The sequence below is a fragment of the Dermacentor silvarum genome, chromosome 4, assembly GCF_013339745.2.
Source record: "Dermacentor silvarum isolate Dsil-2018 chromosome 4, BIME_Dsil_1.4, whole genome shotgun sequence".
In the NCBI taxonomy this organism is placed as follows: Eukaryota; Metazoa; Arthropoda; class Arachnida; order Ixodida; family Ixodidae; genus Dermacentor; species Dermacentor silvarum.
The window spans coordinates 110,422,263-110,566,441 of record NC_051157.2 but is presented as its reverse complement, the minus strand read 5'-3'; the positions used below and the strand labels follow the sequence as shown (position 1 = coordinate 110,566,441).

The 144,179-nt window shown below is 45.7% G+C and overlaps 3 protein-coding genes, 1 long non-coding RNA gene and 1 other non-coding gene across 9 annotated transcripts in view; 2 read left to right on the top strand and 3 right to left on the bottom strand.

Annotated features, from left to right (window-relative positions):
• The window catches only part of LOC125945000 (isatin hydrolase-like), a 73,131-nt gene extending 40,601 nt beyond the window's left edge, over window positions 1–32,530 (bottom strand). The window contains exons 1-3 of the mRNA XM_049666516.1: window positions 32,480–32,530; window positions 31,802–31,852; window positions 24,329–24,570 (exon numbers count right to left, since the gene is read on the bottom strand). Coding sequence (XP_049522473.1) covers window positions 24,329–24,570; window positions 31,802–31,852; window positions 32,480–32,530 — 344 coding nt within the window. The remainder of the gene's footprint in view (window positions 1–24,328; window positions 24,571–31,801; window positions 31,853–32,479) is intronic.
• Window positions 32,531–40,840: 8,310 nt separating this feature from the next.
• Trnah-aug (transfer RNA histidin (anticodon AUG)) lies at window positions 40,841–40,911 on the top strand. The gene has a single exon. It is a non-coding gene; the product is annotated as a tRNA-His (tRNA).
• An 18,438-nt stretch (window positions 40,912–59,349) lies between these two features.
• On the bottom strand, window positions 59,350–76,566 carry LOC119448242 (isatin hydrolase). Its single transcript, XM_037711655.2, has 4 exons — window positions 76,398–76,566; window positions 70,567–70,778; window positions 64,947–65,211; window positions 59,350–60,894 (listed from the first exon to the last, which is right to left on the bottom strand). Exons 2-4 carry the CDS (start codon window positions 70,776–70,778, stop codon window positions 60,580–60,582), a joined length of 792 nt encoding a protein of 263 aa, XP_037567583.1. The 5' UTR covers window positions 76,398–76,566; the 3' UTR covers window positions 59,350–60,579.
• A 12,302-nt stretch (window positions 76,567–88,868) lies between these two features.
• LOC119450493 (glycerol-3-phosphate dehydrogenase, mitochondrial-like) lies at window positions 88,869–93,307 on the top strand. Its single transcript, XM_037713969.2, is given in 2 exon segments — window positions 88,869–89,936; window positions 89,939–93,307. Coding segments are annotated over 2 exon segments (2,169 nt in total). The 5' UTR covers window positions 88,869–88,954; the 3' UTR covers window positions 91,126–93,307.
• Window positions 93,308–98,355: 5,048 nt separating this feature from the next.
• LOC119450494 (uncharacterized) lies at window positions 98,356–138,652 on the bottom strand. 5 transcript variants are annotated; one of them, XR_007466454.1, is made up of 8 exons: window positions 138,246–138,652; window positions 137,847–137,985; window positions 137,296–137,556; window positions 132,346–132,491; window positions 125,819–125,935; window positions 118,723–118,815; window positions 102,038–102,161; window positions 98,356–98,462 (listed from the first exon to the last, which is right to left on the bottom strand). It is a non-coding gene; the product is annotated as an uncharacterized LOC119450494 (long non-coding RNA). The 5 variants fall into 5 exon arrangements; XR_007466455.1 differs by lacking the exon at window positions 138,246–138,652 and adding an exon at window positions 138,072–138,137; XR_007466456.1 differs by lacking the exon at window positions 137,847–137,985.
• Between the last annotated feature and the right edge of the window lie 5,527 nt (window positions 138,653–144,179).

Here is a 144,179-nt window from a genome sequence, read left to right as displayed (position 1 = left end):
AAAATGGCAACAGGAATAGAACTCGTGCATAAATAACAAGTTAGATGTGACTAAACCCCTGCTTGGCGACTGGAAATTATGCACTCACCAAGATCGGTTCTATTAGGTAATCTTATGTCGACTTCGAATTGGGCACACACATCTAACACACAATTTTCTACTTCGAAAAGAAAACCCACCAACTTGCGAGAAGTGCCATGAACCACTTACAGTAATGCACATTATTTTGACATCTCCACATAGCGAAACACAGAGACGGAAACTTTTACAAAATCTAGATAACTTGCACCTTTACATCCCACCTTACTATTAGGAGACGACCCGCTAGTGCCATTCAGGGAGCTGTTCAACTTTTTAGATGAAACTGGTTATTTACATCAACTATAAAGTAACACAGCTTTTACTGCCCTAACATTGTTTTTGTATTGTCTTGTGACTGGCGCAGCATGACCTTAGTCGCTTTTGCGCCATTAAACCAGAATTAACTAACTAACTACACTCCTGCAAAATCTAGTACAGTGACTAAGCAGCCAAAGGACACTACGGAAAAATCGGTCCGGTATCGATGCCTTGGCTAGATCATCTTCAATTTTTTTATGTTGAGTATTTTATGGCCAGGCACTCAAATTAAACACAGACTCCTCAAGTAACCAGGTACCGCCGAATGAAACGTCATCATTCCGTGAGGAGAGAGAGATAGAAAATGATTTAATGAAAGGCAGGGAGGTTAACCAGGACTGAACCCGGTTGGCTACCCTAGACTGGGAGAAGGGAAAAGGGAGAGATATATTAAGAGAATAATTGGAAGTCCGCTGTGGATATTGCCAACGTAGCAACAGATCTTTCGTCACTGGCACGAGGAACATGACCGAGAACATACTGTCAAACAAAACAGTACAAGTCATGCCAGTAGTACCGAAGCCTAATACGAGAATACGTCTTCAGGAAACCTGCGTGGTCACATTGTGGGTCGTCATGGAAAGTGGAGCAGATTTAGGAGCGCAGGTGGCGGGGAATGACGAGGAGCCACTTTCAGCCGCCGGGGTGTAATTATGGCGGTACAGCACGACTTCCCGAGGGGTAAAGTGCTCAGCTTGCCGATGCAACGTGCGAGAAATTGGGGCAGGATTCTGACCAGCCAGAAAGTCTAGACTGGAAACAACCCACGGGTCCTTGCGCTGCTCAGATGGCATGTCAGAGATGGCGAGAGCGGTGGTATCGCAGGTAGTATTTGTGAAGCAGACAGGGTTGGGAGGCAGGGGCAAACGGGAGAGGGCGTCTGCATCCGAATGTTCCCGACCAGCGCGATACACGACATGGATGTCGTGTATCGTAACACCCATCAAGCGATGCGACCACATGGATCTTTCAGTGAAGACAACCAGCACAGGGCATGGTGGTCGGTCACTACGTCAAATGGGTGCCTCTCTATTTCCCAAATAATAATGAATTTCTCTGCAAGACATTCTTTTTCTGTGACAGAATTGCCTTCGGCTTTGTTAAGAGTTCGGCTTGCATAGGTAACGACTTACTCTTCAAACCCATCTTTCCGTTGAGCAAGAATAGCGCCTAACCCGACACTGCTGGCGTCACTGTGTGGATCTCAGTGGGTGCAGAGGGGTCAAAGTGTCGTAGCATAGGAGGTTACGTAAGGACACGGCGCAATTCGTTGAAAGCGTCGTCGCAAGCAGGAGACCAGGCCAGTAGGTTATAACTGCCATCGAAGAACTTGCTCGAAGGGCAACTTGATGACAGCGAAATTGCGGATAAAGCAGCGGAAATAAGAAAATAGACCGATAAAGCTGCGGAGCTCTTTCATGGTACTTGGTTTGGGAAACGCTTAAACGGCTGTAGGTTTGGCAGGGACAGGGAGAATACCGTCCTTCGAAACAACGTGCCCTAGAATCGTAAGCTTTCGAGCGGCGAAGTGGCATTTCTTCAAGTTCAGTTGCAGTCCTGCGGCTGAGAAGCAAGCAAGCACTTGTTCGAGGTGGTTTAGATGGAAGCAATATCAGTGGGAAATACCACAGATGTCTAAATATCAAAGGCAAATATTCCACTTGAGGCCTCAAAGGATCGTGTCCATCATGTGCTCGAAGTATAACAGGCGTGTTGCAGAGGCCGAAGAGCATGACTGTGAAATCAAACAGATCGTCGGGCGTCACTAAAGCCGTTTTTTTCGCGATCAGCCTCCGCCATGGGTACCTACCAGGACCCCGAGCGCAAATCTGAGGAAAAGAAGAATTCGGATCCTTGTAGGTAGCCCAGGGCATCGTCGATGCGTGGTAGACGATATACATCCTTGTGCGTCATTCGATTAAGACATCGGTAATCCACGCAGAACCTGAAGCATCCATCCTCTTGCTTCACAAGCACGACTGGCGAGGTTCAGAAACTGCAGGAGGGCTGGATTATTCCTTGTTTGAGCATATCGTCTACCTGCTGATCGATGACACACGGTATGGGCGCTCGCGCAATGGAGCTTGTTGACCGGTATCGATGCGAATGAACTGCTGACGTTCGACCTGAGGAAGACTGAACAAGAACTCACTCGTTCATAATCTACGATATAATCATCTACGTCCTGGTCGTCGGTACCACTATATAACGCGCACCTGTCACAATGCGCCTGTCATTCGCCTTCAGTACAATAGTTTTTCGAAAATGCCGACCATTGAGTTACTCTGGTACACTCTTAATCTGGGATACGAGTTCAAGAACGAACCTTGAATGTTAATAGCAGTACAAAAGGCAGCTGTTCGCTGCATAGAAAATCTGGAACCAACTGAGCATACGGCGCTATATTAACAAGCCTAATTAAATTACTTACTTTTAACCAACTTTACAACCTTATAATCGCCTAGTATATTCGCAAGGAAATTGGAAATGACGCGAGGAGTTATATGACTCAGTGCTACCCTACTAATGTTGCCTATGATATCCGACACGAACGATTTAGATTACCGTTATTCATAACTATTTACAAAAATCAAACATTGCTCTAGCTAATACCAAACCTTATTCGCAACAATAGTTATATCCACGAACTGTAGTTCGATACATAGTTTTAAAAAATGTTCCAATATATGTACTTATTCTCTGGTACTATGTCCTAAATAACCTATTGAGTTATAAAAAATCTTTTTTATTGTTCTATAACCTTTCTACTCTGTTACACATTGCTAGAAATGGTTATGTTAGATTTTGGATAACGCTTGCATGATCTTGTACTTTTTATATGTTGCCGGTTATATACGCGTTTGTCTTTGTTATGGGTTATTGCTGTTGCATCATTGCGTGATTATGTTACACAATTTAGGATGCCTGCTCGCGATGTTACTTCTGCTTTTGAAGAAGTGTTTTTGTCATGTTCTAATGTACAAAGCCATTGTTTTTTTTTTTTGCATTCTCACTGCTTCTGAGCAAATGTATGGGTGGAGAGACCGTAGTCAGGAAGAGTTCATCTTTCTATAGTCCTTTCAACCCAGGCAATGTATGTCTGAATAAACTTAAACTGAAACTGAAATATAGGTGGGTCGCGTTGTCGGGGCACGCCCGCACAGAGGATTGTCGTTGGTACCGGACCACGGAGGTTTCTTGCTCCGTGGTAACGGAGCTGCTTGCGATTGGCCAGGATCAGTCATGGTGAAAGCTGATGGCAGCGTCCGGCTGCGAAGGTCCACTATCAACATAACCCCGCACCTCCGCCACTTAAAACGTTGGTTTTCAAGCAGGCCTGGGCAGTCGCATTGCAGAAGGCTTTTCGAAAGGCAGGTCTGGCTACCGGCGAGCTCGAGCTAGAGCTTCAACATCAACCACCCATCATCGTCGTCTTCTTTTCCCGGACATAGAAGCGCCTGGCATTCGCCTTCAGTACAATAGTTTTTCGAAAATGCTGCCCATTGAGTTGCGCTGGTACACTGTTGACAAGTTCAGATACAGTCGAAGGGGCAATGTCCAAAATTTCTTAGCACGATAGTGCACCTCGCTACTGGTTTCCATTCAATTTATGCATTATTCGTTCAAGATGCATATACTTCCCTAGTTCATTGCATAATTAGTCCAACTAATTCCAGTTAGATTTTTCAAATGTACATGGTTCTTAGATAAATATTTTGAGCCAACGCGGATTATTCAAAGCTTTGTAACGTTGGTGGAAGGGATTTACAAAAAATTAACAACGCATAAAAAATTCATCTTGCAGTGCAGCTTTACTTTGTTTGATATTTTCACAACAGAAGTGATTCAAACCTCGTGTTCCTGGCTTGTACTTATTTTTTTAATACAACGTGAGTTTCCTGGTAATTAACGGGAACATATAAGCAACCATATCCCAACTTGATTGGGGAGAAGGACTACGTTGTCCAGGCTGAACACTCTGCTTCACAGCCTACACAATGAAACAAAAGCAGAAAGACTAAAAATTGTCTCTTAATACGAAACACGGATGCCTAAATGGTGACTGAGAAATTGACGCCATTAAATTGAACCTGAAAAAGCAATTCACGTTTTGTGAAACAGCACGATTACACTAAGTGCTTGTATGTCAGCAATTTCAATCTAATGGAGCGAAAATAGTTTATAACGGCAATGTATTCTGGAATCCTGAAAGCTAATAAACTAGCGTATATAAATTTATATTCCTGCATGATTGTTGGCTCGAACTCTAATTTTGTACAATGCAATGGTTATTTCATATTCGCGAGTGAGATGAAAAGGCTAGCGGTGTGCACGGGAGTGTTCACCTATGCGTTGGCTATATTGCCGCACAGCTATTTGAAAAGTGCAACGTGGGCGTTCATATCACATTTTAACGCATGGGGAACAATGCATATTTTTTGTCTGTGTCTTTTTACCTGGCTTTATTTTTCAGCAGCAATCCTAGTAGAAATTCCTGGTTGCAGTGAAATCTGCCATCGCGAATAATGTGTGTGAAGATTATCCCAAAATAACCAAAATCTCGACCATGCTCCATTTTTGCACAAGGAATAATTGGTAGAACCAAACTAGGCCAAGCCGGGCGGGGCCCGAACTTTTTGGGCCCGGATCCGGGAAGGGGCACGTTTGATAACACCTGGCCGAGCTTGAGCGGGCAAGCACATGGCACTTTTGGGCTCGGGCCGGGCCCGGGCCAGCAAAAGCGGCCCATTCAGTGCTCTAGTTTGTGTTTTAACATTCAAAGGTACTTTCCTGGAAATACCAAAAATTAGTTTGAACTTCGCATTCAAGAGAAAGGAGTAGTGGCACTTAAGAAAAAAACTGCGTTTTTGTGTTTTCCAGGACAAGTCGCTCGTCCTCTGGGACAAATCGTTTATGCACAGAGACACGCGAGTCCTTAGACAGTTCTTTTGAAAAGTGTTGCCCGTTTCAACATTGCGCATCCCAGCATTCCGCAGCACTCATCACGACATTGTGCTGCTCTAAACTAAAACCCGACAAGTAAAACGGGTCGGATTACTAACGACTATGGGAGATATATTGCGTTTTGTGTATCACATGACCACCTCATCTTGGCATGGTAGTCGAAAACACATCCATTGTCAATACAAAATAAACACACTGCCACATATAAAACAATGGAGCACTTCGTTACTTACGAAATGTTATGTTGCCACTTCCTACCAAAAGAGTTCAGCCATCTGCTAAGAAGCAGCCGCGGGGAAGAACGATGGTGGCAGTGAACAATATGTCACCAAACCAGACGAAATTATGTTACTGTACTTTTTGACAAGATGTGCCTGCGACTGTCAAATGACCACAAGCTGCTAAATCAACTCGTTGACGTTGGTTCAATATTTAGCGTTGTAAATGAAGCAGCTGTGGATGAGCACAGCTTCACAGTGTAAATTCTCAAAATAGGCAGGTAAGAAAATTTTAATTCAGGTACAAGGTAATATGGTAAAATGCTAGACATTGCTTGATGTCCAATATCTGATATAAATCTCCTCGATTCAAACAACGCAGTGGTTTTTAAAGGCGAAGTATCGATTGCGATAGCCATTTATTGGACAGCTATACGAAGTAACTGTAGTAGTTGTGTCTGCCGTAAAATTTTGTAAACATAAGCATACTAACTACAATAACAAGCATGGTGTCACGCGCGCACAAGCTAACACGAACATATGTTATTCGGAAACTGCGGAAACTCGCTGCAACACGCTGGAGTGAGCAAGTGCGGCAGCAGCAGCAACCGAAGTAACCTTCGTGCTGTCTGTGGCTTCAATGCAAACTGAGCGGCGAAAACAGCGCACGGCGCACTCGGCCCCGTTCGCAAATGGCTGTCAAGATACCGTGGCCTGGGCGGGTGCGCGCGCTCACCCTAGCCGCCCTGAGTAAAACGCCCCCCCCCCCCACCTCCCTCCCTACCCTTCCCCCGGAGCCTTGCCGAATCATGCGGCCCGGGCGGACGCGCACGCCCGTAACGGTCGCCCGATGTAGAATCCCCCTCCCCCATCCCTACGCTGCCGCCGAGCCTTGCGTGCGACGCAAGGCGGCGCGCTTGTTCCCCGCTTTCCGATCTTGCGTGCGCGAGATTGAGTCGCAAACGCCAGATCAACCACGTACGCTTTTACTCGAACATGCAGTATACGGCGCGCGGCGATGATTTTATCGCCCTTGAACTTTATACGGAACCTCACGGCAACACCGATGACGACAGCGACGCTGACGGCAGAAATGCGCCTTGAGTGCCCATATAATTGATATCACAATTAAATTACGGCAGAACTTATCTCTCGATGCCTTTCAACGGTTACGCGATAGCATTCGAGCACTGTCGCGACTTGCCGCATTTCTGAAACCACGTTTCGTTGCACATTTAGTGGTGATTGTGACAGTTCCGTTACCTCGGCTGAATGCGATATCCTCCGCCATCGTCCCACTGTGCTAATGCACCCGCTTGTCAAGGATGCCCGTTGTGCGGGGCGGTACGGTGAAAACTGTAAGACGCCACCGCAACGACGACGACGGAATCAGGAAGAAACAAAGCCAAAGGCGGTATGACGACCAAACCATGACGACATTGAGACAAAGATTCCTAAACGATGAGATGGTATAATAACGGCAGCGTGATGACGACGGCATGATGACAATGAAATGACGAGGTGCACGCTGACACTCTCATGGCGATGATAGTAACGATGATGGGAAGACGACGATGGCGTCCAGAACATGTCGTGACAACGAATGCATGACAACTGCATGATGACGATGGCGTGACCACGACGGCATGACAAGAGTCGGATGACTAAGCTGGAATGACAACGATGCAGTGACCACGTCTACGTCATAACCATGATCAGATTATTAGTGGCCCACGATATTCGGGAACTTCGACCACTGGCCGAAGGCGGAGCGGCTTCAAGTGATTCAGTGCCACGCTGTAGAGTGCACAGCACGGACTCCTGGCAAGAGAGAGATTGCAAGGAAAGGAAATGCAGGGAGGTCAATCAGATGAGCGTTTCGTTTGCTACCCGGCACTAGGGGTAGATATCATGCTTGAAAAGCTTGCGGCCCTTTATACGTAATGCCTCACGACTTCAAGTGTACCAGAGAGCTGGAAGAACGCCAACGTTACACTCATTCATAAGAAGCTAGGGAGATGTTAAAGAATTGAAGAATTATAGACCCATTAGCTTTCTTTCAGTATTTGATAAAATATTCACCAAGATAATTTCCAATAGAATCAGGGCAACACTTGACTTCAGCGAACCAAGAGAACAGGCTGGCTTCAGGAAGGGATATTCTACGATGGATCATATCCATGTCACAAATCAGGTAATAGGGAAATCTGCGGAGTACAACCAACCTCTCTATATGGGTTTCATAGATTATGAAAAAGCATTTGATTCAGTAGAGATACCAGCCGTCATAGACGCAATGCGTAATCAAGGAGTACAGGAGGCATACGGAAATATATTGGCAAATATCTACAAAGGTTCCACAGCTACCTTGGTTCTCCACAAGAAAAGTAGAAAGTTACCTATCACGAAAGGGGTCAGGCAAGGAGACACAATCTCTCCAATGCTATTCACTGCATGCTTAGAAGAAGTATTCAAGCTCTTAGACTGGGAAGGCTTAGGAGTGAGGATCAACGGCGAATATCTCAGCAACCTTCGGTTTGCAGATGACATTGTCCTATTCAGCAACAATGGGGACGAATTACAGCAAATGACTGAGGACCTTAACCGAGAAAGTGTGACAGTGCGGTTGAAGATTAATATGCAGAAGACAAGCAATGTTCAATAGCCTGGCAAGGGAACAAGAATACGGGATCGCCAGTCAGCCTCTAGAGTATGTAAAGGAGTACGTTTATCTGTGTCAGTTACTCACAGGGGACCCTGATCATGAGAAAGAAATTTAAAGACGAATGAAATTGGGTGGGAATGCATATGGCAGGCATTGCCATATCCTGACTGGGAGCTTACCACTGTTTTTGAAAAGAAAAGTGTACAATCATTGCATTCTACCGGTGCTAACATATGGGGCAGAAACTAGGAGGTTAAAAAAGAAGCTCGAGAACAAGTTAAAGGGATACAAACAAAAAAGTTGGCGGGTGGTTTCTTGTGTCGGAACAAAAGTTAAACTGTTAAAGATAACGACTAAACAAGCTGCTTTGAAAAAAAGAACGAGAAACATCTTTTTTTTTTGCGATTTTCTGTTGTACGTTGGCTCCAAGCGGCCGCCGGCAAAAGCTGACATTTGTAATCATAACAACCACCCGCGCGCGCCCGCGGCCAAGGTCGGCCACAGCCTTCGCATTGTTTCCAGGGGTTTCGGTCCCTTGCAGCGTTTGTTTAACCCCTTTCGGCGATCTTCGCACGTGGTCCGTCTCAAACATTATCCCCTACGGCGCTCCATGCAGGTGGTGCCTCTTACATGATCCTTCCCGCTATCGTTGCTTGGTATTGACGCGTTCGTCGCGGCGGAAGGAAATGTCCAGACATTGGTGCCATAACAGCATCGTCGGTCGTGACACGCCGTCGCACACGTTTCCCAGAGACGAGAAGGTGTGTAAACTTTGGATACCTGCCTGTCAGCCATCACGCCCAGCCTGGAGACCTCTAAAAAATGACTTCATTTGCGCGGACCACTTCGTCGACGATGATTATGTCACCAGCCCGGCTGTGCTGAAAAGCCTCGGCATGCCACTCAGAAGGGAACGCCTAAAGCCTGACGCTGTGCCATCGGTCTTCTCACGAGAACGTAAGGCAGAAATTATCAGCGGCTCGTTTGAAAGGAGGAGGCGAAAACATGTCAGTACTGTTCTTGCAGCCTTCTAGAGCAGTGTGAGGGCAAGGCTGGAGCGAGATGCCCGAGGATGGGCACGAAGGCAGTAATGTCTTTTAAAATGTTGGCAAAGCATAGTAAAAGAATACAAGGCTAGCGAGCGCGACTCACGAGATCAGTCCTACATTGCAGCGGGGCAGACACACACGCAGCTCTGCTTCTCCACAGGATAAAAGCAGGAAAAACTAGGGAGAACGCCAGACAGGTGCTGCCATCTGCCGGGCGGCTGGCGAAGTGGACGTGAGAGTCTCGGAGGTACTAATACCTCGCAGCAGTTGCTCACGCCGACGGCATAAACTACTATTCAGTCATTCACGCAGTGCTGAAGTACCTCGCAGCTGCCTCGCCTGCGTGCGCTTTTGAAAAAGCAAGTTTACAGAGGAAATGACAAATAATTCTTGCACAAGTAAGTGTCTGGTGCAGAGCGAAATGTTCGCGCTATGGTTCGCGAAAACCTGACTGGCACTTCCACGGCCGCCTGCTCTTCTTCATCGCTTGACGCGGAAGGTTCGTAACCATAAGCGGTAACATTTCTTGCCAAGTTGGAATGGTCCTCGTCTTCAGACGCGTACTCATCGCTGGTAGAAGCACCAGAACTGGAATCCATGCTCACGATGGCGGCATCGGCGCGCTTCGAATGATCACGGCTATCTGACGAGGCTGGCTGGCTATCCGACGAGGGTGTCGTGACGTCATGCCTTCCAACTCCCGTGGGTCAGGCGGCGAGGCGCGCGCTCACAAAAACGCCAAAAATGAAGCCATCGGCTCAAAAATAAGCAAGGTGACTACTCTTTTTTCGGTGTTATCACACACTGAGGATTCCTTTTCAGCATTTTCGTAAAATTTTCAGATTTTGTGCCCGTATCCTTTTAAGGACCGCACAAAGAGCGATGGAACGAAAAATGTTAGGCCTAACGTTATGAGACAGGAAGAGAGCGGTGTGGATCAGAGAGCTAACGGGGATAGCCGATATTCTAGTTGACATTAAGCGGAAAAAATGGAGCTGGGCAGGCCACGTAATGCGTAGGATGGATAACCAGTGGACCATTAGAGTTACAGAATGGATACCAAGAGAAGCGAAGCGCAGTCGAGGACGGCAGAAAACTAGGTGGGGCGATGAAGTTAAGAAATTTGCAGGCGCAAGTTGGAATCGGCTAGCGCAAGACAGGTATAATTGGAGATCGCAGGCAGAGGCCTTCGTACTGCAGTGGACATAAATATAGGCTGATGATGACTAGGGGTAAGAGAAAGGGGGATATAAATAGAAAAACAGAGAGAGAGAGAGAGTGAGTACTGAGTACACATGGGACGATGTACAATGACACTACAAACAGTCTCTTAAACCGGTGCACTTCAAGTAGTGTACTAGTGTCCGAATCGCCTTTTGTGCCAATGACGGGTGTAGCCACGGTATGGATATCTTTGACTCAGAGAACGGTCTCGAGTCAAGGCGGTTTAAAGTTGTGCTGAGAGAGAGGCGTTGTACGTTGTGGAGAGGACATGTACACAATACGTGCTAAATGGTTTAATCGCACCTATAGGAGTCGCACATCGGTCTCTGGGTCATTCCCATATACGATATGAGTAAGCGTTCGTGAACGCCACTCCCAGCTGGAAGCGGCACAGCAAGGTTGTTCCGCCGCGGGAAAGGCTAGATCGCAGTTGTAGCCGTAGCAAGGGGTCCAGCTTACACGTACAATCGGCAATTGATGTCACTTGAACTCCAGAAAGCTTGTGACTTTATGTGTGCAAGCAGACGAAGTTCCCTGGCAGTGTCCGTCCTCGCCAAAGGTATTGGACGCGTCTGGGTGTCTTCGTGGGCTGACCGGGCAGCGCTGTCAGCAAAGTCGATGCCAACGATGCCACAGTGAGTCGGAATCCACTGAAATATTATGTTTTGGCCTGTTTCCAGAGCATGCTGCTGTACTTCCCTGATGTCGGATATCACCGGCTCGTAAGTTCTGTGATGTAAGGTAGACTTGATACTAAGTAGAGCTACCTTAGAGTCACAAAATATGACCCATTTCTGTGCCGGCTCTTCGGTGACGTAGGTCACAGCTGCATGGGGGCTGCGAGTTCTGCTGACGTAGATGTAGTCATATGTAGCAATTTGAATTTAAATCTGACCTGCTTGGCTGGAACGACGAATGCGGCAGTTGAGCTGCATACTTCGTCAGCGCGAAGTTCAGTGCGAGTGCTGGATGCTCTCAATTCAGGGCCTACAAGTCCCCAGTAAGCAGCATAGCTCACGCGCAGCATTCTATTCGCACTGAAGTAAAAAAGATCGTGGTATATTTTAACGGTATACTGCCACGTACTACGACGTACTGTTAATGACCACTGGTCCCTTGAAAAGAACATATATGCTGTATCATAAGAGCACATACGATGACAAGGCAGCGTTTATATTCTCCGAGCTATGTTCTTAGCCTGGCCTTGCAGCCACAAGTTGCTGACGGCGCATTGCCGCCAGGGTGTCAGCAACCTCCCCTTGAATATCATTGGGCAGAGTGGGTGCCAAAGGAATAGTAGGCTCCTGGGCGAACGGCATTCGGGGCAGTTGGGCAATTTCGCGAACAATTGGGCCACGTCTCCCTGTTCAAATGTATCCCTGCAAACGAACAATTTCGTTGAGAGGAAGACAACGTACATGTAAGGGCGCCACTTCAAAGCCAACTACTTGTGTAACTTGTCCTCGCTCTGGCACAATGTAATAAGGTCGGCAAAGTAACACAGCCCAAATTAATTCGAAAAGTGTCGTCAATAGCTTTTGTAATGTGCTTAATTTCTTCCCCTATCTGCATGCTATTATTCACGCCTTTTCACAGATCGACGAGGTCTTCTGTATAATTGGTAAATGTTTCACCCGTGAGCTGGACGCATTCACGCAAACGAAGCTAGACTCACATTTTGCGGACAGCAGGGCGATTTAAGCGTTCCGTGAATGATAGCATGAACGTCGATCACGTTCGGAAATACGCACCATGATTTTTTACCGATACTTTGCGGACACATTCGCCAGGTATACTATAACGTTGTTAAGATCTATAAAGTTCTGCCGGTGGTTTTAAGCGCTCAGCCGCTCGTAGGACTGCAGCCAATTTTCAACGTAGTTCTCATTCGTTCCACTGAAGATGGCAGTTTCCTGCTAGCGAAGAGCGCCAGCGCTGACGACAGATGGCGACGGGAACATCTGCTGGTTGGCGTCTTGCATCGTTACAGGTAGCCTCGAGAGGAGTTCCAGGCTGGTAGAGTTGAAGAAACTCCCGCATATTGTCACGTAGTAGTGACGCTGAAGTAAACAGTCGTAAAACTGTGTATGACGAAACGGGTTGTTTATTGGTGCCCACAAAAGCAAGCTACACTCAAAACACAACGATAGCGGCGAACACAGTCGGCGATCGTCGAAAATCTGATCAGCGGCGAAGCGCGTCGGCTTTTATACCTGAGTCATCGAAGGTTCGAGATTAATCCCTGATGCCCGCGTGTCTTCCAGAAAGTTTGACAATTCGCGTCGGTCATACAATCAGATAACATAAGCGTCGGTGAAAACAGGCAACGGAAAGAAGCATCGATAACGTTCTAGAAACTTCCGATACAGGCGCGTCCTGCGCCGAGCGATAACGTTTAACATTTTTAGCCGGTGGAAAGCGGCCACCGGTGAAAGATAAACATGTATACGTGTCAATATAAACCAAATCTCAAATAGGGGCTATATTCTGAGGCTCAAATACAGTCCTGTAATCACTCTTATCAGCTTTGCGCCGCGACACACATGAACAATTGGTGGTAGAGATACGACTATACTTACATCAAGCAGTGGACAGAGGCCACAACATAGTATTTCAGTGGCTGTCTGGGCACTGTAACATTACTGGCAATGAAAGTGTTGCCGTTAAAGCTGCCCGTGAGGCATAAATGGAGGACGTAAAAGCACCTCGATACCAATGTCTAGAACGGATGCAGAGCAACACCTCAGCGGTCTTGCCCATCCATATTACTCTAAGAAAATGGAATGCACCAACCTTCGCCAACCGGTGCCTATATTCCATGGATCCACATATGAGGTTACAACTTTTACGTGGTTTTATTCGACCGGAAGAAACGTTACTGTGCCGCCTGCGACCAGTCGTTTCTTTCACAAACCTCTACTCATTCCCAATTGTAATAGAGTGCCAATTGCAGCCCATGTTAACACATGTGCTGCAATTAAAGAGACGATCAAACACCTACTGTGTGACTGCCCAGCCTACGAAGATGACAGCATTGCCCTTCGGGCAGCTTTAGGACACTTTGGTGACAGGTCTTTCGCAGAAGGGAACATTGTAAGGCCCTGGTCGCGTACGTCTGCTACGCACAAATCCAGAAACATGAGGCTGCGTTTCCTCAAATGTACCGGCCTGTATGACCACTTGTGACTGACTCAGCGATGAACGCTCGATCATGCGTGTACCAGTGCAAAGTGCGAACTTATCTCTTCCTTCCCTTTCAATGCCCTTCTCCCCTTCCCATGTGCAGGATAGCCTACCGCACTCAGCCTGGTTAACCTCCCTGGCTTTGCTTATGACTTCGCTCTCTCTCTTTCTCTCTTGCTTTGAACACTGAACAAGGGATGCGCAAAGCAATCCACCAATCGCAGTCTCTAAGCTCGAGCATTAGCACACAATGCCTCTGCTTGTGCACAGTTGCTGGTCATCTTCTTTACTATATGCTGTACATTAATTAAGCGTTCTCATGGTACCGCTTGCCACTCCCTTTACTATGCCAACTCATCAGCAGATCGCACCTCACAAGACACCGTGGGCGCGAAAGTAGACTTATGATGCTGCAGTACCATTCATAGGTTCTGATGAATGCACGTGGAACTCTTTTCTACCATAATGGTGAGGGTAGAAGTACTCATGAACAAGGAATATTGTTGGTTCTCAGATCTTGGATCCGCCCCTCTATGTAGGCTATGATCATGGTTTAAATAAATTACTTCCACCACGTGACTACCGTTGTTTCATCCCGACAGCCAGCCTTACCTTTATTTTTGAATGGCGAATGCAATATTTCATACATTAAATGTAGCTGTGACCCCCCCCCCCCCCCAGCTCTACAGCAGTTTTCGACTTTGGCCAACGAATTCCTTGATTTCTGCATATTTGTTTTTCCATCTTACAGCTTATCAAAGAGCCTACGAGAACGATTTCATCCGCCGCCAACGCTCTGGACCTCATTTGAAGAATTAGCCCAGACTTAATTTCAACAATCACCCACAAGCCTGCTTTCAGCGATGACAGTCTATTGTCATTTAATATCGAACCTCTGACGTTTAAAAGCTACAAAACAACAAAAAAAATCGTTCGCAACTAAACGCGCTAAGTTAAAAGTAATAAACAATGAGCTGTGCAAATTTCTTGAAGTGTTTTTCAAGAGATCTTGACCACAACAATTTACTGGTAAACATGAACATGTTGCTTTCTAAACCTAATGAAATAATAAATAAATACATCGCCATTTATTATCGAGCCTATCACATTTAAGAAGTACAAACAAAATAAATAAACCAATTCCTAACATAGTGCACTGATTTCAAAGCAATAAACAATGAACTGCTGCGCAAATTTCTTGAAGTGTTTTTGGAAAGAGTTGAGCCACAGCAATTTAAGTATAAACTTTAATGTGTTCGTTGTTAAACTTAATGAATTAACAAATAAATGCATTCCCGTTACCCCTGTGGCCCCTAATCTAAACACGCCGTGCTGCTGCACCGAATTCAAACGTCTCTCACGCAAAAAAAAATGCCTGTGAAAAACACGTAAAGCTAGTTGGAACCCCACTCGCTGACTAATCGAGCAAGTTGCCTCGGAAGATTACGTTAGTGCGCTCAAAAATGCAAAACGCAATTTTCTTCGTAACACTTTGCCATCGATACTAAAAAGAGACACTAAGGAATTTTGGTGCATTATAAACCCCAGCGATAAGCTCGCCAGAATGCACAAAGAGCGTTGTTCTATCTACCAAATGGGCATTGGTTTTAAATAAAGTTTTTGTGCAGAACTTTTCTGGAATGTCCAGCATTTCCTTGCTTGACTCACAGTCTTCCAACTATCCTTTAATAGCAAGTGAGTCAATTGGTGTCACCAGAGTCAAAAAAAAAAATCAACGCTTCCTCCTCGCCAGGCTGTGAGTCTATTAGCCCCAAGTTCTTGAAGGGCACCACTGTCATATCTGCTATACCACTAACCAAGATATCTGAACAGTTTTTACACACAGGTATTCTGCCAGCCCAGTGGAAAGTTGGTAAGGGGATTGCACTCTACAAATCGAGTAACAAGCATTCCCCACTTAACTACCACCCGATTTCATTTTCCAGTATCTCTTGCGAAATCTAAGAGCACATCTTATTCTCGTATCTCGCTAACTTTCTTGCATTCAACTTTTTTTAAGCAATGTCCAGCACGGCTTCAGAAATACTCATGTGAGACAAAACTAGTATCATTTAAGCAGTCTCATACTCGAGCATCCCTCCTAGCAGGTAGCTTAATATCTTTAAATTTTGCAATGGCATTTGACAAATTAACAACCTACTAATGCATAAACTGCATTAGTTAACGCTGGCACTAAGTTACGTGCATGAAATGACTGTCACAACGAAGCTGTTAGGGGTTACTCTTCGATGGTCGCGTCCGGATATAGAAAAAAATGGACGCTTAAGCTTCGCCTTTAAGAGTAGAACGCGATAGCGTTATCGGAACCCGTTCGCATCGCATTGTTCGCATGCGGCAAGTAGGCTTCATTCACTGCAACACTGAACATGGGAAAACCAGCTTACAAATACCAAGCTTACACCGATCCCCTTAAAGTCGGCTTCAATTTTAAACAGAAATGCATTGCTGAAATAACGTTTTTTCAGGGGCAATATAAGTGTTCTTACATTAAAATGTCACGGCCCTAGCGCCTTTTTTGATTATTTTAATTGTATGCTATTTCCCCGATGCGCGCTGGTCTGGTAGAAATGCAGGAAAAGGGGTTTGTGTTTGAGTTTCCTCGAAGCAGAATTAGGTTTTCTCGTACATTTAAATTACAATCCGACGCCGATTGGTAAACAATCCGACGGCGAATACGAAGCCGAATAGTAAAGTCGTACTTTACGATTTTTCTGACGGATTTTGCTGTGAGTAATTCAATTTTTGTTCACCAACACCTTGCACCACGTGGAGGGCCTGCTCCGTTGGGGTGGTTGGGGATGATTTTCTAAGCCACCGAGCCGTCATCGCAAGTAGACGCCGGTTGCCGACGCCGGATTTTCTGCTACACGGGGCCCTTAAGTGTTAAAACTCTCACTGGCCGTATGCTGTATATGCGAATGAATTAAATAGCGCGAGGGCGAGAGGCGCGTGCTTTCACTGGGAGCAAGCGCACGACCGAAAGCAAACGCGACTTCCCAAAGGAAGGGGAGCGGTGGGCGAGGAGGGCATCGAGGCACCCGAGACTGTGCGTGTGCGTGCCCGCTTTCCCACTGCGGCGCATGCGCGCAGCCCTGCCAGCCACTGCCGACGACTCTCCCGGGGTTCTCGCCCGCCTCTCCCCTAACAGTGTCGACAACGGCATTTAGCCGTTCCGCCACGTAGACATTGCGCTAGCGCTCTTATCAGTTGCCCTGACGACTCGCCATGGCCCGGGCGCGTGCCGTTCGTTCGGAAGAACAACGCAACGACTGGCGGGGAACTGGCGACTCAATCTCCCACGCGAAAGGAAGACAGCGCGGAGGCAAACTGTATCTTGAAAGCGATCTGCAACACGGTTCCTACCTTTGTATGCACTGTGCTTTCGTCGCTCAGTTTCCGTTGAAGCGATAGACCACATGAACCTTCGCCCGCTGCTGCTGGCACGCTTACTCACGCCAGCGTTTTGAAAGCGGTTGTGTGCGGTCACACAAACAACGCGCAGAATTGTTTTTGACGGCGACGGCGTTTTTCCCGCGTTCGCATCGAACGCGCGCGGCGTTGGTGACGTGTTTATGAAGAACGTGCCAACCTTTGTCATACACTCTATGGCGGTGTACCGTAGCGACCATAAGACCAGGGTTCCTGTGGTCACGAAATAAATGAAAGCCACCGGATCATATATATTTATCATTGATTAGGAGTTCAAATAACCAATTACACCATCACATCTTAATAGTCATAATTGGTAATATGTACATAATTCCCACCATAGTACAGCTTTGCTGGTCTTCCATCTCCACCCCAGTGGAAGGGCTGACAGTTTTTAATTTATTTTATTTAGTCTCTCTAACTACGTTTCGAGTAACACTTTGACTCGGAGGCAAGCCGTGCTCTCTGGTGCACCACAAGGGTCCGTACATGGCCCTCTTCTCTTTCGTGCGTAAATTAATGACCTACCGTCTAGCGTTTCCTCACATATTCATTTCCTTTCTGGTGATTGTGTAATTTTTGGTGAAGTAACACATTTAAATGATATTGCAACAAGGAAAGCGCGAGGTAAAATATGTATTTACAGGAGCCTATATATATGCGCGCACAACAGGCAATATGGCGAAGTCCACACCCGAGCCGAGGCGCGCCTTCATCGTCTTCCTTTCGCTGTGTTCTCGTGCGCGCGCTTGGCTAACGGTCCCATGACACAACCCCCCAACGGAACCGACTCGGTGTTGTTCAGGGACACGATAAGCAAGTAACAAGGGGACGACGGCTAATGTTCGCGGACATAGTACGGTTTGAGCCGAACGACGTGCACAATTTCGCATTGTGGGCGGCGAGTCGACGATTTCGGGGTTTGATGGGTGCAATTTCATAAGGTGAGGTCGGTGACTTGTCGAAGAACACGGTAAGGGCCTGTGTAAAGTGACAGACGCTTTTCTGAGAGCCCGACTAGGCGCGTTGGAGTCCAAAGGAGAACGACGGAACCTGGCGGAAAATGGTTGGTCCGGCAATGCCTGTCGTGCAAAGCTGTCTGTCTTGCTTTCGATGTGGCTAATCGGTGGCGAGCAAGTTGACGGCTGTGATCAGCTCGAGCAATGGCATCGAGGGCATACTCAGTGGTGGTAGACGTATCAGAAGGCAGCAGGGTATCCATGTACAAAGCTGGATCACGGCCGAAGAGCAAATTAAATGGAGAGAAACCGGTGACATCGTGGCGTGATGAATTGTAGGCGAACGTCACGAATGGAAGGCTAACGTCCCAATAGTGGTGATCCGAGGACACGTACATCGACAACATGTCCGTGAGCGTGCGATTTAAGCGTTCTGTGAGTCCATTAGTCTGGGGATGATAAGCGGTGGTGAGCTTGTGCCGGATTGCGCACGATGTTAAGAATGTCGGCGATTACTTGTGACAGGAACTGCGGACCTCTGTCCGTAAGATGTTGTTTAGGGGCACCGTGGTAGACTATAACATCGCGCAACAAAATATCGGCGACGTCAGCTGCACAGCTTGTAAGGAGGGCGCGCGTGATCGCGCACTGTGTGGCGTAATCTGTCGCGACGGCGATCCTTTGTTCCTCAAGTAAGACACTGGGAAAGGGCCAAGCAAGCCGACACCGACGCGTAAGAAAGGCGCGTTCGGGATGTCCAGGGGTGGAAGGGGACATGGTGAGCTTCTTTCGGCGTTGGCAGAGCCCGCACGAAGAGACGTACTGGCGCACTGACCGATACATGCCGGGCTAGTAAAATCGGCGGCGCGAGCGGTCATATGTACGAGCAACGCCGAGGTGACCTGCCATGGGTACGTCATGAAGTGGAGCAATGGCGGTCGGCCGCAGCTGTTCCCGAATAGCAAGCAGCAGCTCGGGGCCATCAGAGAACATACTGCGACAGTACAGTACTCCGCCCCTGAGTAAAAAGATGCGGAAGTCGGCCTCTGAAGGCGAAGACTCCAGCCGTGCAATAAGTTGTTGCAGTGCGACATCACGCATTTGTTCAGCTCCAATATGAGTGAGATTCGAGATCTGCATGACACAGGCTGTTGTAGTGTCGCCGGAATCACAGTCGGGAGGGTCTGCCGGGTGACGGGATAGACAATCCGCATCCTGATGTAATCGACCACACTTGTCGATGACGAAATAGGAGTACTCCTGCAGCCGCAAAGCCCAGCGACCGAAGCCGCCAGTTGGATCTTTCAGGGATGAAAGCCAACATGGTGCATGGTGGTCAGTGACAACAGAGAACTGTCGGCCGTAGAGGTAGGGTGGCAATATTGCGACGGCCCCGACAAGAGTGAGACATTCCGTCTCGGTGATGGAGTAGTTCTGCCCGGATCTCGAACGATAACCGCTGGCGTAAGCTGTCACTCGGTTGTGTTCATGCTGCTGTTGTGCTAAAACAGCGCCTATGCCACGACCGCTTGCATCGGTGCGAACCTCCGTATGGGCGGCTTCATCAAAGTGAGCCAGAATAGGGGGTGTCAGAATAGGGTTATTGGCATGATAAAAGCTGAAGCTTGTGAAGGACTCCCGGAGAAATGGTGATCTTTCTTAAGAAGTTCGGTAAGTGGCCAGGCGATAGTTGCAAAATCTCTCACGAAACGTCGAAAATAAGAGCAGAGGCTAGCAAAGCTGCGAACGTCATGGATGGAACGTGGTACGAGGAAATATACCACTGCACGAACCTTGTCGGGGTCTGGCCTGATACATGCAGCGTCAACAAGGTACCTAGGGATTGTAATTTCATAAGAATGGATAGTTGGGCGAGTTGGTACGGTAACATATTCTTGATATAAGCGCGAAGAAGACACGGAAGCGCTCGTCCTGTCTTCTTCCGCCTCCGTCCGTGTCTTCTTCGCGCTTATATCAAGAATATGTAATTTCATGGCGACCGAAATTGCATTTGGAGGAATTCAACTGCAGGTCAGCTCGCCCGAACACATCGAGAAACACTGACTGACGCTGCAAGTGACTTGAAAAAGTAGATGAAAACACGACAAGATCGCCGAGGTTGCATAGGCAAGTGGACCATTTTGAGTCCCGAAGAAGGAAGTCCATCATACGTTCGAATGTCGCACAGACCAAACGGCATGGCCTTGAATTCATAAAGACCGTCCGGTGTTATAAACACTGTCTTTATACGATCATTGTCGTCCACTGCGATTTCCCAATAGCTCGAACGGAGGTAGATCGAGCAAAAATACGTAGCTCCTTGGAGAAAGTCAAGCAGGTTGTCAATTCGCAGCTGTGAAGAAACATCCTTTTTAGTGACCTTGGGCGCTATAACGTAAAATGATTCCAAACTCTTTTGATTCCGATTTCTAAAATCAGCCTCCACGATTGGCCAAAACATTTTCGGGCCACTCCCAACTTCGCCTGTCTCACGCGACGTCACGAAAACCGCGATAGCTCCCCATCTGATATAACGTGTACACACTGATTATGCATGATTAAACCGCACAAAAGAAAAATAATTATTCCTGATTCGACGCCTTTTCACCATTAGCCCTCTGCTATTGGTCCAATGTTTTCTGGCTACGCCCACTTCGCCTGTCTGCCACGCGACCTCACAAAACCGCGAAAACTCACCACGTCAAAGTGACGTGACCGCGAAACAAATGCATTAATATGCCTAACAAAACCGAAAATATTTCTGAATAGCCACAGACTGCCCCGTTCAGAAGGAATAGAAGATGGCTGCCCGCCGATCGCTCAGGCCCTCGCTACTCGCACCTGCCGGTGAGCATGTATTCATTTGCGCATGATAAATCTTTTTGCGTGGCATTAAGACGTTATCGATCCCTTTCGGCATGCATACGACATCGCTCTGCCAACTCTTCCTTGCTCAGGATTCTTATCCTTCCGTTGCACGCCGCCGCGATTTTCGACCTGCCACCGCAAGCTAAGTAAGGTGAAGCGGACCAATCCGAGAAGCCCGCACCACCCTCTTCATGCGGTTATATATTTTCATTGTGCTGGCTCGGCCCCATCGATACCCTCTCCACTAGAGCGTGCTCCTCGCCTCCTGTCAGTGAATTAGGTAAGAAAAACTGCTTAGTGTAGCCAATGTTATTGGTTTTGAAAGCGAACAAAGGTGACCTACTATAAACGAGGACAGTGTTTGATTGGGTTGTTCAGACAACGCTGCGGGTCACCGCCCGATGCTTGCGTCGGTGGTTACGTAAATTTGACGTCAGAAGTTTGGAATCAAAACAGTTTGGAATCATTTTGCGTTATAGCTTTCCTGCAAGATTAACTCCGTGGCTTGTTTCGCCGATGTGTTTAGTTTGCTATGTTCCTGAGGACTTGCAGCAGTGATTTATATAACTACAGTCGATATTCGTCGCGCAGAAAATCTCTGAACGCTGCGTCACATTTGTACAACGGCTCTCAACCTCAAACTTCGAGACATTCGTGGCGCGTGCAGAAAGACTGATTGCGCATTGCGTGCGACGAAGACGCTTCTAATATTTTTGATAACTATACGGGTCTTAATGAGGCTTTATGAGCGAGATCACGGGTTCGATTCCCGGTCGCATTCCGAAGGGAGTCAGAATGTGTACACGATCGTGCACTTGGATTCAGGTGAGCGTTAAAGAACCCGATGTGATTAAAATTATTCCGAGGCCAACCCATTACGGCGTCCTTCATAGCCCACGTGTTGCCTCGGGACGTTAAGCTAGTCCATGCATCTAGTCTCCCGCGTATAATGGCATTCTAAATGATTTTTGGTGAACAATGGCAACCCCCACTTCAAGAACGCCATTAAACTGTACGTGCAAAAACATTATTTGTCAGTCTTGGATTCATAGATGACACCCGGGACGTATACACGACTACAACGTCGTTACATAGGCGAACAGAAGATTGGGCATCACGCCGCCCGTAAGAGAACTTTGCCTCAAGATGCGGTTAGGTAACGCGTAGGCTGCGGCGAAGGAGCTCGGCTTCACCCAGTTTAAACCGCAGGATAACCCCATACTTTCGCCCGTAACTTGCGGGGCGTGTTCGCGGCCGAACACCAATTGATTAGAACTCTTTGAGACGTACGTGCTTGCACGTACACCTGTGCTACCGCTATAGATGTACCAGTTAACAGTTCTGTTCTCTATGGAATTACGCAATGAAACGACAAACGCCACACAATTATCCTCACTGCAAAAAATTCATGCCGTAAAGCGCCCAATTCTTTAATGAATCGAAAAGCTTTTTTAGAAGCGTTCAACTGTTCCCTCTTTTCGTGTAGTTTCGAACGCGTAATTTGCAAGATTTTGTTGGTTATTGCTTTCATCATCATCAGCCAATTTTTTTTTATGTCCACTGCAGGCCGAAGGGCTCTCCCTGCCATCTCCAATTACCCCTTTCTCGCGCTAGTTGATTCCAACTTGCAGCTGCAAATTTTCTAACTTCAACACTCCACCTGGTTTTCTGCCGTCCTCGACTGCGCTTCCCTTCTCTTGGTATCCATTCTGTAACTCTAATGGTCCGCTGGTTATCCATTCTACGCATTACGTGGCCTGCGAAGCTCCACTTTGTCCGTTTAATGTCAACTAGAATACCGGCTATCCCGGTTTGTTCTCTGATCCACACCGCTCTCTTCCTGTTTCTTAACGTTAGGCCTAACATTTTTCGTTCCATCACTCTTTGTGCGGCCCTTAACTTGTTCTCGAGTTAACCTACAAATTTCTGCCCCATATGTTAGCACCGGAAGAATGCAATGAGTGTATGCTTTTCTTTTCAACAACAGTAGTAATCTCCCAGTCAGGATTTGGTAATGCCTGCCGTATGCACTGCAGCCCAATTTTATTCTTCTATAAATTTCTTTCTCATGATCAGGGTCCCCTGTGAGTAATTGACCTAGATAAACGTACTCCTTTACAGACTCTGGAGGCTCGCTGGCGATCCTGAATTCTTGTTCTCTTGCCAGGCTATTGAACATTATCTTTGTCTTCTGCATATTCATTGTCAACCACACACTTGCACTCTTTCGATTAAGGTCCTCAAGCATTTGTTGTGATTCGTCTCCATTGTTGCTGAATAGGACAATGTCATCTGCAAATGAAGGTTGCTGAGATATTCGCCGTTGATTCTCACTCCTACGCCTTCCCTGTCTAAAAGCTTGAATACTTCTTCTAAGCATGCAGTGAACAACATGGGACTGATTGTGTCTCCTTGCCTGACCCCTTTCTTGATAGGTGTCTTTCTACTTTTCTTGTAGAGAACCAGAGTTGCTGTGCAATCGTTGTAGATATTTGCCAAGATATTCAAGTATGCCTCATTTACTCCTTGATTACGCAATGACTATGACTTCTGGTATCTCTACTGAATCAAATGCTTTTTCATAATCTATGAAAGCCATATAGAGAGGTTGATTGTACTCCACAAATTTCTCTATAACTTGATTTATGACTGGATATGATCAATCGTAGAATATCCCTTCCTGAAGCCAGCCTGTTCTCATCTTAATAACCTCCTTCATACCCCAGTGTGTTACTTCATCTGTCAGGCCCTATCTTGATTTGGGATTTCTGTGTGCAATATTAGCAACACATAAAGGCAATTCTAAACTCTTTTATCGTAAAAGCGAGCCCTCGGCCACGAGGCACTGACTGCCATCCAAGCGACCTACTGTAAGCAGATTCTCCCTCTTGTTCGCACTGAATGCCACGTAGTATATATGAAGGCATTGCAGTATGCATGTATGATGGACATTTATCTACGCATTCTAACCACTGTACTCTAAATTAAGTCGAAGTATAGCCGGATGCGGCTTCGAGGAAGAGCTTGTCTTAATGGATCCTTCGTATGTTTAGCATCAACCACATACGTCCGACTTACCTGGAAAGAAATATTAAGGAATACGTTGCGCATATTTTCATTGAATAGTCGCCCGTACGCCAGATGTATTTTTAAACATTCGGAATGCAGAAAAATGCCCTTCTGGGTATATTTACGCGTTTGTTTAACATTCAAAAACAGCAAAGTTGCACTGGAGTCCAATATTCTCACACCTTCTCTAGATGCATAACCTGGACTTGTGATTTTCTGGTGATAATTCCTACCAATCATTATTGCTGACAATAATTATAATTAGGCGGATTGTCTTACCATGGAACACCCGGGCTCGGGTCTTTATAGATTTCTTTTTGCAGAAAAAATGTTTTGCCTTCCGTCCAATATATGGTCTCATTGGTATAATTCTGTGTCAAGTCAACGATCTTGGCATGTTTCAGTCGTTCAATCAAAGACTCAGACTTTCCTTGCGTGCAGGTGATCTTCCCACATACTTCGCCAAAAACACACGACGTCCAGACGGCCAAGAACAGAAAGTACCAGTCGAAGAAGGGCATCTGCAACACAGAGACGGGGCATACTCTGTGAACACGTTTATGTAAAACCTATCGCATGTACTTAACCTTGAAGAAGTGTTTCAAAGCGTCTCTCGCGGAAAAACTAGCGATAAGGAATAAATGGGAAACGGAATGCAAAATTCAAGAGCATTCTTCTGTAACAGCGGTTCCTTGCGACAACATACCATCATAACATGAGATAAGAAATGAGCTAAGATAGCGCAGTTTGGTTATTATCTGTGGCCCTTTCTTTATTGCGTTGATGGCCAACAAAGACGGAAGACAATGAGCACTCAAACAATCAGACATCAGCCTTCTATCAATATCCACCATAATAGTCCGGCTCCCCTCAAGCAGGGTCGATATATAACGCTATGGTCCTTGGAATACAATTAATTACAATGTAAGAACTTACGTGACTTGTCGTCTTTATCTGATTACCATGATAACGAACATGGAAAGAAAAAAGTTTCTTACATAACGATCATTTTCATCCACCGATCAGGGAAATGTCTTGGTTGTCGCAACTAACTTCAAATCAATGATTGTATGCAGATCCCTCAAAGCAGGTTGCGACTATAGCTTCGAGAACTAGAATTGGCGATAGTCTTGGAGTACATTTTTCTCAAATGGGAGGCCTCGAGACCAGGCAGCAGTAAAGTGTGAACAACTTCACAGGGCCTTAACGAGGGATTCAGTGTTACTTAGTCGGGGAAGAAAATTGTGGCATAATTGGAATAATTTTGACCACTTGGGTTTTTTTTAATATGCACCCACTGCACGGTCAACTGGCGTTCTTGCATTTCGCGCTCATCGAAATGCGGCCGCGGTGGCTGGGATTTGATCCCACGACCTCGAGCTTAATGCAGCACGGCACCAAAGCCGCAAAGCAACCACGGCAACTAATGTGACACTAGAGTTCGTGATAGGAGGCATCAGTATGTTTGCGAAGCACGGTAGAACTTTTTCTTTTTGTTTTCTTCACCAAATCCACAAAATTCACATTTCTAATGCTAAATTGAATACTCCGACCTGAAAGATTTCCTCCTATTGTCAAAGACTTTAGCGCAATTCAAAAAAGACAGGGAGGTGACGGAGCCTTGTCCTGTGTCTCTGTCACGTCCCTGTCTTTGTTGAATTGCGCTAAAGGCTTTGCCAATATGAGGAAACCGTACCAACTAGGCCCAAGAATAAGCCTTGTTGAAAGATTTAATGATTATCGGATTGGACATGAAGATTATCTACCAAACATTATAGTTGCAGAGAGGGTATCACAAGACAAGCGCCGATCTTCCACGCTGACTCTTTAACTGCAACTCAGTAGCAGTCACTGCACTCTTCACAGGCACATACGCTTCGGCGGTCCGTTCGTCGCTGGTGGCCCCGAGTCTTGAGGAACCCCTCTGAGTGCAGTCAAGCAACAAGCTCACAAGGGGGAACACAGAAGGTTTATTTCTTTATTTTTTGCCGCATGACGTAACGAAATGGTGTAGGCGAGGTACTCTTCACCTCAATCTCTCCACAGCAGTCCATGTACATAAGAACCTAACACAAGGCAGTTGTGTGTCCAGAGCGCTACTCGCAAAATTTGGCATGAGTCCAGCCTGTAACCCTTTCGACAGCTTCTAGTCCAGCCCATGCATTTGGTATAACCCACTGTGCACTCATCCGACCCGTAGGCGGTCTCTTAAATGTAGGCGAGTCGATTTGCATTTACAGGTGACCGAAAAAAAATAAAACATAAAATGTAGCAACACAAACACTAATTCCTAATTTATGTTAACCACATATATACTAGCATATCTCTATCTGGCTGCTACCAACACAGAGCTAGTTTCGTGGGTCCAATGCAGGCCTTGCCTTTCTTCGCCTTTTATCTGTTCACTTGAAAAGCAAACCTTTCTCACCGTGTTCGTCAACTAATGGCGGTGCGAATGCAGGAACTCCGCGTTGAAATGTGCGTAGTCGTCTCGGAGCTAGAATCTTATATATTTGTCACTGCGGGAAAACTGGGAAACCAGCTGGAACAAAGTGCGTCGGAGTTGTAGGCATGGAGCATTCGTCTCTGTCCTTTCCTTTTTTTATGTGTGCCATGTTCACGGCGCTATAATTTCCTTGTAGGGTAGATACAATGTAGCTCATGGGCATCTATGAGCGCACTTTTTTATTTTGTTTTTTCTCCAGTGAAACAAATGTGGAAAACGTCAGAGATGTGATAAATGGTCCTCACTCCTCCTATTACAATTATTTCACCTTTCCCTGTAAATAAGCTGTCAGTAATAAAGCATGAAATTCACTTTCCTACAACTTTACCCCAATAACTGGTAGCCGACAGCGAATTACAAAATCTGCCAATAAATTCACAAAGCTTCGTGTGCCTATAAAATTTCTCGGCATTAGTTGGTCGCGTTTACTAATATTCCGATCCACATCCCACTAGCCGGCGTCTCGATCCTTTCATGAAGCTTTTCTAGCTTATAGATAAGAATGCTTTGTTCTCTTATATTCTGCTTACAGCTCATGCAAGGATGAGAACACAGAAAGATTGCACAAGCTAATAGCGCTGACGCGCAACTCGATTATTTATTGGCCCTACAGGTGACTTCAACGCCTGTGAACTCACATTTGAAAGAAAAACAAAGAACCAAGCGAGGAATGGCAATCAAGAGTAATATAGAAGTCACTTCGGTTAAAAATGATGATGCTGGCAGATGAAATAGGGAAAGGCAGTCCAAACATCCTGAACTTAAACTTACAGCGCCAACACCTAAGACGGACCACAAAAGGAAGATACGGCACACACTGGCACTCGCATTTCGTATGTAGTGTGTCGTATCGCCTTTTGTTGTTGGTCTTAGGTGCTTGCGCTGTAAGTTTAAGTTCAGAATTATGTACCAACTAGGCCCCAATGAAGATTTACTGCAGTCCAAAAAGGCAAATAAAGATTAACCAAGGCCTGCCAGTAGAGTGCAATGACAATCAAACAAGCAGCACAACCATTTTAAGAAGGCGGGACAGCTCGGCACCAAGAAAGACCGTTATTTACGATTAGCTTTGCTATAGTGTTATTATGTTGTACTGGAGGGCTCCACGGGTGGCCCCTAGTTTGTATTGCCACCAGTAGTAGTGGGTACAGTGCTAACAGGCAGGCACGGACAACAAGAAGTGCGCGTGCTTCTCGCCCGCTCGATAGCCAGCTCCCATAGCCTTAGCAAATTCAAAAAGTAAAGTCACAAAACCACAATTATATTATTATTATTATTATTATTATTATTATTATTATTATTATTATTATTATTATTATTATTATTATTATTCAACTTAGGCTATTGAACATTATCTTTGTCTTTTGCATATTCATCTTCAGCCCAATTCTTACACTTTCTAGGTTAAGATTCTCAATCATTGGTTGTAATTCGTCCTCATTGTTGCTGAACCGGACAATGTCATCCGCAAACCGAATGTGGCTGAGATGTTCGCCGTTTATCCTCGTTCCTAAGCCTTGCCCAGTCTAAGAGCTTGAATGCTTCTTCTAAGCATGCAGTGAATAACATTGCAGAGATGGTGTCTCTTTGCCTGGCCTCTTTCTTGATAGGTAATTTTCTACTTTTCGTGGGGGGAACCAATGTAGCTATAGAATCTTTGTAGATATTTCCCAAGATATTATCGTATGCCCCCGGTACTCCTTCATTACCCAGTGCCTCTATGACTACTGTTACCTATACCGAATCAAACGCCTTCCCATAATTTATGAATTATAGGACTTATTTTCCCCTAAAACGGGATATCGTTCAAATTCACGTGGACCGGGCCTACTTCTTTTTCTTTTTCCGAGGCTATAGTAAGTACAGTAAAAACTATATGAATGTCGCATATGGTGTTTTGATGCATACAAGCACATCTGTATATATGTCCTCATTCATGCTAGTCGGCCCTGATCTCATTTTTCCATCTTTTACTTTATACACACAATATGTTTTTGATGTCAGCGCCTGTAAAAGGGGTTTTATTGCGATAGCAATTATATGGACACTTCAACCGGATTTCTGCCATCGGTGTCGTCGTCGCCGTCGTCGTCGCCGTCGCCGTGAGGTTCCGTATAGATAAAATCTTCTCCGCACGCCGTATGCCCCAGAGGCAGCGTGCGGGGACGCGCGCTATCACGGAGAGCGAACGCGCTCAATCTCCCACGCGCAAGCAAGGAAGCGGAAAGCCAGCGCCGGAGGGAGCGGGGGGGGGGGGGGGGGGGGGGGGCACTTCTCTGCCAACAACCGCGCTCGTCCGCACAGTCTCTTATCTCTCCCACGCGCAAGCAACGAAGCGGGAAGCCAGCGCCGGAAGGAGCGGGGGGGGGGGGGGGGGGGGGGCGCACTTCTGCGCTGCCAACAACCGCGCTCGTCGTTCGTTCGACCGCACCGTCTCTTATCTCCACACGGCTCTGACCTTTATGCGCCGTCCATTCGCCGCTCAGTTTCCGTTGAAGCGATAGACCGCACGTACAGCGGTGAGCACTGTTAGGGTGAACACGCGAGCGCGTGGCCGACGGCACTATCAGCGCCGCGTAACAGCCATCGTTGGAAACATTGCACATGCGCAGCATGTGCTTTGCGAAACACTCTTTCCACCGCGCGCATCACGTCATCGATACGCTTGTTCGTCGTCTGCTAGCCGCATTTTTTGTTCGCTGAGCTGATACCTTCTGCATTTCAAGGTCCATCTGGATTGAAGATTGGCGCGTGAAGGAAAAAAGTGAGTGTAAGAGGGATAATTATTAAACTTTTTATTCAAGAAAATTGCACTTTTGCAATTCAAGTTAAACAAGACCATGAGAACAAATATAAAAACATGAGCAAATCTAATAGCGAGTCATGTGACCACTTACAGCAACGACTGCAGCTATTCTGGACGGTAACGAGTCGTAAAGTGATCGAACATATTCCCGATCGGCTTTCAGCCTTTCCCACTCGTTGCTGACTTGCGCCCACAACTGGTCCGAAGTCGCGGAATAAAGGGGCTTCCTTGCCAAAGAAGCTTTCAGACGGCCCCACACGTTTTCTATCACATTCAGGTCCGCTCCTTTCGGAGGCCATTCCAGTAGCTGCATGTGCTGCTCCGCCTGGAACTCCTTGACAGCCCGCGCCGTGTGTATCGGTGACCGGTCCTGTTGGAACAGGTAATCACCGTCTGGGAATAAACTGCTCGCATATGGCAACAGCACATTGTTCAAAATGTTGCAGTATTGTTCCGACGATAAGTGTCCACGTATACGTTGCAGGGGCCCTAAACCATATCTTGAAACAGCACCCCACACGTTCACACTCGATCTCCCACTGGCAGAAACACCTTGCACGTTGTCCGGGTCGTTCCTGCGTGGCATTGTGACGTTAACTAAAACAATTGCTTTTCAAAGCAGGAAGTTTGCCTCACCGTGTGCCTGGTAGTCTCCAAACACGCAATCTTTGGTCTTGTCGCGTCGAAAACGTCGACTCATCCGAAAAGATGACGCGACCCCACTCTTCTGATGTCCATGCTTCGTGCAGCTCAGCGAACTGCCGTCGTGCGTCCTTGTTTGCCGCCGTTAGTAGTGGCTTCTGCGCTGCGACGCGACTGCGAAGGCCCGCAGTACGCAGGCGACGTCGAACAGTGGTGTCCGAAACGTCCAAATCCAAGTCCTCGCGTATTGCTGGGGCTGGCAAGAAAGGGTTACGAACAGCAGCTGCAACTATGAGGGCGTCTTCATCGTCTGTGGTAGCTTTAGGGCGGGGCGCGCGGGGTGCATCCTGAATGCGACCTTCATACTTGTAGGCTTGAATTATCCTGTTCACAGTCTTCAGGGGCCTATTAACTAAAGCGCCAATATACCGCTGGGAAAAACCTTTCAGGGAAAGATCGACAATTGAGCGCCGTTCATCATCGGGAACCCTAGCCATAATACGATCTGGCGACAGAATGAACGGCTGCGAAAGATGTTTGGTTGTTTTATATACGGCGTTGCATGCACAACAACTTTGAAGGGAACGAATAGACACGCCCCCATAGATATACAAGTTTTTTTGTCTTGTTCTGTTCAAGCACAGATGTTTAAAGAAATCTTAAAATGCAGGATGCATGGGCTTAGAAAACAAAAATGCGGCTAGCAGACGACGAACAAGTGCATTCATGACGTCATGCGCGCGGTGGAACAATTATTTCGCGGAAGGCGTGATGCGCATGCGCAATGTTTCCAGTGATGACCGTAACGGGGCGCTGACAGTGCCGTCGGCCACGCGCTCGCGTGTTCACCCTAACAGTGCTCACCGCTGTACCTTCGCCCGCTGCTGCGGCGTATATATGCGCTTGCTGCCAGCGTTTTGACAGTCGTTGTCTGCAGTCATTCAGTGTGATCTATTCATGTTTGTTTGTGCGCGCTCACACCACGCTTATTCAATCAGTTAGTAATAGTCGGGCCACATTTTCCAACGCACGCTACACATGCAATGCTGCCCGGGTCGGCAGTGCAGCGCTACAGGGGTGTCCCTTCGCACGCGCTGCCCACGGGAAGCGCTTCTCATCAACACCACCCTTTCACACGCGCCTTCTCGTGGTCATCGAGTCTCTCTTCATGTCGGTCTACTTGCGCCGCAGCACACCTGCTTACTTAATCAGCTCATGTTTACTACAATTCATATTGCTACCAAAGCCGCTCACCTTACTTCGTATGACATTGCTGTGTTGCTATCGCATTCATCGCTTCGCCCTTAGGGCGAAACTGTGACATTTTTAGAAAAGCAGTTGCGTGTGAAATATATTTTCTTTTCCTCTTGCACTAACGCATTCAAATATGGTTTCTTTTCCCTGGCATGATTGAAACACTTGCTCTTTTTAATCCTGCAAAAAGTACTTGAAGCCAGTTTGAGTGTCCATGATTTATTCTTAGGTTAAAATATTTTTACTCACAATTAAGCTTTGGCCATAGGCGTTTTGTGTGTTAGCAATGTATGGCGTGTGTTTTAGATTTTGCTGTTAGCCCTCTGCTGCAATAGCCAATAGCTCATGTGTACATCCATACGCGAAAATTAACATGTTTATTACAAGTGCGGGCATTTCGGTCTGTTTTGGAAAGCAGCAATAGAGATGGTACCATAGATCTCCCGGTGGATGCCTATATCCAGGTCGAAACGCCATAGTGACAGGAGCAAGGCTCGAGCCGTCGCCGCTGGCAGAGCCGTTCGGCCATTCGGCACACGCTTACCAGGCTAGAGTATGTCCAGAGCAGGCGTCGAGCCTTGGCGCCGTTTCCGTGCTGTCAGAGATGGAGATGCAAGTTGCAACATAGCCATCCTTAAAAGCTGTCTGCTCGGTGCCGGCGTCAGAATCTAACCAAGTGAGAGTTTGTGAGTATTCTGAAACTCGGAAAACCCCGGGAATGAGCCAGCAGACATCTTGGTGAGCGCGATCACAGCAAGCCGCTCTCAAAACGGTTCCCATCTTCATCCACACCTTTCCTTCTTCTCTGCTACGCCAAGCATCAAATTCGACAAGTGAGAGACAATAACGTAAGCAAGAACTACGCAAACAACTGCCGTCAAAGACACCCATCACCAAATCCCCGTGGTCGAAAGGGGCGCATAAAACCTTTGGGCACAAACCGAGCAACACATTCGCTCTCACGGCAAACATACGCCGAAAAAAACGAAAATTTAGCAAAAAGCGAACAAATGACAGCAATGCTGATGATGATCAGTGTAGGGGGGGGGGGGGGGGGTGAGCGCACAGAGTTGTACGCGGCCTGAACCCCCCCCCCCCCTACACTGATGAGTTATCCCACCCACGCCATCGGCCATTAGAGCACGGATTCCGTCTGCGACAGTTTTGGAGTCTGACATGCTCAGCCACGAGACTTCAACTACAGCCTCTTAATTAGCTGCACTTCGGGCAGCTCTTTAGACTGCGGGCCAGAGGGCTGAGTCTCGGGTCCCATTTTAGGGGCGAAGCTCCTTAGGGTCGGAGCCTTGTCCCTCGTCGCGCCGTCGTAGCCACGCTATAGTGCTCGCCGCTCCCGCTAGAGGCGCAGCTGTGCTCTTTCTCTCTCGTTCCCGACGCGCGATCTCTCTCTCGTCCGTAGCTAGGGGCGCTGCGGTGCACAACGGCTATATAAGCGCTGTATATACTGTGCACATGTACAGTATATATATATATATATATATATATATATATACTGTACATGTGTATATATATATATACATGTACATATATATACATATATACATATATATGTACATGTATATATACATGTACATATATATATATATATATATATATATATATATATATGTGTGTGTGTGTGTGTGTGTGTGTGTGTGTGTGTGTGTGTGTGTGTGTGTAAAGTATATGTACGCCACGCTCCGTCTTCCGGAAGCCAGAAGCCGGCTTCCAGCTTCCGAAGAACGCTACTGGCGTTTTGCCAGAATGATCCTCCGGCCGGTGCTTCGCCCCCTCATCATCATTCACTTCGTGGATATGCAGTGTTTTTTTTTTTTTCGACTCAAGAACGGCCTTTCAGACTTTCAAATGAGCGCGCACTCGGAAACAAATTTTCGTGGGCATGAGAAGCCTGTGAACCAAAGCCTCTCATATGCATCACATCGTTATGTTGAAATGGTTACCTGCCCCCTGTGGCATACAAGGCAAGGTTCAGGTTAATCGCGCTGCCACAGTGGCTTGCTTCAACAACGCTTCAACAGAATCTATCTAGATACCGCCCTCGTGAAAATATACGGCTATGGAACCCACAGTTTCTTGGCGTTCGTAGCAGTCCCTCCCCTCTGGTGTAACACCTTACATTATTGCAAACACCTCTACGAAGTCGATCCGCATTGTGGCGTACACATGGCGAGAGCCTTGAATAGGCAGGAACAAGCATGGCTTCGGCGCATCACCGGACCTGTGAGAGCTTACAAAACCAATGCGACTGCTGGCGTTATACGTCACAGAGACAAGTAACGCCACGCCAAGTGCTCGAGGTTTGAAAAGCTATGCTAGAATAATTAAATAGCCTGCACCATGAATCAGTTAAATCACCTTAGTGCGTTTATATGCATGCAGCTTCTTCCACGCTTGTGAGTGGGGCTTAACGATAAGCTTGAAGCTTATGCAGGGTTTCAAATATTGTCGGTGTTCCTATGTTAAATGCAATGTGACGCGGTTTGCCGGAATGTAAATTTTGAAGGTAGAGGTTCGAAGCCGGTTGCGGCACATCGCTTATAACAATTGTGAATATAGAGACTTTCGATCCAGCAACAAAAACATGTGCACAGGTACTGGAGTGCTTCAAGAAACAAGCAGTTTAGTGTGTATCAGGCCATTACGACTTGATAAAAGGTCTTCAAATGTAGTCAAGGCATTCTGATGGTCCGTGGTCTCACAAAAACGCAAATAACTGCCACTTTCATTGTTAAAGTGAATGTTTCTTTGCCTATTTTCCCAGGTTTGATGTGACTGCTGGGTGCTGCTTGGTCGATCGGTATCTCGGCGGATAAATTTGTAGATATTGATACGGAACAGACGCCACAGTGTGGCTGCACTGAGGAGAACGAAAGAAGAATGGGAACCGAGGGGCTCGATTTTATTAGTCATAACCACAGAATGCCAACAGACAACGAAGCCAAGGAGAGCATCGGGGAAATTAAGTGTAGTTGAAATTGGAATGTAGAAAATAATGAAGAAAAGGTAAATGAAAGTGGACGAAAAGATAACTTGTCGCCGGCGGGAGCCGAACCCGCAACCTCCGCGTTACGCGTGCGTTGCACTACCAATTGTGCTACAGCGACGGCCATCAATCAATTCGTCCACTAACTTGGGTATTTAAGTTTACTAGATCTAGCCCTAGGAGTGTTAGCCAGCGCCACTCAGAACCATGGTGTGCGGATGTGGAACATCCTTTTTAGCCCGATGGCGTCACGATACACGTGAGGCCATTTCGCACACGCACTGCTGGGCGTGGCAGTGCGTGTGCGAAATGACCGCCCCTCCCCTTCTCTTCCCTGTCTGCGCCGTTGTCTGAGCCGGTGGCTTTGATCTTTGATGCACTTAACCTTACACCCCGCTTGACCGTTATATATGCACCCGATACGCGGGCATCGGGATGAACCTGGGAGTAGTGGGTCTTTCACAGTACACTGTACTAACATGGCTATGCACAGGAAGGGAGAGCCATAACATAGGGTCGGTGCTGTCGGGCGATCGTGGCGCTGACATGAAAGAAGGGAAGCACGGGTGGATGACACGCTCCAGTGTGTTCATGGCCATGTTTTCTGGGTGAAGTATCGCGCCGGGCACAGCTTTCGACCTACTCCACGTTTCTCGCGCGAAGCTTTACTGCCATTTTCCTTCTTCTGCTAGATGATTTTTTTTCGTGCTTACACTAGAGATTCATTTCGATCAGTTGGACATAAGATCGGATCCTCCTCTGAGAGCAGAATCCAAACAAGGGGAAGTAGGTCAAATATGCGAGAACGTATAAAAAAGAAGGGGAGCAAGACCCCGAGCCAAAGGTGGGATCTGGTGATTTTACTTCTAGATGGTTTGCCCGTAACGTCACGGATGCAGATACTAATTCTGCTAATATCGAAACATGTTTGCCATGATGACATCAGTCCACCACGTCACACGAAATTCACCCACCGTGTTAGCTTAGCTTGTGAGGTGTCACACTGCTAGCTCGAGGACGCGGGTTTGATTGAGCCACGGCGGCCGCATTTCGATCAAGGCGAAATGCAGGAACACCCGTGTACTTGGATTTAGGTGTACGTTAAAGATCCCGAAGTGGCCAAAATTAATCCGGAGTCCCCACTGCGTCATGCCTCCCAATCATATCAAGGTTTTGGCACGTAAACTCCCAGCAATTATTAGAGAGTTTTAGATTAGGGGCCTCAAACGTTTTGGGGCCCCAATGAAATAGCGTCGAAGCCACTGCGCATGCGCAAGACGCAAACTGTGTTGGGGTTTAGCGGAGCCCCAAAAGCTGCCCCAAAAGCTGTCGTTAACAAACATGGCAGCGCCCATCGAAGCGACGGCTCTAACCTAGCAACAAACTGGTTAAGTTCGTAAGCGAGGACAAGTGATTGCGGTTATCGCTTTCTCTCAACATGTGTAATGAAGATTAATTCATTAGACGCCGCTGATTCCCAATTAAGTTGTCGATTTCATGGCTCATAGGCCTAACACAGATTGACTTGGCTGGGCGAAGGTACGTAAAGTTGGTTACTCAAAACTAAGTGCAACAAGTAGCTTGCTGCTAATAGAATAAGTTCTAAATTGTAAGTAAACGCGAGAACATGAAAATCTAAATTACTATTCTTAGCATAAATGGTATATTTTAATTTAATATTTATAACAGCTTATCTTTGACGCCGTAGTGACGCTGCAAGCGCAGCACGCTATCTGCAAACGCAAAACGCCTGTTTTAAAACTCTTCACTCCTGCATGCCTGAACGCTAACACCCGCAAAGCTCTTTGGGGGCCCCTATTCTAAAACGTTTTGACAGTAACCGTTTTCACAGCATAAGCACTGTTATCAATTTGTCGTTTACCTGTGCTATTTGTGCGCTGTCGCGGCTTTTAGCATTTTGAGCGAGTTACGTTCGGGACGTGCGCCGAAAACGACTGCACGCTTCATAATGGTGTGCCGTTTTGCACAATACTGTAATCTTTTAAAGCTTCGCTTACACCGATTCAGACAGTGAGTGGCATCTGTTGTCTGTCACTTTATTTTAACGCATGTTCTTGCTCTGCTAGAGACCTATATGATGGCGGCCAGGTTGATGTAAATATACAGTATATGGAGCATGTACCAGCTAACCAGGGCCAAGCTAACTGAAAAAAAAACGAGAAAACAAGATAGGACGATGAGACAAATGGCACGAGGTATCACAGCGCGAAAGACTTGTTTTAGCTCATAAAAAAAGAAGCGGTGAGCACGTCGCCCTTGCAGATCGCTGGGCAGCTGTACTTCTACGCCGTAGGCAGAGGTGACGTGAGAGATCGGTGATTTTAAACATTATTTTGCGTTCACGACAGCTAAAAACCAGAGTTCGTAGTTAATATTACTGTAAATAACTCAAAATAATAATGTAGTACTATCTGTCATAAAATAAAAGCACTAATTTCGCCCTCTGCAGCGATTGGCTGGAACAAGCATCCGGGGCCAACCAAAAAGTGTTCTATGCAAGCATAACGTCACTGTTGTTGATGTCAAGGGCCGACCGTCATGGTGGCACGGACATTTTGTTACGACGGGTTGTGCAAAAAAGGATTGCTGTAGTCGAATGTGAAAATGTCATCATCATCATCATCATCATCATCATCATCATCATCAGCCTATATTTTATGTCCACTGCAGGACGAAGGCATCACCCTGCGATCTCCAATTACCCCTGTCTTGCGCTAGCGTATTCCAACTTGCGCCTGCAAATTTCCTAACTTCATCATCCCATCTGGTTTTCTGCCGACCTCGACTGCACTTCCCTTCTCTTGGTATCCATTCTGTAACCCTAATGGTCCACCGGTTATCCATCCTACGCATTACATGGCCTGCCCAGCTCCATTTCTTCCGCTTAATGTCAACTAGAATATCGGCTATCTCCGTTTGTTCTCTGATCCCCACCGCTCTCTTCCTGTCTCTTAACGTTAGTCCTAAGATTTTTCGTTCCATCGCTCTTTGTGCGGTCCTTAACTTGTTCTCGAGCTTCTTTGTTAACCTCCAAGTTTCTGCCCCATATGTTAGCACCGGTAGAATGCAATGATTGTACACTTTTCTTTTCAACGACAGTGGTAAGCTCCCAGTCTTGATTTGGTAATGCCTGCCGTATGCGCTCCAACCCAATTTTATTCTTCTGTAAATTTCTTTCTCGTGATCAGGGTCCCCTGTGAGTAATTGACCTAGACCTTTATATACACAAATAAAACTGCAAATAAAGATGGCTATATATGGCTACGAAATTTTTTGCACTTCGTTTGTGTTTGGCTACATTTGGGCTACAACTTGTCTAACTGTTGGCTACGCAGCCTCGTTGGACCTGGCAACACTGGGAACAAGCTTGACTGCGCCATCGGCGACCAAGGGCGCCTGCTTTAGGTGCATGTGGTACTCAAACAATACGCTAGAACGCTGAAAAGCGTGCATACAAGGTCACGTATTTTTACAAGCATATACGTATACATGGCACTCATCAGGTGAACACCAAAGCGTCGGTGTGCTGTTATGAAAGGCGGAGATGTGGGTACACTACATGCTACATTTGGCCGATCTTTATGGCGCAATTGTAAAGTGCAGCAAAAACCCGAACACGAGGCGGTGTTGTCTTTTTTTTTTCTGTTTCTATGCTATCATGTACTATCGTGACCAATATGAAAGGGAACACAGGAGCGCGTGTCAGATAGCCTCGAACCCTGCTATGGCGATACGCGGCGGCCGCCGTCGGAAACAGTGTGGAAAGGGGGACGCTGTTCTAATAACTGTTGGTACTCCCACCATGGGTCTGTTTCACTGCGGCACATAGCCGGCTTTCGGCGGCCAGTGAAACGCCGTAAGCTGCCGTTTTCGACAAACGCAGGCGCGGTGGGAGTGCCAACAGTTAGCGGAAGAGCGTCCCCCTTTCCGCTCTGTTTTCGACAGCGCCATCCGCGTATCGCTCTAGCTCGGTTTCGAGGCTATTTGCCACGCGTTGGCGTGTCCCTTTCATATTGCTCACGATAGTACATACAAGCGCCAGGGTATTTTGATGGCTGTTTTCCTTGTTTGACTTTCCCTTTTGGCACACGCCAAAAGGAAAAGGGAGAATATAAAGAACGTAAAAAAAAGGAAGCTTTTCCACGTGTGAAGCGGAAACCTTGAGGAAACCTCGCAGTCATTACTCAGCGTTTGTCGCTCTAGTGCCTGCGCAGCAGCTGGGGCAGGCTGCGGTGGTCTCGACAAAAGCGACGGAAGTAAGCACTACACGTCCTGAAAGAAAAAAAAAGACTTTATTCAAACTGTAACTGACTTTGTTGGGTGTGCGATAACACAGCTAATTATGGGTGCACTTAACCCAACATATATTACTAGCTTTTTGTAAGTTCAAACACAATTCACCTTGCGCGACTGCTAAATTTCACGCTAGCGCGAAAAATAGGCACGTACGTTGCTGTACGTTCAGTCGCCTTGCAGTATTCCTGGTAATACTGGCCCTCGTTCCTCCGTTTTAGGAAAGCCATGAGTGAGTGACATAACTTTATTTGAAATCCGGCGATTGGGAGGCCTGGGCCTGGGGCCGCCTAGATGGCCACTGGGAGCTGTTGCTCCCGCACGGCATCCATGGCTCGCTGGACGGCCCAAAGTTGGTCTTGGAGTTCTGAGCTGAGCAGCGTGGCCGACCACCGCGCCCGTGGATTTTCCAGGGAGGCTACCATTTTTTCTTGATATATTTTACATCCCCACAACATATGTTGAAGGGTGGCTCTAGCGGACTTGCATAGCTTGCATATATCGCTGGCGTGTATATCTCGGGGTAGGAAGTCTTTAACTGCACGGGACTCACATAGGCTTCTGTTTGTAATCGCCTCCAAGCAACGGACTCAGTTCTGTTCAGTTTAGTGTGAGGCGGTGCTAATATTCGCATCTGATTTTGATAGAATTTTGTAATATCGCTAAACCTTGTTAATCTGTCTTTTTCTCTCCAGATCTCCTCCTCCGCGTTCCCCTGACCAATGGAAGTCACTCCTTGCTCAGCTCCAGCTTCGCGGTGTGCTACCTCATTGGGGTTGATTGCGTGAATGCCTGGAGTCGTAAGGAAAGCCATGACAACCACACATTTTCATCGTCCACAATAATAGGCAGAGTAATGTGTTCCTGAACAATCAATATCACAGGGGTAGTTATTGTGTTGTAGAGGCGCTAGAAGCAAACGCTCGCGATGGTCGCGAAGGAAGAGGACGTAGGGTGAAGTGCCAGCTACGCAGGCGGAGTTTTTTCAATGCGAAGCATTTCTCGGCGAACATTTGCCACTTAGACAGTATCTATCTATCTATCTATCTATCTATCTATCTATCTATCTATCTATCTATCTATCTATCTATCTATCTATCTATCTATCTATCCGCCTACGTCTTTGTGCTCTCACGGCCGTTTCGTTAACTTGGTATGTACCAAAACAGGTATCGCATGACAATAGTGTATGACGAACATAAATGATCGGTCATGACATGAATGTCATGACATGTGTGTCATGTAGGTCATAAAACAGCCGCATACGTCTTGGAGCTCTCATTGTCGTTTGGTTAACTTGGTATGTACCAAAGATGGCACAGTATGACAAGAGTGTGTGATGAACATAAATGATAGATCATGACATGGTTGTCATGACATGCCTGTCATGTGGGTCATGAAACAGCCGGCTACATCTTGGTGCTCTCATGGTCGTTTCGTTAACTTAGTAGATACCGAAATTAACATCGAATGACAAGAGTGTATGGCGAACATAAATCGCAGGCTGTGACATGAATGTCATGACCTGTGTGTCGTGTAGGTCATAAAACAGCCGCCTAAAATGACAATGACCCAGCGAAAGAAGATTACCACTCAAAAACCACTGAAATTGGTTTGGACGTGGGTACTAAGTGAAGGAAACACTAAAAGATGATGGCATGCAGAAGTCAGTCATGAGCATGACTCAGCAAAATCACAATGCCTCAGCGAAAAAAGATTAACACTCAAAAACCACTGAAATGGGTTCGGATGTGGGTAATAAGTGAAGCCAACACTAAAGGATGGCGGAAGCCATAGTCATGACCATGACTCAGCAAAAATCACAATGACTAAGCAAAAAAGATGAACACTGGAAAACCGATGGAATATGTTCAGATGTGGTACTAAGTGAAAGAAAAGGCTAAAGGTTGATGGTCGAAGTCATTGTCGTAAGCATGACTAAGGCTTTCGCCTTAAGGTCTCTTAGGCATAGCTATAGGGACTCGTGAGGCCTCATGACATCAATGGCATGACATGAGTGTCATGTAGGTCATGAAAAAGCCGCCTATGTCTTGGTGATCCATTGGTAATTTGGTAACTATTGGTTAACTTGGTAGGCTCGCCGCACACTACTTTGCAGAACCTCGATTCCCACAGGGCGTGGGATCTGCCGACTTTTTTTTTTTTTAGCACTTGATCTCACTCGCACTGCCCTCTGCACATGCGCCGCGTTGTATTCGAAGGCGCTGCTATCCTATTTCAGGGGTCTACGATACGGTAGAATTTGTCTCCGGCATGGTCTAGTGGTTAGGATACCTGGCTATGACCCAGGAGCCCTGGTTCACTTCCAGGTGTCGGAAAGATTTTTGTAGCAATAGCTACATTACGCCAGGTTTTCGCCTCTTCGCCGTCACCGCACTTTGAGCTGTGGCCGCACTGTGACGTCACACCACGGCCCTCGATTCGGAAGCAACTCGGCTCGTCGCGGTCGCCGCCCGCGCACCGCTCCTGCCATTGGTAAAGTCCCTATATAAAAAAAGTACCGCCATCCTTTGATCAACGCCGCGTCTCTGTCTCCTGTATCTCCGATTGGACGATGATAGCGCGCGCTTTCACTTCTTTATATTTTGTTTTTTTCCGCCTCAGAGCCATGTTTAAAGTCACTCTGCACAGCCGCAGTCGCCGGCGGCGGCGGCGGCGCGCGCCTGGCCTGAAAGCTTCAACGTAGACTTTCTAGGGACGCCACCATCGACTTGCTTTCGCAAGCAAGAAGTAAAGAAAAATCCAAGCGCTTTAGGAGAGGAGACGGTGGGGGAAAGATTAGATGGCGGTACTTTTACTATTGACCCTTTTCGCGGAGCAGTTTGTTTTAGAGAAACGAGATGGCGCTCACGGCGGCTCGCCATACCTCTCCTCAGCGACCGCGCACGAATACGAAACCATTACCGCTTTTACCATGCTTCTGTGCGATCAGCTGTCGGAAATGCAACTGAGTTTTCGCCAACACACTGTGCTCCAATCATGCTAGATTGAATCATGTTGATTGAAGGCGTGTGCAGTAGTTGGCTGCAAAAATGGTCACTGGCATATTAAGGAATAGAATTAATGAGTGTATCCGAGTTCGCCGACCGCTGCTGCAACTGTCCGAACGTGACTTCATGATGTACGGCTTTCCTAGAGGATACAGAAATTTGCTCATCCGCCCGTCTTGCATCGCTAACCTTCAAAGAAAGGGCTTCATCCCCAGAACGTCGGGGATGACGTTCATCCCCAGAACGTCTTTTTTTATTGTTGGGTTCTTTCATTCGCTGGCCACAGGTAACCAAATCATCATTCCAGCGCATCGTTTCTCCCGCCATACGCATCCCAATGCTGTGTATCTACCACGCGCCCATTCCACCACGTATCAGCGTTCTTTTTTTCTGCACACAGCCCGAGAATGAAATACCCTTCCTTCTGACATCGCCCTCATCACCGACATTTCCCGTTTCAAATCTGCTATTGAAGACAATCTTTCAAATCACGCCACCTAACCTGTCCCGCCATTTTTCTACGTGCCCACCCCTCATGTAATGTCCCGTTCTGGGACCTTTGAGGTATCGTGAATAAATGAATAATTAATTAATTATTATTTATATACGATAAGTCGTGATTACACAAAGAAATTCGGTAGTTAGACCTGTAAGTGGTCTGATTAGATTTTTTGTGGTGATAAAATATATATTTATACTGCAACGCTACGTAGACTATCTCTGGGCAGAGATTCAATAGTTCCAGCATTTGATAATCCAGCCATTTCATGCAGTAAGGCACACCCATCATTGGGCGCGGCTGATTAAAATCCGGACCTCTCCCCTCGCCCGAAGTTTAAATATATCAAGCCTATTGTTTTGTTTTGTTTTTGTTTTTTTTTCAGTATGGTTAGGCGGTAATTTCTAACTGCGGGAACTGTCCAGCGCCAGGACTTCTGCGCAATACAAGCGTGTATGGCGGATCTCGTGCGTCGCCCGCTACAGCGCGTCACGAGGAGGCACAATACTCGCTGCCCAACCCGGGGATCAGTAGTAAAAAAAGCATTATTAAAGTGGTGACTCGATTAAGAAATAAAATTTAGCTTCAGTTGTAGTTTTGTTGGACTTTCCAGTGTGTAGCCGAAAGTGCCCGCTTTCGAAAGTGTGTGTGTGTGTGGGGGGGGGGGGGGGGGGCAAATGGCATGCTTTGCCCCCCCACTTTTGACAGTGGGGGGGGGGGGGCAAGTGCCCCCCCTGCCCCCCCCCCCCCCCCCGGTAGATACGCCTATGAGTGAGTATACCACTCGTTAAACCATGACAAAGGGTGTAGCACCGCTTCCTATCATAGTAAGTTTCGCGCACGTTATCTATACACATCTGTCCCAAATGGCAGGAAAACTTACGGCCACTCTATCGCCGACGTATCAAGAATAAGGGAATGGGCGCACACTGGAATATATGCGCACTCTATACGCACAATAAATGATGGACTACACCTATGGCGCACGTCGAACCTGAATATTTCGTGACGGTCCACAAGAGTAAGCGAGTTACTAGCTGTAATATATATTTGCTACAATGTACAAAACAGCTACGTACGCTGCAAGCCTTGTGCGCAGCAAGAAGAAATCTATCGGAACTTAGCACTACCGCGAGCGATTAGGCAAAAATATTCAGATAGTGGCCCCACCGAGGAACTTCACAAAGAGCAAAACACACTAATCCTGACCTAATTCATAATTGGAAAGCTCGGATAGCTTGGAATACACATCTAGCCCCGCTTTTAGAACAAGCACTATATATGCTGCTTGCGCCGTTTGGACATAGCTTGATAAGCCCCGAAAGCGCTTTTGCATGTTCTTTGAAGCTGTGGTCAAAGCTTCGTGTCGTCCGCCTATAGTCACCGTCTACAATATCTCCGAAAACAGAGTTTTTTTCGCGGCGATCCTTTTCGCGGCGATCCTGTGGGCGCTGCCATGTTTGATCACGTGGTGACGCGTCCATTGCTTGCCTCAACTGCCTCCGTTGCCTCCTTGTTTACAATGGAAGTGTATGACGGCGGCGCGGCTTAGAAAACCTCTGTTTTCGGAGATATCATAGACGGTGACTAGGTGGACGACACGAACCTTTGATCACAGCTTCAGAAAACATGCAAAAGTGCTTTCGGAGCTGATTAAGCTATGTCCAAACGGTGCAAGCAGCGTATATGGTGCTTGTCCTAAAAGCGGGGCTAAATATGTATTCAAGCTATCCAAGCTTTCCGATTATGAATTCAGTCAGGATTAGTGTGTTTTGCTCTTTGTTCTTTATTCGGCAAATATTTTGAAGCAGTGGCTTGTCAGTTTCTGACTGAGTGAAGTTCCTCGGTGCGACCACTATCTGATTATTTTCTGCCTAATCGCCCGCGGATGTGCTCACTTCTGATAGATTTGTTCTTGCTGCGCACAAGGCTTGAAACGTAGCTGTTTTGTACATTGTAATACCTTGTAAAAATATATACTACAGCTAGTAACTCGGTTACTCTTGTGGACCGTCACGAAACATTCAGCTTCGACCATTCGTGCGCCATATGTGTAGTCCGTCATTTATTGTGCGTATATAGTGCGCATATATTCAAGTGTGCGCCCATTCACTTATTCTTGATACGTCGGCGATAGAGTGGGCGTAAGTTTTCCTTCCATTTGGGACAGATGTGTATAGATAACGTGCGCGAAACTGACTATGACAGGAAGCGTTGCTACTCCCTTTGTCATTGTTCAACGAGTGGCACTCACTATTGCCGAAGTTCTGGGAATGAAGCCTTTTTTTTTTGAAGGTTAGTGATACAGGGCTGGCGGATGAGCAAATTTCTGTATCCTCGAGGAAAGCCGTACATCACGAAGTGCCGGTAACACGTTCGGACAGTTGCAGCAAAGGTCCGCAAACTTGGCCACACAGATACATTCTATTCCTTAACATGCCAGTAACTATTTTTGCAGCCAACTACTGCACACGTCTTCAATGCACATGATTCAATCTAGCATGATTGGAGCACAGTGTGTTAGCGAAAACTCAGTTACATTCAGACAACTGATCGCACAGAAGCAAGGTAGACGCTGTAATGGTTTCGTATTCGTGCGCGGTCGCTGAGGAGAAGTATGGTGCGCCGCCGTGAGCTCCATCTCGTTTCTCTAAAACAAACTGCTCCGCGAAAATGGTCAATAGAAGAGGAGAGCTCGCATCGCTGCAGCCATAGTTGAGGCCGCAGTATGGATGGTAAAAAGTCGGCCAGCCTGAAGGACGCCAGAGAGCGCCACAACGTTTCTCCTTTCTTAGTCTAGGGGGAAACCACTAAGTTTAATAACATGTCTAACTACAAGTAACTACTAAGCGCAGCCGGGGGTCTTTAGCTATCGCTACTCGACTAGGTTTAACCAGAGCTAAACTACAGCAAGTTTATTGTGATTATTTAGTTTGCTTTCAATATTATTATTATTATTATTATTATTATTATTATTATTATTATTATTATTATTATTATTATTATTATTATTAGTATTATGTTAGTACACATCGACAGGTTAGGTTAGGTTAGGTTAGTGGGTAGTAGTAGTAGTAGTAGTCGTCGTCGTCGTAGTAGGTAGCCACGTCTACTTTTATGAAAAAAATATAGAAAAACACCGCATATCCACGGGGTGAATGATGATGAGTGGGCGAAGCTCCGAAGGGAATCATCGGTAAACCGTGAATCTTCCGTGTAATTCGCCCAGTCTCGCCGCACTAAATCGAACGATTGACTTCCACCAATGACACGCGCCATATTTGACATCATTCCTATTTTATAACAGCGCCCTTCATTATAATTGCACCATACCCCGCTTAAGGGGACGCTAGCACAAACGCGTTAGAAACGTGCAGTACTCTCTAGTAAGGGGGAGAGGCCACAGCGTCTTACGCAGCCGTTTACACATGCCGGAACGTGCACTGCGTTTGCCGACGCCATCACATGACTGCTGAGAGAGTATAACCCCCGTATTCATAAACGCTCCTCGACTTGAACTTGACTTGCCATCGCCTTCAACGCGTTTCGAACGCGCTGCCCAAGGCGGTGGCAAGTCAAGTTCAAGTCGGGGAGAGTTTATGAATATGGGGGTAAGGCGGAGAGGCCACAGTGTCTTACAATAGCTTCTTACACGGGCCGTAACGCGCTATAGCACAAACGCGTTAGAAACGCGCAGTCTTTCGTTAATGTTGGGTATTTATTGTCGTCGTGGTGCGTGTGTCCATGTGCGCTTCGTGGCGTAGTGGTTAGCGCAGCGCGTTCGGAAGCGAGGGGTCCCTGGTTCGATTCCGCGCTACGGACACAACTTTTGGAATTTTTCTTTTTCATAAAAGTAGACGTGGCTACCTACTACGACGACGACTACTCCTACTACTACTACAGAGGAGGGACAGACCCACATCCTAAGGAGCTTCGCCCCTAAAAACTTGTACCAGCTACACATGGAAAACTATGGCCAACCCGCCCTCGTGGGTATGTGCCATATGTTGAAGGCGACAACACCAACAGCAAAAAAGCCGGCAGATCCCACGCCCTGTGGGAATCGTGTTATGTGAAGCGGTGTGCGGGGAGCCTATCAAGTTAACGAAACGACCATGAGAACACCCAGATGCAGGTGGCTCTTTCATGACCTACATGACATTCACATTCATGTCATGAGTCGAGTCCCTTTACCTACACTTAAGAGACCTTAAGGTGAAAGCCTTAATCATGCTCATAACTATGACTCCTACCAGCATCCTTTTAGCGTTTCCTTCACTTAGTACCCACGTCCGTACCCATTTAAGTGGTCTCTGAGTGTCAATCAATTTTAGCTGAGTCATTATCATTTTTCCTCAGTCATGCGGATGACTATGACTTCTACCATCATTCTTTAGTGTTTCCTTTGCTTAGTACCGACGTGAGAACCCATATCAGTGGCTTTTGAGTGTTAAGCTTTTTTCGCTGAGTCATTGTCCTTCTTGCTCAGTCATGCTCATGACTATGACTTCTGCCATCATCCCTTAGTGTTTCCTTTACTTAGTACCCACGTCCGAACCCATTGCAGTGGTTTTTGAGTGTTAATCTTTTTTTGCTGAGTCGTTGTCATTTTTGCTGAGTCATGCTCATAACTATGACTCCTACCAGCATCCTGTAGTGTTTGCTTCACTTGGTACCCACGTCCGTACCCATTTAAGTGGTCCCTGAGTGTCAATCATTTTTAGGCGAGTCATTATCGTTTTTCCTCAGTCATGCTCATGACTATGACTTCTACCATCATTCTTTAGTGTTTCCTTTGCTTAGTACCGACGTGAGAACCCATTTCAGTGGCTTTTGAGTGTTAAGCTTTTTTCGCTGAGTCATTGTCCTTCTTGCTCAGTCATGCTCATGACTATGACTTCTGCCATCATCCCTTAGTGTTTCCTTTACTTAGTACCCACGTCCGAACCCATTGCAGTGGTTTTTGAGTGTTAATCTTTTTTTGCTGAGTCGTTGTCATTTCTGCTGAGTCATGCTCATAACTATGACTCCTACCAGCATCCTGTAGTGTTTGCTTCACTTGGTACCCACGTCCGTACCCATTTAAGTGGTCCCTGAGTGTCAATCATTTTTAGGTGAGTCATTATCGTTTTTCCTCAGTCATGCTCATGACTATGACTTCTACCATCATTCTTTAGTGTTTCCTTTGCTTAGTACCGACGTGAGAACCCATTTCAGTGGCTTTTGAGTGTTAAGCTTTTTTCGCTGAGTCATTGTCCTTCTTGCTCAGTCATGCTCATGACTATGACTTCTGCCATCATCCCTTAGTGTTTCCTTTACTTAGTACCCACGTCCGAACCCATTGCAGTGGTTTTTGAGTGTTAATCTTTTTTTGCTGAGTCGTCATTTTTCCTGAGTCATGCTCATAACTATGACTCCTACCAGCATCCTGTAGTGTTTGCTTCACTTGGTACCCACGTCCGTACCCATTTAGTGGTCCCTGAGTGTCAATCATTTTTAGGTGAGTCATTATCATTTTTCCTCAGTCATTCGGATGACTATGACTTCTACCATCATTCTTTAGTGTTTCCTTTGCTTAGTATCGACGTGAGAACCCATTTCAGTGGCTTTTGAGTGTTAAGCTTTTTTCGCTGAGTCATTGTCCTTCTTGCTCAGTCATGCTCATGACTATGACTTCTGCCATCATCCCTTAGTGTTTCCTTTACTTAGTACCCACGTCCGAACCCATTGCAGTGGTTTTTGAGTGTTAATCGTTTTTTGCTGAGTCGTCATTTTTGCTGAGTCATGCTCATAACTATGACTCCTACCAGCATCCTGTAGTGTTTGCTTCACTTGGTACCCACGTCCGTACCCATTTAAGTGGTCCCTGAGTGTCAATCATTTTTAGGTGAGTCATTATCGTTTTTCCTCAGTCATGCTCATGACTATGACTTCTACCATCATTCTTTAGTGTTTCCTTTGCTTAGTACCGACGTGAGAACCCATTTCAGTGGCTTTTGAGTGTTAAGCTTTTTTCGCTGAGTCATTGTCCTTCTTGCTCAGTCATGCTCATGACTATGACTTCTGCCATCATCCCTTAGTGTTTCCTTTACTTAGTACCCACGTCCGAACCCATTGCAGTGGTTTTTGAGTGTTAATCTTTTTTTGCTGAGTCGTTGTCATTTTTGCTGAGTCATGCTCATAACTATGACTCCTACCAGCATCCTGTAGTGTTTGCTTCACTTGGTACCCACGTCCGTACCCATTTAAGTGGTCCCTGAGTGTCAATCATTTTTAGGTGAGTCATTATCGTTTTTCCTCAGTCATGCTCATGACTATGACTTCTACCATCATTCTTTAGTGTTTCCTTTGCTTAGTACCGACGTGAGAACCCATTTCAGTGGCTTTTGAGTGTTAAGCTTTTTTTGCTGAGTCATTGTCCTTCTTGCTCAGTCATGCTCATGACTATGACTTCTACCATCATTCCTTAGTGTTTCCTTTCCTTAGTACCCACGTGTGAACCCATTGCAGTGGTTTTTGAGTGTTAATCTTTTTTTGCTGAGTCGTTGTCATTTTTGCTGAGTCATGCTCATAACTATGAGCATCATCTACCATCATCTTTTAGCGTTTCCTTCACTTAGAGCCCACGTCCGAACATATTTAAGTGGTTTTTGAATGTTAGTCTTTTTCGCTGGGTCATTATCTTGACCTACATGACACGCATGTCATGAGATTTATGTCATGACCTATCACTTATGTTTGTCATACATTCCTGTTATACTATGCCAATTTTGGTACATACTACATAAAGAACCGACCATGAGAGCACAAAATCATAGGCGGCTGTTTCATGACCTATATGACACAAGTGTCCTCACATTCATGTTAGGACATATCATTTATGTTCATCATATACTCTTGTCATAGTATGCCAATTTTGGTCCATACTAAATTAACGAAACGACCATGAGAGCACAAAATCGTAGGCGGCTAGATAGATAGATAGATAGATAGATAGATAGATAGATAGATAGATAGATAGATAGATAGATAGATACTGTCAAATTAGCAAATGTTCACCAAGAAATCCTTCACATTTAAAGCAACGGCTTCTCTGGCACCTGATTATCGGCCAGTTTACCTGGTGGCACCTGATTATCGGCCTTACTATCTTCCTTGCGCAGCGGAGTGACCAACGTTTCTGTGGCCCTGCTACCGGCCAATGGAGAGTCAATTCCCATTAAAAACCCTGAAATCAATCAGGAAGAGCTTCGGAAGACTACACCATCACCATCATTATCACCACCATCATCGAAGTAAACCATTTAGTTTGCAGGAGCATTCTCTGCTGTTCACCAGACCAGACAAGTATAACTAACCTTCTAATGTGTACAGCATTTCTCTCACATCCTATGAGCTGATTTATTCCTTCACACCAAAATTGTGTCAAAGGACTAGTTTGTGGGGCCGACTCGAGCCCTACCCCTTCAAACATTTTAGCAACGCTTCTGTAGTCGGTGCCATGTCGGCATTTCGTTGCTCTTCTTTACCTGAGAACCAAAATATCCCCCCAGAATCAGTCATTGTTATCTTCCCTGGCATAAATCAACCTACCAAGATCAAAGCGTGGGGTCATTCATTTACCGGGTCACATCACTATCTCCTCGCCCCCTCCAGTGTATTAAGTGTTGGAGCTATGGACATGGCAAGAAGGGCTGTTGATCGGTTTCTGTCTGTCGAACACGCGGATGAAACTATAGATCGAAAGAATACTCATCAGAGGAGGAACAATGGTGCAAACGCAGTGGGCCCCACCCAGCTGACTATGTAGCCGCTCTGCGAAAGCGCAGGAATTCCAAATTCTATTGAGGAAAGCTGACGCTCAAGGCGCGAAGCTCGTGCAATTATTGCGGAGCGATCTCTCGGATATACCGGTGCAGCAAATAGTCGATCTCATGTGGTGCACTCATCGCTCTCGGATGTCAGAGAGTCGACAGTTGAGAGGGTCATAGAAAACGCCACGAGAAATCTATTTGTGAACCTCTCGGAGTCATTGGCACAAATGGTGACTATACCAAATCACTCAACACACTCCATCAGATGGCTGCCCGCCCGACAACGGCCTCCGTACTTTCGTTGACTTCAGATGTGGCGGATGCCGATACACTGAAACCAGGCCCTTCTAGCATTCGGCTTAACGAAAACCTTCCATGCGTATCATGCAAAACAAGAATGTGATTGTGGTTCACTAGACACGCGCATGGAGCCCGATTGTCGTGCTCTTAAACGCCGCGTGTATCCTGTAGCGTGGAGCAGAGGTGGTGGCGTGGAGCAGAGGTAGAATACCCATCTTCTAATCTGAAGGTCGTAAGTTGGAATCCTCCTCCCGTCCAATACATTTTCAGGCATGGAGTGGCGCCTGACACCGACAAAAAAAATATGGGGCTATACTATTCCAGTGCAATTAGGAAGGCCCTCTAAGCTTCAACAAAGTCACTAACTCACCAGAACAGGAATTGGCCTCCCTGGTGCAGTATTCAGCCACTACCTCCCTCATGACTCCTACAATTAACCCATGGCCCTCAGTCCCCAGCGGCTGCGGAGCGCCTGACCAAGGTGGTGGTCAGACCAGCGACGCGGCAGAGGGTGCTGAGAATCTCTGGGTCCGGACAGGCCCCCACTGGAAACTGAACCTGGCAACGTTCAACAAGCACACCCTATCGAGTGACGCTAGCTTAGCAGGCCTATGTGAGGAATTATCAAGCATTGCCTGGAATATTATTGGCCTTAGTGAGGTTAGAAGAACTGGTGAGGCTTATACAGTGCTGACAAACGGACACGTGCTCTGCTACAGAGGTCTTCCAAATAAGAGAGAATTCGAGGTAGCATTTCTAGTCCATAAGGACATAGCGGGCAACATTTATGAATTATACAGCAATAATGAGAGGGTAGCGGTCGTCGTATTAAAGCTGGCTGGGAGATATAGAATGAAAGTAGTACAAGCCTACGCCCCAACCTCCAGTCACGATGATGAAGAAATACAACAGTTTTATGAAGATGTTGAATCAGCAATGATAAAGGTGCAAACTCAGTGTACTGTAGTCATGGGCACTTCAACGCAAAAGTGAGGGAAAAGCAGGCTGGTGAGCACGCAATTGGCAACTACGGCATCGATTCTAGGAACACTAGAGGAGAGATGTTGGTAGAATTCGCGGAAATGAATGGGCTCTGAATAATGAAGTGGACCTCGAAAATCCCTAATGGAGAAACAAGGAATTATCTAGATTGGATACTCTCTGCCGATTCCAGCATAGCGCAGGATGTAGAAGTGTTAGGTAGGGTAGTGCAGTGACCATAGATTAGTGAGGTCTAGGATATCTCTCAATTTCAAGAGAGAAAGAATACAATTAATCAAGAAGAAACAGGCCAACCAAGACGTATAGTAAGCATAAAAGCAGACTAATTAAGGCTGGTGCTCGCAAACAAATATGCAGCTTTAGAACAGGATGATGAAGACAACATAGAGGTAATGAATGAAACCGTAACTAGGCTGATCTCAGAAGCAGCAACTGAAGTGGGAAGTAAAGCACCAAGGCAACCAGTAGGTAAACTCTCCCACGTAACAAAGGACCTAATAAAGAAATTACAAAACATGAAAGTGTCAAACTCGAGAGACCAGATTGAAATTGCTGAACTGTCAAATTGATCAACAAGAAGAAAGTATCGGATATTCGAAATTATAACGTGGAAAAAATTGAGGAACCATGCACTAAATAATGGACGCAGCATGAAATCAGTGAGAAGAAAACTTGGCATAGGACAAGGCAAGATGTATGCACTGAAAGATAAGCAGGGTAATAGTATCAGCAATTTCGATGACATAGTAAAAGCAGCCGAAGAATTCTTTACTGACCTGTTAAGTGCCAAGAGCATCCAAGCTACATTCACTCTAAGTAGTGATGAAGAGGATACAGAGGCTCTTTCTAAAACTAGCGATGAAGTTATAAGGGCCTTGCAAGACAGTGCCAGGGGAAAAGCTGCTGGAGAAGATAGAATAACAGTCGATTTAAGCAAAGATAGTGGAGATATCTTTCTTTGAAAACTTTCAGCCCTTTACACGCAATGCCTCACGGCTTCAAGTGTACCAGAGAGCTGGAAGAACGCCAATATTATACTGATCCATAAGAAGGGAGACGTTCAAGAATTGAAGAATTATAGACCCATTAGATTGCTTTCAGTATTGTATAAAATATTCACCAATAATTTTTTTCCAAAAGAATCAGGGCCACACTTGACTTCAGCCAACCAAGAGAACAGGCTGGATTCAGGAAGGGATATTCTGCGATGGATCATATCCATGTCATCATTCAGGTAATAGAGAAATCTGCGCAGTACAATCAACCTCTCTATATGGCTTTCATAGATTATGAAAAGGCATTTGATTCAGTAGAGATACCAGCAGTCATAGAGGCATTGCGAAATCAAGTAGTACAGGAGGCGTACGTGAATATCTTAGCAAATATCTACAAGGATTCCACAGCAACCTTGGTTCTCCACAAGAAAAGTAGAAAGTTGCCTATCAAGAAAGGGGTCAGGCAAGGAGACACAATCTCTCCAATGCTATTCACTGCATGCTTAGAAGTATTCAAGCACTTAGATTGGGAAGGCTTAGGAGTGAGGATCAACGACGAACATCTCAGCAGCCTTCGGTTTGCAGATGACATTGTCCTATTCAGCAACAATGGGGAAGACTTACAACAAATGATTGAGGGCCATAACCGATAAAGTGTAAAAGGGGGGGGGGGGTATTGAAGATTAATATGCAGACGACAAAATTAATGTCCAATAACCTGGCAAGGGTACAAGATTTCAGGATCACCAGTCACCCTCTAGATTCTGCAAAGGAGTATGTCTATCTAGGTAAGTTACTCACAGGGAACCCTGATTTATAAGAAAGAAATTTGCAGAAGAATAAAATTGGGCTGGAGTGCATACGGCAGCCATTACCAAATCCTCGCTTGGAGATTATCACTGTCGTTGAAAAGAAAAGTGTACAATCATTGCATTCTACCGGTGCTAACATATAGGGCAGAAACTTGAAGGTTAACAAAGAACCTCGAGAACAAGTTAAGGACCGCACAAAGAGCGATGGAACGAAAAATGTTAGACCTGACGTTAAGTGACAGAAAGATAGCAGTGTGGATGAGAGAGCAAACGGGGATAGCCGATATTCTAGTTAACATTAAGAGGAAAAATTGGAGCTGGACAGGCCATGTAATGCGTAGGATGGATAACCGGTGGACTATTAGAGTTACAGAATGGATACTAAGAGAAGGGAAGTGCAGTCGAGGACGGCAGAAAACTAGCTGGGTTGATGAAGTTAGGAAATTTGCAGGCGCAAGTTGGAATCAGCTAGCGCAATACAGGCGTAGTTGGAGATCGCAGGGAGAGGTCTGTTCTGCAGTGGACATAAATATAGGCTGATGATGATGATCCTATAGCACAGGTACCTACTATGCTACATAGAATAAAGACTAAAAAATGTGAGAAAGAAAATGTTTCTAAAAATAATTTGTTGAAAAATAGCATCCTGGAGAAGGCAGTTACATTACTACTCGTTTCACCTCAGCATAGGTAGACTGAAGATAATACCGCTGAATTGTCTTTCCATTTAATCTGTTGCTACTTCTTTTATCCAACTACTTATTGTACTCAACACTCCTTTGATATCACTGTATTGCAAAAACCATGGTTGTCCGCATAAAATACATTTCCCCTTAGAAGTTACTGTACATTTTTATTATACGAAGTGCTCGCTTTTTTAATTAGCAAAATTATTTTTGCAAGTCTTCATTTCGGAGAAATCGACGGATTTCTAATGAAATAGTTTAGCATGGTAAGCAAGCGTTGGCGGTAGCTACTTACCTATATTAATGTCCTAAAGAATTGGTGTCCGGCCTAAAATTGCGTATACCAGCTTATGTCTTTAAAAAGGTAAATTTTCCATTTGATTATAAACTTACATTCTTGTTTGGTTTATGCATGCTTACACATGACATATTCGTTACAGCTCTGCTCATTCACCCGGCTTGCATAAACATGTGTATTAGATTGAACCAGTAACTAGCCATATAGTCTAACGGTCCAAATATTTTTCAAAATATTTACCTTGCTTTTCTTTCATTTTTTGACAATTATTTCCCATTTCGATTTGCCCTGTCCCCGGTTAAACTACTTTGCTTTTCTTTTTTGTTTCAGCTTCCACATATCAGCATACAGCCACAGATGGTTCCAGCACTTCAATTGTGCGAACCATTGTCCTGTGTTAGCTGCCGCTCAGTTGGTCCGGCATCTAATCTTAGTCGCGCGCTCACTGCGCGGAGAAATGGCCCTGCTGGCTATGTTTAGGGCTGCCAAGCGGTGATCCGGCAAGAAAGAGCCGCGGCGACAACAGAGCCCGGGCGAAAGGGTTATTTGTGAGCGGTTTCAAGCACGGCTCTTGTTCCTCGACGGTGGCAAGGTGGCTGCCGGCGTATAGGCTCGCGAACGGCGGCCGAATTCCATCGCTCGAGATGTCCCTGTTCTTGGCTCAGGTGGAGGCCGTTTCGCATGCAAACTCCCCGCGATCAAAACAGAAATAGTTCGTTCTTTACTGCAACAGCGGTGACGGCGGCGCTGTTCGGTCTCGCAGGGGGTGGCATTTCTTCCAACGCATCAGCACGCGAGATATTGCATCCATTGTAACGGGCCAGGAAAAGAAATCGCTCGATTCGATAACACGGACATTGATGATCGTTGAGACAACTGACGCTCTACAGCGAAACTTACTCTCAGCCCCCTCCTACTCTCTTCCTTTCTAAAACTCGTAGAGAAGTACTCTTCAATAGTATAGAACCACGAATAAATTGATAAACAACATGCTGTACAGAGAAATATGGAAAGAACTTGGAGTCTGGGTAGCACTGCAGTGTAGTCATGATCAGAGATAAACCTTCTGGCAATTTGGGTTTGCAGCCTGCTTTTAGAGCAACTGAATTGGTGATAACACGGGTGGGTGTAGGTTCGTGGTTATGCTAATCCAGTGGGCACAGCGTTGCTCAGATGCCTCGTGATTTCAGGCCCGTTGAGTAAACTATTATTTTATTGCCCCACGTGGATCAAGGTGCCCAAGCAGGATCGCATGAAATTTGTCTGTAGTGCTATACAAAATACGTATGTCGTATTAGCAATGCCATCAAAATTGTTTCGCTTCTCCACCTCCAGGCGCCTTCCTCCTCTGGCGCTCGCTTCCGTCGTGGCGGTAAACATAATTTCGCCGATTTGACAGAGGGGCCATCCACGCTTGCGCGTAAAATATGAACACTCATGAAATAAGAAAAGCCATAGAAGCGCAAGAGCACTCAAAAACGAGCTCCTGCGAGTACTTCACAAGTTTTCTAGCGAATAAAAAAACAGCTATATTAATAGAAATGCGCGCTGGCATCAAAGTGCAGACGATATCGTGGTAAAGAAAGTGAATACGTTTGCAGCAAAACAAGAATTTATAAGACCCTGTGCTCAGAAAAGCTTATGCATGTTAGATGATTAAGGATCACTGCCTTCAACTCGTCATCGAGGTACATTCAGCAGAATCCCTGCGAGAGGCTTCGGAATGGGCAACTGGGCGAAGTGCACTCTCAACTACAAAAAGGAATCAGAGGAAGAGTCGTACGCAAATATAACAAGTCATCAACTTGCTTACCAATCACTAGGTATCCTACTTTGCTGATCAATCTGGCAAAGTACGGTAGTTGCCAATAGGTTGAAATTTGTGTTTCTGAAGTGGAACCACCACCTATCGTACTACAATCTGTCTTCAAATAATTTGTATTGTTCCGTGTATTCTGTGGCTTTGTGTTTTGTGAAATTCCTATTGCATATAACTATGATGCATGCATACCATTGCTCATCGCGTTCATTAAATGACGCCAATTGTGGGTTCTTTTTGGCAGTAATCTTGTTATTTATTTATTTATTTGCTTTGAGAAAAGTAGCACTGTATTTTTCTTAAATACCGCATTTGCCTTATCGTAAATTCGGCTGCGAGCCTTCTTTGCTGTACACCTTGAACTGATGCAGCAAGTGGGAGTGCACGGAGAGAGTGAGACACTTAAAATTAGCGTAGCTTGCACTGGAGGCGCAATTCTAAAGAGACAGTGGAGCTGATGGGCACCTAGCTAGTCCTGGCTTTTGGACTAGGCTAAGCACTTCCAAGTCTACCCCAGCGTTTCCGGAAATTATTGATTCATCATCATCGTCATCAGCCTATATTTATTTCCTTTCCCTGTGATCTCCAATTAACCCTGTCTTGCGCTAGCTGATTCCACATTGCGCCTGCAAATTTCCCAACTTCATCACTTCACCTAGTTTTCTGCCATCCTCGACGGCACTTCCCATCTTTTGGCCATGTATTTGGGCTAGGCTAAGCACTACCAAGTCATCCCCAGCATTTTCCGAATTTTTTTTATTATTGATCGATTATCGATTAGTTATTAATAGGCTGTCGATTGGCTATCGCAATTTATTGGCCACGTATTTGGGCTAGGCTAAGCACTACCAAGTCCTCCCCAGCATTTTCCGGAATTTATTTATTATTGATCGATTAGCTATTGATTAGCTATCGATTGTCTATCAATGACTGACTAAGCTTAAGTATTCCCAACCATGCTTATCTAGACTGATCCAGGCTCAGCTTCGCTAGTCTACAGGCGTATGTGCCATCGCACTTGGACCCTTTCTGCACTACCACCAGGATCGGCCAACATTTTCTGTTCGCATGTTACGCACCAACTCTCGGCTAAAGCAGCTCCGCTGTTAATATATTGTGGCCACCTATGTGTGCATGTATTCAAAATTCCTCTCAAGACTCCCGGATAAAGCCACAATAAAACGGCGGAGCGCGTAACCTAGACTTAACAAATGTGTATTTGCAAGAACAGAAAGTTGTATTTATCGCCTTTTTAGTGGCTTACTCAGTGGCTCTAGCGCAAGCATCTGGTGAAATCCCGGCTCTCTGCTTGCCGTGGAGGAAACTAATATGTAGATTTCCTTGCAGATAATTATTTCATATGCCTGGAATCCCTTAGCAAAAAAGAAAAAAGATCTTTGGCTACTGTTGGGATAATACAGGGGCCAATTTGGTGACATGTAGTTGTAGCGATCTGGTAAACCTGAAGTCCCGTGCTGCGTCTATTCTTCCTTATAAATTGCAGCCGCAGAGATTCACTGCTGCGAACTGAGAGCAACATTCTGTGCGCTTAGGAACGATAATGTTCGTTTAACCGTCAATACTATGGAGTACACTGCCAACGATAAGCACGTATTTCTATGGTTCTGGTGATTTTTCGGTTTTGTATGCTTACAGTGCTCAGTGTACTCGCGCAAGCTTGACAGTTCACCGAGACGAGGACAAGTATACACCGAGACGAGGACAAGTACAAGGAAGGAAACACTTTGTTAGGGGCTGCGCAATGGAGCCCAGCAATTTATCAGTGAAACAATGGCTCGCTTGGCCGTGGTTGTGACGTCTTCAGAATTGATAGTGGAACAGCGTCGAGCGCGCCTTTAATAGACAAAGGCGAGACTGCTCGGATGGTGAAATGTCAAGGGGCATTCCTTCTAGACAACTTCTGTGCCATCAGTACCGCCTGCACTAGTTAGGAAGCTATGTGCGCCATTTCTTATAGAATCTTCATCTCCGTAACTGCGCAGCCTTTGCAAATTTGTTTTTATTTTTTTCCGTGATTATGTAGCAATAACTGTGATTTACACTACCGCGGCGCCTTCAATATTCAGGAATGCGCCTGGTTCAGATTTCATGCATTTGAGCTGTTTACCTCTCATTTGCCTCGCGTATGAAGTCACTGCATATGTTCCTTTTTTTTTAGCTTGCCTCCAATTACCACATGCGAATATTCCCGCTATTGCTACTTTTGTGTTCTATCACTCGTCCAGAGTACTCCAGTACTCTGGAGAGGCATTGTAGAATCTGCTCACTCTATTTGTCTTATCAATTTTTTTATAACACGACCCTCGTTATATTTTCACAAGCCATTTTCTATCTGTTTTTGAATTACTTACGTAATTGTGGATATTTCGCCTCAGCGATGTTCATATGGTTGCGTTTCGCGCTTTAGTTCTTAGTTGCCACGGCTCTCCATGCATAATTAACTTACAGAAAAAAAAACTATTTCTCACCTTCAATTTCTAAATTTACGTGACAATGACGAATTTGGTAATGTTTTCGATGTCGTCTCTGGGCTACTATCAACTTCCTTTCCTAAAGCAGCGTATGTATTGTGAATTAAATCTTCACCCCTGTTATTATCCTGTTAGCGTGCGGCAGACACCACATAAAGCAAGGACATACAGGGTGTTATTTTTTTTTTTTATTTGTACGGAATTTTTAGAAATCGCCTGTGGCAGGTAGCCTTATTCTTATCATTGAGCTTGGTTATTCGATGAGGCGGACATTAGTAGGACGCGAAATCGAAACACATATTCAACTAATTAACAAAAAATCACTAATTAACTTCCTAAATAATTACTTTAGAACACATATTGCAATTTACAAATTGTAGCCGGTGAGCTTGCGAAGCGTATCCACTTGGCATGAATTTCCACAATGACACCAGTTTGGAGATATGCGCCATAGAACTTACCGTAAAAATGCACTGTGGTTCCACTTACTTTTTGACCAAAATGCTGTTTTATACACTGAAGCACAAAAGTAACTGGAACGCACGTGTATTCCGTCCCACACTTCGGGGAAATAATATCTCGAAACTGGTGTGATCCTGCAATTCATTTCAAGTGGATGCATCTTGCAAACTCACCGGCTACAATTCGTAAATTGCAATATGTGTCGTAAAGTAATTAACTACGAAATTCATTAGTCAATTTTTGTTAATTAGGTGAATATGTGTTTCGATTTCTCGTGCTACTAATGTCTGCCTCTTCGAATAACCCGGCTCAACGATAAGAATGATGCTGCCTGCCACAGGCGATTTTTAAAAATTCCGGAAATCCTAATTTTGAACACCCGGTATATACAAACAAAGAAAAACTTACTTCTAACCGTGTGCATTTTAAATAATTGAGGTAACTGACTCACAGCGCGAATACACAGTGCAAACATCATAGATAAAGTCAAACAGCATGCAGCGTTGTCGTGGAAGAGTGTTTCATGCAGCGGAATCGCTTTTGTAATTGCACAACTGAATCTGAAATACATGCTTTCGAGCACGCCGCCGATGCCGTGGGTTCTCAGTGTCATGATGATGGCATTTCGCATGCGTCGCAAGTTAATTAAACGAAGCTTAGCCGTTAAACGGGTAATATGTATTTGTGATAATGTGTTACATGTGATGGTTCCTAAAATTTCTAAAATTAGGGTATTCAAGACAGCAGCACAGTTGCATAAGTTTCACCTGAATCCCAGTGGTGTTCGTGAAGATACATGTCAGCTCTTAGCGCTAATCAGTTAACTAAATAATGAAAGCAGTGCACTTACGTGACAATTTCAATTTGAAGCATGTAGCCCGTGGCCAGTGTTAAACAGAAGAGTTCTAAAAATTTTCTGACATGGCCATGCTACTGATTCCTTGCAACGCTTACGTAACGTGTGTTCCAAATCGTTCCAGCAAGCAAAGCTGTTTCGTGTTATAAGACAGCTTCTTCGCTGCACCAGCAAGCATATTAGAACACGAACCCGCCTAGAGATGGTTCACCCTTGGCATCAAATTTGTGACTCCAATGCAATCAGTGAAGTAAGTGCAACAGAATTCTTTTTCAGAAAACCAATGAAAGTTAATTTTTTCTTATTTTGCTCACTTTTTATTTCAAGCTATGGCGTTATTTAATATGCGTCATTGCATACAACGTAAGAAATTCCTGTTCATTCTCATAACTCCTACACGTCCTTTTTTTTTTTTCTAAGCATGCGCTTTCCTCTTCAGCCTAAATAGTGCTCGCCGTTATGGTTTCACACACCGGCCACGCATACAGGCCTTCCACACAATCGTAAGTCTTATTAGCCGTGCTCCCTTGACTCCGCACCATCCTGCTGCTCTTCATAGTATAGCACTTGCTGTATCAGCAGACAGCAGGTTAGCCTGCGTCGTTGTAGACTTCCATGTCGCCTCCTCGAAACCTTTGCCGTCCACATCAGGACTGGAACAGGACTTGGGATAGTCACTTGGGAACATAGTTATCTGAGCCCATATTGAGGAACGCACCACCCTAAGTACTGCTTCCAAGTCCCTGGGAAGAATGAGCTAAGATAATTTGAGAGGTCAATTATTAGGCAGATACCACAGTAATTTGAATATGCACACATTTTCGGAGCTTAAGTTGTTATGAACGGAGTGACACCATTTGAACAACGAGCGTAACTCGTTTGATTTACACTATATATACTGCATGAATTTTCAGATGTACCATGCAAAACACGTTGTGGAAAGAAACGTTCGCTCGTCATTTCAAGGCAGCAGCGCAACGACTCGTGTGGGCGCGCCACCGCCGCCGTCGATCTTCATGGGCATCACAATGGCGTGGGCGCCGACCGGAGGCACGAGGCTCAAGTCGGCCAGGTTCTCCAGGATGTACACGTTAGCGGCCGCCAGCAAGTGGTGCGACCGCGTCACGCCATAGAAGTCCACCGAAGCCGTCTCGATGCCGACGCCCGCCACGCTGCGCTGCCGGGTGAGGAACTCCACGGCTGCCGGTTCGATGGCAGGGAAATGGCGCAGGCCGTACTGGTCCAGGCCGTAGAAAGCGTTCCGGTTGTTGTAGTACTGCGAAGTACAGGTCAGCAAACATGGTCTTTGGGATTTTAACAGCGGAGCTGTTTAAGCTCTTGGTTAGGCCGCGTAGTGCGAACAAAAAACTGCACCAGGCGATCACGTCAGCGCACGTTGCTAGGCGACGCACGTGACGTCATCGCTCGGCGAGCTTACCACCCTCTCCCAGGTTGTCTTCGCCACAGCACGAGGCGCGGCCGACGTATCCGGCGTTCGTCGGCGTGCCCCGGCTGCAGCCGGCGTCGAGATGCCACGTGCTACATTTCGCGCCGGCCTCGTCACCCAGAATGGACCGCATCGGCGTCTCGTCGAGCAACATGGGCTGGTGGATAGCCGTGATTATGGAAGGCGCGAAAAGTGACCCCTCTATAGTCCAACGTGTGCGCCGCGCCGCGCTACCTAGACGCATGCGTATTTTATATGAAACCGCGAACTCGCTGCACGTGCCGCCACAGTATCCATCAGCCCATCTTGCTCGACGAGACGCGGATGTGGTCCATTCTGGGTGACGAGGCCGGCGCGAAAGGCAGCATGTCGCATCTAGACGCCGGCTGCAGCCGGGGCACGCCGACGAACGCCGGACGCGTCGTCCATGCCTCGCGCCGAACTATAGAGTGCTGCGCTTTCGCTGGCGTGGCGTCCCCGTGCCGAGCGCGCTCGCACGTGAACACTACGTCGGACTATAAAGTGGCCTTTAGTAGACTGCGCGCCGACCCCGAGTATCGTCCGGGTACTCGGGGTCGGCTAAGTTTGGCTAACAACCAGCCAAGCCAAACCAAGTTAAGCAAAGGAAAGCAAAGTTAAAGTACAGTGGCTAGAATAGGTAGTTAAAGCTAGGGAAGGGCCACCAGCTTCGCTGTTTGCTCAGTCTTCGCATCACTTAGTGTGAAGCTGCCCCTAATTTTTTAGATGCGAGAGCATCTTATGCTCGGGGCAGTGTCCGTTCTGCGGCGTCCGTACCCATACTGCGCATGCGCAACTCTCCCTCATTCTCCTCTCCTACGCAGGTGTGCGCTCTCCTCCTCCCATCTCCCTCTCTACGCCACAGGTGCGGCGCAGCAAATCATTGCATATAACTCACTCTCTCCCTCTTTCTCTAAGGGTACGCCGGTAGGCGGCGCAAGTGTCGCGGCGCATATAAAGCACGCGTTCGCTGTGCTTCCGTCATTCTCTTTCTGTGCAACGATGTGCGAAACGCCATGAACAACGTCACCGTCGGCGCTAGTTGCAGCGACAGCGCCACCGCTGCGAAGCAGAGGAAGGCTCGGGAAGCCGAACGTAAACGTCAGCGTCGGCAAGCGGACCCCGAACTTCGCGGACGTGCTCTGCCTCACGGAAACGTGGAACGCCGCACGGCTGACCATCAACGGCTACCACGTGATCGTGTGTACCGAGGAGGCACAACGGCAAGTCGGTGGTGTCGCTGTATGCGTGAAACGAACTCTCACCGCAAACGCAAAGGACCTAGACCTACCGGTCACCACTCAAAGGCACAACGGAGAGCACTCGGCCGTCCGACTATCCTTCCACGGTGACAACAACATCGTCATCATGACGCTGTATCTCAAACCCAACATCTTAAGAGAAAGCGTCGAACTTTACCTCGCAAGGAGCATGGTAGAGTACACCAAGACCTACAGACACGCGCCCTTCATACTTGCAGGGGACTTCAACGTAGACATACTGACAACCGATTGGCTGGTGCAGCACATGACGGACGTATACTCTTTGCGATGGATTTCCCCAAGATCACAAGCAACCCGCCACCATCAGGGGAACGTGCATAGCCCTCCTCTTCGCAAATTTCAAACTCGACCCTCTGCAGCAAGACCCATTGACGCTACACTTCACCGACCACAAAGCCATCGTCTTCAAGATACCGCGCGCACCGACGCTAGGAATCACGTACGATCTCTAAATAAAGACGCAACAACCCCGTACAAACGTCTCCTCTCTTCTCAATACATTCTCTCACTCTAACTTTCATTGGGTTGTGTTGCCAAGTGAAACGAAACGGAAACTCGATGCGCACCCCCCTCGATGCTTTCGCATCCCGCCATGGTTGCCCTTAGGGTGAGATGATGTGGTTTTTTCTTTCTGTTTTCCCTTCATTTTGGTGATAAGGAGAGTGCGGAAAATGCAAAATAATAGAACTCGAGTGCGTAACTTCATTTTAGCTTATAAAATACAAGTTAGATAAGCAATTATTTTCTATCAAAGGTCCCAAAGTGCACGAATGAACCAGTTTAAGTTGTCTGTAATGCAGACGCTGAACACGTATTTTGGGTGCTCTGTGGTACCTGATATAGCTGCGGAGTGCGTACCAGTTTATGAACTGGGTTAATACTATGCATAAAGCAGTTTTCTTTTTAAATTAACACAATGATTTTTGCAGTTTGGCGAAGAAAGATAAAGCTTATCACTAGCAGAAAGGTAAAGAAGGAATAACTAGAAATTTCTGTAATTTACCAATGTCCAGAAAAAAAATGGCGGGCTCAGAAAATAAAAACGATTTTGAAAAAGAAAGTACTCTATTGTCGGTTTTTTTTTTCTACGTGCACAAAATATGCAAAAACATCGTCACAATTTCTCACATAAGATGACGTGCATTAAGAAAAGCCATATGAAGATAGCGTTGTTTTCACTTGATGATATGAACTTCCATACCAGACATCATCATTCAATCCCGTCGGTGCAAGGTTGTTTTGTGCCAAGTAGAGTGCAGGGCATCCAAAGTTAGTTTTTTCTTGCACCTGGCCATTTGCCGCACATTAAACACGCCCAAATGCGTGCGAACGTTCGAAATCTATCTCGGCGCCACAAACCCGTAACATGAGACACAGCATGCAACAAAGCAGGCTACGTCCGCACAGTGTGTTAGGAAAAGGCAGAGTCCTTCAAACAGGCAGGCAGCCCTATACGGCCTCCCTTCTCTAAAAAAAAGCAATACAGCTTTGAAGGTCAGCGGGTGGTAATTCTTGAAGCTAACGAGAATTTCCGAGGGAATGAAAAAGGCTGAGAGATGATATCGACGTGCACTTGACACCTATTTCAGCTGCATAAGAGCGTGATGACTGGACGTCAAATTAACTTTTGAGAATGTGTGCTTGAGAATGCAATGTTTCTATATCTCGGTTTTCTGTAGTTCCTTCCCTGTAATGACTGTCAAGGTAGGATTAACAAAATCAATGAATACCTGAAGAAAGGTTAGTAGTTCCGGCCAAAGGCAAAGCATTGAAAGCGATAGCGAGACTTGGCGTTGCGCTCGAACACCAAACACGGTGTTCTAACAATACGCATAGGCGACAAGGCAGCCTGCGAGGCCACTTCTGCTGCGCGGCAGGAACAGTGTCCTGCAAGAGACCAGGCGTCTCACAACGCTGGCGCGATGAAGGAACGCCGGCAGTGGTGTTAGCGGCGTCGCACATAGACAGTGCCCAGTACGAGACCGATGCAAGAACGTCGACGTTTGTTAGCACCCAAAAGAAAGCATTGGACAGATTTAGCTTGTCGTTTAGTGACCGTTCCGCTTTGACCAGCGTATGCGCCACTGCGTGGTATACGGACACGGCCTCCCAGCAGAAACGCTAATGTGTGTGCGCAACATGGGATCTTTATAACCGAGTGGCATCTCAGAATGCTAAATAGATCGGTTTGCGATGTTTACAAAGTTCCCGGAAAAGAAATTGTTATTTCCTTTTCACGTTGTCAGAAATTTCATAAATATTCAATTTCTTTCATTCTTTGATGCTCGTTTCCCCCTTCCCTAGTACAGTATAGCCCAACCGGAGATGTCCTCTGGTTAACCTCTCCGCCTTTCCTTTGCTTTTCTCTCTCTCTCTCTCTCGCATTTTTTCAATACGAGACACACATCTTCTTCTTCTTTCTTCTTTCGCTCCCACTTACCCCTCCCCGTTGGCGCTGAGCCGTGCTCCCTCAAGGGCTGCAGAAGATAGCGCCAACCTTTCCCTTTCCCTCAAGAACCACTTATCATCAGACACGCAGAAGAGTACAGATCAAGCACGAGAAGCGCTGCGTGTACGCACTTTGGACCATCCGGAGCGGATGAGAAGCAGGCAGTTGGGCGGCAGTGGGCCGTTCTGCGCCTCCCACCGAAGGACCTCGGCGGTGGGCATGAGGTAGCTGGCGTTGCGCGCCGCTTCCTGCTGAACGTCGATGAGCGCGATGGGCACCATGAGGAGTCGGTCGAGCGGTATCTCGGAGGCGGACCAGCCGAGCTTGTTGAAGTGCCGCGGTGCGTCCATGTGGGTGCCCCCGTGCGTGGGTGTCGAGATTTCGTCAATCAATACCCTGCGACATATTTGTTAATTTATTAAGTGGGGACAAACAGAGAAGGAATGTCTCCTTGGGACCGCCTTTCCAAAAAGTCTCAAGCACTGCTCGGGAAATAAAAAACTATAAGGAGAAAACAAGACGCAAATATTAAATGAAAAAGAACAAAAAAAAAACGAACACTGCACACAATCTAGAACAAGTAACAGGAATGTAAGTAGCGCCATCACGGCCACCAGCGGCCTGCATAATCCTGCATCAAACTTGTAGATACGCCTAATAAGTGGAGTGCATACCACCGAACTGGCACTCAGACACCCTGTGACAGCGCAAAACATAGAAAATAAGTTGCAGTTTTCGACCATTAGGTGTCAGTAAAAGACCCCACTAGATTTGTTTACACCTGTGCAGGGTTCTTTCAAAACTGAATACCCCTTGATCTGAACTTACTAAAGCTCCAATCCTTTCAGAGAACACAAAAATCAATTATTTTATACCCATAAACCTCACTATAGTGTTTTCTGGCTATTGTGCGAATGTTGTTTTGCCCCGTCTACACACTGTATACAGTTCTTCTTTATATTGCCATTTCGTCTTTATTAGTGATTTGGTATGTGTCTGGTGTTTTCGAATCTCTGGTGCACGTACGCAACTTCAATTACAGTATACTATTTTGTTACGACGTTTATTTTCTAGTTCAATTGTTCCACATCTGGAAGCGCCAACAAGCATCTTTACAGCAACAATTGTTTCGGGCTTGTGACTTGACTGACTTTAATATACACGCAGTCGGTGTTTTCTGGTAACACGCTCTACCAGTTTTCCTGAAGCAAAACTACCAAGATAATTACCGCAGTACAAATAACGACGCAACGGTGAACATACATTAGATTACCAAATTGGTAACTATGCGAAGTTCATGTTGGTGGGCTTTCTTCCTTCATTCTCGTTTACTCCGCACATGCGTCCTAAATCACACCTGCGGCACACATTTAAACAAACTGCCTAACCTGCTAATCAAATTTGATGTGCCGCAGTTGGTGACCAGATGTTTCATGCGCTATGTAACAGTCCTGTTAGTTTTTATGTTGTCCTTGTCGCTTCCCGCGATAGTTGCGCAGTTAAATGTTTATACTTGTCGAGGGCATCCAGAAAGGTTGTCATGCAAAAAAAAAGAAACAAATAATCACGGTACTGCTGTCTTTAGGCGTGCGTGGCTCGCTCTTCGGTCGTCTGCTATGTTGCTACGTGACCTCCATCTGTGTCATGAAGCCACCACTCATACAACTCAAGGAAAGCAAACCCGAAGTTTATTGGGAAAAAAAGTTAATATAGTAAATTATTTAGGCTACTCTGACGCTTTCGAGTAAATTTTCGGAGGTTTCGCGGTCCAGCACAGTCATTTAACGTAAAAAAAAGTGAGGAGCCGACAATGTCATGTCAGCAATCGAATATTCCTGTTTCCACAGACGCATGCCCGGCGAGACGGTATAGAGCATATCTTGCTAGTTTTAACGACCTATAATCACATGAGCTCGTTTATTGTTCATTTATTTCTTAGTCGAACTTTTACCCTGAGTTGAAACGTCACAACAGTTTCGCCGCTATTCTCCAGTTCAGATGTTTCGTGTCGAGACTTACTCGACAGGCAGGTGGCTAAAGTTAGCCTTTCTTCGCGGCGGCGATTACTACGGGGACACCACTGCGTGCCAGCTATGTTTAGTACGCCGCGAAGGTGTCTTCGGAGAAGCAAGACATAAGCAGCCACGCCGAAAGGGTTGTTTTCCGAGCAGGCTCGGAGGTTCTTTATCTTTCCTGCGTGCTCCAAGAAGATGGCTCTGGAGGAGAATTCACTGAATGCTGGAAGTTCTGTCACCTGTTTCTCGCCCGTTTGTTCGCTTGCATTTATTTTATTCTATTTTATTGTCGTGTCCTTGCTAGTGGTTCAGCTGGTGCGAAATGTTATCGGGATATTTTTTTTGTATATTAAGCTCGCATATCACGTATTGCTTGCTTTCCTCACGTGCACTACACTGGAGATGTCGGAACAAAAATAATGGCAACGTAAATATCTTTAAACCCACGCAATCTAATGCTATAATGTGGTAAGCGCACTTGACACTTAAGTCGCAGTTAAACTTTACTGCCAGTTCACTGAAAAATAATTTGTGTTTAACCATCTTTTAATGAAAAGCTTTATTCATCACCCGCACCTTCCTAATGCAGATAGTAGACCTTCAAGGTAACCTATAATAAACAACATCTTTGTCGGCATCATCATTATCTCCGTGGAGCGGTGTTTGTATACACTGTGGTGTGCGCTCCTATCATTACGGCACTCCGCAGCACGCGCCAGTGGCGCCCGGCCGCCGCTGCGGTTGATGCCTATAGACACGACGCGGTAAAGCTTGTGTTCTCGGTTTGTAAGCCTGGTGTCCGTCTTAGGGAGCGTCAGCTGGCTGTCTGACTCAGAAGCCCTGAGCCCACATTTGGCGCCCAACGTGGGGCCAGCTTGCGGTTCTCGGAGATAGGCACTGAGCTGTTATATATAGCGTAAGCTGTTATTGATAAGATCATTCCAATAGCCGCTTCGGTTGGTGATGTCGGCCGCCTCAGGTGTGCGTCGCAGCTATAGCCAGGAATGAGAAAAAAACACACAGTTCCGGCCGGGATCAAACCCGGGCATTCTGCGCGTGAGTCAGGTAATCTACCACTGCGCTACGCCAGCGCTTTCCAGCAGCTGCAGAAACATCCCATGTACATGCGTCCTCTATAGTGCGTGAGGAGTCACGCGATGCGACATGCGCGCCGTGTTGCGTCGATACGTGCAAACTTTGCATTGCAGTTGCATATTATTGTACCAGGTGGCACGCCATGTAGCGGTTGTACAGGTAGATAGAGAAGTGTTCAGGAAGAAAAAGGAGATTAAGGAAATGCATACAGAACTGCTAGAATGAAGAATCCGTATAGCATACTATAGGTTAATTCAAGCAGGCTAGGTAACTCTTTGTCACCTAACCGTTTCAAGTGGGATGCCAATAAATCATCATCATCATCATCATCAACAGCATTGTATCGTGCCACGGGTCAAGAAATGTGACACGTGCGCAGCAGCGTATACTCTCGATACCTGTGTTTACTATTCGGCACACGTTATCACGCCTCCTCACAAGGTACGAACCGCTAATGAAGAAGTCAATCGTAGTGCTACGCGCGCGGCTGCAACCAGTCAACGTCGAGCTCAGCAAATGGCTGTGCAGAGAGCAGCAGAAGCCGGGGCTCGCCATCGACGCCGGGGGTACAGTTGAGGTCGTTCTCGTGAAAACGTCGCAGAGACTTCGCCGCCAAGGCCGTGTAGTGCGTGCTGCAGAATATGAAGCTACTATATAGAGCCGCTCCTCCAGCTTACGCTTCGACTGCTTCGTGTGCCGCGCAGGCCTGTCACTTTTTTTCTTTTCAAATTTTTTTAAGTTGTGAGTTTTTAGGTATTTTTACGAGCAGTTGCATTTTTATTGTTTTGTCGGCAGGGGTTACCGCTTTGTCTTTTGCGGTAGTTTTACGGCGGTTTTCCTGTGCTCAGTGTTTCTTTTTTATTTTATTTTTTATTTGCTGGTTTCGTTCTTTGCTTTCTTTCGTCCATGGAGCACCGTTCTTCGGCACCCAAAGCTGCTTCGGAGGGAGGCGAGCAGAGACGCGCCATGTAAAAACACGTTAAAAAAAAAAAACCTTAACCTAGCCCTTCAAAGCACCTGACACTATAGACTGGCTTCAATAAGCTAGTCTATACGATGTCGTGGTTATATCTCCCAATGCGTACGTGACTTCAGCAGATAATGCATTGTGCAAATTATGGTACCATGTATCACGGCGATGGCCTCAAAACAATGTCGCTGGATTGCAATTTGATCTTCAAAAGTAATTAAATTCATGGATTTCACGTTCCAAAGCCACGATGTGATTATGAGGCACGGCGTCGTTGGGGACTCCCGATTAGTTTTGACCACCTGGAGTTCTTTAATAATTGCCTAAATCGAAGTACACGAGGTTCTCGCATTTCCTCCCTATCTAAACGCGGCGCATCAAATATTCACCTTGCCGAATACACGAGTGCCGCTAAAACAGCACTCCTACATTTCGACATAGGAAAAGGGCGCTTAATCTCTCCTCAGTTAGAGGAGGCCATTTTATTACTCTTTATGACCATAAATCCGTGCCTTAGGCTCCGCAGTTCACTTCAACGCAGCCTTCCAGGTTATCATTTAAAAACTCACATTAGTCCTACGCAGCCTGCCAGCACGCGGAAAATTCTCACAATGCGTGACGTTCAACACATCTGTGCTCAGGATTAGGAACAAGAAGCGTACCATCCTTTTAAAAAATGCAACCTCACACTAATCGTTGTAGCAATTGTTACAATGTGTGTGGTTCCATTTTGTGAGTGGCTAATTCTTTACAGAATCAGCCTCTCCCTAGCATACACTGGAGCTCGAGAAATAGTGAAGTTGCACTGATGCGTAGCCAAGGCGTTTCTTTTGCAGACTAACAATAAATGTAAATTGTAGAAATGGTGTACGATTTCTTACTTTCAGGTAGCAGTTGTTTATTTCACATCTTTTGTTTGCTACTGTGGGTTTTTTTTTATTGCCGTTTTTTTTTTTCGAACTTAACTGCACGTACCTTTCGATACGGCATATTTCGCCACTTCTTTCCCGTCGTTACAGGAAAAATTAAAAAAAAAACACTGTTGCGTGTAAAGTTAACCCTCCGCTTACACAATGTGACTCCTTTCCAATTTATTCTGAGGAGTATTGCGACACACGACCACCTTACTGAACGCACTACTACGTTTGATGGAATGTTCAACGGTTCGTGTTACATCAGCAATGATAAAGGAATAGCTTTCTTTTTCTCATAATGGCTGCAGGGAATAGTCAACTCATACATGTACGTTCAGTCGGTGATTTTGTTTATATTACTAAATAATGTTACATGACCCAGTGCACATTAAATCAAGCTTTAACTACTCGGTAAGTACGAGCATTATTAGAAAGTGCTCGGTCGATCAATCATGCTACCACCTATAATTTTTCCCAATGTAGTTCGTTGCTCCTGGTAATAAAATCTTTGCACATTATTAGACAGTTAATCATTGTTTGCGACAGAAGGGACTATTCAGCCAGCGTTCAACATTACGGAGTGCAAGGCGACGAACGTAGCCGACATTACCGTTATAATGTGTGCCACTCAAATCAGCCAGCCAAAAGTTTTCCTTCGCTGCATCAAAACGGTTTTTCCAAGGAATGCAAGGTATAATCTACTAGTAATATGGCCAGGGATGGCCGATAAATCAGCTAGTAGAAAGCTGGTACGCACCAGTCCTCGACATCGTTCGACTGCACGGTGGCGTTGATGCGAAAGCGTCCGTCGTCGTCCCAGTAGACGGTGCGGTCGTTGTAGCTGAAGGACAAGTCTACGACTCGGCGGCCTGCCCACGACGTGGACGGTGGAGCGCAGGTCTGTTGGCCGAGCGTGACCGCTCCCATCAGGCCGGCGAGGACGACGGTACGCAGGACAGCGCTGGTCATCTGCAAAAAAAAAATACATACTTGATATGAACATGCCTTGTTTTTGGCATTGATGACTGATATCAATAATCAATCAATATTTTATTATTGCGATAGCAATTATATGAACACTTCAAGCGGATTTCTGCCGTCGGCATCACCGTCGTCGTCGCCGTCGCCGTGAGGTTCCGTAAAATAGACACAGCTGCCCGACGGCCGCGCGCACCCGCCCGGGCAGCTGTGTCTTGAATATTATCTGCCACGGGGACAGAGTCCGCCGTGCGCAGTGTTTTAGCGACTTATGGAGTTTTTCACTGGTCGATCTGGAGCGGCCGCCGAAATCCTGGAGCGAGCGCTCGCAATTCACCAACCCTAATCTGCCAGCGGAGAGCGAAAATGCTCCGAGCTGGATCGTACAGGAAGTCTGCTCACACACGTCACAAATATCGACTTCCACTCTGCATGTTTCCATGGCCACCAAGATCACCGTCCCCCAGCGAACGGAAGTGACGTATCCTCTCGTCCTATTTCCGCCCGAATCCGCGCCTCGGCAGCGGAGCAAGTGAGAGCGATCCGGCGCGGAGCAAGTTGATCCGAAACGACCAGTGGAAAGCGCGAACCCGCTCCAGCTCGACCAGTGAAATGCGGATTCGCAGCCGTGGAGCAAAAAATCCTGCTCCAGATCGACCAGTGAAAAACGCCATTAGTTCGCGTTCATTCGAGACGCAGCAGGAATGGCAATCCGCTCAATGCTCCTGCCGCGCTTCCTCACTCCAACGTTTTGACAGCGAGTTTCCGCGGTCATCGAGTGAGATGTGTTCATGTTTGCTTGTGCGCGCTTGACATGTTTGTTCATTTAGTTAGTATGTCTAAGTTTACAAGTTTATATTGCTGATAAATCTACTATCCTTACTTCGTATAGCTGTCCACTAATTTGCTATCGCCCAATGTTGCTTAGGGTCGGTGGTAGAACGAGAACCAGTGTTACTCAGCACTGTATGGCCAATGTCGGATGGGGAAACAGTAAGCACGAGAGAACATGCTGGAAGGCAGAGGCACAGGTGTCGCTCTGATTGAACGGCACATTCGCGAATCCCGTATAGTCTCGTTCCCATTGTGGTTAAGATTTTTCATCCTTAAGCAAAACACTTCATTAGTATTCAAGCGTTCAGAGCAACACGCCGGCAGACTATCTTGCAATGACAGATACCTGCGTTACGCGGTATGTTGGTCTTTTTTTTCTGCCTCATTGAGCATAAGGGAGAGAGAGAGGAAATACAGGGTGTTTAACCAGAAGCAAATATCGTTAAGTAAAACAAACGTTAAGGTAGTACTGCAAAGAATACTGATGAGGTGTTCGCTTTGGAGTGGGGCGACCTATGCACTGCCTGTTCAGGCAGCCGTATTCGTATTCAAACTTTGAAGATGTAAAATGTAGACGTTCTGCGGTAAAAAGAAATTTATGGTTAATCAACATCTGCACTCAACAGGGAATAAGTAGCACACACTTCCTTTAAGGACCCCTTATAGGTAAATAATCGCCTCCAAAAATACATTTCCATACTGCATTGTCCGTCCACAGAATTCGACCAACAAGTCAATCGCTGCGTCTTTGATATGGTTATGCGCGTTTCTCTAATGTTCACCGCGAAATCTCACTACACTATATTTCATTCTTTCCATGACCTTCTGAACGAAGCCGCCGCAGAAAGAAACGAGAGTTGCAAATGATGTTTATAGATGTGTAGATAACGTATGTTATCTACACATCTGAACATCTGAAACTGAACCTGGCAACGCTCAACACGCGCACCCTTTCGAGTGAGTCTAGCTTAGCAGGACTATTTGAGGAATTATCAGGCATTGCCTGGGATATTATTGGCCTTAGTGAGGTTAGAAGAACTGGTGAAGCTTACACAGTGCTGACTAACGGCCACGTCCTCTGCTACAGAGGTCTTCCAGATAAGAGAGAATCCGGGGTAGGATTTCTAGTCCATAACAACATAGCGGGCAACATTGATGAATTTTACAGCATTAGTGAGAGGGTAGCTGTCGTCATAATAAAGCTGAATAGGAGGTACAAAATGAAGGTAGTACAAGCCTACGCCCCAACTTCCAGTCACGATGATGAAGAGATAGAACAGTTTTATGAAGATGTGGAATTAGCAATGAGAAAGGTGCAAACTCAGTATACTGTAGTCATGGGCGACTTCAATGCAAAAGTGGGCAAAAATCAGGTTGGCGAGCAAGCAATTGGAAACTACGGCATCGATTCTAGGAATGCAAGAGGAGAGATGTTGGTGGAATTCGCGGAAAGGAATAGGCTCCGAATAATGAATACATTCTTCAGGAAGCGCACCAACAGGAAGTGGACCTGGAAAAGCCCTAATGGAGAAACAAGGAATGAAATAGATTTCATACTCTCTGCCGATCCAAGCATAGTGCAGAATGTAGAAGTTTTAGGTAAGGTAAAGTGCAGTGACCATAGGTTAGTAAGGTCTAGGATTTCTCTCAATTTGAAGAGAGAAAGAGTGAAATTAGTCACAAGGAAACAGGCCAACCTAGACGCAGTAAGGGTGAAAGCAGACCAATTCAGGCTGGTGCTCGCAAACAAATATGCAGCTTTAGAACAGGAAGATGAAGATAACATAGAGCTAATGAATTAAACCGTAACTAGGCTGATCTCAGAAGCAGCAATTGAAGTGGGAGGTAAGGCACCAAAGCAACCTGTAGGGAAGCTCTCCCAAGAAACAAAGGACCTAATAAAGAAACGACAAAACATGAAAGTGTCCAACTCAAGAGATCAGATAGAATTCGCTGAACTGTCAAAACTGATCAACAAGAAGAAAGTAAGGGATATTCGAAATTATAACGTGGGAAAAATTGAGGAAGCCGTAAAATATGGACGCAGCATGAAATCAGTAAGAAGAAAACTAGGCATAGGACAAGGCAAGATGTATGCACTGAAAGATAAGCATGGTAATATCATCAGCAATTCCGATGACATAGTAAAAGCAGCAGAAGAATTCTATACTGACCTGTACAGTAGCCAAAGCAGCCAAGCTACTTTCATTCGAAATAGTGATGAACCGGATACAGAAGCTCCTTCTATAACTAGCGATGAAGTTAGAAGGGCCTTGAAAGACATGACCAGGGGAAAAGCGCCTGGAGAAGATGGAATAACAGTAGATTTAATCAAAGATGGAGGAGATATCATGCTTGAAAAGCTTGCGGCCCTTTATACGCAATGCCTCACAACTTCAAGTGTACCAGAGAGCTGGAAGAACGCCAACATTATACTTATCCATAAGAAGGGAGACGTTAAAGAATTGAAGAATTACAGATCCATTAGCTTGCTTTCAGTATTGTATAAAATATTCACCAAGATAATTTCCAATAGAATCAGGACAACACTTGACTTCAGTCAACCAAGAGAACAGGCTGGCTTCAGGAAGGGATATTCTACGATGGACCATATCCATGCCATCAATCAGGTAATCGAGAAATCTTCGGAGTACAATCAACCTCTCTATATGGCTTTCATAGATTATGAAAGGCATTCGATTCAGTAGAAATACCAGCAGTCATAGAGGCATTGCGTAATCAAGGAGTAGAGGAGGCATACGTGAATATCTTGGCAAATATCTACAAGGATTCCACAGCTACCTTGGTTCTCCACAAGAAAAGTAGAAAGATACCTATCAAGAAAGGGGTCAGGCAAGGAGACACAATCTCTCCAATGCTATTCACTGCATGCTTAGAAGAAGTATCCAAGCTCTTAGACTGGGAAGGATTAGGAGTGAGGATCGACGGCGAATATCTCAGCAACCTTCGGTTTGCAGATGACATTGTCCTATTGAGCAACAATGGAGAGGAATTACAACAAATCATTGAGGACCTTCATCGAGAAAGTGCAAGAATTGGGTTGAAGATGAATATGCAGAAGACAAAGATAATGTTCAATAGCCTGGCAAGGGAACAAGAATTCAGGATCGCCAGTCAGCCTCTAGAGTCTGTAAAGGAATATGTTTATCTAGGTCAATTACTCACAGGGGACCCTGATCATGAGAAAGAAATTTACAGAAGAATAAAATTGGGTTGGAGTGCATACGGCAGGCATTGCCAAATCCTGACTGGGAGCTTACCACTGTCGTTGAAAAGAAAAGTGTACAATCATTGCATTCTACCGGTGCTAACATATGGGGCAGAAACTTGGAGGTTAACAAAGAAGCTCGAGAACAAGTTAAGGACCGCACAAAGAGCGATGGAACGAAAAATCTTAGGAGTAACGTTAAGAGACAGGAAGAGAGCGGTGTGGATCAGAGAACAAACGGGGGTAGACGATATTCTAGTTGACATTAAGCGGAAGAAATGGAGCTGGGCTGGCCATGTAATGCGTAGGATGGATAACCGGTGGACCATTAGGGTTACAGAATGGATACCAAGAGAAGGGAAGCGCAGTCGAGGACGGCAGAAAGTCAGGTGGGATGATGAGGTTAGGAAATTCGCAGGCGCAAGTTGGAATACGCTCGCGCAAGACAGGGGTAATTGGAGATCGCAGGGAGAGGCCTTCGTCCTGCAGTGGACATAAAATATAGGCTGATGATGATGATGATGAGATAACGTATGTAAACTATATTCGACAGCTATGGTGTACCACACGCCGACATTACCTACGACTGCAGTTGCTAGTGGGTCATGTATAACTTGCGTTACAGATGGCTAAAAAGTGTCATAGTTGACTGTTCATAGCTTAACAGTCAAGAGTTCCGATTGACAATGTCTGGAGGAATAGCCATTTGTATCGAATTGAGTTTTGCCGAAATGCAAAGCTGACATTTCTTCTTTTTTAGACAGATCCTGAGTGAAGTTCGATCACTGCAGAGAGCGCACCCTGTCATAGAAAACACGTGTGGTAGAAATGATGGAGCCGAAAGTCACGCTGAAGCTTAAAATCAGGCTGCGTTCTCGTCTAATATGCGAGAACATCTACGATTACAATCTACAGCAGGATTATGGCTTACAAGCAGCCAGTATCCGAGACAAAAAGCTCCGCTCTAAATGTCCGCACGCATAAGTGAGCATCAGTCATAAGCAGAAAAATATGGGCATCGTGGTATCTTTCTTTCGTGCGTTGCCTTACAGCACTTTGACTTCATTCTAAAAAAGAATATCGAAGCTAAGCTGCGCGTAGTGTCTCATGTGTTATATGAAGACACATTCATGTTTCTTGAAGTTACAGTTGGTCTGCCCAATAATTTGTTCACGAGACACGGCACATCCCATTCAATCTTCGCTTGCTCTTCGCTGCAAAATACCACGCAATAGCACCGGTTATAGAGAACTAAAACTATCAGCTTGAAAAATTACAACACAGAAGAAACAAGCAGGCACACAAAACCAGCAACATGGGTCCCGTTCTTTTCTAAGTTACAGCTCTAACAAGCGAGCGGTTACATTAAAAATCCTTGAAAAAACAAAAAGCGCTTTTCATGAGGACTGTCCACCATTGATAAGAACGCATGCAGCTGATCGATGCTCAGAACACGTAGGCGATAAAATGTTTAGGTGCATGCAAACCTGAGTACCTGAAGCCATACTTACCTCACTATAATCCGCACATATCGGTACCGCACTTACGTTTTCTCAGCTGCGGCGTATCTTCGATTATCGGTGAGGTTTCATTCGCTTTGCGCACCGCGCTTCCCCGTGCGTAGTTTCACGCCCTCAACGTTATCTGGTATATTCCTGTCGAAGGCGACTTTCTCGGCAAGTGCAGTTCCGGTATACTGCGTGGCTTTAAAAGTAATGTCTCCTGCCAGCAATCGCCACGCTGTCGGCCTTGGAGCGAACTGGTTTTGAGGCCAGTGGAGCAAACACCAATGCGTGCCTCTTGACTCTTCTTCTCCCTGCGTGTTTGCTATTCCTTGCGCTCATCGATATAACAGAAACATGATAAAACTAAAATGAACAGGCTACACTCTGTTCGTTATGCGGACAGAGGGACGCTGCTTTCTGCGTATTGCCAGGTATGTCCCCTTCTAGTTTCCCTTCCAATGACATATATACGTGCTTCAGGCAAGCAATTGGTATACAGGGTGGCCCAACTATCATGCACCAAGATTTTAAAATATGCAAATGCCACGTATCTGGACAAAACCAAGGTAACGTGGTTTGCCGTCCCTTGGAGATACTCAGATGATTTCTTGCATTCCGCCTAATTATATAATTAGTCTTAATTAGTTATTCAACTTCTCAAATATTATAATCAGATGAAAAGTGTCAATGAGAAAATTGTAGAGCAACATGAAAAACTCCCGATACAGCTTTCTGTTGCTCAATACGTGCTACATAAAAGTGTTTTTCCGAGCGTGAAAGAAGCCCCTGAATACACGCAAAGTGACTCGAGAGGCCAGTCGCGCGGTAATTTTGCGTGGTCTCACGGGCTTCTTCCAGTTTGAAGCGATAAAACGTGCCGCGCTATTCTTAACTGATTCCAGCGAGTTAATAAGGTAAGTATGGTGAGGATTCCAATGATAGCCAGATATATCCCCGCTCGATCAGTACACGCTTTTTCACGAATATCGCGCGTCTTTCCGCGGAGGTCTTCCGGCGACGTGGTGCCCTTCCGGCGACGTGAAGGTCTTAAATTTGAAGACCTTGAATCCTTATGTATTGAGATATCTCTGAAGTGGCAGAAGTATACCTCGTGGCGTGTACCTACTGACACCTGTCCAATGAGCCGAATTGTAGAACCTGCGCTGGTGCTCAACCGAAAACATTGTTCCGAAACTGTCTACTTTATGTAACGTGTTCATTCTTGGAGATCTTAATGCCCACATTCGCTCTACAGACCCGCTTTCTCCAAACCCACAAAGCTCTACATTTGACTATTTCCTCGAGATGATGGAGTCGGCCGGATTCGCGCATCTCTGCACTGAGCCCACGTAACACGTCTCATACTGGTGCCACATCATAACCGGACCTTTGTGTTACGTCTACACCCGCACTTGTCCTCGAGTGCACTGCTGTGTAGGCCTAAGCTCATCCGACCACCACTTTATCTATCTCAATACCATCACATAATTATCTGCCCGCGAATCCAACACTAGGCTTCTTCATGCGTACAGGAAGCTTGACGTTGCCCTTCTGCAGTGATTGCTGACACTCACACTATGTGAAATAGAGCTGGCAGAAGTGGACATGAATGAGATACTATACAAGCTGTGTGCTACTATGATGTGTGCGCTAACATTCGACACCGACCCGCACTCGTCACAGGAAGCACGCTTTCTAGGTTGCACCGAATATTATTTGCCTCTGCCAAACGTAAGAAAAAGAAGAAAAAAATGTTGCGCCGTTTTTTAGGATCACCCTTAATTTAGGATCATAAGACAGGACAAAACAGATCACGCACATCGATCGGCACATCAAAATGAGATCGGTAATTCATACAAGTACTCATCCAAGGCATGTTCATATTCACCGATATATGAACGCCAAAGTGGCGCCAAAGTGGTGACATTTTCTCGGAGAGGGGGGCAGCTAGCTCGTCAAAAGCAGGCGAGCTGGAACGTTGCCCGGACTTGCGACGCGAAATTCCCGACCGATCATAACATTACCGTTTTTAGACTTGTAAACAAGAATTCCTCGTTTATATTTGAACGAATTGCACACCGTTAGCATCCCGTGTAGTTGAAGTAACGAAGAGCGCTGATTAACGGTGGACTAAATGGTAGGGTGGGAATGGCTTGGTTTTGAAGGCATTGAAGCGGATCGAAGTATTAGAGGGATAAGTAATCGCCCACGACGTGATGCACTACGTAATATGACGGTGGATTTACTCGTAGTACATGTTAAATAAGGCAGACAAATTGAAATATGGTCGTACTAAAATTAGTATTCTTATACCATGAGCTATCCTCTGTTTAATATAAGCAATGTGGTGTGAATACTTGAGATGGGGATCTGGTGTTCTTATGAAACATTTTCAACACCACAAACATTTGTGCTCAGTCGAAGGTCCAAAGGCGAGGGCTTTCGTTTTCCTGTGTTCGGAACGTTGCCACGGGGCTTTCTTTTCATACTTGGTCCCTGTCATTTGAACCCTCTTTTTTTCCTTCTCTTGCCATCATTGTCTTCCATCTTTCTCACTCTTGACAGACGCAACAAGAAGCAGCGGATACACTATACTTCATGTCGCTTCCTATTATTGCGATAGCAATTATATGGACACTCAAAAGCAGATTTCTGCCGTCGGCGTCGCCGTCGCCGTCGGCGTCGCCGTCGCCGTCGCCGTCGCCGTGAGGTTCCGTATGACGTCATTTGGAGATGAAATCGTCGCCGCGCGCCGAACGCTGTATGTGCGAGTGAAAGGGCGCGAGGGGCGCGTCTTTCACGGGGAGTGAACGCACGGCGGAGAACAAACGCGCGTTCTGCGCCGTGCTCGCTTAAGGGCTGCAGAAGTAGGCGTCTCTTTTCTCCTTTACAATCACCATATATGTAGAGCAAACGCGCCTTCTTCGGACGCGCGAGAGGCCGTGGGGGAGGGGGAGGGAAGGGAGGCGACGTTTAGCTGCGGCACCAAGTGCCTATTTATATCAGAGGCTCCAGCAACAGTCACCAACGCCGCACGCATTTTGAGCTAACGCGGGCAAAACGCCGATGGCGTCGACAACAGTTCTGCGTGTTGTTGCTACCAAAGCCGCTCACCTTACTTCGTATGACATTGCTGTGTTGCTATCGCATTCATTGCTTCGCCCTTAGGGCGAAACTGTGACATTTTTTGAATGGAGCATAGCCTGGAGGAGCTAGTCCTCGAAATAGCATAGTCCGATCACTGTTCTGCATGAGCGCGAGGTGACGAATTCGAATCCAGGCCGGGGCAGAAAGGCTCCAGCGGAGGCGGTCTCGCAAAAACGCGTCGTGTATAATTTAATAGGTGAACGATTCCAGACCGGGACGGCAGGGCTCGGATGGAGGCAGTCTCGCAAGAACGCATACGCTTCGCGTATAATTTAATAGGTAGTTGTAGTAATTGGTTGTTTATTTGAAGTAAACACATAATATATTACACGAAAATATTACTGCTGACCGCAGTAACTGTCTAGAGCAGTGTGCTGACACCTAAAATTTAATAGGCGAACGTTAAATTATCATGAAACCCTGCCTAGGTTTCTAGTCATCAGCTAGTTACTTGCCATATTCACTGAACAGCCACGCTGCATGAAATATCTTTGCAATGAAAGACAGTTTTTCACGATTTTAACAGCTTGGTCCCTATATTGTGTGAAGTTAAAATTTTGTGAGAGGGGCAGTGAGTGAAATGTGTTTTGTTCATTTCTCATTAACCTCTATTAGTATTTAATTACCTGCTGCTTCCCCAAATCGTAAATGCTGACAGACAGATGTAACATGCGCGAGCCAATTAGTCCTATAATTTCCGAAAAAGATACAGCTGCTCACCGGGCTATCAAGGCCACTGAGAGCTTAGGCATATACACCAGTAGAGTCAGCGCTTGGAATCTGTACAGCGTAGTTCCGGGTGCTTTGTCACTTCTCGTATGTTCTACGTGGCGTGGTTATCTATACTTCTCTGATTGGCTACAAGCACATCGCTGCATTTTATCATTTTTTACTCCTTAAAAACTGCACTCAGGTGGGAAGTGAAATGTTACTCTCATGACGGAATGAACTGTGTAATTTTTTTTTCTGAAATATAACCGGAAGAGACCATCAACAGAATATTTTAGTGAAACTCCAGGAAAAGTGGGATACAGAAAGCCGAAGAAAACAGGAAACGTTATGTCACTAAAATTGTCATTCCTTGTTCGTCCGTTTATTCCGTTACGCTGACAGTGGCCATTGTCGACATCGACGTTACTTTCTCCTCGGGTGAACTGTCCTGAAGAAGGAGGCCACGCCGTGCAAGTCCCGTCGAACCCTGCGGACATGACAAAAAATCAGCCAAAGAAGACTTTATCCACAACCGCCACCAGCGGGATTTGGACATATGTCACTGCAACAATGCGCATTTGGGTGTCGGGCGCTAACCATTGCGCTATCGCGCAGCAGCGCTGGTCAGTCGGTGCAGTGCTTTGCGTTTCACAAGAATTATGAGAAGCGGTGGCATCTGCGCATGTACTTCTGTGTCCAAAACAATCAATACTGTAGCGGACGAGGATGACATGCTGTGCATCGCATATAAGCTGGTGAGTCCTTTTCAACATGGCTCACACCCACGAAGGGGATATTCTACACAAATCAAAAAGCAAATAAGTTTTTATTAGCAAAAAAATTGAAAAAGCAGGAAATTAAACTTATTTGAATAAAAAATTAATAAAAATAAAAATATACTAATTAAAGAACATGTGACAAAAATCTCAACAGAGAGATAGACCCCCTAGCAACGTAACCGACTGGATGTTTGTAAATTTATGATGTGCATTGCAAATAGCCCTGTGGCTGCGGCGAATTATACAGCTCCATTTGATAATAAATTTGGAATGGTCATCGACAACACGAGATATACGGAGAGGAAGTTCAAGGAAATTTTTCCGCAAGTAGGTCAAACGGCGGCAATAACCTTAGTGAAGGAAGTTATCGATCCATGGTTTCTTCTCCATTACAATAGAAACAAAAGTTAGAAGTCAAGAGTCCAGACCGATAAGAATAAAACTTTAGGGATGGGACTCTGCATCGGAAGCCTGTTAAGCTGTTGTCACTTATTGACGTGACAGGTTTTGATCCGAATGACATGGGTAACGTAAACGCTGAAAGTCGGCCAACGGTAGAAGGGTGGACGATCAAGTGCACTTCAACGATAGTAACGGCTTGAAACGGGCGTTTGCGTGCAGGGAAAAAGACGGCATAACATGAAAAATACGTCCTACCAGGGATGACGACTCAAAAGAATCAGCACACTCTTTCATGTAGATCCCTATATATCCAGGTACCCACACAAGGTGAACATGACACAAGTTATTCGGTATTATGAGTACAAAACAGGTGAAATAAAGCTGGCTTCTTAGAGGAAGCTAAACGCGTACAAATCGAGACGGAGTCAGTCACAATGATTGCGTTAACATGCTGTGGACTCAACTTTTTCAGGGCCAGAACAATTATCAGGAATTCAGCTATAAATATTGGCGTATACTCAGGCAAGCGAAGGGCCAAAGTGCAATCGAGCTGAGCAGAAAAAAAAATGCCAACTCCAGCTTCTTTCGTCAATTGTGTTGCATCTGTGACAACCACAGGGTAGAGCGGATATTCATTAGGGTGATCTTCGAGTATGTCATTCGAAATACGCGACCGGGGAGACTTGGCGTTCTTAGGATATCTGCAGTAGAAAACGATGTCCACGTTTGAAGGAAATGAAATGCTGGGAACTATATTTTGAATTTCTGCTTTGAGTGTAGCCAACGGCGACTGTACAAAGACAACCTGCAGTCGCCGATAACGGGGACATTGAACGCAGAAGAATTAACCTGGATTAGAATTTAAAAAAAAACTGATTGTGACCGAGGTAACCTTGTGCCATATTTTCTAAGTCTTAAACATAAGTAACTGGAACCTTGACTCCAGAGGGAGAGTTCTGGATTTCAGGTATGACACCGAGTTTGCCACATTTATATCGCGGAATTACCGATGCATATGTGAAGAGCTTGTCTTTCAAGAAGTAACAAACGGCTGAGTTTGTAACCAGCGCGCCCTGAAAGAAGCACGCATCTAAACTCAAGCACAGGTCGAACATAAAGTTTAAAAATTATGAATACGATGTTTCTTCGTATACCAGTTTATAAGTCCAAGCCGCGTTCACCTTTAGAGCTAATGCAGTCTGCATGAGGCCGCCAATTCGAGGAACGGTCACAAGTAATTCCTAAGTACTTCAATGGCGCCACTTGAGAGATGGGCTCCTGGTGACACAGAAAGGTAAAAGACACCGAATGTGACAGAGGGAAAACAAAAACGGAGCATTTACTAAAGTTAAGAGTAAACGAATGGTCATCGAGTCAGTTTTCTAATTCAGTGAAATAACATTCATCATCATCATCATCAGCCTATATTTTATGTCCACTGCAGGACGAAGGCCTCTCCCTGCGATCTCCAATTACCCCTGTCTTGCGCTAGCGTATTCCAACTTGCGCCTGCAAATTTCCTAACTTCATCATCCCATCTGGTTTTCTGCCGACCTCTACTGCGCTTCCCTTCTCTTGGTATCCATTCTGTAACCCCAATGGTCCACCGGTTATCCATCCTACGCATTACATGGCCTGCCCAGCTCCATTTCTTCCGCTTAATAGTCAACTAGAATATAGGCTATCCCCTGTTTGTTCTCTGATCCACACCGCTCTCTTCCTGTCTCTTAACGTTACTCCTAAGATTTGTCGTTCCATCGCTCTTTGTGCGGTCCTTAACTTGTTCTCGAGCTTCTTTGTTAACCTCCAAGTTTCTGCCCCATATGTTAGCACCGGTAGAATGCAATGATTGTACACTTTTCTTTTGAACGACAGTGATAAGCTCCCAGTCAGGATTTGGTAATGACAGCCGTACGCACTCCAACCCAATTTTATTCTTCTGTAAATTTCTTTCTCATGATCAGGGCCCCCTGTGAGTAATTGACCTAGATAACGTACTCCTTTACAGACTCTAGAGGCTGAATGGCGATCCTGAATTCTTGTTCCCTTGCCAGGCTAATGAACATTACTTTGGCTTTTGCATATTTATCTTCAACCCAATTCATACACTTTCTCGATTAAGGTCCTCAATCATTTGCTGTAATTCGTCTCCATTGTTGCTGAATAGGACAATGTCATCTGCAAACCGAAGGTTGCTGAGATATTCGCCGTTGATCCTCACTCCTAAGCCTTCCCAGTCTAAGAGCTTGAATACTTCTTCTAAGCATGCAGTGAATAGCATTGGAGAGATTGTGTCTCCTTGCCTGACCCCTTTCTTGATAGGCAACTTTCTACTTTTCTTGTGGAGAACGAAGGTAGCTGTGGAATCCTTGTAGATGTTTGCTAAGATATTCACGTATGCCTCCTGTACTCCTTGATTACGCAATGCCTCTATGAGTGCTGGTATCTCTACTGAATCAAATGCCTTTTCATAATCTATCAAAGCCATGTAGAGAGGTTGATTGTACTCCGCAGATTTCTCGATCATCTGATTTATGACATGGATATGATCCATCGTAGAATATCCCTTCCTGAAGCCAGCCTGTTCTCTTGGTTGGCTGAAGTCAAGTGTTGCCCTGATTCTATTGGAAATTATCTTGGTGAATATTTTATACAATACTGATAGCAAGCTAATGGGTCTATAATTCTTCAGTTCTTTAACGCCTCCCTTCTTATGGATTAGTATAATGTTGGCGTTCTTCCAGCTATCTGGTACACATGAAGTTGTGAGGCATTGCGTATAAAGGGCCGCAAGCTTTTCAAGCATGATATCTCCTCCATCTCTGATTAAATCTACTGTTATTCCATCTTCTCCAGCAGCTTTTCCCCTGGTCATGTCTTTCAAAGCCCTTCTAACCTCAGCGCTAGTTATAGAAGGAGCATCTGTATCCGGTTCATCACTATTTTGAATGAAAGTAGCTTGGCTGTTTTGGGCACTGTACAGGTCAGTATAGAATTCTTCCACTGCTTTTACTATGTCATCGAAATTACTGATGATATTACCATGCTTATCTTTCAGTGCATACATCTTGCCTTGTCCTATGCCAAGCTTTCTTCTTACTGATTTAATGCTGCGTCCATATTTTACGGCTTCCTCAATCTTTCCCACGTTATAATTTCGAATATCCCTTACTTTTTTCTTGTTGATTAGTCTTGACAGTTCAGCGAAACTATCTGATCTCTTGAGTTGGACATTTTCATGTTCTGTCGTTTCTTTATTAGGTCCTTTGTTTCTTGGGAGAGCTTACCTACTGGTTGCCTTGGTGCCCTACCTCCCACTTCAATTGCTGCTTCTGAGATCAACCTAGTTACGGTTTCATTCATTACCTCTATGTTGTCTTTATCTTCCTTTTCTAAAGCTGCATATTTGTTTGCAAGCACCAGCCTGAATTGGTCTGCATTTACCCTTACTGCCTCTAGGTTGGCCTGTTTCCTCTTGACTAATTTCACTCTCTCTCTCTCTCTCTTCAAATTGAGAGAAATCCTAGACCTCACTAACCTATGGTCACTGCACTTTACTTTACCTAACACTTCTACATTCTGCACTCTACACTTCTACATACTACATTCTGCTTGGATTGGCAGAGAGTATGAAATCTATTTCATTCCTTGTTTCTCCATTAGGGCTTTTCCAGGTCCACTTCCTGTTGCTGCGCTTCCTGAAGAAGGTATTCATTATTCGGAGCCTATTCCTTTCCGCGAACTCTACTAACATCTCTCCTCTTGCATTGCTAGAATCGATGCCGTAGTTGCCAGTTGCTTGCTCACCAACCTGCTTTTTCCCCACTTTTGCATTGAAGTCGCCCATGACTACAGTATACCGAGTTTGCCCCTTTCTCATTGCGAGTTCAACATCTTCATAAAACTGTTCTATTTCTTCATCATCGTGACTACAGGTTGGGGCATAGGCTTGTACTACCTTCATTTTGTACCTCCTATTCAGCTTTATTACGACGACTGCTACCCTCTCATTATTGCTGTAGAATTCATCAATGTTGCCCGCTATGTTGTTATGCACTAGAAATCCTACCCCGGATTCTTTCTTATCTGGAAGACCTCTGTAGCAGAGGACGTGGCCGTTAGTCAGCACTGTGTAAGCCTCACCCGTTCTTCTAACCTCACTAAGGCCAATAATATCCCAGGAAATGCCTGATAATTCTTCAAATAGTCCTGCTAAGCTAGCCTCACTCGAGAGGGAGCGCGTGTTGAACGTTGCCAGGTTCAGTTTCCATTGGCGGCCTGTCTTGACCCAGAGATTCTTAGCACCCTCTGCCGCGTAGCAGGTCTGACCGCCGCCTTGGTCAGGTGCTTCGCAGCCACTGGGAACTGAGGGCCATGGGTTAATTGTCGGAGTCATGAGGGAGGTAGTGGCCGAATACTGCACCAGGGAGGCCAATTCCTGTTCTGGTGAGGGAGTGACTTTGATGAAGCTTAGTGGGCCTTCCTAGTTTGGTTGCACCTGAACTAGTATAGCCCCATAGCTCTCGGCGATATATGTTTTTTCTTGCCGGTGTCAGGCACCACTCCATGCCTGAAAATGTGGTGGACTGGAGTAGGATTCGAACTTACGACCTTCAGATTTGAAGCCGGGTATTCTACCCGGCTTCAAATCATTGTAACATTGTAGAGCACTAAATGTTTGTAGAATAGCTGACGCGAAAAAAGAAAGCTCTATCATCAGCGCACACATTTACCGTAGAGTCATTGCGGATAGGGCCCGAAGGCAGCAAGATATTTAACAGCTAGTAGCAGATATTTACCAGCTATAGCAGCTCGTAGCGCATCCTAATCTGCCAGCCATCCTAATCTGCCAATGTGTGCTGCTGTGGTCTGTATTTTATCTGCCAGAAGAGACACCGCCATGGCAACACACACACACACACACACACACACAAACACACACACACACACACACACACACACACACACACACACACACACACACACACACACACACACACACACACACACACACACACACACACACACACACGCACGCACATATCAAGATATTCAGGAACATAGCCATTCCTCATCCTAGAAAGCTTGTTATGTATGATCGACACTATCATTTGCTTTTGCAATATCAAAGGTTACTGAGGCTGATATTTCCCCAGATTGACTAACTAGTTTAATGCTGTTTTCCAAGTACGCGTGGGCAGACCAAATCGAGCATTCCTGTCGGAAATCAATCTCCTTCGAACTGGGAATATTGTATGCAACATACATTTTCATAGACGGTCGGAAATAATTGTTTCAACTAGATTTGGTGTTAAAGAAGTCGGTCTGATGTCGTTTAGAACGTATCCTAGATTTTATTTCTATTTATTTTATTTTCAGATTTATTTCGCAAATTTCTATTTCAATTTACAAATTTAAAAAATGTCTATCAATTTACATGACAAAAATAATTACATTTCAATCCGGTTACGCCGCGAAACAAAGATACGACCTCGCAATAAACTCTTCGTGCAGCAAACTGTTTCAAATATTCTCCAACTAACTATCAACCACTGGATTGCATTAACAGTCAGGTCTTAAAACCCACCAGTATAGATCATTTTTGACCCATTTGTGATGTTGAGGTGATGTTATATCATATCACGTTATTTATTGTGTTTAGTATATTTTTCTCTCCCTGCAATTTGTTCGTTTTCTCCCTTTTCTATGTGGGAAGGAATTATCTGTTCTTCCACCCTGCTAGAATTCCCTGTGGGCATTTCAGTATCAGTGAAAACAAGATGGAAAGAAGAAAGAAAAGAGGCACAAACTTGACAATGATGATAATCAGCCTCAAACATATGGCACATACTCTCAATACAGGGTGGGCCAAGAATCAGGCAGTTTATGTAAAACAACGTCGAAAGCATCGACGGCGTCTATGCCAACAACGACATCGCAACGACAAAGCTACTTTTTCTTAATTTTTTTTATTTTTTTTTTACTTATGGCTCATGGGATTCCCAGTTGTCAAGTGCTTGATATAAAAGCAATGCAACGTAGAGGGAAAAAATAATTCGCTTAAATCTCGTAGGGCGTAGGTGGCACTGCGTCAGTTCCGTCATGACGTCATTGTAGCTTTGGCATCAGAGTTGGCATCAGAGTTGAATAATCCCCAGCCGAGACCTTCAAAACGACTCATCGAGCCTGAAAAGCAAGAAGCCTGGAACAGGGCATCTGCGTCATCAACCGGGGCTTAAACATTTATTTCCACCAACATGAATTTCATAAATGGCGTAACGAAACTTTAAGGTCATTTCAAGTTCTACGCTCCCGACACGTTGGAAAGAAAGTGCTTGGACGTTGTCTTATACAGAATGATGGAGACTGAAAATATGACTGTTCTACACAACTTCTCGAAGCTTATTATACTGACCACAAAGCAAATTCACCTTGATATCCCGAAAAATGAACAAAAATGAACACAGTGCGCAAAGATTATCTGAATCAAATATTTTCACTTGACAAAATGTCATACCACATCGAACAAATTACAGCATAAGCCTTAGGCCAATCAGAATCGAACATAAGGTTCCATAAGTCCCATAAAGATATGCATTTGCATTAAATAAATCTGGTAAACTTCTACATGGAGCGCCTGAGAGTACTGAAGTCTTTCCATGTATTTCAATTTCCACAACATGCATTAATTAGTATATCATACAGAAATGAAATTAGGTCGCGTGTCCCAAAGAAAGTAAAATCACAACTTATTTATTTAAGCATCACAGAAATTATAATTATAACTGAAGTATTACCTGAAATATTAAAATTTTTCTTATTCTTACTATAAATTATTACGTTAATCGCATACATCATAGCATGCGCTGTTTACCTCTCCTCCTTCCTTTTCATCTCGGACCACCCTTTCCCCCCTCACCACCATCCTCCTCCTCTCCACAGTCCAACTGCCATTACCACCTCAGTTTGCCAGGGATAGCCAGAGCTAGGATGAGTACTAAATAGCATTACTAGTCTTTCAAAGAAACTCTCATTCCTTCGAGAAAAGTGCTCCAGCTTGAATTAATTTTTCAACTCGCGCAAATTTAATCACTCGTATTTTCGCCGCGATTAGTTTCTTCTTTCGCGTGCATTAACCGCGTATTTCACGTTTCCCGAGCATGCATCTCTTTAGAATTGGGATGCTTGCCCGATAGCAGAAGTTCAGCAGGGCGGAGAAATCAGCTGGCGCTCACACCTCTCTTTCTATGGTCTTTAAAAACATGGCGGCTGAAAAAACCACGACCGTCGCGTCGCTTGCAGATTGCATAAGTGGAGTAAATATTTTTCCCGTTTTGCACAGGAATAACTGAGTAGTAATTCCATGTTTTTTATAATCACAAATCATCATTAAAGAGTGGATACTGAGCGCAAAATGGGGAAATTCTCGCTTTTTTTACAGGGTCGCGCAAAGGACGCCATTTTTAAAAGGGTGACCTTTTTTTTGCGCCTCTCGGTTAGCGCGGAGCTTCAGGGCGCGTACTTGCTTGCGGCCGCGGTTGCTCGCCGCACTTAGGAACCATGGCAGCAAGGCGTCTACGAACGGTAGCCTGGATCGGTGGAGGCTCGATCGTCGCTGCCTATGGCTTTACTTACCTCAACGAGCACAGGCGAGCACCCGCCGTCGTCGTCGAAGCCGCGGATCCGAAGGACATGCCGACTCGGCCACACCTCCCTTTGCCGCCCCGCGCTACGCAGCTCAAGAACCTGCGCGAGACGCCCGAATTCGATGTGCTCGTCATCGGCGGCGGAGCGACTGGTGCCGGAGTCGCGCTGGACTCTGTAACGCGGGGCCTCAAGACCGCTCTGGTGGAGACGTACGATTTCTCCGCCGGCACGAGCAGTCGGAGCACCAAGCTGATCCACGGCGGTGTGCGCTACCTCCAGAAGGCCATCATGAACCTAGACGTCGAACAGTACCGGATGGTGCGCGAAGCTCTGCAAGAGCGTGCGAACCTGCTCGCCATCGCGCCTCACCTGTCGAGTCCGCTGCCCATCATGCTGCCTATCTACCGCTGGTGGCAGGTCCCCTACTACTGGGTCGGCATAAAGATGTACGACGTGGTCGCGGGAAAACAGTGCCTGAAGAAGAGCTACTTCCTCTCGGCCAAGCGGTGTCTTGAACTGTTTCCCATGCTGAAGAAGGAGCACCTTTGCGGCGGCCTCGTCTACTATGACGGTCAGCACAACGACGCACGGATGAACGTGAGCATCGCACTAACGGCGGCGCGCAACGGGGCCAGCATCGCCAACCACACCAGCGCCATCGCGCTGCTGAAAAAAACTGATGAGAACGGGAAGCAGGTCGTGTGCGGGGCGAGGATGAAGGACATGTTGACGGGCGATGAGTTCGACGTGCGGGCTAAATGCGTCGTGAACGCAACGGGACCTTTCACCGACACCATACGCCGTATGGACGACCCCAACTGCAAAGCCATTTGCATGCCGAGCTCTGGTGTTCACATCATCTTGCCCGACTACTACAGTCCCGACAATATGGGCCTTTAGATCCTGACACGAGTGACGGGCGTGTCATCTTTTTCCTTCCGTGGGAAAACGCGACAATCGCTGGGACAACAGACAGACCTTGTCCAGTCACCCACAACCCGGCTCCTACTGAAGATGACATCATGTTCATCCTAAACGAAGTTCGTCACTACTTGAACCAAGATGTGGTTGTGCGCCGGGGTGACGTCCTGTCAGCGTGGGCAGGCATCAGGCCACTGGTCGTCGACCTGAACAAGAGTGTGCCTGGAAAGACGGAGGCTATTGCACGAAATCACATAATCTACATTAGTGATTCGAACCTTGTTACTATTGCAGGAGGCAAATGGACCACATATCGTGTCATGGCTGAGCACACTATGGATGCGGCCATCAAAGCCTGTGGCCTCCAGCCACAGCAGAAATCTCAGACCCTGGGCTTCATCCTCGAGGGTGGCCACACGTGGACACCAACAACGTACATCCGCCTCGTACAGGACTTTGGGCTGGAACCAGCGGTTGCGAAACACCTGTCAAGGAGCTACGGTGATCGTGCAGTTTCTGTCGCAAAGCTAGCTGCGCTCACTGGGAAGCGCTGGCCAGTCCTGGGACGGAGACTACATGAGGAGTTTCCATACATCGAGGCAGAGGTGCGCTATGCAGTGCGAGAGTACGCTTGCACTGCTGTCGATGTGATTGGTCGCCGCATGCGGCTTTCGTTCCTCAATGTCCAAGCAGCGCACGAGTGCCTTCCAAGGGTCGTTGACATCATGGCCGAAGAGCTGAAGTGGACCAAAGAGAGGAAGGAGCGGGAACTGGCCAAGGCCAAAGAGTTCCTTGACATTGAGATGGGCGGTGATGTCAACAAGGAGTCCCAGAAGAAACTCCCCATGACTTTCACAGCATCTGAAATGGACCAGTACATTCAGAAATTCCAGGCCATCGACAAAGACCGCAAAGGCTACATCAGTGTGGTTGATCTGCGTAGAAGCCTCAAGGCTGCAGGAGAGGCTGTATCAGAGTCACAGTTGCGAGAAATGCTGAACGAGGTGGACCTGAACAAGAATGGACAGATTGAGCTTAGCGAGTACTTGGAGTTGATGAATGCTATCAAGACGGGCTCTATCGCAGGAAGCCGGCTTGCCCAGGTTGTTGATGTAGAGTATTCAAGGACACTGACTGTTGATAGAAGCGGGGGTGGTCTCTAAGGAGGTGCTGTCACTTGTAGTTTTGTTTTTCCTTTATTATCCGGAACATCGTGCAGAAAAATGATCCCCATCACTTCCCTTTATCTCAGCATGAGCTATGTTGCTGTTACGTACACTCATGAAAAGTGCAGTGTTTGCCAACGTTGGTAGAGGCAGCTTTTGCCATCTTCTTACTTGCCCCGTTCTCCTAGATGAGAACAAGAACAGCCTGCCAAAGGTCATATTGACAGCATTTTGTTTTTCTTTTGCTAAAACAATTTCTATTGAATAGAGATTTCTGGTCCTTGTAGATGTGCTGCATTTCCTCTCCCGTGCTGTGTTCATTAACTATGCGATAAGTGGTTTTTCGAGCACCATTATTCACGTTTGATTGTGCTATGGAATGGCCATGAGCTGTGTACGTCTATAAACAAGGAGGCAAATTGCCACACCCGAGTGATACGAAGCGCCATTTTCGTCCTGTTTCGTGCATTTTTGAGTACTTTGGTAAACCACATCCTTTTTTTTTTTATTCGTACTGCACATATTATTTACCTAGCTCTTACTGAAATGTGAACATGTTGACACATTCTCCTACAATGTGTTGTGTGTGTGTTTGTTTAGGCGTTTTACAATGTGGTGTCTTTAAAACTTTCAAAGCCGCTTTGCAAGTGACAAGATCTCGTTAGGCTTTGCTGCAGAGTTCCTGTAGCACAGCTCTTGCTCTCTGAAGCTTGGACTCACCATCTTTCTAAATGTTGAGAAGTTTGAAGCAACAGAAGTTATATAACAGCCTCAGTACATCGCCATTGACAGGTCCAGTGGTGCGCAAAGTGGCTTGGGAAGTTTCAAAATTCAGGCTATACCTACACTTTTGTCAATGATAGATAGCCCTTGTTGCTTTGCATGATTCTTTCTACCCACTGTGATAAAGAAATACGCTTCCAATCGCGGTAGCTTCAGCTGCATCACTAATTTCTGGCAGCATTTGTGGATTTGTCTGTTTTTTAGTACGAAACATTGTTCTTTGTATACGTCAAGAATAAATTCATCTAGATGGCATCTTGTTTGTTTCAGGTGCTGAGCGTAATGCCATCGTGATAGTCACTAGTCACAGAATGTGATTTTTGCTTGTTGAATGCGTAATGGGGAGCATTTGCTAGATCTGCATTGCCCTATTCCTATAACCTTTGTTATTGCTTATAGTTGATGAGTTGTTTTACAGAACATCATTTTGCTTTACAAACTGTATTTACAAACCATAATTGCAATCCTCTCACACTGTGAAGATGTTTGTCAGATAGGTATGTGCCACTCGGGTTGAAACTTGCAGCCAGCATGCCAATTGCTCATTTCTTCTATAAACTGCATAAATGGCTACAATACCCTCTCTCTTCCCACTGTATTGCATTGCTTATCAGACACGTGATATGCAGTTTTTGGCACTGAAGTATGTGTCGGCCAATGGAGGATCTCGACGTTTTACATGGAATTGCAAGCACTCAATGCGAGACCTGTTTGCCACATGCAATAACAAGTGTGCATCTGTCTTCTACATTTGCTGGAGCACGGACTGGTTGGCCTGCTGCACTGCCGCTGGACTTTTGCTTCCAAGAGATGCTCTGTTCTAATATGGGAATCTCTGTGCGCTATTGTCATGCGCCATGTATTGTATCCTTTTCAAATTGCATGCTTGGGCATTGCTGCAGAGTGAAAACGGACTTTATGGAATCAAGTTCACTGATGGCATTTGCCCTCTTTCTTCCTGCCGCGGCTGTTCACACATGCAGCCTGCCATTTCCACGAGCCATCTGCTGGCACCCAGTTACTCGTTTAGTAACTAAACTGATTGAATTAGTTTGCAAATTAAATAATAAAGTTACGAAGTCGTCATTACGTTGCATGGCAGAGTATGGAAAAGAATGTTTCGGAGATTCTGCTGGCACTGTATAATGGTTCACTTCAGTTCAAACCCACTGGCCATGCTATTGTTCGTGATGATGAATGCCATTTGTGACAATTTATTATTTATTAGTGTTCATGCTTTGTTGTGGTTGCATCAGGCATGACTGTCTGTGATTAGTGCACACTCTTGTGGAATCGAAATTTTCCTTTTCACTCATTCATGTTGTTCCTTTCCCACAGTGATGCTTTTGCTGTAGTGCACAAACAGTAGGCTGTTCAATAAATTTTATTATAAGCTGAGCTTGCTGATATCTGCACTGAAGTTCATTGGAAGAACAGGACACACCCATATGAAGCAAAGCCTCGGTGAGACATATTCAGGTTAGTATGTAAAAAAAAAACAAAAAAAAAAACAGTCGGCTTCTCTGGCTCTGAACTCCTTTACTATGACAGCACACATGACCATGTTTTCAAGAACAACTTCTGTGAAATGCACACAGTGTCATCCTGTCCATTACGGTATTGTTTCTTGTGGCCTACGAAATATCCAGAGGTGCCACAAATCTCGGCAAAGTGGAGACTTGTGGTTGTTGGTGCATGTTTGAGGAAGGAAAAAAAATCAGCACGCATGAAAAAAATGGGGACCGAGGAAGCGACGACACCAGCGTTATTCACCATGTGTCCCTCTTGTGCCAAGATTTTAAAATATGCAAGTGCCACGTACTTTGACAAAAACAATGTAATGTTGTTTGCCGTCGCTTGGAGCAAGTCAGACTATTTTTTGTATTTCGCCTAATAACATAATTAGTTATTATTAATTAATCAACTGCTCAAATACTGTATTCAGAGGAACAGTGTCAATGAGAAAAGTGCCCTGTGAATAGCCGCACGGCACTTTTGCGCATTTTATGGGATTTCTGGCTAGTGGTTAGCACATCCAGCTACAGATTGCCGATTGCCACGAGGACATGAGATCAAATCTCAGTGTTGGGCAGCAAAGTGTTATTTTTCTTCAACCTATGATGAGCGCGAGGATGAGAAGGTGGCCTGACAAAATGACAGCAGCTGTGGTCATTGGCATGACATAAAGGACGCACGGACACGGCAAACCCTGTTTTGATCTCTTAAGCAGCTCTAGTAGTAACCGCCACCCTGGACCACATCTGGGGATGCAGCGAAGACCCTCCCCCAGCAGACCTCCTAGGACAGTGATCGTCATGTGAAGTCTGGGACAGAACCCTAACAACTACAAGCCTGGACGCGCAGCTACAGGCCATCAAACGCGCTGAGGAGGTGGCGACCAGGCACAGTCTGACAGCTATCTCCTTCGTAGGAAACCAACGCTTTTCCGAAATGACGTTGCGTACTACTACTAGTAGTAATGGGGGGGGGGGGGGGGGATTTGCCCCAAGTTTAAGCAGCTACACATCAAAGATAACCAGCAGCTGCCAGCATCTCTGAACTTCTTTCAGCCTGCCACTGGTTTACGACTTACCGTATCATGGGCTATACGCTGCTCATTATTATCTTTGCATTAAGTCAAGAAGCTGAAAAACATATGCATCACCATGACATTAAATGAACCTGAAGAGGAACACTAAGTAAATGTATACTGATAAAGTATTCCTTAAAAACTAGATTTTTTTAAATTTTGCAGTAATAGGTTGGTTATTAGAAGAGAATGAAGGTCCAAGTTCCATTTCCTAAATTTTGCACCATAACCCCTGTGCCAGTGTAACGACAAGGATTTGTATTTAGAGCATTATAGCTTAGTAAAGGTCAAAACTTGCCAAGGTCAGTCTGTCTCTTCTAGAATACGATGTAGTCCATCTTTACAGATGAAACAAAAGACCTGAGCAGAGGCTGTTAAAATTCTTGGTGTTATGGCGAAAGGTGTAGGAACCTCGAAGCAGTGTCGCCAACAGTCTCGTTCTTGTGTCTTTTCTGGCTTACCAAGCTTCCTCTAGCAGCAAGTGCTTCTTTTTAAAAAAAGAAAGCGAATAGATTTCTTTGGTTCTTTCGTGGTTGGTGGTAGGTCCGACTTGGAGATGAAAACGTTTTTTCATTCACTCTTTTGCTCTCTCACATGCTCTATCGCGCATTTGTTCAGGCTATTCACTTACACTGACAATCATCATCGATGGTTTCTGCACAATGTTTATGTTATTCTAGAAGGGTCATTTACTCGTACAGCTCAGGTTATCTTCCTCTTTTGGGTCCCTTTAATCAAGTGCACCAAGGTTAAGATCCCAAAGAATGCTAATCGCATAAAAATTACCATCATGCAGGGACCATGTCGACATGGTGGAATTATAAACAATGTCTCCCGCTGCTTGCCGTCATCCTTCCTTTCTTTTTCAACGAACGCATTTCAATTCGAGCACATTTCAGTGTAGAGAGCATGCTGCATATACTGGATGTGATGCCAGATTGAAACCGCCTCCGTTTTTTTTTTTTTTTTTTTTGGACTGTGTGCTAAATACAAGGATGTATGGCTGGGTTAAGAAATCGGGAGGCCTACAAACCCCTGCTGTCTCTGTAAATGGGGCCCACATTACCCAAATCTTAGGGTTCGGGGGCTGTGGACCCTTAACCCAGTGCTGCTAGGGTGAATAAAAAGTTACCTATATCGACTCTGGTTGTCCTAAAAGTTGGAACTTCTGCTGGCCACACCGTTTTCCGAGTATTTTAGCACAAGGTCACTGCCTCCAGTCATGGCTCTGCAGATCTGAACATGCCACATCTGCAACTATCAATCAGAAAAATAATCGCTGCCTCACTTGTGACCTATGTGAAAGATCAGAGCCGGTATAACGTAAAACTATTCGAATCTGTTTTTATTCCAAATCCACCATTAACCCTCCATGATAGGTGAGAATGGTTCGGGTCCAGCCCACAGGGGCAGGCGCCATGCCTAAATGGGCAGAGCCCAAGCCACTTTGACCTATCGCGAAAGGCTAATGGCCGATTTGCAATAAAAACAGATTCGAATAGTTTTACGTTATACCGTCACAGCAGTCAATGTTTATGGTGCAAGTGGAAGAAAAAACAAACAGATAAAAAGTGATTCAAACAGACAGAAAGTGATTTTTGGTGGTCTTTCTGATTATTCATTTTTTCTTCCCATCTTACCTTTTCCACCACATGCACTAACAGTTATGCACCACCCAGCGCAATGTCATACTTTATATCAATATGCAGCAATTCATTCTTTTGGTCTGACAAGCATCCCTGGTGCAGTGTTTATTGAATAGTTGATGCACAGTGCATAGGAAGTGTTTTGCCATGAACAAAGTCATTACGTAGAACTTCAAAAAATGATGCTAGACTATCACACCAGAAGGAGCTGGACAAACATTGTTGACAGATGACAATGTTGAGCATGCATGTCACCTGTTTCTGTTTTATCCTACTTGTGGCAAAGGGTATTGAAATACAGAATGCTAATGTTGAAAAAGTTGTGTCTGTCTCATCTCAAATTTGGCTCAAACAAATTTGCAGTGCAATTAACTCTTAATCACCTCTGCAAATCTATTGTGAACTTCACAAATCCAAGTGGGTTGTCTCTACATAGAAAGCACCAAGTCAAATGATGGGGCAATGCAACACAACATACAGCTGTTGATGGAAGTGTCTCACACCTACCATTGCCCCATTGCATAATGTAGTACCTGAAGCAATCTACATAAGTTATATCTAAAGGTTCTCCACATGCCCAAAATGCACGAGTTGCCTGCTTGAGCAGTAGCCTCAAAAGCAAACATTGTGCAGAACTGCTTATGATTGCGCGGCAATATTTAAATATGGGCTAATGTCAAGCTAACTTAACTGTGTGACAAGCTTGTTTGAACTTTGAACGAAATTGTTTTAGCCTCTCTCGTAGAGCACAAAAAAATTGGCTGTGGCCTAACTCAGTTATGCCTGGGTGTGCATAGCGAGAGGTACGGTTAATGTTATTGTTTGGCTTGGTTCTCTCTACGGTTACATATTTATCATTTAGCTTTGTACGTCCGAGTGCTTAGGTTTGGTTGTTACCTCTCGTTAAGTTATGGTTACATTAAAGAGTAGACATTTTTTAAGTGTAATGCATTTATTTTGAAAGTCTTCATCTTGTTGTTTCTCAATTGCCACAAAGAGGCCCGATGGTCGGTGAGGCGGGAGGATAAGGGGTTGTCGTCCAGTGACTTGAACACGTTTCAGGTGCTTTCCTCATCTAAATCCACTTGTCTGGCCGCTTCGTACTTACGATGCTTCTTGAGGCGTGCGGCTCGTTCTTCCTCCATCTCCTCGGCTCGCTGCCTCCTCTTGGTTTCGTTCCGACGATAAAGCCTGGCTTCTTTCAGTCTCTCCGACTCACTTTCCATATCTGCCGTAGAATGCCACCGAGTTGCCCCTTCTATATATACAATGCAACGCCGGATCCTCCTCTGTTGCAACGAGGTTTCACCGGCTCCTCCTCCGACGTCATGCCAGATGCAAGTGGCGAACGCTTGCAACACAACTGCGGCGGTGCGGCGCCACTGCCGTGGTAACTGGAGCAGATGACGCCAGATGGCGCGGCGAGCGGCGCTGCGGCGGTTGCTAGGCAACGGCTCAGCTCGCGGTGCGGCCACCACGAAACGGCAAGAATGCGGCCAGTGTAGCTCTCGCTACAAAACATTATTTTGTTGAGAATGAGCTGTCTTTCCTTGTCTGGTTGAAGTAATAATGTTGTAACAAGTCAACAAAAGGAACACCACTTTAATCACTTGTGGAAGAAGACAAAGCCCCTCGATATCATCCAATTCAATCACCATTTTCAACTAGAACAGAAAATACAAACACGGTTGCACAAGTGGACTTCAGCTGTCATGACCTTTCTCACACAAAAATATACCAGCCCCATCAAAGGCTGGTGCTTAGCCTTAGAGGTACTGCGGTTATTTGGAGGCAACTATGCATACCTCAAGCACTGGTATCACTGTAAGATGTTCAATCATGCATTATTTTGACAGAGAGAATGTAATTCTGCTGCCCTTTACGTATTGCCTAGCTAATTTTGTGGGCCAAGTGTTGCTAAGTGCCTTGAAGCATTTGCTGAAAACTTAAAACTACACAAACACAAAGGAGCAATATATTTGCTTTCTTTCAATAAGTCGACTTGAGCAAGAGTCATCTTGCTTTATCGAAACTTGCCCACCATACAAGTTGTTACATTCGCAGCAATCATCACAAATAGGTTAATGTTGCTGTTTCCCAAATACTATAACAAAGCTGCTGAAGGTGAAAGACGAACACAAAGAAGACCGCGGACCAGACCAATCAATGAGCGACATAGAGAAGAGACAAACAGACAAGCGTCAAATGAGGCAAGAGTCACACTTTATTGTAGCGTACCAATTTCTACAGGCTTGCTTGTGTTGCAGAGTGTCGTGTCAGTTATGACAACTGTATCGGGCTGTTTCCATACCTTCCTGTAATAAAAAAGTCACTTTAATTAATGGCATATGAATATGCACTAAATGAGTGTGCTGATGAGAGTCCACAAACTTATTTTTCTGAACACATCCCCTGATCTCCACTTTAGAGAAGATGAGTGGTAATAGGTGATGTTTAAAAAACATGGCATATGTGATGTGTTTCCGGCTTGCGATTTGCTTCCAGTGTTTGCAGCCACGCTTTGAAAAGCATTGCTGTCGAGATCTGGTTTGTTATCCAAAAGAAAGCCGTCACTGCGGCATGAATTTGGGCACCACTTATACAACATTATGCACTATTAAGGACATCATCATCATCAGACTACTTTTTACTTTTATGTCCATTGCAGAATGAAGGCCTCTCCCTGCGATCTCCAATTACTCCTGTCTTGCGCTAGCTGATTCCAATTTCCACCTGCAAATTTACCAATTTCATCCCGCCACCTATAATTTCCTGCCGTCCTCGACTACGCTTCCCTTCTCTTGGCACACATTCTGTAACTCTAATGGTTCACCGGTTATCCACACTACGCACTACATGAAGTAACTAGGACAGCTCTTAAAAGTGGCGAGTTGAGAGTGTGATTTTGCACCAATCTGGCTGCCAGAGAAGGTGCAAGCCCCAAACTAAGCTTCGAATCTCATATCATGCCAACATCGCATGAAGTGGAAATGAATAAAGCATTCCGCAAAGCCCCAGACTTTGTTTCATTTATCCATGATTGTATGTTTAATGAAAGGTGCACAAGTGATTGACAGTGTTAAACAGGGAAGCTAGCTGCCACTTGGAGCCACTCTTTCATCACGTGGATCTTGTCTTCATTGCCTTGTAAATCCCTCATTGACAGGCTTATGCTCCCGTTGTTCACCCACTATCTTCCAGCAGCCCATCTGTCTAATTGAAAGGTGCACAGGGCACTTGAAACAATGAGCTAGAATTCAGTACATGCATGACAGTGTCTAATGAACAAAATGAATTATTGTTTTTTGCTTAACAGGTAGCACTATCACACCCAGCACAGAAAGCCAATACACTGACTAGGTTTACAAGACATACACAAGACACATGAAGTTACCCTGCCTTATACATTTTTAACACTGAGCATTCCCACAAGTTAATACAACATCGTTGACCATGTCAGTGACAGCAATAAATGGCATCATATGTAAACTACCAATATTTATAGTATTACTATTTGATATAAACATTAGTTTCATTATGAACAAAAGCTGTCAGTGCATGTCTTCGTCTTCCTTGTTTTGTGTAGCCTCTCATTATGCGCTCGTCACAATAATGGCCAACTCGCCAAAATCCACATCTTAATGAAGCTTTTAAAGTGCCTTTTATCTATGGTTGTGGTTGTGCAGGGCGTCGTTGCCTTATGAGTAAAAGAGCACAAATGGTCCTAGATTGGTGGAATGCTGTCTACCTATTCATTGCAGTATCGCGAATGTAAATGTACTTACAATTTTGACAATTATGACTTTCTATTCAGACACGAATGAAGGAATCAGTTTTTAGTGATGAAAGTGATATTTACGTTGTGTTCTTTGTCTTAATAGACGACAAGTGTTCATTCGTCGCATTTTATTTAATGTCTTGTTATACATGAGAGCATGTAAATGATATTTTTTCTTCTCTGTATTTTGTTTATGCAAATGAAAACTATTATTGAAACGTGCAATAATGTAAAATGTTCGTAATATACTTTTTTACATCTGAAAGTGCTACTACCTAATGCAGTATACCAATTTAAATATGCGTGATGACTCATCTATAAAGTCAAACCTTGATATAACGAACTTGTACTTGCAGCAAAAACATTCATTAATTGCAAATTTCATTAATTCTAGGTTTTGTTAATTCAATGAAACTAAAATCAGGAAATAAAGATAATTCATTACATTGCGAATTTCGTTAAATCGAGGTTCGTTATATCGAGGTTTGACTGTACCTATGCCAAACTGTTTAGGGGGCACGGTCCTCTATCAGGATATGTGCCTTTAGTCCCTACATCTTCTCACGTGTGTACGAAAAATCAATAAATATTTTAAATGCGTCTTATGCTGGAGGCGTGCCATATCAATAACTGCAGTAGCACATGTAAGCTAGTCTTTGATAATTCTTTATATTACAGGATTGTCACGCCTGAACTGATATCTGTCATGAGTTCCATGTCCATGATTTACGAACATGGCTATGTTCCCCACAGCAGACACAGATAATTTTTGTCCTCTTCCTTTTCCACCATGATTCAAGCTCTCAGTTGATAGTCAGTGGTTGGTTGTCCTTTTTTTTTCTCTTGTGTCCACTTTTCCAATCATTACACTAAATTTTAAAATCTAAAAAGTGGTTGTCATATAAAATTACAATTAACATTACAAGTGCAGCAGCTTCTAACAGGCTTGATACTCAACCATGATTCTCGGAACCCCTTGGAACCAAACAACGTAATTACAGAAGAAAGCTGCTCTAACATTTCAGTGCATAGCTTCCTATATATGCTCCGTTTGTGCCAATGAGGAAACTGATTTGGCAAATACCTTGATAAAGGCTTGGATGGACTCAAAGGCAGCAATGACGAAGACTTCATCTAATTTGAAAGACTGCTCTCTAATCAATACGAGGCATTGTAATGTTGCCTGGACAGGGCGGCCGGAATGCGGGGCCTATGGAGTAAGGTCTAACGGCCATGGCGTGGAGCGCCGCAGAAAAAGAGACGACTTCTTTGTACGGGGACCAAACGACGACTCTCCTAATCCAACCAGAGAGGAGGGGAACACAGCGCGGTATACTGTCCCAACAGGCGTGACCAGAATGACATACAACGTTTAACGCGGGGTGGCGCTAGTGATGAAACACGTTGAAACTGAAACCCAGATACAACATCACCTCTCCCTTAAAAGAAAGTGAGCTATCTCACCTCGCTTGGAAAAGCCAGAGTACTTAAAGACACACAAATGTCTCATACAAAATAATGCAGAAATGTACACAGTTGTACAATAAATAACGTTTGAGAGCTGAAATATCTCATGGACAGTGTTAAATAAATACAGTGGAAATGCCGCACTCTACATGCAGTCTGTTGTTTTACCTGAAGAGATCTTGTGACTATACATCACGTTAAACACCATAACACTCAATGTGATTGGTGGACTGAATGCATCCTTATACAGTAGAAAATTCAGAATGGAAATATCACATCTCCCAGAGGGAGTTGCACACTGAGAACATCATTAGCATTTTTTTAAAGCACCGGTACGTCGACATTATCACAGACATGTTCAAGGCAAAGGTTTTGAAACATGAGATATCTTTAAAAGCATGAAATGCAACTGCACAGAAAATGAACACTTATGAAGTATACTGCACACAAAACTGCACACAAGTTCACGTAATATAAGGACTGAGAACTTAAATAAAACATGCATGTGCCCGTCTTGGGGTAATGAAGAAGCAAGGCTCACTAGCTTGGTCGAAAGAACAATGTTGCATACAAGTTCACAGAAAATATGTCGAATATGACTGAACTTAAAAAAAAAAAAAAACATGCGAACATCCATGTACCCACCTTGGATAACAAGAATGTGCGGCTCATTCGCTCCGAGCTTAGGCCGAGAGTGACAATCCTTTGATCATCGTTGACTTGAAATGGGAGGTTGAAATGGAGTGTGTGCAGCCTGTACCAGTAGGAACTGGAAGAAAAGGTGGAACACTATCATCAAGGGATGGGTAGTCACTGGAACGACTCCCTTCATTCAAGTTTTCAAGAGAATCTTCTCGTGCCAGATATTTTATATGTTTGGAAGCACTCCAATGGTTGCCATTTTTAAGCTGGATAATATCTGGTCCTATCCTGCGGTTAATCTAAGATTTCATCTAAGTTGAAAAACTGCTCTCTATAATCAGTACGAGGCACGTATCTTAAGAAGTTCTTGGTGTGTCAAGGCTATGCCGCTTTCCTTTACACGTACCAATTACTCGCAGTGACACTAGTACCTCCATAGGACTATCATCAAGGGATGGGTAGTCACTGGAACGACTCCCTTCATTCAAGTTTTCAAGAGAATGTTCTCGTGCCAGATATTTTATAAGTTTGGAAGCACTCCAACGGTTGCCATTTTTAAGCTGGATAGTATCTGGTCCTATCCTGCGGTTAATCTAAGATTTCATCTAAGTTGAAAAACTGCTCTCTATAATCAGTACGTGGCACGTATCTTAAGAAGTTCTTGGTGTGTCAAGGCTATGCCGCTTTCCTTTACACGTACCAATTACTCGCAGTGACACTAGTACCTCCATAGGACTAACATCAAGGGATGGGTAGTCACTGGAACGACTCCCTTCATTCAAGTTTTCAAGAGAATGTTCTCGTGCCAGATATTTTATAAGTTTGGAAGCACTCCAACGGTTGCCATTTTTAAGCTGGATAGTATCTGGTCCTATCCTGCGGTTAATCTAAGATTTCATCTAAGTTGAAAAACTGCTCTCTATAATCAGTATGTGGCACGTATCTTAAGAAGGTCTTGGTGTGCCAAGGCTATGCCGCTTTCCTATACACGTACCAATTACTCGCAGTGACACTAGTACCTCCATAGGACTATCATCAAGGGATGGGTAGTCACTGGAACGACTCCCTTCATTCAAGTTTTCAAGAGAATGTTCTCGTGCCAGATATTTTATAAGTTTGGAAGCACTCCAACGGTTGCCATTTTTAAGCTGGATAGTATCTGGTCCTATCCTGCGGTTAATCTAAGATTTCATCTAAGTTGAAAAACTGCTCTCTATAATCAGTACGTGGCACGTATCTTAAGAAGGTCTTGGTGTGCCAAGGCTATGCCGCTTTCCTATACACGTACCAATTACTCGCAGTGACACTAGTACCTCCATAGGACTGCCTGATCTCTCTTTTCCCATTGCCTTTCATGCCTCAAAGAAGAAGGCATGAATTGGGCATCACAGGGTTATATATGATACGTTGAGCATTACAGGGTTAATGTGGATGTGTCAAAAGGATGCGTCTGCAGTGGGTGTGCTCAAGCATAACATGCACTAATGGAGGTTCATCGTGACAGCAGTGCAAAGGAGGCAACACTACCAAGAGAGACAAATGCGAACAACCTGTTAAGTCTGAACAGTCTGTTAAGTGGCAAGTGAAGGGCATTGAACAGAAGCAATGAATAAATACAACTATCCAATCTTGCATGCACTGCCTGATTACATGTGCGGATCACATTTATTGAGCAGGTTTATTTCATTCAAACAAGGTGATAGATGGAAGCGATATGCACAATCGTGGCTTTTTCTTTGTATTGAAGAGCTCGTATCCATTGGCCCGCTTTTTTGTCCCAGTGCCTTGTTACGAATATTTGTCCTTTGTAAGAATGGTTGGTAGCTAAATTCCCTGCAATGTCCTTTATGTTTTAAGGCATGGCCTTTATGTTGTTCTGGCTTAACCTCCTAACACAATGCCCACTGCATATTATTCCGTAGGACAGTGGAACGTCATGTACTACTTCCCAAACACAGGGAGAAAAACCATTCCAATGATTGACAGGTTGTGATTATACCATTCCAGGTGCTGCTACACTGAGCATCTACATATTCACTCAAGTTTACACCTTGTTTCAGTGAAGACATTCTCTCACAATCCTTCCTAAACTCATTTTCCTGCATGGATCGAGGCATACATAGCCGACTCCCATTAATACAACCCTTGCGGGACTGGAAGATATGGTTAAATTATCCAAATGGTTGAATTACCAGCTGCAATATGAACCAATTCAGATATTTTTCTTGTCTATGACTCAACCAGCGTGCGGCCACGAGCCCCTGACATGTTTAAACCCTGCCTGAGCTTTGAACCGAAAGGAAAAGTAAAGTTCTAAGAATAAAAGTAAAGTAAAACAGATTCAGGCATGGGGAAGCAGTAGCGCCGTCTGCAGAATTTCCTGTTCTTCAGGACTTAGTAGCCGCTGTACACATGAGGGGCGCCAGCGATTTGGAATTAATCGAACTGGCATGCTTTCATGTTCGAACTAAACAACTTCTTCTTCCATAGCCCAATGTATGGTTTCTAGCCAAGACTTTCCAGCGTGTTCAATTTAGGCAAAAATTCAAGTTAACCGAGGTGGTAGAATTAATGAGAGTTGACTGTGTCATGGCTACTGTTATGGTACTTAGAAGAGAAGAATCTGCTGTCACTGTACATTCATGGCCTGTCATGCAAGCATTATGCGAGACAGGCTTATCGGCGGAGCAATGCTGACATTGCCCTGCTAACCAGCATGACTACACAAAACTTACCTATTACATATCTGCAATGCCAAACAAGAGACTTTTGCCTCGAGCAAGGACCAACTTTTCTCCACAAAATGACATAAAATTGAAAGATAAGCAGCTATTGTAGCATGCATTAAGACACTACCCTAACAGCAGGAACAGGACTGGCTGTATTCCCAAACGTGCGATGTTTATCTAGGGATTAACTGGAAGTGGGGCACTCATGTTACAATGTCACACTTTCCCCACTTTGATTGTTTTAGGCGTACACCACCTGTCTGGCTGCTCGTGAAATTTTTTTATTGTGCCTTTGAAAGGTTCTGGTGCAGACTGTTTCGTTTCTTGCTCCGAGTTATTCAGGGACGTTATACTTTCATCACCTTTGAGGCTAACCAATGCAAACAGCTTTTGCAAAGATCGGTCTGCCAGGGTTTTATTGTCGACCTATTGTTAAGCTATCGGACTGTCGGGAACCGCTGCCATTTCTTGGGCTGCCTGGGAAGCATCAAAAGTCGGTAGTGTATCTGCCGCGCATTTGAGCTAATCGAGCCATCCTGAAAATTGTATGTATAACTGGATGTGTGGACCTGGCTAGCTAGAAATCTGGGCTCTGTACTGAAACGAGAGGATTGATCAGCATGTACAAAGCATGTTTCATCATTCAATCGCACTATATATGCATGAAGGCGCTAATGTGGCACTTGACAACACCTGCTAGCCAAAGAGGGTAGCCCAAATAAGTCTTGTCCATCCACACATTAACACCTATTGTGAAAAACACTGAACTAGCAGTGGCAAAAGCATGCTGCCTTGAATCTCAGTATAACCGGCTACTTAGTTCTATGTGAAGTAGGCTTAGCTGCGTTCTTGGGGCTCATGTCTAAGACATTTAGGCTGGCGTGACCCCTGTCAATACAGAAGGTGTGCTTCAGCAAAAAACTGATTATTGGAGTGCTGCATTGACATGTAACATTTTCCATGGTCTCCAAGTTACTTCAACAAGCTTTTCTTGATGGTCTGCACAAGCTGTTCTGCCGCTCTGTTAGAAGCCAGATAATAAGGCACAGAAGTAAGATGGCGTATGCCATTCAAGGTAAGGAATGCAGAGAGATGAGCTGACACAAACAGCAGACAGTTGTCCCTAATGGCAGCTTTTGGCAGGAATCAGCACCCAGCTTACCAGTAAGTCCACTGCGTGCCAATATCACTATCGAGAACCGACGCAGCGCAGAAACTTCCTTCCCTGCTCGTTTGAGACAGCAATTCGCTTGATTTCACCATTTCGCAATTGTATTCACTGAACCCTAACTTCTGACTTCGCCGGCCACCCAAACTCTTCTGTCGTGAAACAACATTAGTGTGCCACACATGGTTTGGTTTCGAATTCACGAATGCTTATTCATTCATCAGAATATGGCCAACAGCACCACATTGAACGAGAAGAGGGGGGTGTCAAGGGGCCCAATTATTGTTAATCACAATCATATGAAGCCAAGTAAAACAAAATAAATTTATTTGTTGTTTTACCTGAAATCTAGAAGTGATAAGGTAAAGAGAAATGAAAGTGGAGGAAAAACAATTTGCTGCTGGCAAACAGCACCAGATACTACTAACGTGGATTTGTTGTACACAATGGAGCACATTCTGTGCCACTGTCCAGCCTTTGACACTCTGCAATATCGCACAAGGCACGAGACGCGCATCGAGCTGGTGAGGCGTCGGTGGCTCGAGGCACGTTTTGTTGTTTTCCTATTGCGTAGTGTTTTAAGATGGCAATGGGAAACCGAAACGAAATCGAACTGGTGGGCGATGCTGGATGCCACGGAAGCGAAACATGACGTTCACATCACGCTGCTTGCAGCAGGGAACAGCGGCGTGTTTGGATTATCGCCTACTAAAGCATGCACTACGCTACCAACGACACTACATTCCATGCACTGTAAAACAGATAGCTGAAGATGCTTATCGGAATAGGTTTGGTGGCAGTAGTTGTAAATACGGCGTGCAAAGACAGAGGAAGAGATTTGATGGTACCGAAATAAGAAACTGAGTGCACGCCGGCGTTTTCACGTGAGATGGGTGGACGAGTATTGTGTGGAAACTGATGCGGCGGGTGGCTACTGTTCTCAAGTGTGCGCACCTCGCACTTTTTCTAGTTTATGTGGGATCTAGTGGCTGGAAAACGTATATGATTGCAGTCTGCAGCAGGGAATGGCGGTGCATTTATGTTAGCGCGTATTAAAAGTGTGCAAAGTATTTACCACGGCACCACGCGCTGTGAAACAGATAGGCGAAGATGCTTATCGCAATTGACTAGGCAACCTAAAGTTTACCCACACGGCACCAGCGCCGAATACTCCCCTGGTGGAAGGATGGAACTGTCGAAGGTCGCCGCTGGGCCAGCGTGCACCCGTGTTCTCTACGGCGCGAGCGATCATGTGCGTTCTTTTCGCAAAGGCGAGTGCAACCTTATCAACTAGGAAAGGTGGCACGCAATACTTGTGTGTTGATGATTGCCACAAGAGCTGGAAAGGTCGAAAGCCGCCCGTGAAGGCCTACAGAATTCCAAGGAGGTGGTACAAGAAGGACAGACGACAAGCGTGGATAACAGCGGTGCACCCCGAGTCAAGTAAATGACGTATCTTCGCATTCGCGTGCGATATCACGGCCGCTCGATAAAAAAAGACGCAATAGTAATGTGCCTCTATTTAGCGCATGGCCGTTTGTTTCGTGTCGCGTAGTTGAATCGTACAATGACAGCCTCCGTGTTAGCTTAGCGGTAAATGCATACGTGTAGCGCAGCTAAGCTCGACGACGCGAGGTCGATTCCCGGCCACGGCGGCCGCATTTCGACGGGGACGAAATGCAACAATACAGTTCTTACCATGTACGATTTTTGTGCATGTTACAGAACCCCTGGTGGTCAAATTTATTGCTGAAACCCTCCATTACAGCATGCCTCATAATGATATCGTGCTTTTGGCACGTAAAACCCGCGAATTTAATTGATTGTACTGTTCGTTTACTCGAGATCGGCAAAGACGAGCACAAGATAATTCTATCCTTTTTCCAAACGCTGCAACTTGAATTCCTAGTTGTGCAGGCAACAGAAGGGGCCGCACATTACTTGTCTTTTGTGTGGTGGCAATCCGTATTTAATGCAAGCTGCGGTCATCGCATGCGTCGGTAAGCAGCAGATCGCAAAGCAGCTGCCCGAGACGCGCGCGTTATGTTTGTTGCTTGGCCATGCTTTCTAGGTTCACAATATCCAAGCATGCTTTAATGTAATCGCCACCTTACACATTCTTCCTGCTTCACTCTTCCTGCCAAGAATCTTCGTTTCATGTAGTAGCCGGCCATCGGTGTGAGCTTACTTTAGCTGCAGCGCGGCATTCGCCCGACGAGAAGCTAGATTTGCTTTAATGAGGCATGTATCGCTAATTCTTGCGCTCGTGCTGCTGGTCCCAAAGTAATCACTGGTTACCGTGATCTGGGTTCATTTCGTGGAGCAGTTTGTACGAGTGATTTCTCATGACTAGTGAAAAGATACCTTGCTCAATAATGCAATGAGTTGCCATGACTAAAATCGGAATTGAATAAGGCATGATATACATTAAATATTTATACAGCATGATATAAGGCATTATGCACATATGTAGTACTTACATCGTTAATTAATTTTATTGGCTTATTGGTGCCTAACTGCATGTGTTCTTTCTGTTCCGACAGTGCTGATGCCACTCCCTGGGAGCCAAAATGAGAGTAGCCGTGTGTGCACGCCCAGCGACCAACGAAACCAACCGCAATCGTCACGGTCTCTGCACATCTCTGCAAGCATGCATGACCGCTTTGTGACTGCATCATAGAGAAATAAAATTCACTAAATTTCTGAACTCGGTGTGTACCTCTAACTCGATGTCGTATACAATCTTGTTGGACACCTCCGACATGCACTTGGCTTTCACTGTCACATCACCGCCCACAATTTGTTCAACACCACACACGTGTGGAAGCAGACGCTCCCTTTTCTTGAGGTTGCCGCCACGAAAAAAGCTGTTGGCATCGGCAACCGTCTTGAAACCGCACTGCAGTCTTCGCATCGCTGTTCAGCAAGCAGGCGATCTGCCGCCGTTGAAAATGGAGTACCGTGAGCCCGAGCAGCGAAGGAAAGCGCGGGCGAAATAACGTAAACAAAGCGGAGACTGCACCACGGCGCAACCGCGCTGCTTGAAATTTCCACATTGGGGGCGCTATCAGGAGGCGCAGCAGCGCCTTCTGGCGATCGTTTTCTCGTCTATAGGGTTGGCGGTGGTAGCTGTGAATGCGGTGTGTGACAACCATGGAGAAGATTTGCTGGTACCGGAAAGAGAAACCGAGTGCACGCTGGCATTTTAATGTGAGACGGGTGAGCTTCACCGCCCACCGCGGTGAAGCTGCTGTGGAATTATGACGTACAGCAGCCGCAGAATAACTCGATTCCATCAATATAATTAAAAAGGACGTTTAATAGGACTGATTTGGGCCGTGAAGACCCTGCTAATCGGCGAGAGTTCCCGTTTTCTCCTCTTGTGCTCACCGACGATTCTTCTTCTCTTCTTGGTCCGCCGGTGCTTCCAGTGAAAAGAACATTCACGGCTGCGCAGTGAAATTAATCACGGAGCTCAAGCAGGTATAGCTTTTGGATAGGCCTTGTTATAATAAGACCTCCTTGTTGTTTCAACTTGCATGAACAGACATGACTGTCTGAACTTCTGAAGACTTCAATCACCCTTGCGAGTTTCCATAGCTGAAGGGGTGAAGTCTCGGAATGCACGATAACAACATCGCCATCCTTGAAGTCCGCAGCTGGTTGATTGGCCGTGAAATGAGCCGATCGTAGTTGCAGTAGATATTCTTTTCGCAATCGCTTCCAGGATATTCTTTTCGCAATCGCTTCCAGAAGTTTTCGGTTAGAAGCTTTCTGTAGGCGTGTCGACGAATGGCATCCGCTCGCCTCGAATTGCTGTCACCTTCAACTGCATCGTAGGGTATAGCAGTTAGTTGTCTAAGCAACAGGCCGGCTGAAGTCAGTGTGCACGGTTCTCGTTCGCCTGTCTCGACAAAAGTTAGAGGCCTGGAGTTGATTACTGCTTCAACCTCTGTCAGCACTGTCATGATTTCTTCGAAATTGAGGCAGGCTCTGCCGAGAATTTTACGCAGAGAAGTCTTCACAGATCGGACGAGCCGTTCCTACCATCCACCCTACTGAGGAGCATTTGGCACTATATACCGTTGGAGGTGAGGTGGTTCGCCACATCCTTCTCCGTGAACATATCAAAGAGCCGCTTTAAATCTGCTGCCGCTTTTTGAAATGTCCTTGCATTGTCCATATAGATAACGTTGGGTAGTCCTTTTCGTCCGACAAACCGCCGCAAGCACAATATGAATGATTCGGACATCATGCTGGAAACGAGATCAAGGTGGATTGCTCGCGACATGGCACACGTGAAAAGTGTAACGTAGCACTTGGCGTCACCGTCTTGTGAGCGTGCTAGGAGAGGTCCGGCAAAGTCAACACCATCAACTTCGAAAGCGTTTGTCGGCACCATCTGGTGACTTGGTAAAGGAGTGGTCGGAGCACTTTCTGGTCCAGCGGTGAAACGTTTGCCCACATTGCAGCTATGTATAACCTTCTTGACCAAGACCCGCGCCCGACAAATCCAGTAGTACTCTCTGATCTGGGTAAGAGTTTCTCGTACACCTCCGTGCAAGACTTGCTGATGAGCGCTTATGGCCACCAGAGTGGAGTAATGGTGATTTGCGGGGAGAATTATTGGGTGCTTCACTCCAAGCGGTAACTTTCTCATCCATAAACGGGCGGAGGTCGGCAATGCGCGACGTGGATTCTAGTGGTCGTCCTCGTGCTATGCAGTTGAGATCTGCATAAAATTCTTGTTTTTGGACGTATTTAACCCAGTAGTTCTCTGCCCGAATTACTTCTGTTGCTATCAGGTGGCTAATTTCTTGTCTTGTGTTGACAACGGTCTGTGAATCGAACACCCAAGCTGTTATTCGCAATAGGTTTCGTTTAATCTTGCTGAAACGCTCAATGCATATAACTGGACTGTGTACTTGTGCTTCTATTACTACTTGAACTGCTGCTAACTCACTTCTGACAGCGCCGTCAAAGTCCGACAAAATGGACAGTTGGAGAGGCCACTTGTCCATCGATCATGTAGCCAGTCAGGACCATGCCACCATCTTGAGCATGAAGTCACTTTGTCTAATGTCACTCCCCGCGTTAGCAAATCAGACGGATTCTCCAATCCTGGGCAATATCTCCACCGCGATGGTTCTGTTCTGCCCTTAATTTCCGTGAGTCTCCTTGTATCCATCAAAATAAAATAGTAGAGCCGGTCCACATAATGTACTGAATACGAATGTTATTTAGTGCACTCTTCACGTATGTCAGCAGTCTTGAGCTAACCAATGCACCTAAAAGCTCCAAGCGGGGTAGCATTGTTTTCTTTATAGGAGCCACATGTGCCTTGGAGATCAGCAACATGGGTCGTCCATCTCTGGTCATAACTGCATAAATCACCGCTCTGTACGCAGCTGGGCTGGCGTCGCAAAACACATGCACGTGCATCTCACTTGGCAACTTCCTTCCTCCACCAAGGTAATGAGGAACTGCTATTTCCTGCAGTTGCGGGAGCTGCCGTACCCAACCTTGCCATTCTTCTTGAAGGTTGTTGGGCAATTTTTCATCCCAGCGTATTCCTCGTGTCTGCAATCTCCGGAACAATATACATACGGCAATCGTGTACGGTCCAACGAGTCCGAGTGGATCAAATATTCTTGATTAAGCTTGTAAATAAACCATTTAGTATTTAGTTTACCTTTCATGAACTCTAACAGGCTTTCAACAGAAAAAGTGAATCCGTCCTTTGCAGGATTCCAAACAATGCCAAGAACTTTAACCGAATTCTTATGCACGACTACCATTTCTTGACTGGCACATTCCTGCTGGCGTTCTAAGGCAACCATTAGGTTGGCAGAATTGGCAGTCCATTTGCACAGGACCATGCCCGCCGCTTTCATAATTTCTTACGCTTCACAACAAAATGTTAATGCTGCTTCTTCTGTGTCGGCTCCTGTGACTAGGTCGTCTACGTAAAACGACTCAGTCAGTTTGTTCGCAGTTTGTGCTTGGGCCTTATGTGCTCTCTTCCCATGGTAAAGGATGGTCGCTGTGAGCAGGAATAGCCTGCAAGTAGCTCCAAAGGGAACACGCGTCATCCTCCATTCTTGGAGCGGAGTACCCATTAAATTGCCTTCGGTAAACCACAGGAAACGAAAAGTGTCTCTGTCTTCCTCCTGTATTGATATCTGCAGGAACGCCTTTTCAATATCGGCGATTACCACTATGGGGTGTGTCCTGAAGCGCAGTAGTATTTTTCCAAGGTCTTGGTACAGGTTGTCCCCCTTTTCAAGACACTCGTTGAGAGACCTACTACCTTTTTCATGCGATGACGCGTCAAAAACCACCCGAACTTTCATGGTCAACGCTTGTTTTAAGATGACTTCTTTTTGTGGCATGTAATACAGCTTGCTTTGCTCAAGAGGGAAGTCGTCGACAATTTCAGCATGACCAGCTCATATGTACAGTCGACGTCCGATTTCCCGGACCCTCAAGGGACCGCGAAAACGTCCGGAAAATCGGGCAGTCCGGAAAAACGAATGCACGTGAAAACGCACCTTTTTGGTAGGTATTTTTCGCTGACGGAGAGGGTCACGGCCGGAGTACAAGATTCTCATTGCTATTCAGCCAATGCATCGTTTAGGTGGCTCTGAAAAGAGCCGTTAAAAAAAAAAATACGACGTGGCCGGCGCTACCTCATAGGTCAGCACTTGGGCGCAAAGAAGTCGCTTATTTTCTTTTGCACGGTCCGCTTGCCCACGATCATGTCTGCCTCAATTTCAGTCAACGTCATGTTGCCGCTGTACACCGATGACAGTGTCATCAGTGCTCGCGTCAACTCCGAGCTCGTTGGCTGTGTAGGAGCTGGCTCTTCGTTCTCGGTGTCGGAGTCGTCGGAATCCTCCGTAACTTGACGAATGATTTCGTCATCGGTCAACTCCGCACATAGCTCGAGGTCTTTGTCAGCGTCGGCAAAGCCCTCAAAGGTTATCCCGGCTGGAATCGACACGCCGGCAGCGCGCAGATCGTCGAAGGCAACGTCCGCGGATGGCAGTTCGTCACTTCGTCCATGGAGGGCAGTTCGCGGATGGCAGTTCGTTCGAAGGCGCGGACGAAGACGAAGGAGCAGTCGGTGCCATCGCTGTAAACGGCGAATCCGCTCGACGAAAAGCGCAGCACGAAACAGCTAGGAACTATGTGGATGCTGAAGGTCGGGAAATGTGATCACTGAAGATAGCGCGCAGCAGCAAACGATCAACCGCAGACACGACCGCAGAGCTGGCAGAGCTGACAAAACAACACACGAACACAGTGAGGTTTGGCTTGGCTAAGCTACGGCTGGCAACGGATTGACACGTGTGGTTTCGAGGTTACGGCAGGCGCGGCGCGGTGCGGCGGTGCTGCTGGCCACACCTGCGATGCGAGTATGGTGGGTTCGAGGATATGAAAACAGCCAAAATGGCGGCGTCGGTGGTGAGTTTCGGTCGGCGGTTAACAGTAAAAAGTCCGGGAAATCGGATGGCGAAAGCTATAAGCGTCCGGAATTTCGGACTTTTTAATACATTGACTCTATGGGGAACTTGACGGTGCCACAGATGAGTCCGGGAAATCGGGCATGTCCGGAATTTCGGGCGTCCGGGAAATCGGACGTCGACTGTACTCACGTATGGTGCCATCGTATATTTACAGCAGATGTTTCTGCCTCGTTAGTCGATTAAGAAGCTTCTGCAGCCTTGTGCCAGCAACCTGTTTGTTGTCCGAAAGCTCAAATTCATCCTTCCAAGGCAGTGCTACTTCATACCTTCCGTTGCGATATGTGACGGTGCTCTCAAAATATTGCATCACCTTGCTGACTTCATTGGTTCTGTCACCTGCATCAGAAATTCCAAGGTGATCGAGTTCCCAAAATGTCCGTAAGAACTCGTCCGACTCGTATACTTGAGCTTTCAAGACGCAAACCATCATGCCCGTTGTTGCTGGCAGTGCTGTCAAACAGGTGGTGCATCCTTGAAAAGTCCAACTAAGCTTTGAATTCATGGCAATCAGTGATTCATTGCATTCACAACATAAAACGTCACCCCTCAAGACTCTCCACATTTGATCAAAGCCGATCAACACGCTGATGCCGCTTTGCATGATGACTGATGCATGTGCCAGTTCATCGGCTACGTCTCTTCCCAGTTTCCACTTGACATACAAAAGCTAGAAAGAGTTCAGAATTTGGCCAGTTCGTTTCGTCTTTAATGGCTATGGTCGGTTTTTCAGCGTATCAAGTGCGAAAAACACTTTGAGCTGGGACACACTTCAAAAACGTAAGTTAAAATTTTTTCATAAAATATTTCATTCAAGAACTGGAATTGACCGAACCCAATATATATTTAGCCCCAATTATGCGTCCGTCCGAAGAGACCATTTGCTCAAAGAATACAGGTGCCGGACTGACCCTCTTCAAAATATCTTTTTTCCCCAAAACAATTTCTGACTGGAACAAATTGCCTGAGGAGATAGCGTCTATAACATCAAATGATTCATTTTCTTCCTTGCTGAGAAATTTTTATGTTTACCAACTTTGTGTTTTTCCTATCTCAATGTTTTGGTTTTTTTTTTGCCGCCAGAGCGCACGCAGTAGTATTTTGTGTACCTTTTAATTTTTCAACCACCCCACTGTAATGCCAGAAATGGCACTGTGGGTACTGTGATAAATAAATAAATAAACAAAAGACACTTCCATTTTCGTTTCTTCAATGTCCTGGCATATATGCGGAATCTCAATGGCACTTAACACAACCTCGATGCCAGAAAACTGACTTCGTAAGCGCAGCTCCACTATTCGTCGGTTTTCTGCCGCCTGGTCTGAGGTGCTGGCGAATGTGTTGAGAGCTATCTTTATAGATCCAACGCACTTGAGGCCCAGGTGTCTCGACAAGTCTTCAGTAACAAATGTGCGTTGACTTCCGCCGTCGAAGACACCTCGCACTTAGCGGCCAGTGTTGTCGCTTACCGCCCAGGCTCGAAATGTTTGCAGGAAGACGCAAGTGGATCCATCGTTGCTTCGTCGCTGTCCCCCCACCGATGCACAAACTGTCGTACTTGCTCTGTCACTCTTGCGGCCTTGGTGCGAGCTCTGAGGGATCCTTTGTGGGTCGCACATACTTGAGCCATGGCGACCTTTGCACTTCGAGCAAGAGATGCTCCGTTTGCAGTCGCGCGCCCTATGACCTTTGGTTGTGCATCGGAAGCATCATTTATCGTTTGACAGCAGTTCCTTCTGCGTCAGGGGTATATCCGCAAGGCACGCTTCTGTGGAGTGCTGTCTTCATGTGCAGAACACACCTCTTTGCACAGTTGAAACCCACGACCAGAGTTCATGTGAAGAACAGATGACGCAGGCTGCTTCCAGTAGCGACTGGGGGTGGCTGGTTTGATGTAAGCTGACCGCCGCTGTCTCGCACGCTGCTGTCCTTATAGTCACTCTTCTCCAGGCTTTCCAGTTCGATCGAAAGAAGCTTGAGTAGACCGTCTAGTTTCGAAGAATCAGCAGCATTGTCTGTAGTAAGCACTCTCGACTTGTGCAGCGCATGCACGATGGCACTTAACTACGACGTCTCGGGGCAACGCCCTAAGGATGATGTAGCGCATGGACGAAAACGACTTTTTCGTACCCAATGACTCCAGGCCTCGGATGTTGATGAGTACATGGTCGTAGAGTTTCCAGAGGGCTCTTGTGTCACTAGATGAACGAAGAGGAGTCAGCTGTCGTAACCTTGCGAAGTATTCCTGCTCCTGGCGCGTCTTGTCCCCGAAGCGCTTCTGCAGCATGGCTATGGCATCCTTATAGCATCCTTCCGTAGTTGGAAGACCCACGACTGCTGAAGCAGCGTTTCCTTTGCGAAATAGCCGCAAATAATGAAACTTCTCAGTGGCAGTAAGAGCCGGACTTTTGTGAACAATCTGGTCAAATTGCTCCCAAAGCTCTGCCCATTTACACACATCTCCAGAGAAGGGAGAGATCGTGAGTTTTGGTAGCTTGGCTCTCGTCCTTTCCGATGGTGAAGCAATGGTATGGGTAGCCGCGTCGAACCCTCGGCTGCGTGCGCAGTCTCACTTGAAATGCGGTGCCACTTGCTCATCAGCACAGCAAGGATATGAGTCACGTTGTCCTCATATTTCAAGGCTGTTTAGTACATCGGCTTGGAAGTCCTCATCCCTGTTTGTTTCGTCATTATTTGCCTTCAGCCTCTCGTAGATGGGGTCGAGCTGCTCATGCGTTGTGGAGTCGCTACGAAGGCCACTTGCCTCGTTGATGAACCAACTGTTCAAGGATCGTCGTGACATACGCTTCGCCTTCAGCTTCTCCATTTTCATGCAGGCAACTCGCAGCCGTCGGTTGGTCTATCCCGGGTAGTTCCACACCAAAATTTGTGGAATTACGGAGTAAAGTAGCCGCAGAATAACTCAATTCCATCTATATAATAGAGAAGGGCTTTTAATAGGACTGATTCGGGCCGTGAAGACCCTGATAATCGACGAGAGTCCCCCCTGTTTTCTCCTCTCGTGGTCGGAGCTTCCAGTGAAAACAACACTGCCACGGCGGGCGCCTCGCACATTTTCTTGTTTACATGAGACCTAGTGGCTGGAAAACGTACCATACGATCGCAGTTTGTCAATGTACTGAATGTACATTGACAAACTGGGATTGTATCAATGAAGTTCTACTGCATATACGTATGTGAGTGAACATTCATGGTGCGCACATTCTTTCCCCTTTTCCCCTTTCCCATGTATGGAACAACCATCTGGGCATGGCCACGGCTAACTTCCCTGCCTTTCCTTCTTTATCCCTCCCTGCAACTCCAAAACTGGGAAATATGGCTCTCAACTTTTCCACCACGGATTCCAATGTCACTGTATTTACGCACATGCACAATTTCTACCTGCTTGAAGTGAGCATGAATCAATACTAACATCCAAGATTAATTCATGAAGGTGACATAAAGATCTTCTCACATGGGCAAAATCCAGCATTTCCTCACACGGCCTCATGGCGTTGACTCTACTTGGAACGGCACATTTTGTGCAAATTTACAGGCAATATAACTTGGGGCAGTTATTCCGACGTCCAATGCTTCTGGAGGCTACCACACACAAGCTTTTTTGCAAGCATCTTCGTTGTAGATGTGCACATACGCCCCTTGCAGCAACCTTTAAAGTGGGGAAATAAGAGCATGTCGCACATTGACAACATTTCCCCAAGTGGAGTGCACCTGACTGAGTGAAAGTGGATTGCGGCCATCAAAATAGGGCGCTATATACAGTGAAACCCCGGCGATACGATCACAGCTGGTACGAATTTCAATGATACGAATTGGTAACACTCCCCAGGCCGAAATACATTGCTCTCAATACGAAAAACATTGGCTGTTACGAACGCATTTCCGCACCACTGTGGATCATACGAATGCATGAGCAAAAGTGGCGGCAGCGGCAGCCGAGCCAGTGGAGCAACCGGCACAAACGAACCAGCACAGCGGGGTTTGGGCTGGATCCATAGTCGCCAAGCAACCAGCTACGTCACACGGCTGCGCAATCTCTCGTTGGTTCTCCCGTCGAGCGGACCGGACCACATCACAGCCTAGCTGATGCTTTGACCAGTGAAAAAGAAGACGAGGACTGCTGCAGCTATGACGACCGCGGCAGTAGCCACGACGGCCAAATGCTTCCTGCACTCGACATGCTGAGGGGTTCAGTGGTGTGCGAAAACATTAATGAGATCACGTGCGCGCGCTTTTATGCCTTCCAGAAGGCAATCGTTGACGATTTGGGCAAGAAAACGCACACAGATAGTAGAACCCCGTTCATACAGTTTTCAAGAAACTGCAAAAAAAAAAAGGAAAAAGAAAAAAAAGAAAGCCGTAGTTTCGCACGAAAGGTAAAGCAACGATTACAATAGCAAATTAGTAGACAGCTGTATGAAGTAAGGATAGCTTTATCAGCTGTATAAACTTGTAAACGTTCGCTTGCTAACTAAATTAACAAGCACGGTGTCAAATGCGCACAGGTAAGCACGAACACCTCGCTCGACTGTTTAAGCCAGCCGTAATTTGTGGTGCATATCAAGAAACTACTAAGAAAGAAAAGAAACTTTCTTGCCGAGGCAGGATTCAAACCCGCGTACCCCCGGTCCCAAAGGGAGCATCGTAACCACTAGGCTATACAGCCATGCTTGCAAAACAAGTATTTATGCGAACCATACGATTGCGTTCGAGCGTCGTTGTCTTCGTCCACAGCTGTCGCGTTCGTACACTCGTGCTCCACGAGGTGAAGAGGTTTTGCGCGCTATGAGAGCGAGAGAAAGAGACAGACGCATTTACGGAGCGGGTCTGCTGGAACGCGTTGTCGGCATAGCAACGCGGTGTCAATGTTGCAAGCTGCGCTATGCAACGCACAGGGACGTCCCTAACTCCGAGACGCGCGAAACGACATTATCATCATCATGAGTGATAAGATGAAAAGTTTGTGCGCACTTCCGGAAAATGCTGGCCTACGATCGCTTAGCTTCGCTGTTTCAAGCGTTGCGCGGCCGAGTGCAAGGTTAAGCATTTTCTTTTTTTTTTTCTTATCTCTCACGATGCAAACTATAGATGCGCACAGAGGTCCAAACAGGATAAAGAGGGCAGGCACACAATCATGAACTGGCAAAACTGTCTCTACTGCTTAAAGCCAGAGAGTTGCAAACATATCTTTAAACATGGCACTTAAATGCAGCTTAATAAAAACGACTCACGATACTCACTCACTGCAGGAAGGTTGGCCCCTTGCCTATCTGCAGTGGCTATATGGTGTTGAGGTGTTGAGAACGAGGTTATGGGTTCGATTCCCAGCTGTGGCACCTGCATTCCAATGGGGCAGTTGTGAAAAACACTAACGTACTGCACTTTAGGTGCATGTTAAAGAAACCCAGGTGGTCAAAATTAATCTGATGCTATCCACTATGGCAACCTTCATGGCCCACGTTTCAGTGAAGTTCTGCTTTTTCTTGCTGGCATTTTTGCTCGATTTGTGGCACTCAGGTTAGACTGAAGTTTGATGGTGATGCTCATGCCTTCAAACGGAAGATTTCAGAAGAATTATAATTGGGCGTACACAGAAAAAGTTTCATTGTTTTCTGAGGCACAAATGACTGCATCCTCCACTGGTTTTTACACTTCTGGGAATGACTGCAAAGTTGGTTGACAGTTTAGTTGATGCACGACATATAAATGTGAGACTACACTGCAGCTTGACGAATCCGAGAGATGCAGACACTCCAGATTTAGACTTTGACAAGGGTGTACAGGCTTCTTTACACAAGAAAGGGAGAAACAAAGTCAGGCGCTTGTCTTTGTTTCTCTACAAAGTCAAGCGCTTGTCTTTGTTTCTCCCTTTCTCGTGTCTTGAGTATAATCAATAATCATACAAGCACATGTAAAGACATCAAGTCACTTAGATGGGAGGGTAGTTGAGCCATCATCATCATCATCAGCCTATATTTATGTCCACTGCAGGACAAAGGCCTCTCGCTGCGATCTCCAATTACCCCTGTCTTGCGCTAGCGCAGGGGTTCTCAAGCATGTTTGTTCCAGGGAACCCTGCTAAGCTCCATGAGGCGCCAAGGACCCCCCCCCCCCCATATTGAATTCACTGAATTAAAATGTCCTAATTAACCGAATGTCGAATTATGCAGGGTATCAAGAAAACAATAAATTTATGCTTACTACGTCAACACGCTTTCATTTACCGACGGAATCAGGAAATCTTGTTTTTATTTTGCACAAGAGCAGTATGGAAGCTGAAATTCTAGTCATCTCATATGACTGATTAGAGCTAGCGGTGGCGAAGGCCTCCCAACATCCTTCGCAGCGCGACCGCGGTGCGCGTCTTCATCTGAGACACGCTTTTCACTGCTGCGCGCGCATCCCGATTATTTTTTCCCTAGGAGCTTGTCGCCAACAAATTGTCCGCCCTTTGCGATGTAGCCGGCGCTCTTCATCTTCGACAGCTTTGCACTGAGTCGAAGCGAAACTACTATTTGCCGCAACCGCTGCGGACGAAAAACGCGGCTTTTATCGACGCGATCATGGACGGCGAACTTGCGGTTCAGAAAGCAGGCGGCCGACGCACGCACCAAGTCACACCTACCGTTTTCTGCAACAAGTGCGCACGAAACCGCGGTCGCTATCGATGCGATCATGGATGGGGGGGCTAGGCAGTTGTGACGGCACGCAGCCGATGCGCGCACCGAGTCAAAACGTATCGACGCGATCATAGATCACAACTACGCACTTGTGAAGGCCTGCGGCTAGCCGCCAAGGCGGTGTTACGCACGGTGATTAACGTAAGAATAAAGGCTTTGAGGGCACAATTAGGCACGATGAGTTCCGGCGTTGCTGTCAATCACGTATCGAGTACGATTTGCCGCTGAGGACCATAGCGATGCGGACTGCGCCGTTTCGTTTTTGGATGCTAACGCCGTTTTTATTCTTTTGCAGCGCGCATTTGTGGTGCTTCGCGCCATTAATTTTTTTTATTCCTCCGAAGTATAACGTCAGTGCCCACGATATCTGCACCTACCCTATCTACAAAGGGGAGAAATGCGCACGGTGGTAAGCTACGGCCTCCGAGATTCAAGTGTGAAAGCTTAGGCGTCCTGCCCATGGCTGCCCATTTTCTGAGGTTGGGTGGCTACAAGCTTTGCACAGTTCGCGCGTTGCCGTTACGCACTGTGATGTGCTTTTACAGCGTAAGCTGTTATGGGTTCCTTCCAATAGCCGTTTCGGATCGCGATGTTGCCGCCGCCCTAGGTGTATGCCGCCGTAACCGCTATTGCCGGAAATGCGAAGAAAGTATCCGATTGCCGCCGAGATCGCGCCCGCTGCGTGGGAGCCAGATACTCTACCACTGAGCCACGTAAGCGTTACTATCGGGCAGCGGAAAATGTCCTAAAACACTCCAAAGCGCGCAGGGGCAGATGACCCGAGCCTCCGGCCCTCTGCCAGTATGGTGGCGCCATCTAGGTAAGGCGCCTGCAAACGCAGCGTACGCAGGCGCAGACGAAGAGATGCGATTCAGGCGAGGCGCGCAATCAACGCGATCCTGAGCCGCCCGAGCTGCCGAGCCTCCGCCAGTATGATGGTGCATTTAGTTAAGGTGATTGCAAATGCAGCGTGCTCGACATGTAAGTTGCAGTTGTAAGGCTTGATCAGGCTCAGCAGACTGCTGTGCACAGAGCATTACAAGCCGCAGCTCGCCGTCGACGCCGGGTGGACAGTTCAGATCGTTCTCGTCAAAACAAGGTGAACAGACTGCCGCGAAGACCCTGTTGTGCGTGGTGCCCAAATTGAAGCTACTCTTGAGCCGCTCCACCAGCTTACGCTGCGACTGTGCTGCGTGTGCCGCGCAGGCCTGTGACTTTTTTTTTTGACACTCGGGCATGGGTAATGGAGGTTCTGTGGATCGAGCACACCTCGTGTTCGCCGTTTTAGCCACTTGGCAACCGTGGAACCATGAAAAATTTATCAGTGGCTTGCAGAACCCCTAGCAGGGGCCTGCGGAACCCACTTTGAGAATCCATGCGCTAGCGTATTCCAACTTGCACCTGTGAATTTCCTAACTTCATCATCCCACCTGGTTTTCTGCCGTCCTCGACTGCGCTTCCCTTCTTTTGGTATCCATTCTATAACCCTAATGGTCCACCGGTTATCCATCCTATGCATTACATGGCCTGCCCAGCTCACAGCTGGGCAGGCCATGTAATGCATATCGAGTATGATTTATCTATTTGCTCGATTTATCTATTAAATCTATTTTGCTCTGCAATAAAGCAAATCTAGATGAATTATTTAATGTGGCCTATATACTAATGGACAAATTTACTGCGCAATTCACACATGATTCAGCAGTCACTGCTCTTTGATGATTGCATAAGCATACATTGTGAGCTTCTTCCGCTTAATGTCAACTAGAACATCAGCTATCCCCGTTTGTTCTCTGATCCACACCGCTCTCTTCCTGTCTCTTAACGTTACTCTTAAGATTTTTCGTTCCATCGCTCTTTATGCGGTCCTTAACTTGTTCTCGAGCTTCTCGGTTAACCTCAAAGTTTCTGCCCCATATGTTAGCACCAGTAGAATGCAATGATTGTACACTTTTCTTTTAAACGACAGTGGTAAGCTCCCAGTCCGGATTTGGCAATGCCTGCCGTATTCACTCCAACCCAATTTTATTCTTCTGTAAATTTCTTTTTCATGATCAGGGCCCCCTGTGAGTAATTGACCTAGATAAACGTACTCCTTTACAGACTCTAGAGGCTGACTGGCGATCCTGAATTCTTGTTCCCCTGCCAGGCTATTGAACATTGTCTTCTGGATATTCATCTTCAACCCAATTCTTACACTTTCTCGATTAAGGTCCTCAATCACTTGTTGTAATTCATCTCCGTTGTTGCTGAAGGTTGCTGAGATATTCGCCGTCGATCCTCCCTCCTAAGCCTTCCCAGTCGAAGAGCTTGAATACTTCTAAGCATGCAGTGAATAGCATTGGAGAGATTGTGTCTCCTTGCCTGACATCTTTCTTGATTGTCCAAAATCAAAAAAGATGGCTGACTAATGGAGTAGCACACGAGGAATAAGGATTATAAACAGGGATAAGGTGCCTCAGAAAGGCTGGCCAACGTTTCGATAGGAGGACCTATCTTCGTCAAAGGCGGCCTCGTCATCCTCGGCGGGTTAGTTTTAAAGGGTTAGTGGAGTGACGTCACGTCGTTGTCTGCTGTGGCTGTCTGTAAAGGGAGAGACTGAAAAGAAAATGAGCGCCAGCGCTTGACTGGCTAGGCGCGGTTTCTAAGACGAGGGGACAAGAGCGGGAGAGCGAGAAAGTGGCAAAAAAAAATTATAAAAAAGAAAAAAAAAAGAAAGAAAAAAAAACCGTCAGAGGGGGTTGCGGGAGCGAGAGGCGAGTGAGCGTTCGGGGTCCCTGAAGAGCCGGTCAGTGTGCAGGTCACAATACGAGTTGAAAGCATGACTTGAGTAGCGTAGCATCAAGGCATCGGGTAATTTTGTGGTTGACAGGGAGCAGCTTGGTCCGTCAAGGGACGTTAGCCTCACTAGTTCGCCCCAGGCGTCGTCGCGGCGGTATACAGAATTGGCGAGACCTTGTGTGGTCAAGGCGCCGAAAAAGGTATCCTGGCGTCTGGGATTTTGGACTGTCTCGGTGTGGATCTCGTGTGGCGAAAAAAAAAAAAAAAAAAAACGGCGCAGGAGGGTGACAGTGTAGAAAAAATATAATTAGAAATTTAAACATGGGGGGGAGACAGGTGTACCTGGAAAAGCGCTCGTATGGTTGATCAATGCGTAAAAGCATGGAGGACGATAATCAATTGAGTGGTAGGGGAGATGCAGGGAAGAACTGGAAATGGCAGAATAGGTGAGGTTGAGGGGGAAAAAAAAAGAAAAAGAAAAAACGGCACAGGTGAGTGACAGCGGAAGAAATATAATTTGAAACATGAACACTGAGGGGACAGGTGTACCTGAAAAAGCGTTCGTATGGTTTATCAATGAGTAAAAGCATGGAGGAGGATAATAAATTGAGTGGTAGGGGAGATGCAGTGAAGAACTGGAAATGGAAGAATAGGTGAGGTTGAGCATCGAGATTAGCTGGAGGTTTAACTTGTTTTGCGCCTTTGTTAATGGTATAACAATTTAAGGTTTATGTTACTGCTTTTAGCGATTCTAAGTTGCCACGCGATAAATTCATCCTCGTGGAGTGCAGGCATTTAAACTTGTGTATGAGGTATGATTCTGTATATTTTCTCTCGCGAGGTGAACGAAAATTTGTTTGTAGTGTATAGAGTCTTGCTTCATCAAATATATGGCCGTGCTCATTGAAGTGGCTGGCTACTGCTTTAGGTAAATTGTGTTTTGTATCTGCGCGATGGCCGTTGAGTCTCGTGTGCATTTCTTGTACAGTCTCACCTATGTATTGCTTGTTACAAGTGGCACATTCTAGACAGTAGACTACGTTGCTTGACGTGCAGGTGAAATTCGAAGTTACCTTGTGAATGTAATCTGACGCTGTACTTTTTACTGTAGTAGTAGATTGAATATGTTTGCATGTGGAACACCTGGAGCGGCCACAGGGACTGGATGCTGGCTTCATGTGTACAGCCTTTCTGAGGCACCTTATCCCTGTTTATAATCCTTATCTTTCTTGATTGGTAACTTTCTACTTTTCTTGTGGAGAACCAAGGTAGCTGTGGAATCCTTGTAGATATTTGCTATGATATTCACGCATGCCTCCTGTAGTCCTTGATTACGCAATGCCTCTATGACTGCTGGTATCTCTACTGAATCAAATGCTTTTTCATAATCTATGAAAGCCATATAGAGACGTTGATTGTACTCCAGATTTCTCGATTACCTGATTGATGACATGGATATGATCTATCGTAGAATATCCCTTCCTGAAGCCAGCCTGTTCTCTTGGTTGGCTGAAGTCAAGTTGAGCCATGGAAGGCAGTAGTGATGTCACATACAACTCCCACAGAGAATAACTTAGACTTGGGACGATTATGGAATGACAGCCATCTTTGTACTGCACTCGGCAAGCATGAAGGTAATTGCAAATACATTGTGAGCTTGCACAAATGCTCTAAGTTTCTGTTGACTGCACAGAATACATAATTACGTATCAGAAAATTATGACGTACACAAAAGATCACCATGTGGCATTCTGACTTCACAAATAGCATATGGTATGGATGCAATTGTAAATGCCAATTACAGCTGCATATAGCAACATATATTTTCTATTTTGCTCTGCAATAAAGCAATCCTAGATGAATTATTTAATGTGGCCTATATACTAATGGACAAATTTACTGCGCAATTCATACATGATTCAGCAGTCACTGCTCTTTGATGATTGCATAAGCATTTTAAAAACTACTGGATATACATGCATAATCTGGAGCCATATATCTTATTCATCACTTTCAGGAACACTAATTCTGCTTTTGTGTGATGTGACATTCAGCCACTGATACATCACCACAGTGATAGGATGCAATCTATAACTTTAGGTAGCAAGCAAGCCAATGGTTACCACTATACTCGAGTTGCAATTTGTTCTTACACCATGAACATTCAGGGAACCAGTGAAAATTTTTTTTATTGCGATAGCAATTATATGGACACTCCAAAGCAGATTTCTGCCGTCGGCGTCACCATGAGGTTCCGTATGCTGTCAACGGCGATGAAATCTGTATGTGCAAGTGAAAGGGTGTGAGGGACGCAGGCTTTCACGGGGAGCGAACGTACGTCGAAGAGCAAACCGGCGTTCTGCGCCGTGCTCTCTGAAAGGCTGCAGAATTAAGCATCTCCTTCCTCCTTTACAATCACCATATATAGAGAGCAAACGTGAATTCTTTCGTCGTGCGAAAGGCCGTGGGGGGATGGGAGGGAGGGAGGGGAAGCGACGTTTAGCTGTGGCACCAAATGCGTATTTATATAAAAATGTTGCGAGGCGAGAAGGTGGGTAAGATTTCTGATGCTGCTCGATGAGCGTCCCGTCCCATTCTGATCTTGTCGAAAACCTCCAAGCCGCCCCCAGAGGCACCGGCAACAGTCACCAACGCCGCGCGCATTAAGTGCCAACGCGGGCAAAATGCCGATGGCGTTGACAACAGTTCTGCGCATTGCTGGTGCTGCTGCACGTCCAAGTTTATACAGCTGATAAAACTACTAGCCTTACTCCGTATAGCTCTATACTAATTTGCTATCGCAATTGATGCTTCGCCTTTCGGGTGAAACTGCGTCAAAATTTTTTTCTCAAAGTGTGTGTCTACTCTGGCCTACTTACTTCAGGTCAGTGGATGGTTTTCTACGGAGCTTTCCAAAGATGCCATGTGATTGAGTATTCCGTGTCTCACACATGCACTTTGCACTTTCCTCCCCCAGGGGCAGCAGACTTGTTCATCTGGGAGGAACAAATGACATTTTACTATGGTCAATAATCTAGCAAACTGATAGATAAGACTGAGAAGAGGTAGAAGATACCGTTAAAGCTCTTCAGTTCACCATATCAATCTTAAATCTATCTCTTATCTAAACTATAATTGCATTCGCAGTTTCCAACCAGCAGCTGTATAACTGTATGCAAGAAAATCTTGAAGTATTAAATGTCATTAAGTTCTAACTTGACAGTTGGTGGCGAGTTGCACACAAAGAAGTAATGTTTCATACTATTGCAGTGCAGTGCTTTTTTTTTGTTCCTGCTAGTGCGCCATAAAGTGGAACTGAGCAATGAGTTGTTAAGATGGCAGAGGAAAATAAAAATACGTTGACATTAATTGAAAGAAACCGCAGTGAGAACAAGGCAGCCAGGTAAACACTCAATCGTCTGAGTGCCGCGTCTTGAAACCAAGTTTAACACAAACTAGAAGAGGCTGTAGAATGTCCGTGTCAGGCCAGCCCAGCCCAGTCTATCTCTCTGTCTGCCTTTCTAGCCTCCCACGCTGTGATGCTGGCGGTGTCTACCAACTTGAGCCGCTGGGTATATGCTCCTGTTCGCGATGCCATCGCAGTCGCCTGCATTGTCATTCGAGCTTCATCATCCAACTCCGATTCTCACATACTATCTATGCTCGAGCCAGGTGGCACGCGTAAGAAGATTCAGACATCTTGGCTGTGGAACACCGGGCGGTGGTTGCCTCTATAAAAACAGCGACTGCAAAATCATTGGTATAACTTTTATTACCACAGTAGTGGGGATCTGCATGACTTTTTCTCTGAATAGCCTCCTTACACTTGGACAGTATACTGCGATGCTAAGCCATCTCCTCAAATAATTGATTGTGCCATGAGATGAGGCCCATATTATATCTTGGCTCTAGAAATTTATTCACTTATTTAACACATACCCACAGTGCCAAAGGCAGCACTGAAGTGGGCGGGAAAGTTGCAAAAACATTTTCAAGCTGAGGTTACCATCTGAAGATCTATAAACGAAGAAGAAACACATCATTACACAATAGTAAATACAGATAACTAACACGTACAGCATTTACAAATCATTACAACATTACCACAGCCACTGCAAACGACCGATTCACACATATACATGGGATCCCCCAATTTTTTCTGTTTAAGTTTTCTGTTTAAGTTTAAGACACCCGTCCGGGTTTCCTTTACAGCTTCTGAATACTGTTATGTGGATGACCATTTTTTTTCCTTTCCTGGTGAAACCTGCCATATAACTTTAGAGTAAGGGTCACAGCTAGATCGCGATTTTGATGATATAAAAGCTTTTTTGCATTTGTTACTGCAGTGATGGAGACTGCCATGATGGTTGCTTTTTTATTCATGTCTGTAAACATATATATTCTCACCGTGTTAACATAAACATAGGGTCAATGGAAGCAGTTCGGTGTCAATGGTGGCTGTACAATGGGAAATCAATCGTAATTCACTCATTTTACTGTTGCCACGGGAGCAGTCTGCCATTCTTATGTGATGTAAGAATGCGACAGAGTGTCTATTCAGAGAGAGAGAGAGAGAAAACAAGAGGTGAAAGGCAGAGAGGTTAACCAGGTAAGGTAAGGTTGGCTACTCTGCAGTGGGGGACGGGGTAAGGGCAGAAAAGATAAGAACAAGAGAAGATAAAAAAAAAAGGGAACGCAGCAGTTTGCACATTCTATAGTTTTTCAATGAGTCCCATTTCTTTTAAAAAGCACACCAGCACTTTTAAAGCAGTTTGTGCCGACATCAGCTGGGACCAGGGAGCAAGAATTCTGGCTTCTGCGAGGGGACAGTTGTAAATCTTGTCGAGCATGGTGTTGAGGACTTTTTTTTATGCATTGAAATGACTGACAATCACACAGAAGGTGCGCTATCATCTCTTTGCACCTGCAAACTTCACAATCTGGACTTGTGGCCATTCCGATGAGGTAGAAGTCTATGCAGGTTTGCTTAATAACTGGCCCTCTGTCTTTATTTAGATATACCTTACGGGCCTCAACAGAGGCATTGTGTAAGGGGGGTCAAATACAAAATCTACATAAAGTAGGATAACAAAAATAAATAACGGCAAGATAGAGGTAAGTACAAAACTAGTGATCTCAGATAGTAGATTACAAGATATTGAAATTTGGAAGAAATGATATGAAGTACAAGACGACAACTATGCATTATGGCACACAATAAGAGAACATGCACAACGTATTATACAAAAGCAAAAGAAAAGAAAAAAAAGTTGTATGAATCATGAGAAGAAACGGACGTGCTGAGTTTATCAATGAAGTGTTTGAGCATATGTTCGCAAAAGGTGTCATGATTGCGCTTATACCGTGTGGTTCTAGCCAATGTATTGTTATTAACATTGTAAGAAAAATGCGAAAAAGCTGATTTTCGGGTAAAAGAGTTTGGGTTGTGCATGCCAAAACCTATGATCTGAGTATAGCGGCACGCAGTAATGGTTCATTTTGCATGCTAGATTTGGTACACCTGCAGTTCTTTAACGTGCACCTAAATCTAGGTACATGAGCATTCTTGCAAGACGCCCTTACTAGAATGCAGCCATCATGGCCGGGATCAAATCCATGACCTCGAGCTCAGCAGTGCAACGTAACAGCCACTGAGCTACCGCGATGGGTAATTCACCTGAAATTCTTTGGCACATAGTGCAGAGTACAGAACATTGCCCTGCAGCAGTGGGGCTTTGCCGAAGGAAATGATGAACTTATGCAGTGCATTTTGCCTATACCAAACAGTAAAGCAGCCTCAGTGTGGAAGTAACATATTAGATTTCCTGCCTCATCAAGGTGGCTGCGGCAGTGCAATTTGTTATCGTACTTGTGGTTGTGGATATACAATATAGACCACTTATAATGTAACCGCTTACTGTGCAGGACCGGATATAGTGCGGTCCTTTTCAGACTCCCGTTAATTTTCCCATAGCACTCCATGTATACACGTATCGCTTATAGTGCAGTTGCGGGAAACGAAATACCGGTTACAGTGCGGCTGCCTGGGAGTACGAAAGTCAGCGGAGACGGCGAATGCTCCCCTCAAACGGGCGCCCCAAGGAGTGCTCGAGGAAGAAAGAGAGACGAAGTGGAGGAGAAGGGCACGTGGTGCGAACGAACAGCCAGTGAGGCTGAAACCAGAATCTTGAGTGCGAGTCGTGAAATATCACGGCGCGCATAGAGAGCGAGCGCCACGAAACTGCCAACGCTCGCTTCACGATAACGGCAGTAAACGAAACTTCAGGGAGCGGGCGGCGCTGGCACATCAAGGCGAAGGGCGCACGCGGAGACCGTGGAATGTGAGGAAGGAGGGCGGCAGGGAAGCGGATTTCGCCTCGGCAACTCCGCCGCTTCGGTGCTCACCTCGCCCTCCCTCGTAGCTCCCTCACTTTTGACTGCTACCGTGCGCGCCCACCGCCGTGCACGCACCGTCGTTCCAGCCGGCCCGGCACCAGCTCGCCGAAGTTTCGTTTTCTGCCGTTATCGGGAAGCGGGCGTTTGCCGGCATGGGCAGTTTCGTTGGCCGGCCTGGGACAGCGCCGCTGCTTCCCTCTGCGCCGTAGCCGCAGTGTGCATGGAAGCATAAAGGAGAAAGAAGGGTTCACTGCCATTTTCTACGTGTGGCTGCGGTAGCATGGCTGAGGCGTCGCCACGTACACGCATGTTCCGGCACAATGCAGAATCGGCGACCTTGCCATTTGAGAGAGGGTAAAATTTCCGCCGCATTTTTTTTTTTTTTTTCGTTCGCGCGCGACATTGAGGGGTCTCTCCTAAGCTTTTACTCTATGGCGGTGCCGGAGTAATGTTGGTCGGAGGCGCCGCCGCGTGATTTGGTTCGAATTAACGAGATTCGATTGTAAATTGAAGGCAAATGTTCTAGCCGCATTCCTCGACTGTCGCATATGCGTGGCGGCTCGGTGCACATGTTTTGCATATGTGCGGGCCTTGAAAATTGTTGCTTTGGTTATAGTGCGGATATTCGCGACTTCGGCAACTTACGTTATAAGCGGTCTGCACTGTACCTATTTAAGTGACCCCGACATGGGGCTATGTGAAACAAGTTTTAACTACACAAAAATTATTGACAGGGTTGCCCAGCGAATCACCTGCTACAAGAAAGCTTGTTCTGAGGAAATGTTTAATGCTTTAGATAGTTATGACATGTGCTCATCATTTAAAGGGCCCCTAAACGACCTCCGATAATTTTTTAAGATTTCAAGTAAACGCGCATCGAGTTCAGAATGCCATCACGATCAACGATGCTAAATGCTGCAGTGCTATGCGCTGTGGGCGCGCCCCAAAATAAAAAACAATGCCGTGCTCCTCTCCAAGCCTTTCCGGTATCCACAGCGGTTGTCGTGATGTCACCAGGGTGCATCTGGTAATGTCAACGGGGGTGACGATGTCGATTGGTCGAGGAAGAACCTACGACTTCCGGTTAGTCTGCTAGAAGGTACACGCGCTCCCTGCTCTTCCTCGTCGTGTTGCTCGCTTGTGCGCCCTTGCGAATCGGTAATTACGGCCTGCAACGCAAGTGCCAAATCGCTCACGTTCCAACACAGTCGTGCTTAGCGGTCTGATTAGCTGTGCGAACATGGTGCGACAGTGTTGGCCTTTCTAGACGTGCGCACAACACAGGATCCATAGCGGCATGCTTTGCTTGAACACAGGCTGGCACGGCAGCAACAGCAGGTAGCCAAAAGCGCGTCACGACTAATGAGGCCTGTCCATGTTGCCGGCAACTCACCGCACGCCGTTCGCCATTCATGGGCCACCCTTCGACGGCGGTTTTGCTCGCGAATGGCGTGATTTCCTTGCCGTAGAGAGGATGAGACCAGCACCCATTTGTACGGCAGCCTCATTGCCGCTCATTGCTCCACGACGCCGATATCGTCGCTAGGCCTTCTCCGGTTCACTTCAAAGCTAAAGCGGATGGCGCTTCGGAATGAATCACCGACGCTCACAAGCTGCAATATTTTCTTACCGTTGTTGTCGCTCTTCACAATAATTGTACACAAAGAAGAAAATACACTGATATTAGCGGCCCTGTCGGCTGCGATGCGAGCACAGCCGAGCCGGTCGTCTGCCATCGGTATCAGCCGCCTTCACTGTGGCTGAGCTAGAAAGTATCGGAGCTATTGTTCGTGTTTAACGCTTAAGTGGATTTCGTTTTTCATAAAATGTACAATTTATGCATTGGTTTAGCCAGCGGAAATTAATTTTCTTGGAACAGAAGCTGCAGCCGATGTTTTCGTCGCCAGTGGAGGAGGCGCACAGCTTCGTGGTCATCGACTGGCTTGTCAGTCGAGCGGTGGGCAGTGCGCTGGCCAAACTGCCGTCTGCTTTGGACACCTCTGGTGCGGTAGATGTTCTACGGCACCGGAGGCCGGTTCGCCGTCGGTATATTTGCCACTAGCATATACGTGCCTTAACCGGAAGTAGACAGTGTTTTGAAAAGCGTGTTGCTGATGATGTATGTCACGTGACAGTTGGAGGAGCAGTCGGCGAAGAGGAGAGACCAGCTGATGAGGAGAGTAGCCAAGGAAAGAGCAAAACAAGCGAAGGCCGTGTTTCGATCATCAGACGCGTGTAACTCCGCTATCATGGCGCCATTTCGAAAAATTCTCGCGACTACGTGTTTGTTGTAGACTCGTGCACAACTGCAACACCACAACTAAATTTCGACCTCTGCGTGGTTTAGGGGCCCTTTAATAAAGGCAAAAATGCACTATATCAGCTGTGAAATCATTCTAAAACAGACATTTTTAAAATTTGTGACTAATATACGTGCAATTGTGGGTGGTGTCAGTGATGTAAGAACCTTGGTTTACAAAGGAGGCAGTTGGCTTATGCAGCTTAAAAAAAATATGCCTCTTCGCATGTTAAACAAAAGCTAGCTCATGCTACACATTAATAAGCAAGGCTTCTGAGGTTTCAATCTGCGAGTTCAGCACTGTCCCTAAGGACTACGAGAACTCTTAAAAAAGAGTTGCAAAAATGAAGTATCTATTCCTTCATTTAAAATGGTGATCATCTCATCTGCAGCAATCAAGAAAAAGCGAAATGTCTTATACACAGTTCAGTTCAATACCAAAGCAATGCTTTCTTTGGAAACCCTTCCAGCCTTTTCTGACTGAGGCTGCTGCTGCGTTGTCTTTTAAAATAGTTCACACACAGAAAATGCCACATTTGCATTCACAGTTCTGTCATGTCAATGCCAACTAGCTCTTTGAGACAGTCAGTGTGTGCGTCACATCAAATACCACATGCGATAGCCTTTGCATGCAAAAGCATGTGCGCATGTGCCAGCTTCAATGAGGCGAGAGATGCAGGAATAAAACAGGCACATAATAGTCAACCTTACCACTGTCTTTTGTGCTGTACTTCTTTGAGCATACACCTCTCCTCAGCATTCTTCCTTCGACAAACATCCACTGTCGCCTTCATCCAAGTGACATCACTGCATCGACTTCTCCCAGTGGAAATTCCCATTTCGGTATAGCTTGTGATCTGTGTGGTACATAAGCATAAACTTCGGCTGAGATGACACGTTGCACGGAATGACAATAAAGAAACGTGTGTGCATAACATTTATAGCATCTAATTAACCGCTTTACGAAGCTTTGCTTCACATATATATTCTCACATTCCTGCTGGATCTGCGTAATTTTTTATCTGTATGAAGACAGACCGCTGGGATAGTTGATCTAGCATTCTAACTAGGGTAACTTAACGCAAAGCGCTGGTCAGACAAAAAGACAAGGACGAGTGCTATCAACTTTTTTATTACCAGAAGATGGCCCACCGATTTTGTACATACTATAGGAGCGTGTGCACCCTGTCACATCGTCACATTGATGTGCAATAACCACAAAATCAAAATTGCGCAAGTGATAGAGGAGCAATCATGAAATCATACTCAAAAGGAGGCAAAAAAAAATAAAAGGTTCTGGATTTTTATGCGCCAGAACCACGATATGATTATGAGGCACACTGTAGTGGGGGACACTGGATTAACTTTTACCAGCTGGGGTTCTTTAACGTGTACCCAGTGCACGGTACATAGGTGCTTTTGCTTTTGCCCTCATTGAAATTTGGCCGATGCGGCCAGGATTTCATTCCATGACCTCTGGCTTAGCAGCACAATGGCAAAGTCACTACGTTGCCACAACTGGCCGAAAGTATGCAGGCTTGTGGGTAGCTTGCTGGTACAGATAGGGGTATTGTTTTTCATTAAACAAAATTCCTTCAATGCTAACTGAGCTTTATTGGTGTTGCTCTTGCCTAGAAACTTTGTCTCTTGATTTCATAAATGCCGCCTTTTGACATGCGATTTTTATTTTGTGGTTATTGTACAGTGGCACGACGATGATCACTCACCAATTATCGGTGAGTGATCGCTTGTTAATAAACGGTTCATAGTATGACAAAATCGGAGCGCAAACTACTCCGACAAAAGTGAAGGCATCCTTGTCGCTTTTGTGTCTGTCCATCACTTTGCACTAAGTTTTCCCTTTCTTACAGCATTTTTTTCTGCATGCACAGGAGGTTCTGATGCAGCTTTTCAGATCGGTAAATTTAACAGCGAGCCATTAGAAGGCATAACACTATATTCCCAAGGTATAGAAGTGATAAATAGGCAACTGTGTGTATCAAAAGCTGTGGGTTTAACAGCTACGTGTCGAAGGCTAAGCTGACGGCTTCCCCAGTGCTCTACTTTTCTTTCGCAGCCGATCGCTGTCGAAATGCTTATATGTCATTTTTATTAGGCCTGCGGAAAGAATTGCTTTGCAATTCAGAGTGGAAGCTCGCCAAAGTGGTTTTTATGCATGAAGTGGGACCTTGATGTGATGTTTCAAATTGTCATCCAGCTTTGTTGATCAGCGTTGTTTGCAAAGTTATCGATCTTAAGAAAGTGTTTGATGCCGTTCTCCATTTTATAATGCTAGAAGTTTCATCTCAAAACAGCACAAACAGTTCCTTATTGCACGGGTAAAAAAATATCTAAATTGCAAATGTCAGGGTTTGCATACGGTAAGTTCTTGCATGATGCGAATATAACATTAGGCGTGTCTGAAGGGTCGTCGATGTCATCCTTAAACCTTTTTGAAGATGACTTCATGATTTACAGAACTGTAAACAAAGCGACTGTGCTGTGTTAGAACAAAACTTAGACTGTGTTGCTGAATGGTGTAGTCAGCAGAAAATGACGATTAACCAACAGAAAACTACACGTATATACTTCACAACGAAAAGAACCACTCGCAAATTGGCTGACACTATTACTGAGGTAGTACTATTATCTGTTTTTCAACGTACTGTAACTACCATGGTGGGATGTTATCGCCACCTTTTCCTTACCTTGCCATATTTTTTGTTACGTTACATCTAAGGCCAGTAAGATTTTGGATTTGGGGCATTGCAATGCAGAGCTGTTTTTTTTTTTTAAAGAAGAAACTACTTTTGATTACTTGCATTCATACGATACTTGAATATGCATGCATGGTGTGGGACCCTTGACAAAATGGAAGCCGAAAACCTTGAAAAAGTATACAACTACGTAGGTGTTATTTGACACATTCAAGTTGCATACATTGATGTTCTAATTAGCACTTATCAGCAGTGTGCAGAATGGAGTGCTCAGAAATGTTAACTGTAACATCAATGCATTTTGTCAAAAATTTTGAGCACACATTTCTTAAAACTGGTGATAATAGCTACACAATTTCTGCTAAATGAGTAATCATTCGACATTAAAAACAAGTTGAATTGAGTTTTTAATGAATTACCTTATGGCACATATTGCAATTTACAAATTCTAGCGGGTAAAACTGCAAGGCATATCCACTTGAAAAGAATTGTGTGGATGACACCACTGACGCCACCACTTCCTTTAAGGCTTAAAAAGCTCAGATGTCCCATGGTCACATGAAATCAGCTACAGAACAAAGTTCAATTTAGCTAGCGCGATAATTGGAGAGCAAATATTTAGCAATGTTCACAGGCGTAACCCTCCGCATAAAAAAGAAAGAAAGAAAAAGCAAGAAATGCCGCACTTACTACAGCAGTTACCTCTCACAGACTAGTATCAACTTCTTAATGTGTTAGCATTACGTGTGTGTGTGTATATATATATACATATATATATACATAAGAAATATTCTTCAGGCTACCTTTCAAATGTAAAGAACTTGAGCGACGCTACAAAGTAAACAGAACAAGTACTTTTTCTGTTACTAGTTCATATTTACTTGTTCCGTTACTTGTAGCATAGCTCAAGTGCTATATATATACATATATATATAGCGCAACTGACGGTGGTCTGCTGCGGGCCACTGCCAGTTGTACTTGACTTCTCGAAGAGGCAGGACTTGTGTCCAATGCTCTCCTCAACAACACCTTGTAATGTGGTGAATGCGGTTTAAATCATCGATCCACAATCTCAAAGAGGTGCGACGTAATGCTCAGGCATTTCCATTAAATGCTCTCGCATTTACCATTAAATCACCAATACATTTTTTACGAGCTATTCTCAAACACACTCAGTGCAACATTTAGATTAACTGTAGTTCTATTATGCTGGATTAACAGCTGCGTGTCAGCTTGTTAGTGAGCATATATTCAGACAGTGTTATGGGATATTAGGGCCATAAGTCTCTGTATTCACTCAAATATACATTATGGCTATCAAAAAAAAATTGGCAGCCGATTCACGAAGTGAATGCTGATGATGGAGCGAAGCTCCTTGGACGATTACGGCTGCTGCTCGAGCTTTCGCTTCAGGGTATTCCTGCTGTTGTCGGCGTGCTGCTGCTTCTCATGCTCGTAGCTCGGGGTTAGCTTCGCGGCGTTGCTGTTGGGCTGCCGCGTCTCGTTCTCGAAGTGTAGGATCAGAGTCACGACATCTACACTTACGTTCGCGCTCCTCCATACAGCAGTGCTAAGTGTAGCGACAGCGGCGCAGCGCCGGCGCAACATTTGCGCATGGTTGGTATGCGCGCTGCGTGCGCTCTGCGAATGACGTCGTGCGCGTGCTCGGAGAGGGGTTTCGGCGCGTCGGTATGTGCACTGCGTGCATGACGGGGAGCTACGACGACGACAACGGACATCCTGAGAGCCCAAGAAGCTTCACTCCTAAAAACTGCTCACAGGAGTACAGTAATAAATACCAATGAAGCCATTCTTAAACAAAGCAGCAAAGCAGCCTGCACATTTATTGTGTGATCCCTTGTTCCCCTTTATCGTTAACCCCTTTCTGTGCAGAGTAGTCACCTACACAGAGTAGCCTCTACTGGCATGGCCATAGCCCAACATTGATGGTGTGATAAATATGATTAAAAATGTGGTTCTCATTGTTTACTTGCTTTATTTTCTGTGGATTTGCTTTCAGAATAGAATCAAGCGAATTACTAATTACGACCATGAAAGTGGGACGCATACACAGAATAAGCCACCCAAGGCTTTCTGATCAGGATAATACAGCTGTATTAGTAATGGTTACCATTTTTTATAACTATTACTAACACTACAGTAGCTAACACATGTTAGTTGCATATGTGATGAACAGTTTCGAACTCATAGCACCTAAATAACTTCTTTTCTTTTAATAGTGAAGGATTTTTCGCGCAATAGCCCAGTGTTGGCTTTTTGTTGGTGGCTTAGGATCGGCGAATATTGGATGAGGTTTGGGTCACCAGAGCCACGATATTGTTGCAATGCCTCTTCCCGATGCTAATGCCCATCAGCGCTTTTCGCGTTCGTAAGTGGTGAAGCGACGCTCTACCCTGGGCAAAGCCTTGAACATGGCCACTCCCGAACGCGAAAATCACTGAGAGGAATTATCACTGAAAAAGGCACCGCTACAATATACCGGCACAGGTTGTGGCATGTATTGCAGAAAGACAGACAAGCGTGGTGCCCAGATCACACGATGTCAAATTATTTTTACGAGGTATATAAAATTACACCAATGTACACCACAAGAAAAAGCTAGAAAATTAAACAAATGCCAGCGCTGCTGCTTCTAGCTTGGCGGAACTACTCGCCCCACTAGTGAGATAGGCAGCATCAGCATGAACATGTGGGGATTCCTTCGAAATGCAGAATGCAGAACCGCCTCTGGAAGTGCATGATTGCTGAAAAAAAAAAAAAGGAAGGCAGGCAGAGGTGGGGGTCATCACAAAAGAAATCCAGAAGGCACTCTAAGTCTGCCAGTCATCTCAACAACATTTCAGGTGTCACACAGACATCCGTTTACAACTACGAACTTTGAACCAACATGCATGCAACACTGTAGTATGCAATGTTTACTTACTCGTCAAAGGTCACATCTGGGGTGCAAGTGAAATTCCTGCTTGTACGTTGCGTCATGCCTGTGAGGTTCTCGCAGTACTGGAGATGCACCAGGTGAGGGAGCGTGGCTGAGCTCCTTTATTGGCCTACTTCTCCGGTGCATGACTGGTTGCCTAGCTGACATAAGTACGGCACAGTCGCCTAATTGGTTTTATAGTTTTTAAAGTGTTCACTTGAAGTGCCGTAGATCTCATTAACTTTATTGTTGTGTTCACCTGGATTCCTGCAGAGTGGAAAAACACAATGCAAAGCTCGCATTAAAAGAGCACCAGAACAGTAGCCTTGAAGAACACAGCAGTAAATTTGACAAAGTGCAAGGCACAAGGTGCCAGCAGACATAAAGCAGCAGCAAGCACGCTCTAGCAGATAAGATTCTACTTATCTACCTTATTTTCATTTCTGTGGTGATGCTGCTAAACAAAAAATGCAGATTTGCTGCGTATTCATACTGCATCAAAGAAAACAGCAGTAATTTTGGCTAGAAGCTAGGTAACAACTCGAGCGTATACATACCAACGCTCGGGCCCAATAAGGGTTTAGCCTGCACTCCTTTCGCATTTCCGACGCTGCGGTAACCATAACCGATTCTTTCTGCGGGGCTCTGCAGGAAATCCGTCTGCGTCTCCGCGTTTTTGGCGTCAGGGGAAAGAGCCTGTAATGTACCGAGAGTTTATGAAGCCGGCCGTGTGCTGCGCCAGACAAAACTGCAACCACAGCGACAAAACACACCACTTATACCTCCGCGTTACTTTCCATGCAGGTGCCGGTAATATCACCTTCCGAGATCAAAATGGCAACGTTAGCTTGTCAATAAAGGCAGCTAGCTATCGGTACCATAGAGGGCTGCGCAGGCTCGGTGAATTTTAGTATTGAAATGAAGAGAGCAGCGCGTCAAGAAGAGACAGTGCTCACCACGACACATTCGACTTGCAGCAGCGGTGCTTCCCAGGTGAAGGTTTCGCTACTGATTTCTATTGGTTTCAGGTGGAATGAAGAGGTCTGAAGTTCTTCGTGGGATGAAGGACATATCGACGGAACAGCGTTGCGACGAAGTCGCACATGGAAAGGCACTTCCACTGATTGCCTTAAGAGATAATTATGCTCGTAATCCTCAGGGTGGAAATGCAGAGAGCACACATGTCGTCTCATCGGCTCCTTTCCTTCCCGCTGTAGCATGGGAACAGAATTGAACCAGCGGGAACGTCGAGGTTCGTCAGGCGGCACCGTGTGGTAGTTCACATTGCTGTCGGAGCTTTTAGTACCCTTGTTCAGACGACGCGGACCGTTCGGGCATCCTGCGACATCGCACCGACCTGGCATTTCGCTACTGGCAACCGGTACCTAGAAAGGTAAACGTTACTAAAAAAATAATCAGAGTTTTGTGTTGCCCGGGCGCTAGAACTGACCGAGCAAGAGCACCGACAGCACATAACGCCATAATAACGCCGCGAAATACGAAACGTTGCCACGGCCGACCAAAACCAGAACTTGACACTGAGCGCAACGGTCGGTAATGTTCAGCAATAACTCAAGCGTACTAGATATAATTGTTATGGTCAAAGTTTATCTCAGGTAATTTTTATGTCTACAATGTAGCTGCAACAAAAAAATAAAAATAAAAATAAATGTGTTGTTTTGAAAATGGCGTTCATGACGTCTGTCAAAAGCGTTCACTGGATTTGAAATACGGATTCTAAACACCATGTTTTTTTTTTTTTTTTTGCTAGTTAAATGCGGTAAAAGCTATTGTGAGAGCCGAAAACACGTCATAGACGTAGAGTCATGCGTGGAGTTTTGGACCACGGACCACGGCCGTATTTCATCCAAATTCAAGTCCCAGCGGTGACGCCATCTGGACAAACGCTTGCGGATCTCGAAGGCATATAATTTAGCTGTTTGCATGCGGTGATTGCTATTTTGGGAGCTGGAAACACGTACTAGAAATCGGGTTTTGGACCAAAACTTGATTGAAAATGAAAAAAGAGCAAACTGTCCTACAACGGGGCACAGCACTTGGCCGTACGGCCTTTGTTTCGGCACTTTCTTGAGACTTTTTGTGTATGTTTCGCTTGCATTTGGCCTACTCGGTTAATATATGGTTGCGCATGTTAATTAATACAGCATTCTCTGCGAATCTTGCAGTGGTGTAAAAATAATGTATTCCTGTGCAACAAAAGTAAAGAAGCAAGCGATGCGACAAAGTTGTAATTTTTTGAGGAGCTCAAATAATTAGGTTGTTTTATTTCAGCTAATAGTGGCCGCTGTCTTGCGTCAAGCTAACAACGCCACAATGAAGAGTGAAAGGAAATTATAATAGCCGCCTTTCACCTCAGTGTTATGACGTCCTGCGTCTAGAGAGTACCGTGTCACACGTGGTCTTCATATAAAACATTAACTTAGCTTTCATTTTGAAGCAGCGAATTAAAGCGCAATGACCCACAATTTAATTGCAAGGCAAAATAGAATTTTGCCTGTGGCGCCACAACCACATAATAAAAGAGCACCTCTGATCGCCGAACCTCTAAGCGACAATCATGCAATTATCGCAATTATCATAGTGCATTTGTCGTAATATAAAGTGCATGACGCGACATGATATGAGTAGAAGCTCACGATTTTTTTTTTTTTTTGTACTGCTGAGTAATGCCAACGCCACCCAGTTTATGTTTCATTGTATTACAGAAATTGCGGAGTGACCAACACATCGTGACAAGTCGATCACTAAAACGTGGCATTCACGTCTCGCTGCTACCACTTCTTTTGTTTAAAACGTGGTAATATGCTTTTCGTGATGCACTAGAATAAGCACGAAACGTTAATAAAATTGACAGGCTTGGGGCGAGCGGATTGCGGCGGTCACATATCGTGCGCTCAGTACGAGCAGTCACTGTTCTTACTACTGCGCAAAGACGACAGCGCAAGGTTAAATGCTTTTCTACACCGTCAAAGCACCAGCCGCTGCCGAAGTAGGACGCCCCCCTCTTGCCTCGCCTCCCCCCGTGCCTCGCGCGCGAACGAAGAAGCGCGTTTCCGTCCCGCCTTTCTCCCTCGCGCGGGCGAGATTGAACGGCGATCGTCGGCTGACCCTCGCAAGCTTTCACCCGCACATACAGCGTACGGCGCGCGGCGACAATGTTATCGTGTTTGGACTTTATACGGAACATCACGGCGACGACGACGGCGACGGCAGAAGTGCGCTTGGAGTGTCAATATAATTGCTATCGCAATAAAAATAGAAATGCATAATCGGGTAAATAACAAACATTCGCTAATGAAGTTGTAACAAATTACCTTATGGATAGGGAAATATACAAACTCTAGCGGGGGAGACTGCAGGGCCTGATTTGAAAAGACTTGTGTGGATTAAACCATTTACGACATATGCGCCGGCAAACTTGCGGTAAAGATGCGCTGTCGTTCCACTCACTTTCTTAATAAAATGTCGTTTTATGCATTGAAGCACAAAAGTAACTGGAACGCCCATGCATTTCTCCGCAAAGTTCGGGAATTTACCCGCCGTGGTTGCTCAGTGGTTATGGTGTTGGGCTGCTGAGCTCAAAGTCGCGAGATCGAATCCCGGCCACGACGCGGCCGCATTTCGATGGGGGCGAAATGCAGAAAACACCCGTGTACTTAGATTTAGGTACCCATTAAAGAACCCAAGGTGGTCGAAATTAATCCGGAGTCCCCCACTACGGCCTGCCTCATAATCAGATAGTGGTCTTGGCACGTCAAACCCCATAAAAAAAAGTTCGGGAATTAGTATCACCAAACTGGTGCCACCCTGAGAATTCGTTCCAAGTGGATCCGCCTTGCGAACTCCTCGGCTAGAATTTGTAAATTTCAATACGTTCCATAAGGCAATTAGTTAAAAAAATTAGTGCAATTTTGTTAATCAGTCAACTGTTTATTTCATTTTTTTGTTCAAGTAAACCAGCTCATGGACTAGAATTGTGCTATCTGCCACAGGCAACTAAAAAAAAAAAACTATGAAAGTGTTCACTGAAACACCCGGGTAAGTAATATGTGGCCACGTATTTATTTGTGGCGTTTAATTACAGGCGACTGAAGTTCTTAATGCAACTGCTCGAAATAAACACCTTCACCGGAAATTGGGCTATGATTCTGCAAAGTCATTCCAGTGTGCTGTCTCTTTGTTAAACATTTTTGCGATATATAATGCTCCCTGGAAGACATGCTGCAACTTTTTGCGTTATATCTTCCGATGGGCCTGAAGAGGAAGCTTTTCGCCTCAGGAGCTTTGATAGAAATATATGGGAACGGACAACTTGTTTCGTTAGGCATCTATCGCGCCGTATACTAGAAAGTTTGCTGCATTTAAAGGAAAAGAACGTTAAATCAGCCAACTGTAGAGAGCACATTTTGGATTTAGGTATTCAAGTTTTTGATAATAATCGCTAAATATAACGAAATAACACATGCAAAAGGGAACATCAGGCTCACGACTGTGCAACTAAGCAAAAAGAGAAAGGTAAAGCACACCTCTGAGACATCTGAAGTGAACAATAGTAATATACTGTATCTCGCTCTGACTTGAATTACGTATACCAATAATTTGTGAGTGGGGAATTTGCTGAACCGGCGGAAAATTTTAAACAATTTTACGCTTCATGCAGATGCTCTAACAGATGCAATTTATAGAACCGCGATATCTGTTTTTAGAGGTCAGTTACAGACTTGTAAACTCTTAGCGCTTCAACTTTTTTAACTTATCAATTTTGGAAGATATGTGTGAAACCAATCGGGCCTCAAACCAATATTTTGCTACTTATTGTCGTTAGAATTCAGCGCTATTTCCTAAACGCAACAAATTTAATATAAATAGGTTCCGTAACTGTCTAATGAGAGAATTTTGCATTTTAAAAGTTCAGCAGAGTTTTGTAAATTGGGCTCCGGTTAATTCAATTTTCGGTTAATTCGACCCTGACCAAAAATCTTGGATGGCGCCCATACATTTCGTTATTTAGGGCATTCGTTATTTCCATCCAGAAGTGGGCCCTCACCAGAGATTTCGAACTTTTGGTTGGCACAAAGGCGCCATGTACCAATGGTGACTCCTGTCATGACCGCCAGTAAGGTCTCAAGCGAAGACAGGTAGCTCACAACGAATGATTACAGTATTTACCCGATTCTAGCGAGCGCCTATGTTTTTTTTTTAATGTGTTCCGAAAATTTTCTGCGCGGATCAATTAGATACTAAATCAAAGCCACGTTAGTGACTTTTGCAACTGCCTCCCGTATGAGTCAGCCTATAGGCAGCGTCATCGCCATCACAAGATGGCGACAAAACGCGCGTATTGCGTAACCCGACGGCGCTCCGCATTCAGTATCACTACGAAACTTCATTAAAGAGTAAGTTATCTTGCACGTCCTCACCATTTCCTCCCGGTGCTAACGAAGTGTATACGTCCATGGGAACACTGGTTTCTGATAAACCAATTGTCCCCGAGACTGCGTTTTGCGGTACTACGGGAGGGAAGTCGTCAACGGTTGTAGCGCTAGGAGCCCAGAAAGACAGATGTGGTACAACAGCCTCGTAACGTTTATTTTGCGCTGCAGTTTGATTGGTTCGCTGTAGGCACACCCCAATTACGGTGTGCCTCATAATCAGATCATGGTTCCGGTACGCAAAACCCCCCAATTAATTAAAGCTACTACGCCTTCTCTGGGCTGTTATCTGGTTCGCCATGCCCTAGACAACGGCAGCCGTCACATCTACGCTGATCGCTAGCTGGGCACGATCCTTTCTTTTGTCTAATTTTATGGCAGAGGTCACAGATTGCAGACTTTCTTTAGTAAGAAATCAATTGCTGAGAGCACGCTGTAAAGATGAAATTTGCGGGGCAGTTTGGAGCCTTCTAATGTGATAAGAGTGGCGTCTTTGTTGCCCATGGGCCGAGAGCTAACTATCTTGAACGAGTAGCACGTGGTGAGGTTCGCCATGCGTTATTTATTGGTGAGTCGATCAGCACGATAGAGCATGCCATGAATCTGACCATGATAAAATAGTTTCCTAACTTGAATTGGTATTTCGTTGGTGAAGACGTGGGGAAACAAATGATGCTAGGTTGGTTGGTCACGCGGTGTTCATTAAAGGCGGTGTTAGCCTGGAAGTGTGGGCCGGCGATTGCTCCACCTGTTCGTCTCTTTCGTTGGTCAGGGATTTGTTACCAGATTTGTATGTGTTCACTGTTGCGTAGATACGCGAGTAGAAAGCGTGAAATCGTCTTACGAGGTATTTTTGGCTATTCGGGGAATATTATCTGTTCCACACACGATTGGAAATCCTCTTATTTGCAGATTGTCAGGTAGAGTATTGCGTTCGATATTGAAGTGCCGGCCGGGCCCAAATGAAGTGCCCCACGTCACCAGTTTCCTGACATCCTGTGCATAACGGAGAGGTACCTCGACCAGTTTTGCACGCCAATTCTGGAGTGCAAGCCAATCCTTTTTTATTCTATTGATGAGAGTGACTTCTTATCGGTTAAGCCCTTTCACTGAAAGTGAAAAATTTGTCGGCCCTTCCACTATGTGAAGATGGTTAACCAGTGAAGGTGAAACGTGCGGCCTCGGTGTTTATCACTGGGTTCATCCCGAGGGTTCATTAAAGTATTACTCAATGATGAGGTTACGCACACGTTCGGCTGCGACGGAGAGAACGACGTCACTGACGGTATGCCCGCAGTCCGCCGTTGTCGCTTGCGTTCGATGTCTCGGGTTTGCTCGGCGGTGTGGTTAGCAGCATCCGCCCGCCATTGCCGCTTGCGGTTCCTCGAAATTAAATTGCTTCAAAATTAAATCTGTCTGTTACGTAAGACAAAGAAT

Coding starts and splice junctions, on each gene's coding strand:
- LOC119448242 (XM_037711655.2), bottom strand. CDS start 70,778: ATGACCAGCGCTGTCCTGCGTACCGTCGTCCTCGCCGGCCTGATGGGA. Junction 65,212..70,566: donor TCGAACGATGTCGAGGACTG/GTGCGTACCAGC, acceptor AATATGTCGCAG/GGTATTGATTGACGAAATCT. Junction 60,895..64,946: donor TCCGCTCCGGATGGTCCAAA/GTGCGTACACGC, acceptor TGTACTTCGCAG/TACTACAACAACCGGAACGC.